At 38.5% G+C, this 144,179-nt stretch overlaps 1 protein-coding gene and 1 long non-coding RNA gene across 2 annotated transcripts; one reads left to right on the plus strand and one right to left on the minus strand.

Annotated features, from left to right (window-relative positions):
• Positions 1 to 47,092: 47,092 nt before the first annotated feature.
• Positions 47,093 to 94,446, plus strand: LOC140001696 (uncharacterized). The gene is made up of 3 exons (XR_011807186.1): positions 47,093 to 47,494; positions 78,886 to 79,028; positions 93,941 to 94,446. It is a non-coding gene; the product is annotated as an uncharacterized lncRNA (long non-coding RNA).
• A 5,700-nt stretch (positions 94,447 to 100,146) lies between these two features.
• On the minus strand, positions 100,147 to 117,611 carry CA2 (carbonic anhydrase 2). Its single transcript, XM_027452432.3, has 7 exons — positions 117,451 to 117,611; positions 116,814 to 117,011; positions 106,154 to 106,272; positions 105,153 to 105,245; positions 104,326 to 104,388; positions 103,239 to 103,394; positions 100,147 to 100,988 (listed from the first exon to the last, which is right to left on the minus strand). Exons 1-7 carry the CDS (start codon positions 117,482 to 117,484, stop codon positions 100,869 to 100,871), a joined length of 783 nt encoding a protein of 260 aa, XP_027308233.1. The 5' UTR covers positions 117,485 to 117,611; the 3' UTR covers positions 100,147 to 100,868.
• Between the last annotated feature and the right edge of the window lie 26,568 nt (positions 117,612 to 144,179).

A 144,179-nucleotide genomic window follows, 5' to 3' on the forward strand; every position in this document is an offset into this window, starting at 1 on the left:
TTGTTGTTCTTGTGCTTCAAAGCACAGAAATTATCCTAACCAACTTTCTCAACTTTCTTCAGCATGAGTTAATGCTTGTTAGCAACTCAGTTTGCAATGATTTCCTTCCTTCCTTCCTTCCCTCCTTCCTTCCTTCCTTCCTTCCTTCCTTCCTTCCTTCCTTCCTTCCTTCCTTCCTTCCTTCCTTTCCTTTCCTTTCCTTTCCTTTCCTTTCCTTTCCTTTCCTTTCCTTTCCTTTCCTTTCCTTTCCTTTCCTTTCCTTTCCTTTCCTTTCCTTTCCTTTCCTTTCCTTTCCTTTCCTTTCCTTTCCTTTCCTTTCCTTTCCTTTCCTTTCCTTTCCTTTCCTTTCCTTTCCTTTCCTTTCCTTTCCTTTCCTTTCCTTCCGTTTTTTTTTTTTCTTCCTTGGGGCTGCATGTGGTGTGGAGCTTCTCTCACTACCCTGAGAGTGGAGAGAATGTCAGGCAGAGCAGTAATGCCTTTGTGTAGATTTGCCTTTCATCCCAGCTGGGTTTTAGCTTGCAAAGCTGTACTTTTGAAAGAAAAGGTTGCATGCTAACTGACACTGATATTTTTTACATATTACATATGCTAGAAAATAGGTCTTTCTACACATTCCCTCCATTTTTAAAAACAGCTATTAAGTCTGTCAATCTTGGGCAAAGGGATTAAAGAGAAATTGTGTGGGCAGATAGGGCCTGAAAAATGCATTTATTAGCAGTCTTGGTGAGTTCTGGTTGTGGAGCACAGACAGCTGCGTGGTCTAACCTTGACGCAGCAGGATAACATGCAGGGAGTTCAGTTACCTGTCTTAGGTATGGATGAGGAGACTTTAATCATTACTGATAATGATGGCTCTGCTGGGCTTTGCAATTTGATTATCAACCCATGATAAATGGAATAAGCAGGCCACATCCCCTTTTGTGAGTCATGACAGAGCCATCATATGTAAGCAACTTTCTTTTGCCATTGACTTGAAAAAGTTCAAAGCAAAGCCCCAGAAGAAAAAGGAGATAAGTCCTGTGATCTTCTCCCTAACCCAGTCCTTGGTATCAGATTTAAATTCCCACAGTCCACTCTAGTTTCTCATCAGGTCTACTAGGCCATTTATTCAAGAGCAAAGACTGGCTTCCAAAGCTAACAGCCAGATGCTGGGCTTGAAAGTGCTAATTTAGCTCAGCTGAGGAAAAAAAAAAAATGACTTTTATGCATAGACATACTTTAAGTCCAATGGTGCTCTTAAAAGAACAGAGAAAGGCAGAGAAAGAAGTGCAGGGATTGTGAAAAAGAAGTCTTTAGTTTTTTGAAAGTGTGTCTGATTTGCTCTGAGGGAAGCAGTGATGTGCTGACTAGACATAGATTAGTTTAGAGCAGAGGTTCTTGGCCTCTTTTGTATCTGGTGAGCCTTCTCCTACATGGACAGGTTCCAGATCAACAAAATCACGAAGGTGTAATGATGACCAAGCTGCTTGTAATCTGGAGAGCAGTGATTTGCAGTCTGATTTTCTTTCCTTATTATTCAGAATGCTATGCATGTTGAATGGCTTATGCAACCTTGTGGGTGTGAATGACTTATTACATACTCATATAGGAAAACCTTATCACAAATAATTTTGCCTTGTAAAGAGACAAAATATAGAGAAAATACAAACAGAAGAATTTCCAGTTTACTCTTCATGGAATTGTTGTGGATTCTTGTCTGAAAATTTTCCTTGTTCTCCCATGTTTGAAAGCTCAGACTTGACAAGAAAGCAAGTAAATTGCAGGTAAGGAAGTAGTCACCATTAGCTGGGAGGTTCTTGGTGATTCTTGTCATGAATTGTTCCATGCTTCTGCTGTTGCAGTGCTGGCAACAGTAAATAATGTCAATCTTTGTTGGAATGGGATTCTAAACCATGCAAGAACATGCCGTAAGAAGAATAGAGCTGGCAGATGCCAAGGAGTACTCTCCCATGAAAAGTAATCTGGGAGTATATGAACATTACGGAGAAAGGACTAAAGTCTACAAAAAGCCAAATGTAGACAGTGAGGTCAAACTTGTCTCCTGAGAGCTGAGAGGCTGAATTAGAAACGTGCTGAGATGAGGAGCTGAAACACTGGGGAGCAGAAAAGCTGAGTACAAGTGCTGTTGTCAGCTGTGTGTCAATAGCTGCAGAAATCAAAACCCCAGAGCTGGTGGGGAGAGATTGAGCTGGTGAGAGTGCACCAAGCAGTATGGGAAACAAAGAAATTCAGTGCTGGCTTATTGATCTAAACTGGAAAAGGCACAAATAGAATAATGAAGTCCTGAGTTTTCCAGAGCCCCTCCTGGACTGATGTTTGTAGGAGCTAGTGCTGAGCTGATAAACACTATCCCTTTGGCTGAGTGCTCAGGAGGTTCCCCACACCACAAGCGAATGCACAGTCACAAGACACTGGGGCTCAGTGATGAGCAAGCTGCTGCAGTGGTAGATACCCATGCAGGAGTGGATGGTATGACAGTACGAGCTGTAGTTAAAAAGGCACCATTGTGGATGCTAATGGGGATGCTAATGGTTCTTACTTAAGAACTGGCTTTTTCTATGCAATCATTTTAAAATGAAAATATTAAGTACTGCAAAGTAATGTAAATGATTGCAAAGCCAAGAATCCAGAGGTCACATGTAAAGCACCTATTTTAGACAGTAAAATAAATAATTGACACATTTTGATACTACAAGTTGCTGTTAAAACAAGAATCTGGGGGTTTAGTAGTAAACTAAGAATCTATATTAGAAGCACATCAATTCAATGTGGTTATGAAAATGGGACATAATTAAAATCTACTCTGAATGTTTTGTGGTTTTTTTGTTTGTTTGGGGAAATTGATTTCTTTACTATATTGTCTTACCTCTGCACTTTTACTACAGTACTTAACGTTAATTGTCTTGCCTCTCTGTTATTTCTGGAAAGTTTCAGTTGATTACTTGGAAATGATAGATTATTAGCTGTCTTTGAAAGTTATCTCCACTCCCCACCCCACCTCACTCCCACCCCCCAAAAAAAAGGTAAAATAACGTAAACCATAGGCAACATATCCAGCTTTATCAAGCTAAATTACAATTTCTGGTGTAACACATGCAATATTTTTCACTTATTTTGGAATGAAATACATCAACACAAAACCTCTGCACTACAGTTAGCTGTCTCTAGAAGTAAGCAGTAGATGGCAAGGTTTATTTGTGGCAAATGCAGAAAAATGGAGAAGCGTCATGACTGTAAGACTATAAATTAGGGCTTGACATAGTTTTCACAGGAGGAACATCTGTTCATAACACCCTTTTCCCTTAGATAACTTCTGAATGGCTGTTTTCCTGCAGACTGATCAGTGCTGTCTCATATTTTGGGATGATTAATAAATGAATTTTGTAACAATAACTGAATATTGATTATTCCTGTACCATCTGAGGTGCATTTGAGATATCAAAGTGGGCCTGGTAGATGTGTCACATAAGGTCTTCAGGAACAGGCCTTCTGGAACAACAGCTGGAGAGCAAGTAAGAAACTAAGGATCTTAAATGGTAAAGTGCTATCTTTGGGCAACTGAATTGTTCTCCATGGTATCTTTGACAGCATTGTGTATTTTAACCTGCAGGAAAGAGATATATATGCAAAGATATTCCCATGAGAGAGAAGATAGTGATGCAATCCTAAATGTAATTTTCTGTCTAGTTATACTTCTGAATTGAGGTTGAAATCTGAAGACAACTCTGACATCCATGTTACAAGTAGAAAACCACATTTTATTTGACTTAAGGAGAGGAGAAAATCCAGAAATTACAGCAGATGCTGTTGTCTCTGCTAGGGTGTTTCACTTTGGATAGAGTAAGGGCTGATGTCCCTCAGATCAGCTTCTTGATATTTCATAACACTGAATTCAAGTGGACTCAAGCAAACAGCTCTGCAGGCCGATGACTGCTGCTCCCTCTGGGATGACATTTACTAGCGTGACAGGTCTCCAAGGACACTCCCTGGGACAACAGGTGCCGTGCGATCTCGTGTGGTTTAACTGTTGTAAAAGCATTCATATGAAAGTGCAAACATGCTGAAAATCTATATTCTAATTTACCTACTTGTTAACTCATTCACAGGCCATATTGGGAAGCACTTACATGTTTGAAAACCTCACATACATTCTTCCATGAAGAAAGGCTGAGGGAGCTGGGTTTGTTCAACCTACAGAAGAGAAGGTTCCAGGGTGATCTCATTGCAACCTTTCAGTACTTATAAAAAAGATGGAGAGCAACTCTTTGCTCAATCAGATATTGACAGGATGAGGGGGAATGGTTTTAAACTAAAAGAGGGGAGATTTAGATTAAAGGTTAGGAGGAAATTCTTCACTCAGAGGGTGGTGAGGGAGGTGTTCAAGACCAGGTTAAATGAGGCCCTGAGCAATCTGATCTACTGGGAGCCAGCTCTGCCTATGGCAGGGGGTTGGAGCTAGGTGACCTTTGAGATCTCTTCCAACCCAAGCCATTCTACGATTCAACGATTCTATAATAAAACCTTATGTTCACTCTAAGAGTAATGGTAGCCAGTCCTAGTGATTGCCATAACATTTGTAAGAATTTTGCTAGTATAGATACTCCTAAAGTGTTTATCCATAAATACAGATGTATTTAATATTGCAGTATATCTAACTGAACACAAGTAGAAGAGACAAAATAGACACTAGAAACTATTAAGACCAAGTAAAACGTCAACAGTGGCTGCTTGGGCAATCAGTTTCTCCTTTACTTATAAGGAAAAAGAATGGCAGAAGGCAAGTCTGATAAGAATAATTTTGTCCTATACTACGTAACATTCAAAGTTTTGGAACAGCACATTCAGCAACTGAGGTAGCTGCTCTCCTCTTTGGGATATGAGGTCTCCGGAGCAAGGTCATACCTTTTCCATTTGTTGTTGTTGTTTTTTTGTTGTTGGTGGTGGTGTTTTTTTTGTTTGTTTGTTTGCTGTTCACAGTGTTCCTGTTTTCCTATCACTCGATGGGCTTCTATAACAACATCTTGTAGGTTATTCAAGGAAAAAAAATAGGTTCATTTTTACCATAATCACCTGGTTAAACTTATCTGAGATTGTCTACAGTGAACAGGGGAACACATAGGGCCTTCAGCCAGCTGAACATTGGTACAATGGCCTCCAAGAAACAAAGAGAAAGAAATAGCCAGGAAAGCAAGTGTTGTCTGCAGTCTACACACTTAGCTACAGAACAATTTTTTGCCTTCAGCCTTAATGAAAGAGACAGAGACTTTCAGCATGTAACCAACAGAGTCATCCTGGTCTAGAGAAATTTCTATGCATTTTGTAGTTGATGGCCTTGTTTCAAAATAGTTGTGTAAGGAGAAGGACTATTCATGTTTAAAAAGTACTTCTGTGCTTGACTGTCAGCATTCTCAGCACTAAATATTCTAAAATGGATTAAAACATTTTAATATTCAGATTTTCATTGATAGCAATATTTCTTATTAAACATTTGAAATTATTTCGTCTTTGCTGACTTTGTTAGCAAGTCCATTTCCATAAATATAGAAAATACAAGGATTGTTAGAGGAGAGTGTTGTGAGAATAATCTCCAATTTTAACAGGTCACAAAAGTTTTGGGGTGGATTGTTATAATGGATGGCAAAAAAATTTTGTAATACATCACTAATAAAAGACACTTGTTAGCCATACAAGTGGTCACTGAACCAACATGTGGTAGGAGAATGAGTTTATTAATAAGTTTTAGACCTTCAGTTATAGGCTTAGAAGATGTGACTCTTGCAGATGTGCCTTTTGCCCATACTTTTTTCCATGCATTTGAGAAACCAATTCCCAAGGTAAACACTGCTGACATTTTACTTTGCCTTAATAGTTTCTAGAGACTCTGTGTAGGAAGCAGAATTACATTCATTTTAAAATAAGCACATGGATTTTTGTCTTGCCATTAAATGGCTGAATAATTAGACTGAATAATCAGATACTCATGAAAATGGTAGATAAGGTTTTCTTATTTTGAAATATGTCTTTGTAGCTATGACAAAAACTTATATGGGTAATCAGAAAATACATGATACTAGCTGAAAGTGCATTTTCAACCACAAAAAGACATACGGCTTTCTTACACAAATACGAATTAGATACATTTTCTATAGTCAATACAAACTGAAGCAGCTTAGTAGATAGAGCAATACCTGATATTCTGGATACTTTGTAGTAAAGATCTAGCTAGTCTGTGGACGACTCTTGTGTCACCTCTGTAATCCCATATACTCGCTGAAGATAAAATGAAATATCCTTTGAAATCTATTAGCGTATCAGGCATTACAGCTACTACAAAATTTGAGAAACTTACATCTTATTGCAAAATATGCTAGAGGGAAGTGCTACGGTCTATTTCAGGGTCCTGAGTACACTGTTTGTTTGGATCCCCTTCCTGTTCATCAGCAATTGTATTTGAGCCCAAAGGTGTAATTGATAATCTGAGTAATTCATCTGAAGGAAGCACAGATGGCCAAAAGCTGACATTATTTCTTTCTGAAGGAATATCTGAACTGAAGATGGATTAGGAACATTGACAGATGTATAAATAAGTCATTCTTTGGCTTAAACTACCCTAGCCACAATTTATTTCCCAGACTTCTTAATTATTATTATTGTTATTTGTCCCTTATCTGATTTTCTGTTGAATTAAAATATATGTAGTGAGATTATCTATGGTTGTGGTATTCAAGAGTCAGTCAGACTTAAAAAAGGATCAGCAATATCTTGAACTGCCTTAAGTCTACAAACACCACCAGTTTAAAGCATGCAAACTGTTATATAAATTATTTGGGCGTTTATTCAAAGCAGACATACTGATACATGTTTGTCATTAATAAATATTAATAACATATTACTTTAGTTATCTATAATATTTACATCACATGGTACTTTTTTGGTTCAATACTTTCTATGGAGTTATCTTTATAATACTCCTGCGAGGTAGGGAAGTGCTGCTGTCAGACAGTAATACCCAAGTTTATCAAAAAAGGGTTGCTGCAAAGCAGGGTATTGAAAATAGATTTCCTTAGGCTAAGGCTGATATTCTAGCTATGGGGCCTCCTCTTCTATTTTTTTCATCTTGTTCATCTAAGAAAGTACTGGAAATAATAGGGACTACTTCTAGACTATGGGAAATATTTTTTTTTTCCTAATATTGGGCTTTGGATGAAATTTTGGAATGAAATCAGCCATTTAAAAACATCTGTTTTAAGCTGTATCTGTTCCCTGCCAAGAAAGGAGAAAATAAAATTTTTTGAGGCATTATGGGATAAATTATTAGATGTAGCCCTAAGTAAGCTGCTAGAATTAAAGATAGTGTTCAAGCACAAAGTGATAAAACAGGATTGGTAGTCATAATGTTTGGTCTTTGCTGCTAAGAGGAGACTAATATCATAGACAATGGGACAGATACTTTTTTACACATATGGGATATAAAGAGCAGTTAAAATGTTTTCCACAGAGGAAGAATGGTAGTACAATTTGGGGCAATCTGTTATTAGGATTTTGAACCGCCCTTTAAACACTGCATTTTGATTAGTAAAGCTATTTCTGTACTGATCGCCTCATGCATTTGAAGAATTAAATCTCAATTGGAAGAACCAATAGAATTTATTATCTATCTTATAAGGATCACTGGTCATGATTTAATTTAACAGTAATCTACATTAGAATAAGATTTTACAATAAGATTAGTTCTACTGAGCCCACTTACTTTGATGGTTCCTCCAATTAAATGCCAGGAAATCTGTTCTGGAAAAAAAAACACATTGCAACCAAGTACTATTGTTATTGTTGTATTAATTACATAGTGTCTTAGATTTTAAAATCTCATTACAGATTAACAAAAATCCATAGAAATTGTAAAGCAGATGCTAGTTCTGCTATTGCATTTATTGAAAATATTTTGACAGAATGAGACAACTGTTTACATGTATGTAATGTTATAGCCTACTAGGTCATTCTTCTCTTTTCAGTGGCCACATTATATTTAGCTTTTTCAACCTGTTTCCAACAAACAAACAAACAAACAAACAAACAAAAAAAAACCAACAGCATAGGTAAAGGATACCTAATTTTGCAAATCATTAAATTACTTGTTTTTAGAACTTCCCTTTTGAGAATACTTATGATTTTGCCAGTCTCTGAGTTCCCCTTTTCAAGAAATTTTAGCAGAGTTCAGAAACTCTTCCCTTACTGACAGCACAATGATGATGAATTGTATTCTCTCTAATTTTCCATTCTAAGTAGCAGACTTTGGTATCTTATATATTGTGATGTAAGTATTTTTTATTGGTTTTATTGCTAGAATGTACAAATTACAAGAGTAAACAAACCAGTTTCCATTGCATTCTCTCAAGGCAATTTTAAGTATAAGAAGATTTTCCTGCAGACCTGTTGATTTTGACTGTGATATGGTCTGACTGAGACTGGTCATGAGAGCCCCATGAAATATCAGTAATTTTCCTTTAGAAGATCACAGATACTCTGAAGCATGTTATGGTAAATGTCATCCTGGGAGTTTTGGTAAGAAATCTCCCAGACCTGACTTCCCTTTGCACTTTGGAATGAAGAGAAATTATGGATACTCTAGTAATGATTACTGTGGGGTGCCTACAGGAAAAAAAAAAAAAAAATTAGGCTGTAAAATCTGAAAATGGTCAGTTCTTTCAGTACAGTCCTGCATCAAAGCTTACATTAGGTAAATTGCCTTTGTAGACAGAAGAAGAAATAGGGAGTTGTTCAAACAAACCCACTACTTAGACAACCTAATTTGTAAAGTCAGTATGGGTTTTTCTCTGGCTCAGACTCTTTTCTGATTCACTAATGTACTGTAAATTTTGCTTGGATTTCAGACACCAATGCAAGTTATGCCATTGATCCCATAATCAGATTAGTAAAGTCTGACTGTTACACCAATGTGGAGCCTCACGTGCTTTAATTAAATTCTGAATGTATTCTATTTTCAAATAATGTAGAATAAATGCCAGACTGACCATACTTTGAAACACAAATAACATTTAACTAATCTAAAGCTGGATTGCATCTTTAAATAGAAATGCTATCCTTTAATTCAAAGAGCCTGGCTTTATGCTTTCAGCTACTGTTTTCCTCTAATTGTTTGAGATCAAGTGTTGGAGGCCTCCCTGCTGTCTCAGTGTGCAGCCGGTCTCTTTTGTGCATGTCGGATATCCGTCTGCCAGCCTACTAGCCAGGAAGTTGACATCTGTCACTCCTGAAGTGAGAATTCACTGGAGGTATATACAGCACACAGAACACCTAGGACACCAGTGACATTTGAAAATACCTCTGTACCTCTGGTGATGGCAACTGTGTAAGGACAAAATGCACCACAGACATAATATTTGGATAGTAATCATCCTTTAAGTCATCCTTTAATTTTACTGAGAATAAAGCTTAGTACTTTTTTTTTTTTTTTTTTTTTTTTTTTTTTTAATTACTGTACTAGCAGATGAAGCTGTTACTGGATACAATCAAAGCTCCCATGGTTTGAAACTGTGTATAGTCACTCAGATGCTCAGATACTTAAGAAAAAAATATTGACCTACATTTGATAAGTTTTTGACTGAGGAACTTCTCTCTTACAAGTTCTTCTGGGACATTATGACTTGCAATGTGTTGCAAAACCAGTTACAAAGTGGTTGCCTGAAAAAGAAAGTTAAGGGAATGTGAAACCTGAAAGGATATGGGTTTGGAATAAAAACCCATTTAAAAATCCATGTGAGTTTGCTTACAATATATCTACAATATCAAAGAGAACTGTCAATTTCTGAATCAAAAAGTTTTTCCTCACCTTCTCTTCAAAAATGTTGGCATGGAAGATGAGCTATCTGAGCTACTGGAGTGAGTCTAGAGGAATGCTACAAAGATGATTAGAGGACTGGAACACCTGACAGGCCTAGAGAACTGGGCCTGTTTAGCCTGGAAAAGAGAAGACTGAGGGGAGACCTCAGTGAATCGTAGAATCATCAAGGTTGGAAAAGACCTCCAGGATCATCTGGTCCAACCATCCCCCTACCCCCAATATCACCCACTAAACCATGTCCCTAAACACTACATCCCACCTCCCCTTAAACTCCCCCAGAGATGGTGATGCCACCACTTCCCTGGGCAACCCATTCCAGTGCCTGACTGCTCTTTCTGAGAAGAAATATCTCCTAATTTCTAAGCTATACCTCCCCTGGCACAACTTGAGGCCATTCCCCCTAGTTACCTGTGAAAAGAAGCCCACACCCAGCTTCCCATGGCTTCTTTTCAGGTAGTTATAGAGAGCAGTAAGGTCTCTACCTGAGCCTCCTCTTCTCCAGACTAAACAACCCCAGTTCCCTCAACTTATGCTTCTCATAGGACCTGGGTTCCAGGCCCTTCACCAGCTTCATAGCCCTTCTCTGGACATGCTCCAAGGCCTCAATGTCCTTCTTATACTGAGTGGCCTAAAACTAAACATAGTACTTGAGGTGCGGCCTCACCAGAGAAGAATACAAGAGGACGATCACCTCATCAACACATATATAAATATCTGAAGGAAGAGTGTCGAGAGGACGGAGCCAGTCTCTTTTCAGTTGTGCCCAGAGAGAGGACAAGAGGGAATGGGCACAGTTTGAATGGGCACAGTGAGGGTCACTGTCACCCTCACTGTGAAAAAGTTTCGTCTCATATTTAGGCAGAACCTCCTATGTTGCAGCTTGTACCCATTGCTCCTTGTCCTATCATTAGATGTCACTGAGAAGAGCCTGGTTCCATCCTCCTGACACTCACCCTTTATATATTTACAAACATGAATGGGGTCACCCCTATGTCTCCTCTTCTCCAAGCTAAAAAGACCCATCTCCTTCAGCCTTTCCTCATAAGGGAGATGCTCCACGTCCTTAATCATCCTTGTGGCTCCGCGCTGGACTCTCCCAAGCAGTTCACTGTCCTTCTTGAACTGAGAAGCCCAGAACTGGGTGTAATATTCCAGATGCAGTTTCACCGGGGTGGAGTGGAGGAGAGCCTCTCGATACCTAGTAACCACACCACTTCTAATACACCCCAGGATGCCATTGGTCTTCTTGGCCACAAAGGCACTTCTTATTCCCTGTCCTTCATAGTTTGTAGAGGGAACTTGAGACTTCCTGGCTGCATTTGAAGTAGGAGTTTTGACTGAAGAAGCTCTGAAATAGTTGGTATTTTACTACTTCAGAGGTGTCCCTTCATTTCATGTATCTGCAACTATGGTTGGCCAAGACCCCCTTTTAGAGAAGGGAGTTCACCACAGAGGTAAGATCATGAAGGATTCAGTATTCCACATTTATAGTCCAGCTTTATATCTCATCCAGAACAGCTCAGATGAATTTGTCTTCAAGACAGATCTGCTGGAGTCCTCTGATTACATAAGAACAGGGAAGAGTCTGTGAAAGGTCTTTGGTGTGTGACAAAAGGTCACACAAAATATAATACTCTGCATTATATTTAGGAGGTCTTCAAACATCTATTGTAGGGATCCTAGAGACTTAGACTGTGTGTATGTTTATGTGTGGGTGGGTGTGTAACTTTTTCTGATAAATAATAGGCTTCTCTAATAAGAATAAAAACATCAGAGAGATGTACCTCTTTTCCGTATCCTTTTCTCAGGGATAATTAATATCTGAGAATACCGCTTTTTTGTCCAGGTAAAGATTTCATCTTCCGATATTAAATACATAATTTTCAACTCCTTTTGTATTTTTGACTGTTTTAGAATAGAGCCTCATCATTTTTATTTGCACTTTCCCTCAAGATTTCCTAGGTTTTTGAGCTAAAAAAAAAAAAAAAGTGGAAAGAAAATAAAAGAAAAATCTGTCAAATTTACTTGGGGTTTCAACGTCTTTTTTCTCTCCTACCATCATCAAAAGCAAGAAGGATATTCTCTGTTGCTATATTGGTCCAGGTGCCATCAAGGTTTCATGGTTTCTTTTCCCAGCCACGTTTAAAGGAATTTTGTTGAACAAAAATTGTCCTTGGTGAAAAATATTGCGAGACACACATAGCAAATTCTCCAAAAGCCACACCTTGAATGTTTTGCCTTAAACAAGTTTTATTTGTACTTTCAGTGTGTGTACGTGTGTCTTTTTGTGTATTTGCACTTTCCATATGTACACAAACTTCAGAAGTTCCGTGGTACTTTGATGTGGGTTTAGCTAACTCGTTGATCAGTGTGTCCTCAGGAATATTAATTGATTAAAACACAGCAAAGCTCTCTGGATCTAAAGAGAATTCTGGAGAGGCTTGACTTCTTGGAAGTCAAGATGCAAGCCACAGGTATGTATATATATATATAATATATATATAACACAGGTATATCAGTTATAATAAAGGCACTTATAATAATTAAGTGTACATTTGACTATTCTTTAACATTAGCATAGAATAGATACAGCCATACTCTTAGACAAAAACTTGCCAGCCAATACTGTTTTTGGTTTATTCTAATCCCTGAATCAAACAATCAAAGAAACAATCTGGGAGAGTATAAACTGACCTGGCTGAAGCATAGCAAGATCATAGAGTTATAGAATCATGGAATGATTTGAGTTGGAAAGGATCTTAAAGATCATCTAGTTTCAACTCCCCTGCCAAGGGCAGCGACATCTACCCCTAGACCAAGTTGCTCACAGCCCCATCCAACCTGGTCTTGAACCCTTCCAGGAATGAGACATCCACAGCTTCTCTTGGCAACCTGTTCCAGTACCTCATGACCCTTGTGGTGAAGAATTTCTTCCTTACTATCTAAATATCTCCTCTTTTACTTTAAAGCCATTCACCTTTGTCCTATCACTACACTCCCTGAGAAAGAGTCCCTCCCCAGCTTTTCTGTAGGCCCCCTTTAGGTACTGGGAGGCTGGTCTCCCCAGAGGTCTCCCCAGAGCCTACTCTTCTAAATAACCCCAGCCCTCTTAGCTTGCCTTCATAGGAGAGGTGCTCCATCCAGTTCCTCCAGACAGAGCACATGAAGTATACAAAATTGTATGCAGAGAATTATTCCTCCCCAAAGCTTAATCTCCTTTTACAGACATAGGTAAAGGTGATAAAAATTTTGAGTTACCTACTGATTTTAATGGCCTAATTGTGAATTTTTAAACAATGCTCTTTCTCTTTCTTTACATGATACTTACCATCCCTCGTATGGGCCTTGCCTGACTGCTGCCCAGTAAGCCCCCAAATTCACCAGATGTTTTTGAAAAGGGGATAGTATAATGCTAAGAAGCAAGTGGTATGGATGTCAAGAACAAAACATATCAGACTAATCCATTGTGCTCCTCAAACTGAACTTGAGACAACAATGTTATCCCTTTCCAAGACAAACCACAAACAAAGTCTAATTTTAACTCTTAGTTAATTAATAGACGTTGCATATTGTATCTGGGGAAAAATTCTTGTAGTTGGTTGGACATTGGTGTGGTCTAGTTCCTTACTTGAAAGTCATATTGGCTTTTATCTACCATACTAAGAAAGTGCTTGTGGAAAATAAATTGGTAAGAAAGTTACAAATGCATAAATTGTGAATAAAATTTGAAAACTTATGCTTGTTTAGCCTAGAAAATAAATATATATAAATATATATGGAGTGGGAGGGGTTTTTTTATTTGTGTAAAGGGTTGTTTATAGAATGGGTGGGATCAATCATTCCAAATGTTGGCTGAGGAAGAATTGAATAAAATAATTGCATTTCCTATAAGTAGTTTGGATATTAAAACAAAAACAGCAACAACAAACGGAATTATTAATGAGAACTTTAAAGCATTGGAACTGAAATCCTGGAAATGGAAGCTTTAAAGAAAAGCTGAGATACATATCTGTCTGGGATGACTTAAGCGCATTTGTTTTGGCATCTGAGCAGTGACACAACCTTAAAGAGCTCTCAGGCTGCATCTACACTGTTGAGCTAAATAAGGAAGAGGCTGATACCTGGCTCCAAGGCCAAGTAGCACTGAATTATGATATCCACCCTCTTTTGGACTGTCTCTTTTTCTAATAAATCTGTCTTGGAGAGGACTAGTTGATGCAATGCAAAGAGAGCCTGGGATTAGAAAAAAAAATAGCATGATGTACAGCAATGTGGTGCTCAACTGTCTGCCTAGTAAGGCAAAGATCATCTTCTGAGCGTGTATGTAGCCCTGAATTACTGTGCATGATTTTTTTAGCAAGTGGACCGTATTATATGCTCAGGGAAGGGATTGGTTATTTACCTAACACAGCTATGTAAAGCACAGAACATATGTCCAGTTACATGAATTTTTTGAAGACTAGAAATGCATTATAAATATTTTGTAATGATTACACATATAATAACATATGGCAAGTCATAACTATCTCCAGGATTTATCTTAGCTAAATAGGTACAGAAACTAATTCTGTATCCTTAATTTTGAAATTTGAAGAAAGCTAGTTCTTGTTCAGAGAATAATCAGTCCAAACAATAAGACTGGTTTCATTTGTAATATCCGTCTTCTCTGTAATATTACCTTTTTAAGGAGGTGAATTCCAATAATTTGACTCCTTAGATTACTTCTTACCATTTGTCATGAGCTCCTGAGACACCAATTCTACTTCACATTAAAATGTGAAAAAAATAAGTCTTAAAAATAATTTTCATCTAAATTACTTCCATAATATTCAGTATCAGAAGCAGTGGCATAAGTCTGAGAAAAAGAGTGGGGTTACAAGTCTTCCATTTTATTAACAGATTATCTAAATCTGTGTTTCTCCATTTATATAAGGAGGAAATATCACAGAATCACAGAATTGTAGGGGTTGGAAGGGACCTCAAGAGATCATCAGGTCCAACGCCCCTGCCAAAGCAGGTTCCCTAGAGCAGGTTATCCAGGTAGGCGTCCAGATGGGCCTTGAATATCTCCAGAGAAGGAGACTCCACAACTTCTCTGGGCAGCCTGTTCCAATGCTCCGTCACCCTCACTGTGAAGTTCTTTCGCATGTTGGTGTGGAACTTCCTGTGATCCATTTTTTGGCCATTGCCCCTTGTCTTGTCCCCACAAATCACTGAAAAGAGGTTGGCCAAATCCCACTGTCTCCCACACTTAAGATATTTGTAAACATTAATAAGATCCCCTCTCAGTCTTCTATTCTCAAGGCTGAACAGACCCAGGTCTCTCAGTCTTTCCTCATAGGGAAGATTCTCCTATCAGCTTTGTGACCCTAATAGGTGGTAGCAGATCTTGTAACGGTAATGAGATCTTTTATTTGGTATGTATGAAACACTACAATAATCAAATATTTTCTCATGTTGAAAATAAAAGTCCAAAATCTCTTTTGAAAACATACAGTTCAGTGTAAGACTACATAGAAATTAACTTTCCTCATCTGTTTTTTTCTGTACCCTGGGTACAGAGGCACTGGGCTTCATTTTCAGTCTGTTTCCACTTCTGTATATTTTGCTTCTCCTGGACAGTCACTGAGTGACAGTAATGTCACATCAGGGAATAAGCCAGTGCAAACTGCAATGTATTGTCAGAACTAAACTACAATTGGAAGAATAGCTAATACGAAGAACCTCAGATAACTGGTAGAAATATATCAACATAAATATACAAAGAAGTCACTATATAGTAGGTGACAGCAATCTGCTTTCTCAGAGCTGTTTGAGGGGATATTTGAGCTATGTATAGCAAGTCCATTACATACAGCTTTCTAGGGAACTGCACAAAGAAAGCAAAAATGAGGAAGCAGTGTTCTTTCTAAGAACCGGTTTTACTGCTTATTTTGTCTTGTGAACTTTGTCCCATTTTCCAGTAACTTTAAAAATAAATAAATAAATAAATAAAATAATGCAATAATGCACTCTTCACATGTATTGGGTCATTCTATGCCTATTTTTTTAAATGTAAATCTACAATTTGAAGTTTAACTACATATGCCTGCCCAATCTGTGCTGTTACTGAATATGAAATTGTACGCTCTGCTTACGTGTAAAACTGCTGAGTCCCCATTGAAATAAGTAATCTTTCAAATGACATGTATTTGAACTTAATGAATACCTGTGTGAGAACTATTTACATGGGAGGGCAGCCAGCTTCTCCACACAATACTTCGGATGTGTTTTCCTGACCATTGGTTCTATTTCCTCGTGGTGTCTTTTTGTTGTAAATGATGTACAGCAACTTGCCATCACAGAAATGAAAACATCCCACATAGGGATCATGCTCTCAGTCAGCTAAGCTGTTACACACACTGCTTTGTTGCCTTGCTACCACCCATGTGTCAGAGAAATGCTCTGGCTAGGCTTGCTAGGCAGAATTCAATACACAGGTTTGGGGTTTCTACTTGAATTATTTTGGTGGCTCTGCTCATTTCATCATGTGTATAATCATAAAGTGAGTGAGGTCCACAACATCCCTCTCCATTCCTTCTCTGGTACTTACTAACCAAGCATAGCCAATTTAATTTCATGCCACCTGGGGCAATAGTCCCTTTGGTGGTCTGTGGAGTGAAAAATGGCATAGCCACACAGGTAAAGAATGGAACTGGAATAAACTCATTGTTGTGGATCAGGTATGATATAAAATTTATAATGATAATAATAATAAATAATAATAATAAGAAGAAGAAAGAATAAGAATAAGAATAAGAATAAGAATAAGAATAAGAATAAGAATAAGAATAAGAATAAGAATAAGAATAAGAATAAGAATAAGAATAGTAAAAGCTTAATTTAATTCTTTCAGAGTTTATGCCTGATTAGTATTATTTATTTATGTGCAGCCAACAAAAAGGTGGCACAACACCATATTGTGTACTCTGGTTAGTCTGACACAAATGTGATTATGTATTTATGCCTAATCTAGATTAAATTTGTACTGGCAGGTGGTCTGCTAATTTGCAAATCTAATATTAATGAGTGTAGAAGTAAAGTTGCAGAGTTCATGACTACTTGCCTTCTTCTTTACTGATTATTCCCTGAAACGTAGAGTTTAGCCTGATTAGATTACTGGTAATAGGAGCAGGTGACTTTGGACAAATCACTTCATTAATTGTTATGGGTAATGTCATGCATGCATTCCAGTGACATAATTAAACTAAGTATTAAAGAGAACAGCATGTTAGCTTACTTGTTAAATAATAACTGTGTTTACGTTCAAGCTTACTACCTTTTTTTTTTTTTCATTGAAGTCATTAACAGGTGTGCTGTGATGGTGTATTTTGTTTCATAGACAAAACGTAAATTATTGATAGCAAATGAAAATATGCTCAGGACATAATGCTCATTAAACAGGTTACGATTGGAAGCAATCTGGGCTACAGCAACCACATCCTGTTTCAGTTCATGATCTTGGGGAATATGGACCTGGCAAAGAGCAAAGTCAGGACGCTGAAATATAGAAGAGCAAAATTCCAGTTGTTTAAAGACCTAGTGGATGAGAACCCTGGGACACTGTCCTTAGGGACAGAGGAACTGATCAGAGCTGGGAACTCCATGTTGTTGAAATGGCCTCCAGTTGTTCTAGGGGAGGTTTGATTCGGTATTAGGAAACATTTCTCCACTGAAAGGGTTGTGAAGCATTGGAACAGGTTGCCCAGGGAAGTAGTTGGGTCACCATCCCTGAAGGTATTCAAAATATTTGTAGATTTGATGCTTAGGGACATGGTTTAGTGGTAGATTTGGCAGCGCTATGTTAACAGTCAGACTTCTTGATCTTAGAAGTGTTTCCAACCTAAATGATTTTATGATTCTATGATTCTATCATTCTCTTCTTGCACTAAGCTCAACTATTGACCCAGCTCCTAGCTGTTGTCATCCAACAAGCATCTTCATCATCAGAGTATGCTAAACCTCTTAATGGACTCATATTCCTCTGGGGCTGTTTCAAGGTCTATAACATTCAGTGTAAACAAAAAACACCTGTCAGGATTCTTGAGTTTTGGGGTGAAGTGTTTATAGGCATGCAAGTGATTTTTCTTTTTGGGCAAGGTTGAAATTTACCAGCTGTGACGTAGAGAACTGCCCTCCTGCCTCTCCACTAGCCATGGCCAGAATGGACATAAGTACAAGCTCTGAGCTCTTTCTGTGTTCATGGATAAAATTGTTGGACACCAAGTAAGAGCAATAAAGAAATTATAAAAACAGGTTAAGAGACATATGGCGAACATGAGGGTGGTAACCATATAGAAAAACACTTAGTGTGTTTATGTTGCACTTGTCATGGAAAGACTACTCAGAATTACAAGGCTGACCTAGTTTAAGGTTTGACATTTTGTTAAATGCTCCACGGCAGGTACTTTTTAAGCAAGATATTTTTATTCTGCCAAGGTCCGTCTACAACATAATGGCTGCCAGTACTAATATTTCTTTTAAAAAGATATTTGAAGGACAGATCATATATAGTGTTAGAACAGAAAATGTCAAGGAAAATGTTTGTATGGTTAAGGGAGAGGAATTGGGTACGCACACTACAGAACTAATGCATATTCTTAATGCTGCGATATTTGAAATTTTATTGATATGGTTTTTATATACCATCAGCTTTCTACTTCATTTGAAGTAATTGAAATCAGATAGCTAAAAACAAATTGAAAAGCTTTTCCAGATGAATATCTTTAGAAAGCACTGATTTCCAGCTAATTCCATTAAAATCAACATCCATAAAGCTCGGTGTCTGAATTTCAGCAGTACTTTATACCATTTGGGTTTAAGCTTACAGTAATAATTATTTGCAATGAAATTATTTGTATATTAAAACTGAATTAGAAAGCACAGATGCATTTTCTCTTATCTGTATTGTCCTCATTAGTCTCTGGCTTGTATTTATAATGAAAAGCTGTGTGTATTGCAAACTAATTGTATTTATTTGTTTCACTTTATTTCTTTTGGGATAATAGGATACACAGGAGTAGCTGTGGGAAAACATAGATTGGGCAGTATTAACCCAGGCTTTGTTCTGTAATTTTTCATTTACTTGTATTTGTTTACAGTTCTTGATTGGAGAGGAAGCTGAAATAGTATGTAAGGCTAAATGAGATAAATCTGAGCTTTAACTTAGAATTCCCTAACTGTTGGATCTGATCCAGCTTTCTCTGAAATCACTGGAAAAGTTCACATTGATTTCTGTGAGAGCTGGATCAGACCTCCTCAGACCTTTCAGTTAAATCCTCTGAGACAAATTGTTTGTTCTGCTGAATTTCACTAGTCCCATAGAACTAACAAGTTGAGCACCTAGCTGTGCCTAAAGGGTAAAGTTTACCCTACAATATTTTCTTTACATAGTTTTGTTAGGTTTATAATACCCATTGCTCTTGTGTAAAGGGAAGGAGGGAAAAGCATAAAAGGGAGAGGTTATAGTTCATTTTTATTATGAGTTAAACAAGAGAAACACACAACATTTCAGATACAAGTCCTTATTTCGACCTTGAGAACTGAAATACTGTCATCTTTGTACTTTTGAAAATGACTTCAGCAGGGGTTCATTTGTTTCACACTTCTGACCTTAATTTAGGTGTAAATATTTTGCTCATAATTTTGATGACTGAGTTAGAAAATGTGCCTCTGCAATATGTTCCCAGTCTGTAATTGTTCCACTTCAAATCCAAGCATAGCTGAGATACACCCTGGTAAGCAGAGCATGCTCTGACGTCTGAGGAACCATGTCACACTGCCCATATGTTTCTTCCTACTAAGGAGGTCACCCCACTTTATAGGAAATATAAAAGGCCCATCAGAAACTGAATTTGAGGAGTTTTAATAGAGAGATGCTGGGTTACATGAAGAAAAACAGTATGGTATGAAATAATAGTATATAGTACACCAGGGTGTGTAAGCTTTGTATTGTCCAGAGTATTATCACTATTTTAACCACATTTTAGACCTTTTATTTGAAATAGTTTGCCAAATTCTTTTATTTCTGCAGTCCCTCTCCAGAACTGCTGGATGCCAAGCAAGTACAAATATCACATGTTAAGCTGTTGTTCTTATCTGTCACTGCTATAACCAATAAAAAGGTAAGAGTGAAAACTAATTTTGATAATGCTTTGAGTTTTCATATTCTATTTTTCAACATGATCTGTACTGCCCATATAGGAAAGCACATAAACTGAAGGCAGTGTAGAAAGCTGTACTGATTAAATGATGCGAGATCTGGTTCAGTCACAGTAGATTATTTCAGACTGGAACACCAAAAACCATTTTAGAGCTCTGTAGACCTTCCCCATTATCTCTGTAATTCCTGCTGATGTTAATCAAAACTATTGTTCTATTTGCAAGGTACTTAATACCATTTTGATTGCCATTCATTTTATTTAGCCCTTGCCATCTGTTTTATTTTATGATTCTCTCATGGGCATTTGAGATAATGTCTCAAATGTTATTTGTACACTGTCCATTTAGATATAAATGTATAATACTTTATATAATGTATAATATATTAATATGCAATTAAATTTTGAGTAGATGTTAGAGATTAGTGGTTTTGGGGAATAGGACCAGACAGAAAAGTCAAGAAATAATAGGCAGATCTTAACCCTTTGTACAGTTTAGAAACTTGAACACGTCCACCTCAAAACTTAGTTCCTGACAGAGACTTCAGGTGTCAGGAAGATACTCTTTGTCTAGCTATAAAGAAAATAATGAAGTTAAAAGTAGAAGCCTTATGAGTAAGATGGAATTTTAGAAAGAAAAACATATATATATATAATTTCTGCTTTTAACATTGCAGAGATCGATGAACTAACAAAGTACTACATCTGCTGATGCTAAGCAGCTATATTCACTTATATGTTTAATATTATGCTATCACAGTCCTGCCTTTGAGTGGAGTTCTCTACCCATCTAGGTCAAATTGCTGCAGAAGTCACCCAACACTTCCTTCTGTTACAGCTTTCCAAATAGTTGGTTTAAAAGAGAAACAATGTAGAGATGAATGAAGCACACTTCAAGGAAAGATAAAGAGATTGGAGATGCAGAAAATTTGAGCACTTGTTTTCACAGAAAATATGTCTGGAACGTTTATTTGAAGCTTTTCTACAAAAGCCTCATCTGTAGAAAAAGGAGGTAATGCAGAAACACTTTGGCAGTAGAAGTGGTGAACTTTAAATACTTAGATGTTCCTAAAGTAGAAGTAATGCTGATAGAAACCTCTGTTGTTCAATATATTGCATCAATGTCAAGGCTGACATCTTTAAGTAAGTTAAGAAGGGAGATCAGAGATGGAGTCATTAATTAAATAAGCATCTGTAGCTCTGGGACATTTAGTCCTCAAAAAAGTTCTGGGGCTTTTTAAAGAGCCTCCTCACTATCAGACTAGTATTTATGATATACAAAATCATACTAGTGTTTTAATGAGCTCAGTAAAATTGTCAACAAATTCAACAGTGTATGGAAAAAAGTGTCAAAATCACAATTTTATGAAATGCCTAGGAAAAATCCTAAAACAAACAAACAAACAAAAAACCACTAATCTAATACTATCTGAATAGCCAGCTCTATCAAAATAAATATATATATATATATATACTTTGACTGACATAAAATTACAGAGCATCCATCAGAACCAGCTAAATGCAAACAGCAAAATAAGCAGTCAGTCTGTCACACAGGTTTAAACGAGGCATTACTGTCTTCTACCTGTTGTAGAAATGTGCTTGGAAGAACAATGGGGTCCATGTTCCTCTCTATTTTTAAATATGTTTCTTTTTCAAAATTTTGCTTTCTATTTATGTGCTGGTTCCTCTGGCTCAGACCCAGTCAGCAGTGAGCTCACTCCCCCTCCCACATACATAAGACTAAAAGCTGTGTGAAATTTCCTTCTGGAAAATGTAATCATCAAGACTCAAAGCCTTGTTTTCATGGGAAAATGCAAAGCTGAGTAAATTTGTAGCTCATAATACAGATATTTCAATTATTAAAATATCCGTTGTTTGGTTCCAGTTACAAAAGGTGGTGCAATATGTGGAAGCATGAGATCTATACCCATTGAACCAGGCCTACCTGCCTGGATCCTAGGTCAAAGTTCATAAACCACTCTTCAGAGCGGATTTTGTTCCTGTAAAATGAGTTCTGCCAACAACCACATGTAGCCTCTTTCTTGCAGGTACCAACCTTTATCTCGACAAATCTCTTCACCTCCCACATATTTCTCATCATTCCCGAACAAATCCCATAGGTGAACTGGCTCCTGCTCCCACCTCAGCCTAAACTAAATAACCTTTCCCTCCCAATTATTCCATGTAGTAACACGTTTAGCTTCCCTCTTTAGTCATTTGATATTGTCTGAGGAATGAGGAAAGAGAGAACATTGCTTTTGACTGTGGGTTACCAGATAATTGAAAATAAGAGAAGTTTGGCAGTCTTTGTAATGGTTGTGACTTCAAAGCTATCTCATACTCCCTAGAACACATTAGAGGGTGTCTTTGTGAAGTGCTCGTGATGTGCATGACCCTCATCCTGATGTGTATGACTTTTACTATTCTAAGATGTGTGTGTGTTGTCTGGACCTCAGAGAAGACTCCAGGGAGTAATTTTCCACTGCATGTCACTTAAATGTATCCTGGCTGTTGGGAAGGGAGGAATAAGCTATTGTTCTCTTTTCCATTTCCCTAATCGAGAAAAATTAAAGGTATCAGAGCTAGGCAGCAAAAGTAGATTGTGAGACTATAATCAGGAGGAGGATGTGGAGAGGAGGAATATAATAGAGAATATATTCCTGTCTAATGCTGAACCTTGGAAAATGAACTGCAGCAAACAGTTTGCAAATATGCTGGATACCAAATTCTGCGAAGTTAGTGTTAGAGTGTCAGCTTTAGTGCATTGGCCACCTTCCAGTCTGGGTAATTACATGCTGCGTACTCAAAAAACCCTACAGTTTCACTTGCACATGTTATTCCTCTCCTACTATGCTAAAATGTAGTATAGAGCTGCTGTGAGTTCATTAATAATAGAGCATTTCAAGAGTAGGTGATCCTCCATTCTGTCATACTGTTTGCAAATTGTCTTAGAGCAATGTAGGTGTATAAAAAATGAATAGCTATGCACAGTGAGACCCTGGCATTAATGAACTATTTCAGTGCCAATGACGTTAAACAATATTACTTTGGATCCTTATACTTTTTAGAAGGTCATTGATTTTACTTGTTATGCTCTGATTTCTCATTGTAATTTTGTTTAGAGGGAAAATGTTTGTTTGTTTGTTTGTTTGTTTTTAATTTTGAGTTTCTTCTGTCATGTAGACTTAGAATTAAAGAACAAGAGGTTCCATTTGAGACTAAAACACCTATATGTTGATATTTATAAGGTCCGGTAGGTATTTACGTTTTCATTAGAGTTAAAGACAACACATTCAATACAATACTTCATGGCTCAGTCAACCAGCAACCAGGTGCCTACATTTGTGTGTTTTCTGGATTGCTTTCTGTACTCCACTGGTTATGTTGGTTTGGGCTGTTAATAGCATAAACACGATTGGCTGTATAGGAAATGTTGAAGTTCTAGTGACTACAAGCAGGAGCTCAGATACTTCACACATTAGGTTCGTGTGCAGACACATACAACTAAACACCTTAATCTCAAGTTGAATGCCAATGAAGTAACAAGTTCTCTCTCTCTCTCTCTCTTTTTTTTTTTTTTCCTTCCACATTAAAGATTAATTTAATTTTTAGGTGAAAATAAGGCTATAGTTTGTAACAAGGACAGCACGGTTGCTCTTGGTATTTGGCACAAAAACCTCACCCACAGAACCCTGTCTGAAAGGAACTCCAGTTATTTATTGCTCTTTATTGCCTTCCCACTTTCTTCATTGCTGGCCTTCACTCAGACCTCCAGTAAACATACAGGCATACCACTGGACTTGTGGATATTGTATTAGAACAACCCTATGATCTCCTCTGATTCCATCACAGTAAGTCATTTAAAAAGCTATAAAGCAAGTGATGTTTACAAGGCTGCAAAATAAAGTGGCCATGGACAAACCCTTGCATCTCTTCTCTCTTCATAAAGCATTCAGTTAAATTCTGCCACCAATTCTGTCAGAACCTCCGCACTGTCTTGGTTTGATATGCATGAAGAACAACTGAAAAATGAGAGTAGAAATTCTAAAAATACAAAGTAAATTGAAGAATAGTAGAAAGTAGAAAGGAAATAGAGAAATGATGGTGATGGTAATGTTTATTCTTAATACTACATATTAATAACTATAAATACATATGAATACAAAATAGTATCAGGGACAAGGCAGAGTATGGGAGGAAGAGGACATAGATAAGAAGCAAGCCATGATGATCTAGGACAAGCTGCAAGGAGATCACCTGTCTGCTGTGGTCTCTCTCACTGAGTGCACTGAGTTTGCCAGTGAGTTTTTCAGCCTTGCAGGTCATCAAGAGCATGCCCTGCACCAATACATGCAGTGAATCTTATAACTCCTGACTTCAGTCTCTGCTAGTGGAAATCATGGCACCACCTTCCATAGTCTTGCATTTCAGCTGATGCTAAATCCCATATTTTTCTGTATGTAAGGGTGGACTGTTTATTTTTCCTTACCACTAGTGATTTCTACAAACAAGGATAACTCCCTTCTCACTGGCTGAAAACTTAACATGAGATCCATCACATTTCTTACAGGAAAGAACTGCAGAGAACTGCAGAACTGCTGTGCCTTTAGCCTCTGTCATCAGTACATTACCTGCTGCAGTGCTGGTCTCTCTGGAACCTAACAGAGAAGGGCAATGAAGACAAAGATGCACATAAATCATGGCAACTGGGAAACCAGCATTAATGTCCTTGCCAATGCTCTGAATGTGCAAGGTGCCCCAAGGGATGGTGTTACTGGAAGGCAGCTTCTGCACTCCTTCACTGATCCAAAGCTCTCTCCGTAGCATAGCCTTATCTTAAATTTCTGTGACACTTTGGATACTTTTGGCTGTAGAAAATGTTCTCCAATATCATTGCCTCTTTCTCAATATACAAAGACTACAATCTGGTTTGATTTGTTAGAATAATTTTGTCTCTAACTGGGAAAAAAAAAAAGATATATATACATGTTTTTAAATTATAAAATGAGGCTAGGGCTAAATAACCATATTTATATGGTTGCAATACACCTTTTCTGTTAAAAATTGGTTGCATGTGAGTTTACTTATGTGTTTATGCAAATGAAGACATGATAAAAACTCAAGGTTATAGAACCAATTTATTGTATTGATTACCATCTGCTGCCTTAGTCGAGGGAAGTCTAGGATGTGTTAAAATTTTGTGTTTATCAGACTTGAGGCATAAATAAATGTTAGTATCACTGAAAGTCAATTAAGAAGACAACACAGTTTATCAGACTCAGAGAGAAAATCAGAGTTTTGACTTCTTCCTAAGAGAATAGTCAACTCCTACAGGCTCCCAAATGGAGTAATCAAAAATCAAAATTGCTAATTCAGTAACTGGCCTCCAAGGAGAATGTGTGTGACCCCCTGGAGGATGATCAGTATCTGGAATGATTAGAGCTTCAGCTGTTCTCTTTTATCCTGGAAATTGTAAGTAAAGCAGAAAGGCATGAATTCAACTTCTGGATATTCATCATTAAAACTACATTCTTTCAGAACTCTTGCCTGTTTTTGCATGTCAGGTTGGACTCAGATCTAGTCTAAGATGTGCCACCATATAAGCGAACAATTCAGATCAGTTTTTATATAGAGCAAAGGCAATTGTTTAGCAGAGATTCCCAGACACTGTCTATTGTTTGTAGAAACTGTGACAATCAGAAGGCTAATATTTTCCTTTTTTGACCAAAACCACACACAGCTGAATCAGGAGTATTACAGGGTACCAGGGTTATTGTACACCTTCTCATGAAATATGTCAGAAAACAGGATGTTTGAAAACATTGGAGTCAACCGGGTTTTTCCATGGAACAGCATTTTATTCCTATAGCTACAAGTTCACTGTATGTAAATTGCTTTTGGACTACTTTATCATTAGGTTTTGCAAGTGGAAGATGTAATGATATAAAGCTATCACTTGGATTTGTACCATAGGTAGGTCAGTACATGAAAAACTTGTGTGGCTTTCTGAAAGAAACATCATATCTGTGCCATTAAAAGCAACCACTAAAAGCCTGAAGAAACTCAGTTGTTTGTGTTTTCCCTCATTAGTTTGTTAATAAATGTAATTTACAGACCAGAATTCAGTGCTGTCCTCTCCCAATGAGCTGTTTGATGACAAATGCCTCATGAAGTTATATAGAACTGATAAAGAGAAATTTATTTTAATATCTGAAAAAGAAAAAATGCTGTTTATTAATATATTCCAGTTAATCCTCCTGGCTTCAGTTCAGCAAGACCCTTACACAGAAGACTATTTAAAGTTAAATTCTGCCCCAAGACAGTTTCTGTAACTGCTCTTGCTTCATGGACATTACAAGTGAGCACCAAAGCTGGAACATGTTTAGCAACACACATTCAGGGTACATTCACCATCTTCTCTTCAAATTTAACTTCAGCAAAAAGGGAATTTGTAAACACTTATTTCACTACTTTAGATTTGAGTTGTAAACTAACTTTCCTGACCTGAAAAAGTCTGAAATCACTGTAACAGCCACATTTCCATCACAGTCCACAACGGAACAGACATCTCTAAACATCAGGAAAAAATGTTGTTTTTTTTTCACCTTGTAAAACTACCCTGTGTTCATACTGTGAGTGACCTGCCACACATCTCAAAATAAAATGTGTTTCAGTTGAAAATATACACCCTGGTACCTATAAAGGAAAATGACTGCAGCTTCTTTAATGGAAACAGGGTGAAATCATAGCCTAAGGAATAAAATACAAGCACAAGTCTCTGCATATTGGAATTTTAAAGGAAAGAGGGAAAAGAAAAAATGAACCAAGAGCTTTAGTGGAAACAAACAAACAAACAAACAAACAACAACAACAACAACAAAAATACAACATTCTAATAGTTTACAAAATTTACTGCATTTTTTTTTTTTTTTGCCAGCAGCCAATTAGCAGAATTTTCCAGCAGTTAAGGTAATGCATATAATGTGAGTTATTCTTTGTTCATCTGAGGAGCACATTTACCAGAGAACACTTCCTCTATTTAATCATTACTGTGACAGAGTTTATATTTCTCAGGCTCAAATATACACCCATACAGAAGTCACATAAGGATAGGTGACTACAGAAACCTGCTTGGCACCATACCGCCATAAGTCTGTGCATTCTGTGTAGATCAGGAACTAGGAACGAACAGAGGGTAGATTTAAATTAAATATTAGGAAGAAATTCTTTACTAAAAGCAACTTGCTCTAGTAGAAGGGTCTTTAAGGTCCCTTCCAGCCCAAACCAAATTCCATTGAAACCAAACTAAAATTCCATTGAAGTCAGAGAGTGCTTTTAGATCTTTATAAGTAGAGTTTCAAAGGGACCTTAAAGATCATCTAATTCCAACCTGCCTGCCATGGTCAGGGACACCTCCCACCAGACTAGGATGGGGCATCCACCGTTTCTCTGGGCAACCTGTGCACTGCCTGTGAGTGAAGGATTTCTTCCTTTTATCTAATCTAACTCTCCATATTTTAGTCTAAAGCCATTCCCTCTTATCCTTTCACTACACCCCCTGACAAAGAGTCCCTTCCTCCCTTCCCAGCTTTCCTGTAGGCCCCCTTTAGGTACTAGAAGGGTCTGTAAGGTCTCCCCAGAGCCTTCTCTTCCCCAGGCTGCACTCAGCCTGTCTTCATAAGAGGTGCATCAGAGGTGCTCCAGCCCTCTGATCATCTTTGTGGCCCTCCTCTGGACTCTAATGACTGTGGGAAAAAAAAAAAAAAAAAAGGGAGAGAATTTAAATATTGATATCCTGCATCTGCATGTAGTACTAATACTATTGCTGTAAAAAAATCCAAATGTTGTGATGTTTTAAATACATGTGTTGTGATGTTTTTGTTGCGTGCTTTGAGAAACGACAGTACATTTTCATTTATTTTGAATTAATGGTAGTATCTTGGTAAACTGCCTTCAGAGCAGTGAAATAACTGTAAATACATTCCCTTCTCTTTGCCTTGTCATGGGAGTGTCCTGAGGATAAAGGAGAAAGTAAATCTGAGCCAACAATATAAAGGAAGCACACAAAGCCCTAGCCACTTCTCTAGCCAGATATATCTTTCCTAGGCAGACATTGGTCTTTATTCATGAGCAACTATAAACATGACAGTCCTGTAATTTAAAAAACAAAACAAAACAAAACTGTTGGCAGAACAAACTGTAGGCAAGAACTGTTAACAGGGGTGTGGGACTGAAGATCCAGTTATAGCAATATAGAGACCAGAAAGTAAGATTAGCCTTAATTATAGGTACATCTTGAAAACTAACTATTTTATTGTGTTTTGTTTTGTTTAACTAGAATGTAGAGTATTTTAAATTCATGTTTATCATTGCCATTCAAAATGAAGATATACCTAAAAGACAGATTTGAAATGGAAACCTTCCATTAGACATAAAGTTAAATAAAGCTTTGTGTCTGATCGTAAAAATAGATCTTCTGTTGGACTTCCAAAAATTAAGATTTTTTACAATTCATACCATTATAAAGAAGGTTCTCTTAAGTATGTACTCCCAAGTATCTCTGTTGTCCTCATCAAGCCACAGATTTTTGCCTAGTCAATGCAAACATTTTTGGAATTCTTTGCACATGTTTCTTTTTATAGTAAAAGAACATGTAATAAATGTTTCATTACTAGATTTTTGTTTAAGGCCAAATTCATACGTCAGACATTCTGGTGCAACAATGCTTAAGTCATCTGATGTAACTGAAGAAAGCACAGCAAAGGACACATACCACCAACTGTGCAAAAAAGGAAAACGATCTAGCTGTGGTGAAAATCCCGTGGAAGAAGTTCTAACCCAAAACATTTCCCCAAAGAATAAAATGCCAATAGGCAGGCAACATTCTTTGTATTTCACTGATCTTTGGTCTTTGGCTTTTAGTTAGCCTCCCCAGAAAAATGTCATGTTTTAGTGACTGAATGCAGAAGTATAGGGGGTAAACGTGTCTGGTATATCTACATCAGGGACTGGGCTGGATGACAAACACTGAAGTACTTAATTTAATATTTTAAAGTACTAAATAGTTTAGTTAATGTTAGTATTTACATCTCAAATGCATTGTACTTCTCTAATTAAATTAAAAGAATTGTGAACTAGCAAATCCTGTCCTGTCCCATATCTACAAAAGGAGTTGTCTTTTTGCTTCCTAGCATCTCATTTGGGTTACTCTGCAGTATGTAGTGGCAAACTAGTTAGATTTGATGAAGAAATGTGAATACTTTGTCATGGTCTGCCCTCTCAAATTCAACATTATTTGAAGATTTGTAAATTCTCTTTTGCTGGGTGTGCTTCTTGTCTATTCATTGCTTTGTGTTTACCCTGCAGTCAGAGAATAATCCTAGGAATGGCAGACTTAAAATGCAATGATGTTTTTTAACTTTTCATCTCTATTTCTCAGCATGACAAAGATGATATCAGCATGATACTGATAAATGGACAACCATAGATAGAAATATTTTTCATTTTAATTTAAATATAGTGCTCAGTTTGTTCAGGAGACAGAAAATCCACTCTGTACAGAATATGAAATGGGCAATGTAGTTGTCTCTTTTTGACTGTGTTGTTTAACCCTGAATTAGGAGAATGACATCTGGAAGTTCAGCTCCTTTTCTCTTTGCTTCTGAAATCTCTGGGAAATATGCTGACTTTTGACCATAGTTACTGGCTTCAAATGCAGAAAGAGCACCACTGGTGTTGAACTGTGAAACAAAAATCCTATCTACTCAGGACTGAGTCACACCACACTGGTGGAAACGGAAAGCTGCTTCTGTCCATCTTGTGAACAAGTTTTCTTAGTCTCCAGATACATACAATCTGTAGTTACAATGACAGCCTTCAATATTGGCTGTCTTTGTAAATTAGTGTCATGACTGGTGCAACACAGATGTCTGTGATTCAACTACAATATTTACAATTTTCCATAAGGACAGCAAACAAACAGCAGCTTTTCACAGTGTTTAGCATTGCTGGGCACAGGACAAAACTAGATTAGATGACTGGGAGGGACAACCTACCCTCATTTGGTTTGGTCAGGAAGTATCTGTTGTGGTCATAGGTGATGGTTATCTTCTGAAGATGTTGTAGCAAGTCTATTCCACGCTCCTTGTTACCTCTCATAAACTACAAAAAGTCAGAATTTACAGTCAGTCATTTTTTTATATCTACACACAAAATATAAAAGAGGAAATGGTTAATTGTACATCAGCTTCATATTTCCCTTTTTCAAGCTCGTGATTTTCTTTCCACACATCATATGATACAATGCTGATCTTACTACTCAGCTTGTTGAAACCTTCTTTTGAAGTCCTCTATAAAAATGAGGTTTAGAAAGAGGTATAAATCACTTTAATGAAAAAAAAAAAAAAAAAAACCATTTTGAATGCGATACTCTAAAATCTCCAGTACTACCAACAATACATTTTTCTATAATGCTGTTTTCGCGTGCTTTTTTTTTCCTGTAAATAAGAATTCATCTTTTCTTACAAATAAATAAATAAATAAATAAATAAATAAATAGATCTTTTCTTTCTTTAACAAAAACAAATCAAAAAAGAAACAACAACAACAAAAAACAGCACTGATAATACTTACTGATTTACTGGAAACTTTCACTAACTTAGCAACCAGTGGAGCCTAATCAGGTTGCTGTCATTGATTGTGACAACTGTTGGTAGTCCAGAAATTTTTCCAATGGGACAGATGTAATTATGCAAAAATGCAAAGTTATAAACATTTTAATATGTGAAGCATTAAGAAACAAAACAGGTATTTGTAAGTGCTGTACAAACTGCCATAATTTGATTGTTAAGAAAATAAAGTTCAAGGATATGGAAAATAATATGTCTCTATCATTAAATTCAGTTCTCATTAGTTGTACATATATTCCATATCAGCAATCCTTCAGTATGTCATCTATGAGATGCCACCTGTATTGTGTTTTATCTTTGCCAATGCCACGTTAAACCTCATAATCATGTCTTCATTTCCTCTCAGCTCAGTCACTGTAGCTACATCATTTGTTAATTCAATTAATCCATTTATTTGAGCTGAAAACACATATTCACACCTCAGGCTGCTAGCGGTTTCCTTTGAATCAAAAAGTTACGTAAAGCAAGAATGTCACTAGCTGTCCATCTATCAGATCATTGAAATCAGATTTGTTCCAAATTCAAAAGTATGATGGTTACCTCCTAATTTCTTGGGGAAAAAAAAAAAAAAGTTATTTCCTAAGTCAAGAGTTATATCAATTTCTTTGCACCTTCTCCTAGGTTAGTTTATCTCTTAGAAGTTAAACCAGCCTCAGGAACCTTTTCATATTATTTCATAGTAAACATGTGATCATCAATGTGATCATCATACTGGCACAGGTCCTTCCATTCAGCCCTGCTACTTATGCTGGCTGTCTACTAGCATTGCCTGTTTTTATTTCTATTTATTTATGCATTAATTAATTAATTAATTTATTTATTTTTAATCTTTACCACTAGGACCATAGGCTGTCTATCTGACAGGTGTTTTTTTTTGTTTGTTTGTTTGTTTGTTTTTCTGGAGTGACATTTGTGCTATTCCAGAAACTGGAAACTACAAGCCTGTCATTCTCACTGCAGTGCCCAGCAAGATCATGGAGCACAGCCTCCTGGAAATTATGTGAAAAATAAGGAGGTGATTGGTGACAGCCAACATCACTTCACAAGGGCATATTTTGCCTGATATTTGGTGGCCTTCTACAACAGGGTACATAATGGAAGATCAAGTGACATCATCTACTTGTGTAAAGCATTTAATACTGCCTGCTCAACATTCTTGTCTCTAAAGTGGAGAGACATGGATTTGAGAGATGGACCACTTGGTGGGTAAGGAATTGGCTGGATGGCTCAAAGAGATGCAGTCAATGGCTCAATGTCCAGGTGGAGACCAGTGATGAATGGTTTCCTTCAGGGGTCTGTGTTGGGACCAGCTCTGTTTAACATCTTTGTCAGTGACATGGACAGTGAGATTGAGTACACCCTCAGCAAGTTTGCTGATGACACTAAGCTGTGTTTTGCAGTCACACACTGGAGGGAAGGGATGTCATCCCTACCTTGGCAGGCTTGAGAGGTGGGCCCATGTAAACTTCATTAAGTTTTAGAATGCCAAACTTGGATCAGGACAATCCTAAACATGTCTCAGCGATGAGTGGATTGAGATCAGCACTATGGAGAAGGACATGGGGTATTACTGGTTGAAAAACAATATAAGGAGGGCTATGAAGATGATTAGAGAACTGGAACACATCTCCTATGAAGAGAGGCTGAGAGAATTGTAGTTAATTAGCCTAGAGAAGACAAGGCTCTAGGGAGACCTTATAGTGGCTTTCCAGTACTTAGTGGGAACCTAAAGTAAAGCTGAGAAGGGACACTTTATTGGGAAGTATAGTGATAGGAGATCTAACAATTTATTTGGACATGTAAATTACCAAAACATTTCTGTTTTCTTGAAGTTGCAGTTTGATGGAGAGAATATACAGCCCTGATGCTGTAGGGTGTGAACAGACGCAAGAAGAAGGCAAGTAAGTGTCCAGAAAGTTTTCCCAAGCTACATCATCATCCTGACAGTAGTCATGATGTAGGCAAAGACTGAACGGCTTTACAGAACCTGTTTGAGTACGGAGTTCCTTCCTTTGTGGCTTGTTATAAGGGAAGAACCATGGGAAATTTCTTCACTTGCAGACTCCTACTTTCTTCCTTTGTAGACTGGCAAATTCAGATATTCAAATTCAAATCTCTCACAAATTTCAAATGAGCTTTCAAAATCTATTGCATTTCTCTTTTTCTAGTCTTTTTTGTTCTTTAGCTAGAACATTTTTCCACTGTGCTTTTGGAATACCCAATGACAGACTTGCAGAGAAACACAGAGTTAAAAATGGAAATAATTCACAATGCATGTTAACAGACGGAACTTGAATAAATACACATTGATTCTCAAATAACTTATTAACCAGTGTTTTATCCAATTTGTGAAACATTTACTTTCCCTGCAAAGGATTTATTGATGTGGGTAGAAGTAAATGTAGTTAGTCATCTACAAAACTGGGATTTGAACAGACTTGTCTTTCACATTTCTTTCTGAATACTTGCAAAATATGAGATTTATAATTCTTTCTCCTTATTTATTGAGCATGCCAAATTGGAGGCATATTTTGACAACCATGGCATTTTACATCTCCGATCATGAATATCCCCAAAGCAGTCACTGGAATTTCTTGCAGGGTACAGTATTAAATGTTAAAACATTTACACCAGTGTAAAGATTCCAAATACATATCCATAAAATTCATCTTCCATAGCTTTTTTTTTTTCTTAGTAGAACACAACTGTTGGAAAAAAAATGTGTAAAAATGGTGTAAACTGGCAACAAATAAACTCTTCCAGAATTATAATGAATATTCACAGTAATTTGTTTACATTACTTGCTGTACTGTAGATATTTCATATGTTTTTCTTTTCTAAATCACTGTACCTTAAATGCATCTAGATTCTTTGTTAGAATTTCATATGGTACTACTACGCATAGTACAATTACACACCCATACTATAGTAATGTATATTCTGTATATTCTTATATACAATTAAGTACCTGTATGCATAGTTGTATATAAATAACCAACCTTTATGCACAGATTAGATAAAGCAAATAAAACAGAATCATTTAATAGAACACAGTAAAGAGAAAAAAGTCTGGAAAAAAATAAATAAAAGTAATTTGTCTCCAATCATTGTACAACTGTTACTTTTATTTTAATTCTCTTGTCATGAAATTCTGCTTTCCATTCTTATGTCTGTGTGTTCTTACAGTAATGAACCCCAGCAGTGTCACTGCTGCTGCAAACCAATGTTGCTACAACAAAGACCTAGCAAGTAATACAGAAGAATTCCCAAATGCTTTACTTACCCTCACACATATAATACATCACCACTGAAATGTAGCTGCTTGCAGAGAAGGAACCTAGCAACTTTTATCAACATCTAGCAATATACAAAGGTTTAAGAGAGAATATTTAAGAATCTCTCATTAGACAGAATTTCTATAGGAATTTTAATTTTAATTTCCTAAAGTAAAATTTTATCCTTGGGTCTTAAAAGATTGTTCATATATAAAGAACTATGGTATTTTAACAACCTCGAGCTTTTGAGAGCATCAGAGTATATTCAGTAAGCAAAGGCACATATTTTGGTGCTGAATGAAACAAGATGCCACTGTGTTGTCACCCCCTCATTTTCTACCACATCCTGAGAAGTCCTCCAAGTATTGCTTAATTGGTAAGATCTGACTTAAGGTATTGCACAAAGCTATTTTGGTGCTATATATGTAAGGCCAAACACTGAATTTAGTTTCCTGTTCTTGACAGAGTATTCTAACTGAAAGAGGGAAGGGAAGGGAAGATAAGGGAAAGAATGAGGGAAGAGAAGAGAAAATAAGGGAAAGAATGAGGGAAGGGAAGAGAAAATAAGGGAAGAGGAAGGGAAGGGAAGGGAAGAGGAAGGGAAAGGAAGAGGAAGGGAAGGGAAGAGGAAGGGAAGGGAAGGGAAGGGAAGGGAAGGGAAGGGAAGGGAAGGGAAGGGAAGGGAAGGGAAGGGAAGGGAAGGGAAGGGAAGGGAAGGGAAGGGAAGGGAAGGGAAGGGAAGGGAAGGGAAGGGAAGGGAAGGGAAGGGAAGGGAAGGGAAGGGAAGGGAAGGGAAGGGAAGGGAAGGGAAGGGAAGGGAAGGGAAGGGAAAATACAGAGCTTTCCCATTACCTGTCAGTCATTTGACATTTCTCATCTGCCGAGTGAAGGCAGGAACATACACTTGTTTTTTTCTTGCAAATTTCATTTAAAACTGTTAGGTTGGGAAATCAAGCTTATGTGGCTTGTATGTGCAGGGGTGTGGGTCTGGTGGACATGTGTGCATGTCTGTACTCCTGTGTTCCTAAACAAGAACTACTAACCCATTGGCCAGTTTCAACCAAGTATGTCAACAGAGTAGCCATGTCATAGAAGATGGAAGTAGGAAAGAAAATTACAGTTGCTTAAGAAGTTGCTTTTCATAGAATCATAGAGTGGCCTGGGATGGAATGGACCTCAAAGATAATCTAGTTCCATCCCCCCTGCCATAGACAGGGATGTAACCCACTAAATCAGGTTGTTCAGAGCCTCATCTAGTCTGGTCTTGAACACCTCCAGAGGTGGGGCATCCACAACCTCTCTGGGCAACCTGTCCCAGTGCAGTAGTGGGCATCAAGGGCAAAAAATGGTTAAGAGGCAACCCACTGACTATGAGAATTAACTATGATTTAGGAAATGGATACACAGTGAGAGAAAATTCTGAGAGTACAGCTGAGAGTACAGGACATCACTAAGACCCATGACCACTTTGGTTGTTCACCAAATGTAATTTTATCAGCCTAAAAAGTAGGCCTCCAGTTCAATTGCCTAAAGTGGGAAACACTCCTGCAACAGCCTCTTTCTCCACTCCTAGTTTAGGTGTCTAAGACTGACCAAGTGAATGTTGTATGTCCTTTCACAACCTAGAAAAGGAGCCTATACAAGTGATTTATATTAGAAGACCAACTTTTAGAGAATAAAGTTTGGGGGAGAATGGGTGAATTCCATACTTAGTACTTAGAGAAGGAAGTCTCTCATCTCTGATCTCTGTTTAAATAACATGGCAACATTCACTGGACTGGGAATTTAAAAAATATTACTACTGAAAGTGCATTGCAGTTGTTTCAGTAAGTTAACAGCAGGGAGAGATTCCTGAGGCTCATGGTGAAATTCCTAACACCTGAAGAAGCCTGCGTATTTTTTTCTGAAAGGTATGTTTTATTTCAATTGGAAGCTATAGCTCGGTTACAAGCTATTTCTTTCAAGGTGGGAATTATCATGTGAAATCTACAGCTGTGTAGTGTGAAAAGTCAGTCAAGATGGGCCTATATGATATTTTGGAAAAATCATTCGTTATTATTACAATTATTTTTATAAAAATAGCAACACTTATAGTATGAACCGACACATTTTGAAAGAATTTGTCTCAGATTTATCAGTCTCAACATAGCAGAGTTGCAGACTGAAGCAGTAGGTCAGTATTTTTCCTTTCATTTGTCTCTTTTGAAGAGGGTTATTTTTTATATTTTATTTTTTATATAGTTATTCCTGCTGCTCCCAGCAAATAGGACAGTAAGAACTCAGAGTGCTGACAAACCTCACCTAAAATAACAAGGCACGGAAAGGCCCCAAAAGCTGCATCCCTGGCACATACCTATAATCTGTCAGGAATGGTGAAAATATTAAGCAATGACTGCAAGGTCAAATCTGGAATAAAAATAATATCTGTTTTTGATTTTGATATTATCAGCATTCGCTTTGTAGACTAAGGTGACAAAAGTAAACATCACATGCCTGCGTAACCAGATAGAGTGTTAGTTTGTCCAGTAGCAGCTCTGTAGCAATCATTCAATGTCAGAAATATTACATATTTTGTTTCTAATCATTCCTTATTGACAGTCAAGTGGAGAAATTAAAAATTACAAAAGTTACCACATGTGCAGCCATCTCAGGATGTTTCTTTGAGTGTTTGCAGTGCAGATGTTTTACGTAGCTGCTAGAAATTGTTAAGGAAAAATGCAAAGTAATTTAAAATAAAAATATTCCTGAAAAGGCAATTAAGGTTAGTATATAATAGTGTATAATAACTCACATTAGATATGATTCACACACACCAGGCTTAAGCTTCTATTTGTCTTCAGTGAAAGATAGATTCTCATTAATCAATTAGAAATTTTAGGCAAACATTTTTTCTTATTGATTCTTATTCTGTTTCATCTTCAGTGAAATTAAGAACATGCTTCTTTGTTTAATTGCTTCTGTTTCTTTTCCTTAGATTTAAATACTTGAAATCCTTGTGTTACTAAGGCATTGCTTGTGAACGCTGCTGGAGCTGGACAGTTTCAATTTCTTTGTAGACTTATGAAAACCTTAAGAATACGTATTAAATTCTCTTTAGAGCTTCTTTTCTTCTTTTCTTACTCAATTTCTTTTAAAAATGAAGCTTCTTTTTTTTTTTTTTTTTTTTTTTTTTTTTTTTTTTTAAGAAAGCAGTTGTAATTACAAACAGCTGTTTTACCTCCACTCTCAAGAAACAGAATACTGAAAGGTGTGGAGTTGGCAAATATAGCATGACTCAGCCTGATATTCACTATCATAATCCTAAGTAACAATAGATTGACCATAAGGAAGTTCCATTACGGGGAACAGTAACAATAAATCAGAATAGAAAGAAAAGAAGAAGGAAGGAAAACAGAAAATCCCTTGAAACAAGGAGCACCTTCTGTCCCCTTTCCAGTTTGTTTTTTCTTGTCTGGAGGATGATGCAAGTAGTGAACTTTCTCTGTGAACCAAACATAAAAATGTACAAACCCTGATATAAATGGATATTTCAGTACACTTCTCAAAATTTATCATGTCTTTGAGGGCCAAGAACAGCACTTGGGAGTCAAATTGCAGATCATACCTCTCTGCTATTATAAAGCAAACTGAAGTTTTGACAACTTTTTACTTTTTATTTTAGGGTGGGAGGGGAGGATGGGTGGTTCTGCTTAACTCAGAAAAACAAGGTGAAAAAATGTAATCTTCTGTAAAAGACAGGTAGATGTGCAGCTGCTTTCCACTGAAGACTTGCCTTCTTTCCTTCTCCATATTTCTCCTGGACAGTCTGTAGCTCCAAAAGAGCCTGTGAGACCTGCCCATGCAATGGAACCAATCTCACTGTTCAAGCTCATAATCTACAAACTCATAATCTACAGAGGTTGCAAATATTGATTTACAGGGAGACTACGGAACTATGATTTTCTCATTAAACACTGAAATGAGTGACCTTTGGGCATGTGGTCACATTATGTGAGCACTGTACAGTTCCCTTCTTCTCACTCACATCCTCATACCCTGAGGGAAAAGGAGAAAACTGCAGGGAAGTGATTATGATAATACTTGTTGCCTCTCTATGGTCTGAAGCTTGAAGAAGGCCTCCTTAGGTCCTTTGTGATCAAGACAGCTGAGGGCAGCTCAGCCCCATTCTAGCCTGTTGAAATGGTACCAGTTACATTGGAAAATTAAATATGTTTAACTTTAGTCTCAATAGCATTAATGTAAATTAAAACATTTGTTATTTAAAATAACTAAGGAGATTATGTGGCTGGTATTGATGCATGATCTTTCACAAGGTTTTCAAGGTTTGGGGGTTTATGAACACAGGATCTTATTCAAATTCTGATAAAAGTTGCACCTTCTGATCATCCAAGTGTCAATTAAAATTCACACTCACATGTGAATGACTCTGTAACTTTTCAAGGCTAGAAAGGACCATTAGATCTTATAGTGGCATTTACAGCCTTTTTTTTTTTTTCCAGCAGAAACTACGCTGAGCTCTACCACTATTTGACTGAAGCTACTACTACCTGTCAGGAAGGCCTTCAGTCTTGAGGTAGATGGTATAGTTTTCCCTGCTTTTCTAGAAGTAATCCTCTCAGTTTGGCATATTCCTTCAGAAATGGACACACAGAAAACTTCCTAACCAAACTGTTAGTAGAAGTTTAGAGTGACAAAATACAAGAAAGCAAATTTAATATTAATATGTAATAAAAAAAATATATATATACACTGCATCACAGCAACAAAAGCAACCAGCTGGACTGGAGCAATTAAGAAAAAAAAAAAAGTGTTAGTCTTTCATAACTCTGAAAGGAGATTTATTGAAAATAGCCTATTTCTAAAGAAAAAAATAAATATAAGGTAAATGTAAGACTTAAAGGCTATTTAGACAGCTCAAAGGGTGGTGAGACTGCTTTTCACAAGGACTTGGCTGGGGTTTTCAAATGAAAGGAAATGTCAACTTGTTTCTAAAGGTATTAAACTGCTACGGCTTTTGTAACTTCAAATCAGCAGTCTGACTACAATATTATTCTGATTATAAGCTGTTTTCATTTTATGCAAGACCATTTCTGTTAATATGACTTACTCAACTTATTCTTTTTTTCACCTTTCTATTTGCAGAGTGAGCAATAACAATTCACTCAGCTTTCACTTTGAAACTAATGACAAGGAAACAAGAGCACATGTTTGAGAGCAGGAAAGCTGACTTGAAAACTTGTAGGGATGTGGAAAATTCCAAAAGATACTATTACCTTATAGATTAATTGTTCTAATTAATCTGAAGTTTCCATGGTAAAAAGGGGATCTACCCTTCCCTTCATAGGAAACAGCTGTTCATTATATTAGCCAGTAGAAAAGCATAATTTAATTACTGTTCCAGCAACTAAATTAATTTCATTTTCAGATGTCTCTCCCCTCCCCAAAGAATATAACTTTTTTTTTTTTTTCCTTAAAACTGGATGAATTTATGAATTTACATATTCCAATGTTTATGATAAAAATACAAGCGTGCATGCACAAGAACAATGTCTATGCAGATAGCTCACAGGCAATTGCAGGAAGCAACAATTTAACTGAACATTCTGAGTACCAACATCCCATACTTATGCTGGAGACAGAATAACCTTTAAAAGAGGGCAGACTGTGCTTAGTCTCATAGCCTCCAGTCAGTCTTATCACTCGTGTTAGTGACTTCACTTCCTTAGGCTGAAACACAAGTCATTTGTATGGTAATATCTGAAATTAAGAAAATCTGAAATGTCCATACAATCTTTATCTCCATTATAAGTGAATAAAATCTTGGACTATGATCTATGAGTATGTAAACAAATGCTTTCTTTAGCAATATCTACAGGTCTGTTGATGATAGTGGCAGTTTTCATTTACCTAAGTGCTTTACTGTACTGAAGTCATGGGTAATTACTGCTTTCCTCAATCCCCATGTGACCAATGTGACCATTAATAGTGTCACAAGACAGTTACTCATGAAGTCTCATTATATTTCTGTGGAAACTGGTAATAATATGATAAATCTTACTATATATATATTTATTTTTTTATATAGAATTATAATTAAATAAGAGTAAGCTTTCAGAGGACACAACACATTTTATGTTAAAGCAAATTCCACTACTGAGCACAGAGTAATACAGTTCTAAAATCAGTTTGTTTAAATTCAATTTGGTGGATGTCATAGTGGGACTTTTTTTGCTGGAAATTAGTGTTGCAGTCAAGCTGGACTGAATTTAACAGAACTAGGACTTTGTTTTGAAATCCCACTGTCACAAAGCAGAAGGAACAGAAATTCTCATTCTCTAGGAATTTTCCATTTCTGCTCAGCAGGCATTTGATAGATATACAGAAGATAAAAGGTAAAAAACTCTCTACAGCTCAAATTTTTAGCTTTCAAACGTAAAATGAAACTGACATTGACCTTCATCCATATTATGCACAGAGGTACAAAATATATAGAAAATATATACTTCATTTACAAAAGAATCTCTGCTGAGCACAGAGGAGCAACCCACATGCATTAGATTAGTCTATGCCTACATGATAGATATTTCTACCCCCAGTACTGTAACTTTGCAAAAGCTTGTAATAAGAAGATAATTACAGTGTGGAAAGGCTTTTGGAAGGTACAGTTTCAGAAATGACATTGAGAATATCACCTTATTAAATCCAGGCAAAGTAAACTTTTTAATACCTTCATAATTTCAAATTAAAACCGAAAGTGCAATGGTTTTGTGAAAATTTTAACCTCAGCTTTACATGAAAAGTAATGTTTTCATGCAAAAAGAAAAGCATATAAGTCTGTCCAAAACCTAAAAAGCAATATCCTATGCAAAGACTTTCTAGAAGGGACCCATAGGCGACTATACTCTTCACATTTTCTTTGGACACTTCTTGACCTTAAATGCTGATGTTTATCAGCAGTAAATTAGAAACTTTCTAAAAGTTTTGAATTTTTCCACCTAATTGATTCTGAAATGCTCAATTACAGTTTAAAAAACATCTAAAAAGCACGGTAACAGTGGTTACACAGCAGTGCAGCTTTATTATGGCCCATAATGTATTTTTTCAAACTCCTATTTGGATGCAAATTTTGTCTTTATGTGTTCACGCACGTTCTGGGGTCATTTTACCTATGGTCACTTGGGGTATGAGTGAACTCTAAGTGAACTCTACATGACTACTGCATATACTGTCTGTAAGGACTGATTAGAACAACTGAGTTTTATGACAACAAACAAATAAAATAAATGTGTTAGAATCTGAGGAAATTAAGTACTTTTTTTTTTTTTTTTTTTTTGAAAATGTATGATTTACATTACTACGGAAGGAGACAGGTATCAGAAAACAGAAATTCAGTCCAATGTCTAAGACGAGTTGCTATACTTTGCGGTCTTGGAAAAGATCTCTTTTGACTAGTAAATGATTTGAAAATATCTCTATCAACATTCATAAAATAAATCACAGGGCAAACAAAGCTTTATAAGGAAACACAAAGTGCAGCCAACACTTTGGGGTCTTTGATAAAATGCCGGATAATGACAAACTTGAACATTGTCTATGTCAACTGCTGAGGAAACAGACCAGAAGAGGCAGCTGAGGTGAGGGATATACCAGTACCCTCCAACTTTAGCTGTGCAAATGAGACAAACAGACTCCCTAAACAATTTGAACAGCCAGCGAAGAGCTAGCTCTTCTAAATGGGACCTACATCAGGAACTTAATTTACATCCCTTGCATCACCTGCAGGAGGAGTCTCCCTGTTGCTTACAGTGAATGCTTAAGGAGATCTACCGGTTAATTTATTTGGCTAAATTAAGTATCCTTTCCACTTCAGCACCATCCTCCTGAGGCATACACTCTTGCATCTTTTTCCCTACTGTGCAACTTAAGTGCAGTTTTCAAGTTGGTGTGCAGATTGCTAATATGATTCTTGGTTTAATATGTCTTTTCCCTACAATTAATACTGGTAGAGGTTTACATGGTGGAAAGTACTGTTTCTAAATAGCTAGTCCTAATTGTGTTGATTTATACATAGAGTGACTCATTCCCTTAAGTAAGCCTCATAAGTGTCTCCCCTCCCACATTTACTGTTCATTTATCAATGAATAAATAAAGAGTAATATTATCTTGATGTGGGACCATAGTTACCATTATATGTGTTGCTTCAGCAGAATGCACTCCTATTCTACTTCTACAGTAGTTCATGTGAGCAAAAATCATGCACAGGAGTGGGAGAAATATAATGATTGTACCAACAATTAGTTGATATAACAGCATTGCATAAAATGGAAAATAAATTAATTTAGATATCAGACACGGTAGAATTTTCTGCAACAATAGCAGAAGTACAAACAACAGGTATTGGCACTTGACAATTCCTACCTAATCTTGTAATAAGGTGATCACTCTGAGTACAGTGGAAACTCTGAGATTCCTTGAAAAGGTATGGTCATTCATCCAAGATCTCAAAAAGATTTCTTTAATATCACAACAATACCTGCTTGGCATGTAAGTAGATACAGAGGTAGTAGCGGGGATCAAGAGAAAAAGTACTTATCAGTCTAGGTGAGAGGGCAGAAAATGGTGGTAAAGCAGGATAAATGGAAAGAGCCGTAGTTATACTAATGACCAAAAATTACATGTAGTGAACAATGAATAATCAAATGTCTCAGAAAGGAAGCTGTCGTGGCTATTTTTATAATAAGTGCCATTGTAACAATTCATAAAAATATTAGCTAGCACAGCTTGGTTTTGCTTTATTTTGATTTTTTTGACTGGATGTTGACATCTAAATGCAGCAGTGGATAAGAATCATAGGAAGCAAAGTCAGAATAGACATTGTTGGTACAGAGACAGCAGAGGAAATAACTTGGGACACTGTCATATAAATGGCTCATCAGGTACCTAAGAAACATACACAAGTTTGGAGGGAAAGACAACAGGATCTTTGTCGTACTTCTTGTTGAACTTGCTGAAACATCTACATTAACTTTTGAGATTTAGGAAAACATCTAAGTCTTCCTGGAAACTAATGAATCCTGCAGATTTCTGTGATTTCCGGGTGGATATTGTTAGAATTATATCATATTTCAGCTTCCACTCGGGAAGTGACTCCTCTACCTAACTGATGCTATCAGCTCTCAGAGGGGGCTTGTACTTCCTCCCCATAACCCAGAGGCCTTCATCTCCTCTTTGCTGCTGGTACTCACTGTCCACCACATTTCTGTGAGGACTGATGAACTGAATCAACTGTGCCATAGCTTTGGAGACCCTTGAAGACTTTTCTAAAGTTCCTAAATTAATATACAGTAAAGCCAAAAGAATTTACTGAGCATTTCAGAAGCTGTTTTAATGTTTGGCCACTGCATGGCCAGGTTAGGTCACAAGGCTGTTCTCCACTTCTTGGAAAAGACAGGCAAAATGATAGGAGATGGTGCTTCCCTGCTAGTATTTATTCCACTTGATGTATTCACTTACTTGCAATTTTGTGAAAAAAGATCAATAATTGTTCCTTTTAAGAAAATGCAAAGGTTAATAATAGATGTGTCCAGACATAGATCGTTATCTAGAAATGTACCAAAACGGATCCATGTTTGCATTTGTTTTCAGAAACATTGCTTAGCTTCATGTGCTTAGTTAATCATTTCAGTTATCTTCATTCTCTGTGTGTCTGTATATTATTAAACAATAACTGTGGCATCATTAAGTATGTCTTAAATTGGTCTTCACTAGAGCCTCTCAGACCACAAAAGCTAGAAGCCTAAGAGGGACAAATTCTTGTTTCTTGTTCACAGTTCTAAAAGAAGAACACCATGGGGACCCTTCCTTCTTTATCCAAAATCCACCTGTGAAAATGTCTTTGCAACATGTTATCATTACAAAACTGAGCACTTCTTTTCTTCTTCTGATCTTAGTTGTACTAATAATTATCTGACTTGACAGCAGATGAGGAGGTAATCGTGTCTGTAGCCCAAAGAGGTTTGGCTTGTGGCCAGCTGCAATTTTCAAAGGAAGTATCCTTCTTTGCTTTTCTGCTAAGGAGGTCCAATCCGAAGGTACTTGGACTTGTTTTTTTGTGTCAAAATTCCTTTTGCGACTGATTTTGCGTAGACAGATGCCAATCAGGGAATTATAGATAGTGTCTATAAAAAAGATTTCCTAGTCTCATATTAACCATCTATTGTTAATGTTAACATGGAGTCTCATACAGATGCTGGTTACTCCATAAACATGAATCAGTGGCCAACACATAAAGAGCAAGACGTGTAGTTCCAGTTTCAAATTGACTTTCCGATCAAATTGAAATCTCAGTTTTTCTGGGAATTCATGATAACTGACCACTTGATAACTGACTACATTTAAACATTTGCTGTGAATCCTGAAATTCAACACAGTCAGATATTCACTCTGTATGTGAGGATCTGTAACATCTTACTTTCTAATCATCTTGGCAGGCTTTATTGTAAATTTAGCCAGTGGTCTTCCCACTTCTAGATGTTTATTTCCATTTCAGTGTTGAAATAAGCATACTCTGCATTTGTGAAGTACATCTAATTCAGGAGGTAATATCCAAAATAATATCCTACAGAATAGTGATTTTCATCCTACTATCTGGAAATCTCTGAATTCTGTGGACTATTCCTTTGGAGGTCTTTAAAATTCAAGAAAAACAAATTTCCATATGCTATGGCAGGTACATGAACAGTTCTGATAGTGATGCTCTTGAAATGTGTAGGAATTAGCAAATCAAAAAATTGTAAAATGTCCTGGTAGAAACTGATAAATATGGCTGCTACTAGGATCCAATAATAGGCTTTCAATGTGTTCTCCTAAAACATTTTGTTGGATAATGGAATGGTAGAATAATTTCTCTAGGTGTGACGTTGTACTGTTAAATACTTATTTTACAGTCATCTAAGTAACTATCAAACAGGGAAGAATTTCCCAAGTTACCATATTTTTTATCAGTTTTCACCTAAAAAATTGTTTTTAGGAATGATGTCTGGATTTAGGGGCTTGAGGTATATGAACCAGAAGGATTTTTTTTTTTTTTTCAGTCTATCTCATATCTTAATTGAAATATGCATTTCTTTCATCAGAACACATCACTTAAAAAAAATAAAAAATAAAATAAAAACATAAGACATTCTGTAGCAAATGCTGTAAAACTAATCAAGAATCCCATAGTTCAGGAAAAAAAAAAAAAAAAAAAAGTTAACTAAAAGAAAAGTCCAGATAAGAGAAACTGTGTTCCAGTGTGGAGAGGGTCAGATGGGTCTCTGACACCAAAGTGGAGATATTTTCTCATAAAGTAGAAAAGCATCATCTATGGTTTCCCAGTAAAGTTGGCAGAGCTCATTTCCGTGGCTTATTAGGTCTGGAGTACAGCAGAGCTGTCAGAGCTGAGAAGAGCAAATGGACCTGCAAGGCCCAAGCATGGGTCAAAGAGTGAGAGACATAAAGCACGTGGGAAAGGAAGCAGGAGTCAAAGGAAGCAGGAACAGGCAGGGGGTTGGTGTTTACTCTTCTAAGATACTGAAAACATTGAACACATGACACTGAGAATATTATTCTATTTTATTTAAGGGAATATTTGTTTAGGTGAAGATTAAACTAAGAAATGTCTTCTATGGGAACAAGTTCCTGTGATACATCATTATGCATTGTGGAGGACTACTTCTCTGTAGAAATACCGGAGGTCTGAAAAAATGACAGAAAGGTCAGTTACATAATTATTGTATTTTTAATTAAAAATAAAATTCCATGTGGTCATGTGCTTCCAGTCCCTCATTCAAAAAGATTCGGTCAGGTAGCTGGAAATAGTTTGCATTCTGATTTTAAGATCCTCCTGCTATTTCTTCAGAGCTGAAAGAGTTTAAAGGAGCATTTGTGAGCTCCACTGAGCTACTTGCAAAAGCACTGAGAAATAAGTACCTCAGGCTTTATCACTGCTTTCCACACACTGCTTCTCCATTTACAGAGAATAAACCCTTTTTTTTTTTTCCTGTAAGTGCGGAAAATGCTAACGGCATCTAACAAGGATCAAGGGAAAAATTAGTTCTTTCCCATGTATTTTCTCAATGCTGGTAAAATAAAAATAAATAAATAAATAAATAAATAAAAGGAAAAAGGAAAAGAGAAAAAAGGCCATTTTGTTTGTGGTTTTTATTAAGAACACATAAATACATATTTTTAGAATAGCTACTTTCTGCCTTATACCCATTCCACTGCTCATCCTATGTTCAGACAAACTGTCATGTGTACCTGCTCTGATGTTCTGGACAGGGAGCATTGGAGATGGTCATGAGTCTGCCTTGTCTTACTGTGAGCACAGATGATTTCAGTCAGTAAATAAAGAAAGAAATGAACGTCAGGACAGGACATTTTTGTTTAATTAGTTTAGAGCATGCTGGTAGGTGAAGGCTTGTAACTCATTTACTACAATGTACATTGACAGTGTGAAGCTATAAAAAGAATGCAGTTTAGGATCTTTTCTGATTTATTTTTTTTTAATGGTGATCTGTGTTTTTCTTTTTTCTTTTTTGAATATTAGCAAAGTAAGGCAGGACTGAGTATGAGTCATAAAGGGAAGAAAAAAAGAGTGAGCCAAGTTTTCAGAAGCAATTCTTGATGATAAATGCTTGGCTTCTGATTACTGATTACTGACTTTCAGGACTCAAAATGGAGCATCCCCAAATCACTGCTATTGCTGTATTTCTGGATACTGTTTCCTTCTCTATTTGCATTAACAAAGAACAATTACACAGGACAAGACTCAGAGGGAAACCCTAAACCTCTGGCCCTAGCAGGGTGTTCCCGGAAGTCAGCAAAAAGCTCATTATTTACCCTTGCAGCAGTGAATGAGAAGAGCTGACAGTGCAAGGAGCATGCAGGACAGAAGATTAATGCTGATGCATCTATGCATGTTGGGAATTGTACAGGACTTTTCTGAATCTCTTTTTATCCCAGGCACATAACTCTAGCTAAATACCTTCTTACCTCTCAAAGGAAACTCTAAAACTTTCATCTGGGCCTAGTCCCTGGACTCGCATTGCTTCCAGTTGGATTTGATGCTTCTGAACTGGGCATCAGTTCCATTTCTTTGCCTGTACACAAGAGGATGCATAATTTGGCTGGAACCTCAAAGAGTTTATCATTAGTAGCATGTTATGGGGGAAGGGATGACTTATGTCCTACCTGCTCTGCCTTAGAGCACATCTCTATCGAGCAGGTGGCTGGAGCTGTTATTTAAAATTCTTTATGCATGAGGGTAAAGTCTAGCTGATTATGCCTATGAGTGAGCTGTGCAATGAGAGTTAAGGTTTCTGATACTCAAAGTATTTATTATGCCTGTTCTAAATTTTTAATCAAGCCTCTTAACAACTTGGGTTAGTAATGCCTGAGAGAAACACGCTGTTTGCAGACATCTTGGTATGTATGTCACATAATTTTCTTCTCTTTTTTTTTTTTTTTTTTTTTTTTTTCCATTGCCAAAATCAATTGCAAAAAGAAGTTTTACTTCTGGACAGCTCATCTGTGCATACTGTTTATATCTGAAGTTGTAATCCTCAGCTTTTGACTGAGGTCTGTAAAGATCATAATCCTGTTTTATTAATGCTGATCAGTTCAGAGTTCAGGCTTTAAGTCTGTTGTTGCTATTGCAAAAGCCATTTAGTTCACACGAGCCTCCAGCAACAATTGGAAACAAGCAGTAGGAGCTGCTGAACTGTTAGAAATCAAATGCTGTACCTTGTTGTACATGATTATGAAATTGTGGTATCTTATGTTGTATGTGCTACACCTTTGAATTTCTGGGACCAAGGGCCTGGCTTATCATTGCATTGAACTTTGTCTCAACATATTCAAGGAATGAAAACTGTTGAATTGTCCAGTCTGGGCTTTAGGTCGGCCTTGTACAGCTTGGGATATGAGATCATCAGGTCTTCAAGTGTGTTCATGCCGAGGATGGTACTCGTGCTCAGTTTGAATGCCTGCAAGTCTGTGCTGGCAAGGCTTGCTTTAAGAGTTTGTCTTGCTGAGCTGTATGCATTTCAAAGTAGTTATGTCTGTGTTTATATTTAACTCTATGATTTTGGGGGCAATGTGCTGTGATTCTTAATGCCTCATAAGCAAGAGCTGCTGTAGGAAATGGTTTGAAGTGTGCAGCAGTAGAACAAACTGGTCAGGTCTGGCTTCATGTAAAAAAGTGATCTCAGTCTGGTAACACATGGCCAGAGACTTTCCTGGGTTTCTATGGGTATGTCAATTCCATCTCTTCCTGATAGAGATGTTCATGGATCTGCTGGGTGCACTGCTCTGATCTGCCAGCTGATGATTTAGGGAGCCAATAGGGTGACATTTTAATGACTATAAGGCGATTTTAGGTGCAGTAACAGCAGCTTGCTTGCTGTGCAGAACACCCTCTCCTGGTCATCTCTCACGGAGGTTTTGTCCTTTATTCCTCACTGTTTTCTGCAATGTAATATGAAAAGAAATGACTCATTTGTAGTGTTGGGTAATTGGATAGTGAAGAAAAAAAGCAAAAAATAGAGTGTTTTTTGATATAGTAAAGGCGGAAAATAAGCAAATTAAAATAATGTAGATTGTTATATGAGCTCAGCAAGCTAGTCTGATCATTATTTAAAATATGAATCCAACTAAAAGATAGACTTTTTAACTTCAGATGAGAATCAACTATTTCTCAGAATAATTTGTTTTCTTCAGCAACAGCATTAAACTGTGTGGATTCATCACTTCCCAGGATTTTATTCTGTAGAGTATTTACCTTTATGAGCAAGTATATGGGCAGCAATTTCCTTCCTTCCTACATATGTTTCTCTGTTTGGTGGTTCTTCTTTAGGGATGCTCTGTGAGCCCTTTATCTGCTTTCACCATTTGCACATGAATTGGACCTTATCATGTGCACTTGTGTCTGGCATTGTTTGTTTGTTTGCTAAAATATATTTTTGACTCTGTTCCATCACTGCCCTCAAAGTACTCTCAGAAAGAGAACACCTTCAAGGCAATATCTCCATTGTGGTGGTCTTCTGCTGAGGCAGGAATTCCCAAACTGTAAAAACTACAGGTTAATTAGGCATTTGAGAGCACTTTTCCTGTCTATGCTGTCAGTTCAGCACACAGCCAGAAGCAGCTGATGCTGCTGCTACATCGAGATCTGCACCACCAGTGTGTGACCTGGTAGCCTGAGGTGACCTTACAGTCTGAGACCTGAAGGAAGGAAGCAGATTCTCCAGGAATGCGATGCTATCTTGGAGCTGGAGGGCATTTGCAAAGCTCCCCAGTAAAAGATCAGTGATGCCAAGAGGTGGGAGAGCAAAGCTGCAGCTGAACTCACAGTGATGAGTGATACACAAATGATACCCTTGGATATCCACTAAGCCTGAGTACAAAAGTATAGTTTGCAGTCATCATTTTGTCTGTGGCACTGTCAAGTATGTTTTTGACAAATGAAAAATTGGATGGCATAAAAATAAATAAATAAATAAATAAGAGCCCTGCCAAATAGTAAACAACCTTGAAAACTTTCATTTTATCTTTCATTTCTGAAGTCATGAGACAGGCTATAAAACGTCTAGAAATATTCCTGCTGAATCTCTTTAAAGTGTGTGTGATGGCTATGCAGGGAGACAGAACATTGATTCAGGCAACATTAATATCATATTCCAAAAAAAACAAGGCCATAAGCCTTTAAAAACCATGTGTTCTTTATATATATATATATATATATATATATATATATATATATATATATATAAACTATGTGTTCTATATATAAATATATATATATAACCAGGCAAAGGCACGATGAAGGTGATATTCTGATGTTTATTCAAACATTATTCAAACCAAAGATTATACTATGTCATGTTGAAACACAGCACAAGAAAATGTGCCATTTTTTAATTATAATTTGACTTGCTTCTGGGTTTTTCATTTGACATGAGATCTGGTGGTGTGTTTGTTTTGTTTATTATTATTTCCAGGATATAATCTCATGTCTAGTACAGTAGAGCAGAACCCATGTGAGGTCTCTGCTATCCCAAAATTAAGCTGGTGCCTGTGGGACAAAGAAGCAAATTGCAAGGTGTGCAACTGGGAGGCTCAGACCACCCCTTCACATGCAGGCTTCTATACAGGTGCTACACAAGAAACACCAAGGAGCTTCTCAGCTGGCAAAACAACCAAACAGTCTCCAGACTTTTACTATGGGCTGTCTGGAGGAAGATTGGAGTCAAAAATCAAATGAAGTCAGCTGAGCTTGGCATTTTGCTTCAGCAAGGGTTACAACAGTACTGTAGTGTACAGGTGTCTTGATCTCCTGTGTCCAGGAGATGCGTATTTTGGGGGTGATACAGGGGCAGCCCTGGGTTTTCTCTGTGGGCAGGGGTGAGGAGCATCTAGTACCAGCTCTCTTCAGCAACCAGTGCTCCAGTGCATAAACAGGTGAGCGGCTGCAAGTGAGTGTATGCATTTCAATAGCATAGCCAGTAGGTTAGGATTGCACGGTGTGAAATTAAAATGATTTTCTGGCTAGTTGGCTCAGCAATATTTGCTGCTTAGATGACATAAATAAAAGCCATGTGGAAATGTGGAAATTATAAGCCTAATATTTTTCCTTTACCTCACTATAAGGATACCCCAGATTTTTGTAAGGATGCATGCAACCTTGCATGTTTCAGGTCATTGCTTCTGTACACTCCTACATGTTGAAAGAGCAGTAATCAAAGTGATAACCTGTTCTGTCACAGGAGCTTCAGAGATGTTAGCACAACAGTTTGTTCCCCTGTTACTGTCAGGTTGTTCATGTCTGCTCTGCTTATATTTAAGCAGCCATACTGCAGGAGCTGGAATTAACTGCATTTTGCCCACTACCTGATATCTCAGTATTTGGAGTGTTATAAAAGATAACTCATGGGAAAGTTTCAGTCCTACTGGTCTATAAATAAAATGTTTGTGTGTTAGGGCAGGATAATTTTTTTGGCCTCGGTATGATAAAATTATATAGACTAGCCCTAGTAGATTCTGTTATCATATATGTGCAGTGGCACAGAGGCAACTTGCCCCATCAGAAGGAACAGATGAGCAACGGTCATGAAAAACAATATAAACTGTGTGAAATAGGATGTCAAATACAATGTATATCTCTATAGCAGCCACTAGACATAGTATATGCACACACAGGTACATACACACATGCATACATTCCATTCAGAGGCTCAAATCAGGCCATTCCTTCTGACAGAATCATTAAATCCAGTATCTTAAATACCTCCATAATTTTATTTTCTCCTGGCAACCCTTGCTTTTTCACTTTATTCTCCCACTGATATGACAAGACCTGCAAATTCAGAACATTTTTAACAGATTTTTCCCTGAGCTTGCATCAAAGCAAAAATGGAGCTTTTGTTATTTTACATTGGACAGCATAGAGGAGGAAGGGCACTTCTACATTTATATGTAGTAACATATGCTTTTTTATTACCCTATTATTCTGCTCTATTTCTCTACACCAGGGTCTGTCTATGAATACTACCTAACACAGAGTCAACTACAATAATGCAGCTAAGGAAATTAATAATGCTCTTTTAATTATACAACATTCAAGAAGTTACAAACTTCAGCCTATTGAGTGATGATTTGAGTTTCTGTGTAAGTGATCTTCTCAGGTCTGAATGTAAGTTAAAGAATATTGGCTTTTTTCCCAGCCAAGAATCTCCTGTAGCAAATGGAAGATTTCTGCTAATGAGAAAGGGTACAAGAAAGCTGGTCATTGTTAAATTGGCTTTAATTAAATATTATTCAAAAGCTTGTCAAGCCAAATGAGCTAACCAAAAGAAGGAATAAACAACATGGTAGGCCACCCACTGTTCAGTGTCATTGATACAGCAGAATGGACACTATGTAGTTATCTAATGTACCACCTCAAGTGCTATGAATTCATTCACACTGTAATTTATTTGGTTACAGAAAAAGCTTGTAGAATTAACAAATGACTCCTTCTTTCCTTTTTTTTTTCTTCTTCTTCTTTCCATTCAATACTTCCAGCACTGCCCTTTGTGCACAGTAAGTGCTACTCGACTTGAAAAGTAAAGAAATGCCATCCCGCAGCTGCCTGTACCCAGGCAATTTGCCATTAAGTGAAGCATGCCAAAGCAAAGATTTCAGCATAAGGCAGCAGTAACTTGTTGTAGCGTGAGTGAGAAATCTGTACGAGCCTTGCAAAACATCAGTATATTCAATGCTAAAATTAGTGTAAGGGTAGCATGTACACACGTGCTCCAAAGTGCACCAGATGTAATGCAATTTAGAGTAAAAACTTTGAATAGCCAACTTCACAGAATTTGTAATGGATTTAAACTGCATGGCAATTACATAACCACAGGCCTTGAAGGAATTTTAAAAGTCATATCCTCCCCTCTAGTTACCAGGATTTAATTATTAAACTGAGTTTCATTATCATGACAATTCCTATGACTTCCACTGTGACTCTAAATGTGCTAGCAAAATTTGTTAACTACCAGAAAAATAAGAAAACCTAATATTGTAATAAGGGCTGACTACAAACATAATGCAATAAAATATCAATTTTTCATGTTGCTAAAAATCATAAGAAAAACATTTTTAAGGAGCTGGGACTACATCAAATTTTAATGACAGTAACAAGTTACATTGGATTCATGGACCTTAACCTTGCCTTTACAATAACCTGTGACCAAAAAGCTGTATATGATTGCAATTTTAGCAGTGAAAATTGTAATACTGACTTCAGAATACCAAAGTTTTCTACTAAAATTATATATATATATATATTTTTTATTACTTTTATAAATAGTAGTGTATCTGGTACACTACTTCAGTTAATACAGGGTGTCTAAATATTTTCTGTCTTTAAAAAGAAACACCATATCTATCAGCATAAAAGATTCATTTCTTCTAAACATGATATATTCTTTAAAAGCTTTGTAATGTCAAATCCTTTCCCAAAACACTGCAGTTGCCAAGAATGCTATATGCTCCTTCATTTTTCTCAGTAATTAAATGCTGAACTTAGCCCACTTGACTCTTTTGATTGTAGATTTCTTTAATGTCAGGAGGCTTTTGTTTTTAATACGTGGTTGAACACTTCTGTACAATGCTGTATACAACGACCCACACAGTCTTATTTCTAATAAAAGTAATGCTTTCATCTGCCAGGGTACTGGCTTTATCAAAGCCATTAAAAAAAAAAAAGTCACAGAAAATGTCACTTTTATTCTTCTTCCACTGATACTGCATAAAATGCTGTGGTTCTAACTTCTAAGGTAGCTTTAAGCAATGAAATCTTCAAAAAGCTTTGAAAATCCTGACTGTCTCACTTGAAAGCATAGCATTAAAAGTCCTGTCACGTGTTGTAATATGCTATTACAGTCCTTAACATAATGTTATACCCTAGAAATTAGACTTTACATTTCCCATTCATCTGTAAGTTTCACTGGTCCAGTGTATGTGCTCTTATATTTTTCCATAAAGCTAAATTAATTGATGTTTTAAAAATTACCCAGCTGTGCTGCTGTTTCTAGTAAGGAAAGGGGATAATGTGCCTACATATGTAATAATTAACATTAAGTAAAACCGTAAGCATATATTTTTTTTCTTGTATTCGTCATCCCATCAGAAGAAAAAAATTATCCTATTAATTTTATTATTCAGCCAATAAGAAAGGTCAAACACATCAGACATAAGTGAGAGGGGCACACACAAGCAGACCAGTTTCTATTTACACTTGAGGTCAAAGTTTAGCTCCACAAACACCCCACCGGAAAAAAAGCCATCACTGATGAACACTTGCGCTGGCCAGCAGCCTGTAGTCTGTGAGGGAAGAGGCCTGGGCAGCATACATGATGCACTGATAGATTTGAACTACTTTTCACCATGAGTTCCATGTGCCCTTTGGAAACGTTGCACCTCTGCATGAGTTCACCATATGGTCACAAAGTGTACATTGAAGCAGGGGAGAGGAGATCTTTCCAGCAGGGCCTTGGCCCTACAACTATAGCCAGCTTCATCCAATGTCTCATACAAGTCTTTTGTTCCTCATGCACTGTTTTCCCTCAGGTCTTCTTATGGGGTTGGTTGGCACAAACTTAAGTTTTCTGAAGCAGACAACTCCCTGCCTGTGTGAAGTGCCTACCACGGTATAACCTCCCTGATTATTTGGGTTGCTAGACACAGCAGCAGTAATAAGAGCAGCAATCTTTTACTGGACGTGTAGTATTGACTGATACAGAGCATATCCTGCAACATGTACACCAAGAAAGATGCAGCAGCAACAAGGTCTTTAATTCTGTTGAAGGAGGATACATGTTCCCTATTGATATTCTGCTCTGATATTCAGGACTGTACTCATTCATTAGCATTCAGGTCTTCTGCTTGCAGAGTAGCTGAAGAAAAAGACGTGCTTCTTCTCATCTTTTTGCTGTTAACGTGCAGAAGTTAGGGTTTTCGTGTACGTATTTAGTGTGGTAGAAGAGATAAGAACCAGCAGATAAAGTCCAAAGCGTCAGTGTGACTAGGTTCAACATGTCATCCTACGAGTTACGGGACTTATTGAGAAGAGGGAGGAGTAAAGGGCACAGCTGGCTTTCCAGATAACGTTCTTAACCTTATAGGACCTTTCAAAATATATTGCAAATATGCTGACATTTAGTTCTTTCACATAGTGGTGTTTTTTATTTTTAATTGGGACAGAGAGGGGAAAATATTATAGGCCCAGTATCCGTAACCAAAATGCCATTTTTCTTAGGACTATTACAAAAAATGAGGAGGTTAGGAGGGTCCAGCTATGGCTGACCTCTGTACACCAGGAGTTCTTCCCATTGCAAGCCAGTCATAATGTCTCCCTATCTTTCCGGTTGCAGAGACTACTCCATTTCCTGTGACAATAATCTGCTGGAACAGGGCAGGAAAAGACAAACCTCAAAGAGGTGCTGTGGTCCTGCCACTTATCTTTCTATCTTGTGTTGACCTCTTCTCTCTGGAGAACACGGAGATTGCAGCTGTGTTCACGAGAATAGTTGTGCTAGAAAAAAGGAGGCTCCTTGCTTTACATTATTGGTTATTGCCCATCTGGTCTGGCCGTCGGGGTATAGAACCTTACAAATGCAATTCCATGAGGAAGGAGCTCAGTTTTGTATTGATAACAGCACTGCAAAATATTCCAGAGCAACATTGCAGAACATGCATGTATTTTAGAGCAGGCTTAGTGGCAACAGAGACCTATCTAATAGAAAAATGAAAACTGATATCAGCATTGCCTTAGAGAGAACAGGATAAGTAAGGAATATTGAGGAGGTGTTAGAATAACTTTTAATTAAATGGCTGAGCTGGCCTTTTGAAATTATGGGTAGTAGTTATTTGTGTAAAGGTTGTATCAGCATTTGTGGCTGTATATTTGAGACAAGGATCACTACTTGAAAAGGTAAATCTTCACTTTGCATAACAACTGTATTTTAGGTCAACTGACCACGTGCTTATCAAGGATAAGCATGCTGGCATACTTCCATGTCATAATGGTGCCTATTACGCCAGTGACTGAAAGATTAGAAATACATCAGAGAGGTTTACAACATGAAATTTGTCATACATTAATGATTGTCTAGGGAATTACAGACGCACACCAAAAAAATGAATTAGATGTTGCTCATAAAATTTTAGTTCCTCTCTTGAAAATTTCTATGGGTTCCCTATGAACCTTTTGTGTATACTACAAAATTATCCAGGTTTAAAAAGAGAATCATAATTGTAGGCAAGACGGGGGAAAAAAACAACTAAAAAAACAGTCATAGCCTTTTCCTTTTAGTGACTTCTGGATCATTTTTCCAGTCAAGTTGACATTTCAATTTTAAGTAGCCCTTTGTTCAAAATCACCAAGGTATGAAATAGCTGTCTTGCAAGGAACAAAAATAACTTAGTACATACAGTCAAAAGAGAAAGAAGAGTTTCTGTTATAATAATGTCTTTTATATTATTTGGATGTTGACCTCTCCCACACTATCTCAAACTTCTTTCTTAAATAGATTCTCAGAAAATTATCATGCTGATCCACTACTGGAAATTGTTAAGAGTTCTTATGCATTCAATCTGATTATGGATTTATATGGCAGTTGGCAGTGCCTTTATATCATCTGTGTGGTTAAACAAATTTTAGTGCTATAAATTATCAGCTACAGTGAGGTTACACCAGGAATACTGTGTGAAGCTTTGGGTTCCCCAGTAGAGGAGAGATGGACAGACTGCAAGCAGTTCAACACAGATCCACTAAGAAGCATAAGGAAGTAATGAAAATGCATACAAGGAGAAAAAAAAAAAGAGACTTGGATTTGTTTACCGTGGAGAAGAGAAAGCTAAGGGGAGATCTAAATGTCTTAAATGACTAAGGGGGAATTACAGAAAAGAGAGTCAGAATCTTCTCAGAGGTACAAGGGAAAGGAGGAAAGGTGGTGTTCTCAAGCTGCAGCAAATGAAATTGTGATTGAATATACAGATTGAATATTCATGTGAATATATATGTGATTGAATATACTGTGAGTGCTGTGAAGTACTGGAATATGTGGCTGTGGAATCTGCACTTTTGGAGATTTTCAAATTATAATTGGACATAGCCTTGAACAACCTGATCTAACTTTATGTTTAGTCTCACTTTGAGCAGGAGGTTGGCTTAGATGACTTCCAAAGATCTCTGCCTGAATAATTCTTTGATTCTAATAGCTACATGGGTGAAACACTCTCTCCTTACACTCTCACCTTCCTACAGATACAACATAAGACTTTCAGTATCTCTGAAATCTTATGATGATGACTCTTCAAGGCAGTGTACGGAGGAGTACACTTCTTTACTACAGCCCAGCCCAAAAAGCACTCAAAATAGGGCCTACACATCTCCAAGCTCTTTTCCATCAGATAGCAACAAAGTTGATCATGCCATATCTCTGTCATGCAAAGCCACTGGAAGTGTAATGCTATGTCAAGTAGAAATCTGATCCAGCCCCTGTACTAGAATAGAATCCAAAATAATGCTTGCTTTCCAAGTACTAGCTGTGCAAAATGTGACTCACGTAGTGAAAGCACTTGCCTTCATTTTACATAACAAAATTTTTACAACTTCTTTATGGCTCAGGAAACGTTTTTGAGACTTAAGCATACACACATATATATGCATGTATTCATACATACTTTTATATATGCATATCTGTGTGTATATGCATATATATACATATGTCCACACATGAAGTACATATATTAAGAGATATACCATGAGAGTAGATTTTTGTGTAACCTAGGAGCTTACAGTAAGAACTACTGAGTGGGTACAGAATTCCACTGGATTATTCAAAAATCATATTTCATGAAAAGGGAAGAGGCAAAAGAGCCATTAAATAAGCTAGGTTTTAAATGGAACACGGTCAATTCATAAGGGTTATTGGACATCATTGCCTGGAATATCAGTGAATTTGGTGAGCCAACAGGTTCTTTCCAGACCTATGATCCTGGAAAGTCACCCTTCTGAAAGTTTGTAGTCTGATAACTACATAGATATCCCATCATAAACTTCTGGCAGTAAAAATAAACCTTATCAGGGATTACCTACTCTGTTCTCATAACACAAGACAAATGTCAGCATTGATCTTGCATATCACTATTTCTGCTAATGGTAGAATATGCAGAACTCTAGCCTGAGTACAAGAACTGTGCAAGAAAAACATCTTGCATGCAAGTGAATTTAGTTACATTATTCTCCCTATGAAAGAGGTGAAATTTAGCCTTACAGTGAATTTATTTTAGCTTCCCATCACTGCCTGTGCCTTGGGCATTTTTGCATTGTGAACAGTATGAGTCCTAAGCCTCATTAGTTTCACGATTAGACCTATTGGTTTTATGCATCTAAAATTCCCAGTGTGTGACAAATGACACCTTTCGAAGAGTTTGTGCTTTTGCAGAGCTGGAAGTCTGTCTGATCTCTCAAGAAAGCCCGATGTTTTTCTTTCAATGTCATCTATGTAGCACAGTAGTTATTTAGCAATAGTTATTCAAGACTACCAAAAGTGAAAATTTACTCTTTAGAAATGCATTGGTCTCTTCTTAGTTGAACTGTCTACAATGTTTGTCCATTTCTTCTTCATGGAGGAAATCCTTCTATCTTTCCCTTTTCTGGGAGTGGAGAATGGGATCTGTTTGAAAAAACATTCCTTCCAAGGATTCACAGCTAATATTTGATTTGTTACATTTTTCCCAACACTTTTATTTTGAATTACTGGATTATTTTATTTTATTTTATTTTATTTTATTTTATTTTATTTTATTTTATTTTATTTTACTTTCATTTTTTAAGTTTGCTTACAGCACATAGCTGCAGATTCACAACTTCTTGCCCGTATTTCAGGAAAAAATTACCAATTATGACCATCATTTCCCAGTGAGAGTCTGCAGTGAAATGTAGAGTAACAGTCACAGTTAATACAGCAGTCAGATCTCCAATACACACTTGCATCATGTTACTTTCAAGCTAATGCTCTGAAACATGAATATCATGATACTAGCTTTTGTTGGAATGGCATTAGAGCCAAGGGACAAAAATCTCTCGTCTAGCAAAAGAGCCACATGGGATGCTGATTCACCTCATTCAACTCCATACAGGTAGACAGCATGCAACTCGCTGCTGACAAAACCCTTCTCCTGCTTCTACCACTACTTTGCACACCAGAGAGAAGAGTCTGGATCTGGTCCAGCAGTGGAACTAGTACTGCTCTCAGACAGTATCGAATGGTGAAAAAATGTCTCAAAGCATAGCTGTCACTAGGCATGGTCCAATCCAGCCAATTTCCACAAAACCCATGAGTCTCCTGGATTTCCTGCAATAGGCTAAGCAGGGATGAAGCGGAGCAGAAATGGGCAGTCAAATTCTCAGGAACGGTACATGTGATCTCTGCAAAGTTTGGCAGAATCTTACTGAGGTTTACAGAAAACTGATAGTGCCTCCACAGCAAGAACTCATCCATTAAGTATAGCAGATGCCTTCAGCAGAGGACATCTGCAGTGGAGAAAATTAGACATTTTCCTTTCATCTGGAGCCAAGAATATACATGTATGATTACTGCCTGCCTGTGCTGAAGGTAAAATAATAATAATAATAATAAACACTTGGATGTTAGTGAAGTTCTACCCTTCTCCAGCATCAGGAGAAAGTCTTGAACTGAAGAAACATCTATCACTTCCATCACCAATAATGAAACAGATGGTGTATTTCCAGCTGGTAAAAAAAGCATATGTGACTGATTATCTAGGATAGATAGCAGGCACTGATTCTCTTTTTCCCTGAGCCAGAGTCTGAGATAAGAAAAAGCCCAGAGGGAGTGGCAGGCCACTAATCTTGTCCCAGCATGGGATGTGGAAAGCTCTTGGGAATTTGGATGAAGTTCCAGTTGTACCACTTCACATGTAGATTGTCAAGCTAAGAAATATCTAAAACTACTCGAGAACTTGTGGATACTCAGATAACATTGCAGTGAACTTTCAGGGCTAGTAAATTTGCTGGGTAGCAATGGAATCTTAAAGGGTGAGAAATTTTTATGTATATAATTCAAGAATAGTGAGTTATGTCTCTGTGCTATGAAGTTCTTAGGAAATAGTCCTCAGTTATGCAGCTTGCCTTGAGTTTGTCGGCAAAACAGATCTGGATCCTGGCAAGATGTTATGGTGATTGGATCTTGTTTTCCGGCTTCTGCTACTGTACTGTACACCAAATGCTGCACTTCAGGGTATCAGTAGGAAAGAAATATAAAATGCTTTATTTTGTTGCTTACTAAATTCCAGTTATGAAATTAAGATGAAATCTGCTTATAGGGATTCCAGGTTGAGACAAATCATTACTGAATAGAGTCACAGATTATTACCCAGAACAAATAATACAGACTGTAACAACAATCAAACAAAAACCTTTCCTAGGAATGATCCTCAGCTGTGATTAGACTAACATGAGAATTTTTTTGCTACTGTGCTGACCAGCAAAGAAAAGTTTCCAGGACACTGTAATACCAAATTTTGCTATTGCCATATTGCTAAAGATGCCTATGAAATACTCTTTTTTAGCTGTGAAACTGGCTCATAAGTTGGTGATGAAATATTTTAAACATTAGCCTCAGTTGAATTTAATATGTTTCTGAGTCTTTTCAGACCTCAGTGTTGTGGTAGTTAGGTGAGCCATGCACTTTAATTGCACTCTGATTTTAATATAGCTAAACTCATTAGAAAAATGGCATTGCAGTTAGAAAATTCTGGCTCCTTTCAAGTAGAGCTAATCAGATGTATGAGTTCAATACAACTCTCCATCTGCACAGACATAAGTATCGAAATCTCTTGGTATCCACTAACCTGTTCTGCAGGTACCTGCACATTTCTTTTCCTGTGCTCCCTGTGACTCTGGCTCCTCCATAGCTAAGTCAGCAAGAACAATTCAGTAATAGACTCAATCCAAAATATCCAGCAGGGCTGATGAGTATCAACTTTTATATTAATGTGTTCAAGATACAGACTTTAGCTTGTAATGCTCTAGTGTTATCTTCTGGTAATTTTAGTTTGGTTTCCTAGAGAGCATCCATAGTAAGGGCTACATACTACAGGGCTAGAAAACTGCTTTTGCATTAGAAATATGCAGGGTTCATGCAACCAGGATTGCTATCACTATAAAACTTTGAGGCAACTCCCAGTGGCTTTGAGGAGTGTTCTAACATGTACCCAGAGGAAATGAAGCTTCTTTGTTGGGTGGATCTTCTACTGAGAGCCTTCATCTTAATCTTCAAAGCCCTTTCATAACTCAATCTCAATTTCATATAAAGCACCTCTCTCCCCCACCTCATGAAGATTATTTATAAAAGCTCTGCTACTTAGAAGTAACAAAACCACTGACCTTAAGCATATAACGTGTGAAAGCAGGAAACAAAAATTTCTCAGAGCTTCCTCACAGCTCTCCAGCAGAGAGAAATAGAAGTGGCCACAAACCAGTCCACTTCGAGCCCAAAATGTCAAATGTGTTTTTGCAATTGGTTACATACATACCCACAAGAACAAAAACAGTGAAAAAAAAACATTCAGGAAATGGGGTGAGAATAGCGGGTAGGGAACAGAAAGTGTTCACAGAGAAGGGGATGACTTGAGGAAAGTGTCAGAACTGCTGTGAATGAAAACCATCAGTCTCACATCTGCTTCTGAGTGCTCCCATGGTCAGTGTGAAAACCCTAACAATGAGGAAAACATTGCAGAAAGTGGGAGATACTTGGAGGAAAAAAGAACACAGTAAGCAGATGGGGAATCATAGAATCACAGAATCATAGAATGGTTTGGGTTGGAAGGGACTTTAAAGATCCAACCCCCCTGCCATGGGCAGGGACACCTCCCACCAGACCAGGTTGCTCAAAGCTCCCTCCAGCCTGGCCTTGAACGCTTCCAGGGATGGGGCATCCACAGCTTCTCTGGGCAGCCTGTGCCTGGGCCTCAACAGCCTCATAGTAAAGAACTTCTTTACATCTAATCTAAATTCACCCTGTTTTAGTTTAAAGCTATTCCCCCTTATCACTATACCCCCTGACAAAGAGTCCCTCCCCAGCTTTTCTGTAGGCCCCTTTAGGTACTGGAAGGCTGCTCTAAGGTCTTCCTGGAGCTTCAGGCTGAACAACCCTAACTCTCCCAGCCTATCTTCATAGGAGGGATGCTCCAGCCCTTTGATCATACTTGTGGCCTTCCTCTGGACACATTCTAACAGGTCTATGTCCTTTTTGTGCTGGGGGCCCCAGAGCTGAACGCAGCACTCCAGGTGATGTCTCACAAGAGCAGAGTAGAGGGGGAGAATCACTCCCTCACCCTGCTGGCCTTAGTTCTTTTGATGCAGCCCAGGATGCAGTTGGCTTTCTGGGCTGCAAGTGCATGTTGCCAGCTCACATTGAGCTTCTCATCAACCAACACTCCCAAGTCCTCTTACAGTTCTAATATTTTATTCAGAGGTGTTTGGATATTGGGTGATGACTGTAGCATAGGAATATAGAACAAAATGACAGTTTTCTGGGGGGCTGTATGAAAAACAGTTATTCACAATGTTTTTTGAAAGTTCATATATTCTGGCTCTAAGCTTTTTCTACCTTTTTAAGTACTTAAAAATAGAGCCTAATAATCCATAGTTGACACTCATAGGAGGGTAATTCAGCTGTCCAATTCTGTGTGCAGAAACTGAGAAAACAGGTAGGTACTTGCATGTGTAGATTTCATGGTAAGAACTTTTCTGTGTCCCTGCACCTGGTGTGTGCACACATTCTGCAAGCTGCCAATGTATATCAGGTTTTAGGTTCATACTGTCAAAGGCAAGACCCTTCAGTTCGTAGAACACATTTCATGTTCTAAAAGCAGAAAAGTTGCAAAAGTCAATGTTTAGGAAATATTTGTGGAAGAGAATATAATGACAGCTACTGGATACCTACAGGTCTTTTGCTTTATTCATGAGTCACTATCACAACATCCCTAGCATAAGAGCATTGTATGTACAGCTAACACAATAAGCCCCAATTACTTGTTTAGTGAAAAAAAATTAACAACTTTTCTAATGGTGTGGCAGCATAGATGATGCTTAAGTTCTTGTAGTTTTATTTTTGTTTGTTTGTTTTGTTTTGTTTCTGTCTTAGAGCTTCAGTGTATTTTACCTGTTTCTACCTACATGCCAATGAGTTTTGGCTGGTAGGTGTGTAAGTATATCTCTTGTATCACCAGATAAAATGCTAATGTCACTGTATTATCTGCTTGAAATTAGAAACCAAGGGAAGACTGGAGAAAAAGATCCTACTCTGGGAAAAACAAACTAGCAAACTCACATAGATAGGTTAGTATACAACAGAGGACAGACTCCTGTTTCTTTCCCACAGTGTTGCAGGTATCCCATGACAGTACAGAATGGTAAAGACACTTACAGGTGTCTCAAGACATGTTCACCTGCTGTCTCGTCTTCTTGAATTTATTTTTTTTTCCTCTGTCTTCAGATGTTTCTGCACTCTGCAGTCTCTGCTTTGAAGTGCAGAAGTGTGTAATATTTCTTTTCCCAATGGATTCAACAATCAGTTTGTGTACTACCCAGCCTCATCTGGTAGGAATGAGCTATGGAAGCAGACACCTTCCCACATGGGGATGTCAGCAAAGCCCACACTGCAGCAGGAATGGTGTATGGGGCACCTGTTAGGTCCCAGCCATGGCACAGGTGGAGGGTTCTTCCTTTCTTTTCCATGCTCTGCAGCTGATGACATTTTTGCTTTTTGAGCTGGTTTTCCAACAGGTGTTGTACCCATCATACATCCATCTCTCCAGATGAGATCATTTGAATGTCTTTTTCTTCCCCACAACCTAAGGGCAGACTCACCGTTCTGTGCTCTATACTTTGATCAATTCCTGAACATTTGTGGGCAGCTTTTTGGAAAGCTATGTTTCTGAATGCTTGCTTTACTTACTACATGGTGTGCTAGGCCTTGTGTTCTGGATAGGCTATGCTGATTTTTTTTTATTTGATCAAGTACCTGATAATGTCCAGTCAGATAAGGAGAGCAGCTTTGCTATCTGTATGCCTTAGACCTCAAACCAAGAGGAAGCAACAATCTATTATTTCTAAACACAGGAAAGGGCAAAGTAACAGAAACTAAGGTGTTTTGTGCTACATTTGAAATTTTCATCAGAAAAATGAACTAGCAAGTCTTTGAATAAAGACTGGACTGTTGTATGAAATACCCACAAGTTTTGTAATGCAACAGCTGTGTCATACCACGTTTCAAAAAATGCTTCAGAAAATCAATATCTATACTTTATACAGTTATAAAAATATCCTATTTACTTCTACAGTGATAGCATAATTTTTATTTGGAAAATAAAGCCAATATCTAGCATTAAATTTCAGTAGATAAGCAAATCCTGATTTGCCTGATTTGACAGTGTTCTTCAAGTAGTTAAAAGACATCACACTGTGTAACTTAAAAACATTTATTTCTTTTTATCTGAAAAAGAATGAGGGCAAAGTATGTCATACAAAAAATAATTCTAAAGGCTGCAGTGAGTGTATTTAGGATTGAACAAAACAGAAGAGGTACAAATAGAACAACTTGGGTGAAACCTTATCCCCACTGAATCCTGTGGCAGAATCCTCTTTGATTTCACAGAGCCAAGACCCCTTAGCCAGCAGTCACAGAATGAAGACAGCTGACACTGTACTACTGTTAGAGAGGGACAAAAGATAAAAAAAAAAAATCTCAATATTCAAGATCCAGTCAAGTTTACATAGAAAAGATCCTGTGGAACTCTGAGCTGAGATCCAGCACATGGTTTATTCAGCACAGGAAATGGTAGATGTGACAGAATTTAAGTTTGGTATGTAGGAGAATGAAAATGTAGCTTCTTTTTAAATCAAAATGCCAGTCTTTCTCTTTAATTTGATGCATAAGAAACTCTCTGTAATCTCCACAGGCTAAGAGTTCCAGGATGACCTTCTAGTCTGGTCAGCTGTGAAGTAATCTTCTGATATATTTACCATGACATAAGGATAGCAACAATGGGAATGGGAGGGCACTGAGGGAAAAGAATGGAACAAAACCAGTCTGCACATCTAGGAAAAAAGCAGCAGGGAAGATCAGAATTCATTTTGGACAATCCTAGTGAATCTTTATGTGTTTGCTTCCATAATGCTACAGTTATTGTTGTCCCAGAAACAATCGAAAAATACTGCCCTATGTGCCTCCTAAAATGCCACAAGAGATCAAAGAAGAAACAGTAGATTCTTTTCATGGAAAGGACACATACTAAGAAGCTTAAAGAATAAGGAAGGACGTAAATCCTTCAGAGCAGCAAATACTTTACAGCTTCATCTGGTATGAATGACAAAGGTCTATTGACTTCAGTATTGTGGCCTGCAATCTTGAGTAAGATTGAACAAGTATTTCATTGTCTTCTGGAGGGAATCTGATGGCATCTGGAGTAGCAGCACTTCCCTCTCTGTGCTGGCCACGCATGCATTGCCAGCATGCTGGCAATGAAATGGTCTGTCTGGCATGTTTAGATAAATGTTATGCAGAAAGTTATTTTCTTAAATTAAAAAAGACCTCCCAATAAAAGTAAGTTTTGTGCAAAAATGAGGGCATGCTTAAGGTATTTTTATTTATGGCCTTATTATCATAACAAACTTTGGTTTTTACATAAATATTTCCAGGGCGGATATCAAGATTTGAAATGAGACACTGTAAAAACAATAAAATGGGATATGTTGATAGATTTTCTATAAATATAACACAAAATGAAAGGGAAGTAGGTTTAAAGAACTGTGCAGAATAGAAATAACAATGATGTTTCAAAATGATTTTCAGTTACCTCTTAGTGAAACATTACATGCATGTGAGGGCGTGCTCAGTAAGGCCTGATCCTCATGCAACTTAATAATACACCTATTAACTTTAAGCACATAGCCAATTTCACTGCAGTCACGGTTAAAATTAAACCTGTGCCTCACTGCTTGGCTGAATTAGGGCCTAAGGCTAACTAAACCTTCAGCAGGACTTGGTCATATTCTTGGAGTTGTCCTAGCAGTCAGCACACAGTCATGAGCAACGTAGGGCTGAAGCTCAGGTTGCAACCTTGTCTGACATTGAGGTTCCTCTCAACCAAGCAAGGTTTTCTGGGACAGAGGCACAAGCTGGATGGCTTCCAGCATGAAGGGAAAAAACAGATTGTGTCCATGGTTCTTTGAGGGTGAAGGAATTAGATGGATTTGCACATTCTGCAGGAAAGAGCAGGAATGAGCAAGAAAATGCACAAAGATTTGATTGGAGTACTGATATGAACCTTAGGGTCCGATATTTGGGTAGTTTTAATATTCACACTGATCTTGTTGTGTTTGAAGAAACAGTTGCCGGAAAAGTTTGGAATGATAAATAATATTTTCCTTATATTTTCTGTATAGTTATCAGCATTATTTTAAAGTACCTTATAAATACCTTTCAGCCCCAGATAAAGGTGAATTTTGCTGGGGAGCAAAATGTCACCTTCAAGCTACAAAGACAATTCCTGATCCTCCTGGATTTTTAAGAAGATAAATAATTGTGTACATATTAGCAACCTCACGGCTGAATATTTATTTGTGTATGTGAAGATAATCACATGTATGAATGCTTGTGGTGCTGGGCATTTAAAAAAATCATAACAATAAAATCAGGCAAGAGGGTGTTTAGATCTAATTCTACAAGGGTAGACCTTTCATAGCAAGCATTAGACAGACTTTCCATGTCTTTAAAAGAATCACAGAATGACAGAATGACAGAATGACAGAATGATAGAATGACAGAATCACAGAATCACAGAATCACAGAACTGTAGGAGTTGAAAGGGACCTTGAAAGATCATTGGGTCCAACACCCCTGCCAAAGCAGGTTCCTCAGAGCAGGCTGCCCAGGTAGGCGTCCAGACAGGCCTTGAATATCTCCAGAGAAGGAGACTCCACAACCTCCCTATTCCAATGCTCCATCACCCTCACCATGAAGAAGTTCTTTCACATGTCGGTGCGGAACTTCCTGTGCTCTAACTTGCAGCCATTGCCCCTTGTCCTATCCCCACAAACCACTGAGAAGAGGTTGGCTAAATCCTTCTGTCCCCCACCCCTCAGATATTTATATACATTGAGGAGATCCCCTCTCAGTCTTCTCTTCTCCAGGCTGAACAGACCTGGGTCTCTCAGCCTTTCTTCATAGGGAAGATGCTCCAGGCCCCGTATCATCTTTGTGGCCCTCCACTGGACTCTTTCCAGGAGATCCCTGTCTTTCTTGTACCAGGGAGCCCAGAACTGGACACAGTACTGCAGGTGAGGCCTGACCAGGGCAGAGTAGAGGGGGAGGATCACCTCCCTTGACCTGCTGGCCACACTCCTTCTAATGCACGCCAGGATCCCATTAGCCCTCTTGGCCACAAGGGCACAGTGCTGGCTCATGGTCCACCTGTCATCCACTAGGACCCCCAGGTCCTTCTCCTCAGAGCTCCTCTCCAGCAGGTCGTCCCCCAGACTGTACTGATAAAAGAAGCGATTTCCCGGAGTCAATCTATTTGTTCCTTTGTATTTTTTTAAATGAAATGGGCCACGCTTCTCTTTCAACGCTTTAATTGTCATTAGCCTAACAAATCACTTCACAATTAAGAAAAGCCTGAATTTTCATGTTCACTGAGCAAAGCCTTAATATAAACAAGCACTTATTGCAAACTCATTCCATTGTAATTAAGAGTGCTAGAGCAATTTATGTTTGATATCTGACATATATCTGACATACATCCGTAACAAGCAAGTTTCTGTTCTCACTGCTGTCTTCTTATAGCTAAAACTTGTACACTGTAAATGTGGCAGTCAGCACTGGTCTAAAGTAAATTAAAAGCATTCTGTAGTAACTCATTTACCAAAACCTTTTGAAGCAGCTAGAAGCAATAGTCCTGGCCTTTCTTTAGATTTTGGAAAGATACAAAGCCCATTAGGCTTCTCAGGTCATTTGCATTTCTGAAGCTCCAAAAGTTAAACCAGAAAGGAAGAAGTATCCCCCTGCCAGAACACAGATCAGAGAGGTTGCCTGCAGCAGTGAAATATTCAGTAGGAGATTTCATGAATGGTCATGAAGAGGGAGTGACAAACATGCTACAATTTCCCCAGAGTAACTGAATAATCCTCCAGGGAAGCAACGCCTCAGTAATCCTCAGTGTATGAGTCAACGTGTGGGAGAGTTGTTCTCTTTTTTACAGCTCATGATGTAAATTGGACAACTTGGAAAAAAAAAAGTTTCAGATTTACAAGTGCAAATTTCTCTATAATTTTTTAAAGCTTTCTATCACCATTTGTAGACCTTTTGCAGTTAATTGGAGGTTTAAATGGATACATATACTGTAAATATGAACATGGCATTATAACATTCTGCTGCACAGTGTGAGTTAGCAAGGGAAATATAATCTACAAGTCAGCACTGTACTGAAATAGCAGAAAAGATGAGTTTTAAGAAGACTTGAATTCAGTCTACTTAATTTCCAGAGCTTTCCTCAAATGTATGGTATAACTATCATCTCTGAGAGAACTTTCAGATTAAAGAGAAAAGCAGCACAGATGTGAGAGCTCCTCCAATTCCTTATTCTTTTTCTGGTGCTCTGGGAGTGCACAGACATGGATCATTGTGCCTGTGAGATCCAATAACACATGTGAGCACTATCTTGTGTGTGTGAAGAAAACAGAACATAAAATAGATACCTGAATATCCTTCATATGCAGATCTAGACATTAAACTCTGACCTTCTTGAGTTTATCAACAAAGGCAGTTTCCATTCCACCTGGCCTGCAGCGCATGATACCCACTAACTGTTCCCTGTATCAGAGGAGCTACAGGAAATGTTCTATCAATTGTAGCAGAGTAGTATATTTGCTTCTTACTGTGTGCTGTCTTGTGCTGTCTGAATATTTTTATTGATGACTAACTACAATTCCAGTAGATTGGATATCTCAAGCTACTTATGTTTACATCCTCATCCATAAAACTACATTAAGGCATTCTACTCTTCACTAAATTATGCATACAGTCAGCAGCTGTTCAGATTAAATATATGCAGATATGGATTGAATTACAATGGCAAACTATCTCTGTATACATTGCAAGGGGTTATTTAATCAGTGTTTTGTGCTTTTTTTTTTTTTCTGGAAAATTACATGAAATGAAATCAGAATTAATCCTGTGAATAGCCACAAGGAATTAGCCAGAAAACTATTCCCCTTTCTGTCTATCACTTCACCTCTTGTCATCATTTACACAACTTCATTATGTAAAACAGTGAGGCTTACAAATAGTGTGTCCTCACGCTACATAGATTAGCTTGCACTCTCTTCCTGTTTCTTTTTAAATTGACTTTAATGTAATTGGCAAAACTTTCTTCTCTATAAACGCAGGCTTTTGATTTTGAAGAGCTGTCCATCCACTTGGACGTGTCTGATCAGGGATTCTGTGAAGCAACAGCTGGCAAACCTCAAGAATCCACTAGTGCCACTAGCCTAATAAATTTTTTCCAAGTGTTTTTCTTTCTAGCCTTACACAAGCCTTTGCTTCATTCCATGCTGTTTGCCTCCATCATGGCTTGGCAAGTGCCACAGGAATACAGCATACATAGGCCAAGTATTAAATGAAAACATGTATTATACTGGTGTCATTGGAAATGAAAATTTGCAAAGAAAACAGTGTTTTGTTAGTAGCTGTGGAATTCCTAGATCGTTCTTGACTAAAAACATTTTGGAAAATTGTGCTCTGGTGAAAATGAAAAATTTCCTGCAGAATTAATGTTCTGAATAACAGCAATAGGAGCAGTAATAAGGTTTCTATAAGAAATTATGAAGCAGAACAACATCTGTTCACTGAATTGTTTCACTTTGATTTTTTTAACCTTTCCCCTGCTTTTCTCCTTTATCACCCATTTTTTAAAACAGGAATGAAATTCTAAAATAATATATTGCAAATGACCAAGAGGGAGATTCCTTACTGAAAACTGAATACAATGAATATTACTTCAGTTCAAAGTTTCTCCACGAGCAGAGCAGAATCAGAGAAAAGCTGCCTACCAGAAATGTGCCATAGGCACAAACTGGAACACTTGATAAAATGTAGTCCCTCTTAAGTCTACAAAATGCTGTCAGGCTCTGAAGGCCTCTTCTGGGATCCTTACCTGTCACCCACCCCACTGTCCTCCCTCAGGCCAAGCCACCTTCTCCGCCTGGGCCTACAGCCCCTTCTCAATCTCTGTCTACAGCTTGGCTCTGGCCCTGCCTCTAGCATGGGCTTATGCTGTTGTCTCCCAGACAGGCCAGGATGTCTAATCCACCAAAGCAGCAGGGCAACTCCTGGGTCTGGGCAGATGAAATTGGTCTGAGTCCAACCAGTTCAGTCCTCCTCACTTGCCAGCTCTGTGCTGAGCCATTTCAATGCATGGCCTGACAGCAGGCTAGCCAAAGGCAAGTGGATTTGCATGAGTTAGTAGGCTGAAAGGGCTGAAGGCAGATGACCATGCAGGATGGTGGGCCAACAGTACATGGGGCAGCAGTAAGAGTGGAGCAGACTGCTCTGGGGACTGTATCGTGGGCCCAAGCAAGGAAAAATGAACCCAGCCTCTAATGTACTGCTTGGGTTTTATATGAGAGTAATAATTGTCTTTTGGAGGGTTTGTACAGTCAGTGACAGACAGACAGTGTTGAGACTGAATCTTGATGTGTGATCCAGCACTCAGTAAGGTCTCTGGCCCTTTGCTGCCCTGAGGGGGTAGGTGGCCAAGCACACACCAGCCTTCTTTCTGCCTGTATAGCTTCCTTGTTGTGAGCACCAGAGCAGGAAATGACCAGCCTGCATTCAGCTGCTACATGATGATACCCAGTAAAGTCACTAGAACATTTGCCCAGGTCCACCCATTGAGATGAAATGGTGGCAACAGCTGTAAGGTCCTTCTGGAGACAGAAGACAGGGGAGAGGAGGAGGAGCCAAGTTTAACTCAATGAAGAATTAGTGAGAAAAGAAAGAGGAATTACATGCAAAGAATCATAGAATGGCTTGGGTTGGAAAGAACCTTAAAGATCAAATCCCCTGCCATGGGCAGGGAAACGACCCATTAGATCAGATTTCCCAAGGCCCCATCCAAACTGGCCTTGAATACTTCCAGGAATGGGGCAATTCTGCAGGTGTTCTACCCCATATTAGTTTAAAACCTTTCCCCCTTGTCCTGTCACTATCTGCCCATGTGAAAAGTCCCTCTCTCTTTTTTTTTTTTTTTTTTTTTTTTTTTATGAGCCCCCTTTAAATACTGAAAGGCCTGAAGGTCTCCCTGGAGCCTTCTCTTCACACTGAACATCCCCAGCTCTCTCAGCCTTTCTTCACAGGAGAGGTGCTACAGCACTCTGACAATCTTCATGGCCCTCCTCTGGACCCGCTCAAACAGACCCACATCCTTCTTGTGCTTGGGGCCCGAGACCTGTATGCAGTTCTCCAGGTGGGGTCTCAAAAAGGCAGAGCAGAGGAGTACAATTCCTCCCTCAACCTGCTGGCCACTCCTCTGTTGATGCAGCCTAGGATGCAGTTGGCCTTCTGGGCTACAAGCACACACTGCTCCTCATGCAGAGCTTGTCAGGCACCAGAACAAACCCTTGTGAACAGAGGCTTCTATCATTTAAAAAAAAATAAAAATCCTTTAAGTTATCTTTTAATTTGCATCCTGTATTATGCTTATCAGCAGCTGATTTTTCTTTAATTATTTTTAGTCTGATAATCTAAAAGTGATGAGTCAGACAGTGTTCATCTCCATGTGTTATGCTGAACCACAGCAGAGGAAGCCCATTTTTCACACAACAGCAACAAATTTTTCATGTCTTCTTAAGCTTATTTTAAATTCTGTTGTTTTCTGGCTATGGAAGTATATTGTTGGATTATATTGTGTTGGGGAATGCAACAGGGTTATATCAAGAAGATTTTTTTTAATTGTAGAAATGTATATTCAGAAAACAAGATTCTGACAGAAGATAAAACCAATTCTTAAAGTCTACACTTCATTATTAGGTGTACAGAACGTATGAGCTAGGAGAGATCTGCTAAAGCATATTAAAGTTTCTTACAAAACATTTGAGGAAACATTTATGGGTTATTTTTAAATGAAAAATGGGTTTGGTTTTAAAATAGACTACGTTAAATTGTTAGCTATACAACAGCCTGTTGAATACCAAAGCATGGCTGTTAATAATACTGTGTTAATAATACTGGGATATATAATCTTGTGTAAACACTAAGACTAGAATTTCTGTGTACTAAACTTTCAACTGCCTATCCTCCTATTTGTAGATAAACATTATTTACTGTGTTGGGAGCAAAATAATGAAGAAGAAGGAAGGAAGGAAGGAAGGAAGGAAGGAAGGAAGGAAGGAAGGAAGGAAGGAAGGAAGGAAGGAAGGAAGGAAGGAAGGAAGGAAGGAAGGAAGGAAGGAAGGAAGGAAGGGAGGGAGGGAGGGAGGGAGGGAGGGAGGAAAAAATGCTTTTACGTACAAATAGAATCCTATTTTATCAATCTAATTCTTGGATTTTTTTATTTTCTTCTGCTGTGTTTTTATAATGCTGCTCCTTAATTGAGAAAAATGGGAGAGTGAAGAAAACATACCAAGTTCTATAAAAAATGAAATGTATTGAAGCTATAGGTTCACTGCAATTGAATATATAATGTCATAGAGGAAAAAGAGGAATTTATATTATCTATATTTTAGCAGGGATGTGAACTTCGTTCTCTTTACCTTTATTAATGTGACCTAGGATATAGTTCTTTATGAGAATTCTATCATCAGTACAGGTGTTCCAAGACTACCAGCTCTCATAAAATAACTTACCTTTTGCCATTGTTTTTTTCTCCTTGTGGTCATTAATTCTTATTCATTAGATACATGTACTCTTCCATATACTGAGAATATTATGAAAGGCAGAATAATTCTTGTTCTCAAAACTAAATAGTGCAGAATTCTCTGACATAATTATATTGTTTTTAAAGTATTTAAGTCTAACATTTTAAACATAGTGTTTTTACTAGTTATACTATATTTTTCTTGCATACATTTGTAAATCACAGTGTATATGAGCTCATGGTGACTAATTCAGTACCATAGTGGTACCACTAGTGAAAAGCCAAAAATTATTTTTTTCTTTAACAAGTTTCCATTTGAGGAGGTGACTAATGATCTAATGTGGCATTATATATCAGAACATTTTCCTCGAGCTTATCTAAAGCAAGTGGACAAAAGTTGATGCCTCTCATATCAATTAATAAACTTTCCTTCATAAATAAGTAGGTTGCAAGTATCCAAGTTATTCATCTTTAATAAAAGTTTTGTGACTATACAATTTACCCTTTAATTTTCATAACACTTTATGCTGAGTAATTTCCAGCACAGTGGGGAGCTGGGAACTCCACTCCTAAGGGAGAGGAAAAAGTCTGTCTCAGAAAGAAAGATTAAAGGCATATGTACATGTATATCTGCTGCATAATTTCAATGGTTTCTATTTTTTTCCTTAGACTAAACCTTTAAATGATTAATTGATTAATTACTTAATTAAACAAATTAGATATTGTTAGCAATTGATTTGTTAGCTAATGAAAAAAAATGCAAAAATAACACAATGTATTTTGGATGAAGGCCAAATTTGGGTGTTTTCCTTTAATTATAGAACTATCTGGAAAAAAAAAAAAAAGAGAGAGAAAAAAAAAAAGAGAGAGAGATGCAATAGACCAAAGAATAAATATTAGTAAAAAAAACTGAGATTGTAGATAAGCAGGCAAATCTTACTCTGGGTTGCATTCACAAGAGTTTGAACTGATGTGGGAGGTAATTACTCCTTCCACCTTATGCCAGTAAGACAGGAAACATTTCTGCCTTCTGTTGCTATAGAATGTTATTGCAAAGAAGATGATTATAAATTGTTCTTCAGGACCAATAGGGTAAGAAGAAACATAACTTAGCTTAAATTTCACCAAATATGATCTCACTAAGTATAACGGAAGGTTTCTGTTTGGATGTTAAAGCACTGAAAGTGTTCTATAAGAACTGTGAAATCTCCTTCACTGGAGAGTTTAAGAATGGTTTAGACAAATATCTGTCAGGAGTGATGTTAGTGTAGACCATTGACCATCCTCAGTTCAGACTGAACAGTTCAGACCATCAGACTGGACTAGATAGTCCTCTGAGGTTCTCTATTTGTGCTGTTCTATCTGTCTGAAATATCTGATTGTGTTTATCACCAGCTGCATCTCTACATGTTACACTTCTCATTGCATAAACTTCCTTCTTGCTGTACAAACTTCATGTTTATAATAGTATGAGTGTAGAGGGATTCAATGAGCTTCCTGTTATTCAAATAGTCTTCTCTTTACCGCATTTCTGGGGACAAACTTTAGTGCCCCTCTACAACTACCTATATTCAGTCAGTAGCTAAACTATTTGTAGACATGCATCTTACAGGCTTGCCTGAAAAACATAAAGATGAAGTGAGTCATGACCATCTAACTGATCTAACCCCCTAGGAAAATGGATCTCTTGTAAATTTTGTGGTTACAAACATAAGACTGATTTGAAAAACAAGGTCTTTCACTGTGTCAAGTCTGAACTGTGATACAGTTAAAGTAAGCAGTAATTTAGAGCCCTGATGTTCAGTCCAAGTGCTGACGCTTGCCTCTCTCCTGACTATGCTCCTAGTGCCAGAACCAGCAACTTTCTGCTGCCAGATATCCCATCTCTTCTTTTGGCAGCAGGTTCAAAAGGGATGTGCTATTTTCAGAGTTTCTCCTGTAATACAATCATGACATAAAGTATGAAACTGCTAGTTAAACTCCTCAAGGCATTTGGGAAAAGGTTCTTGGACATGTCAGTACTTCTTTAGATGTGTTACTGTGCTACAGTAGCTCCTACTATAATTTGCCACAGTCTGTGTGGTGCCTGTAGGCCCTCTGAACTGGTCTATCAGGCTGCCTCACACCATGTGGTAGAGACAGCCCTACATATCTGCCCTACCTCATAATATGTTGTACAGTGGAGGTGCAGATGATGACAGCTCAGCATGATCTGTGGTAAATCCATGGAGAGATGACACCTGGGATGTTCTTCCTTACTGTCTGCACCCCCTCACACATCACTGCAATGCTAAGAATAGGTTATGGTAACCAGCAAGGTTACCTGAATAAGACTCTCAATCTGGAAAGTGCAGAAGAATCTTGGACTTCAGCTTCTGTCTGCTACTTTAGTCATAAAGATGTAATATTTCATTTTACCTTATTTTAGAGTTGTCCAAATTTACAGTTGCTTACATGCTCATTAGCCAAATCCCTAAAATTTTACCTTTGAGTGTGCTGGAAATGCATTGTGTTCTAACAACTTCCAATTCTCAGGAAGTCATTCATGCATAATTCCCTCAAGATTTTCCCATGAGGTCCTTTCCATCTCTCTTGCTCAATTTACAAGTATTTTCAATGCACATCTACTAAATATAGCCTTGCAAAAAATACAGAGGTTGGTGGCAGTTGCAGCATGTCAGACCTCTAATGACATTCAACAGTTTGAGCACTCATAGAAGAAAGAACAAAGCTCAGAACAAATTTATAGGACTGTATCTGATAATAGCCTGGAGTGGAGTTCTCTTAACTTCCACTTTTCAAGGAATAATTAAACATTCATTAGGTCAGAGGCAGGAAAGAACAAGATGAGATTAACACTAAGTGGCTAAGGCTTTGGGGGTAGAAGAAAGCCTTAGGTTTCCTGTGGAGCAGAATACTTTTCAAATATTTAAAGAGAGAGAGTAGAAAGTGAGATTCTCCTGTTCCCAGATGACAGTCATAAGGAAGCAGTGAGTTATTGTGACATGTTCCCTCTTGTCTTTTTTTCTAGGTTCCAATGAATATTTAACAAGTCTGTGAGGATGGATGCAGCTTCTGCAAGAGAAGCTGTATGGTACTCTTTTCCATCACAGAATACCATCTGCTCCAGTGGTCTGGGAGTGGAAAATGTAGGTTCTAGCACCCTATAGTACCAAAATGAATCAATTGTAGTAGTACTTTTTTGTATAAATAGTCAGATATGTCCACCTATGGAAGAGAGACACTGTTAAGGCCCTGCTTTTTGAGGACTGGCAGAGGGGCCTAACACCATAGGGGAGTTGGATGGTTGTAAATCAATATGGGTGTAATGGACTCCCCACAGACTAGAGCCGTGATACAAATCTTACCCGTTTCTGTTGGCTAATGCTTGCCACCTAGTTGGCTTTCTGGCTTTGTGGGAGCCTACATACTGCATCTTTACATGCACTGTATGGGAAGCAATGCATGCAACTAGCTACGTATCTTAGGGCAGAAGTATCCTAATAGCCAAATTCTTTAATAGCAAGCTAAAACTTCTTTCTGGGCCTAGCTCTGGATTTTACATCACACCACTGTAGAAGGCAATATTTCAGGAAAGAAAGCCAGAAGAAATGTTGCTATTTTATATTGTTGCAAAGACGTCAAGGCTTCTGGATATCTTCCAGAGATGACTGTTCACTTAGTCGGTCAGTTGCCAAGAAAACTCTGCTTCTTGTACATACAGGTTTTACCCTTGTGATTCATGTTGTTATTTCAATGGATGTAACTGTCATGAGAGATTATGACCAGTCTTACACTGCCCTTCAGGTAACATGAATCCAGGCAGTTGAGAACTTGAATGGGATACCAAGGAAGTTCTCAAGTGAGCCCTATCAGCATTTGTTATTGGGCTAGTTGGTCTGAAACCAATAAACTTGGTGGGTTTAGTGTTATGTAGAGAAGATTATCCTCAACAGCCCCAGAATTATGTGGCCACAAGTGGGGCCAAGTCCATGTTAGAGAGGAGTGTATGTATTCATACATGAAAGGAAGTCTTTCTTAGCCATGACTGAGTATTCAGACACAGAGACAGGCATTGCCAGTGTTTATTCAGCTTTTCAGAGGAAGAGGAGACAAACAGATCCTTGTCAGAAATGAAAAAATATTGAAAGAAGGGAAAATGTTTATTTTTAAAAAGACCATCTTCCATTCAGAAAATGAGCTCGAACAAAGGTTTTCAGCTAGTCAGCTATCTGAAACTGATTCAAAATATTGTATCAAGGAGAAGAACATTATCTTTAGTAGCTCTTCCACAATGCCACTTCTGACTCTTCCCCAGAGTTTGAGAAACAGTCAGCCTCAGCAGGGTGAATCATCTGTGCTGTGTACAGTCCTGTTTGGTGTACTGCATCCAAACATCTCCTGGGACTGTGTTCCAGTTTGCATGTTTTTCCGTACTGAAGGCCTTAGCTAAAATAAGGAACAGCATGTCTGCAATGTGCATTTACTCTGCTCTCTGACAAAATAAGAGTAGATGAATATAAAAAATCTTTGGGGGAGGGAAGGGGGGAGGGAGAGAGAAGGCAGGATGTTTGAGAAATAAGGATATCTGAAGAAAAAGTCTTCTAAACTTTCTGAAGATCTGGGGAAGATTGTGATGCAAAAGTGTGGTCAGCAGAGGAATTTTTGTGGAAACTTGCTGGAGTTCTTGCAGGAAACATAGAGGTTTTATATATTTGGAGTTAAAGGTTAAATCAAGAGTAAACCCAGTCTAGCAGAGATTATTTCTCACTTCTAATTTGGGTCGTTTACTCACTTTTCACGGATGCCAAACAGGAATGTTTACTCACACTTCATTTTCCATTACTGAGTTGTTTGCAGAGTCACTAACCTTCCATGGTTTCTTTCTTAAGGGTTTTGAATTTATCCCCAGACTAGAAGCTGACATTCTAGGAATTTTATAGTATGAAATAAGCCATCCACTAAAGTGAAGTAACTGTCGTGGAAAAAAAATATCATGTTTTCTAAGAGGCTGTTCAGCAGTGTGTGGCTAACTGTAGAGAAACTGAATGCTTGCATTTTCCATTAATGTCAGCTCTTAGGACATCATCTTATAAATTGGAAGCTGTGTGAAGGAGAATTGCAGAGTAGAAGTGAGTGGGTAGATTTAAAATAGATTAAGAAATTAATGACATAAGGGAATACATTGCAAGAGAAGATGATGGTTTTAATGTGTCTTGTTACTTTGCTATGTATTCAGAACCACTGTACTAACTGTATTTGGTGTTTTTGTAGTGTTTGTAGCCAAAAGGCTCTCCTACATCCATCCTACAACCCAGGATTATTTTAATTGTTCTGATAAGCAGGTAATTTGGAGGTACTATTTCCATTTAAAAGTCCTAATAAATGGGAAGTCAGTGAGAACATGCCTAGTCACTCTTTGTGACTATCTGAGATCACCTGAACTGGAGAGATGAAAGTTGTCTGACTGAAATAACCTGCTTCCTGCTTGACAAGCAGCTTTCTATATATTATTCCCTATAATAGAACACGCTGGACTTTGAACTGCTAACTCTATCTAAAATTATAAGAAATCTCTGTTATCTGGAACCAGCCCATTCACTAAATTAAAGTCACCTTTAAATGCCCTGTATGTCATTGATTTCCTCAAATATACATTTGCTTCCCTAATCCAGTGGCTATTGTTTGTAACAACACTGAGGGAAATATGCAAGAAGACAAAATGTGTTAATAATGGCTCACAAAGGGAGGCTTCCAGCATCAGTTTGATCAAAAGAATTGAAGTCAGTTCCCATTTAACATTGAGATTAAATTGCCGAACTGTTTAGTTATCCCAGTGACTCACTGTGCAAAGCAGTGCTTTCTTTAAGTTGTCGTTCTGTTTCACCCAGCACTGGACTACCCTAAGAACCAAAGAGCAGCAGGTTTCAGGGAACTGTCAGCTGTGAAAAATCTCACAGTCTAGGGAATTCTTTAAAATAAATAAGTAAATAAATAAATAAGCACCAAAAAGAGAGGTGTTTCACTCTTTCTCTCTCTCTTTTTTTTTCTTTTTTCTTTTTTTTTTTTTAAAGAAGCTTCTGTTTTTCCTTAATTTATTCTCCAAATGAAATTTGATGCAGAAAATCTACTTATTTTTCAGTTAGCTATAGAATAACAGAAATGCACCTACTCATTGCTTTGCTCTAATTGTAATTTTCTTTCATTCTGCATAGGGCCAAGGTATTTAGCTCCCAAAAGAAAGATTCTGAATCAGCTAGGATGAGATGTTCTTGTGGAAATATACAAATACATGCTTATTATATGATATGTCCCTACATGTTCTTTAGGTTTGCTGAATCATGTGATAGTCGTACTCCTGTGGAAAAGTTGGTGTATAACCTTCCCTTCCTCCACTTCATGGGAGACTCCAAGAAGTCAGTTGGGATACGTGCAAAGGGTGTGGGCAAGTTAGGTCATATTCAGGGATGAGGTAAGATGTTTCGTAATTTATGCATTGCTGAGTGGGTGTAAATTATGCTGAATGGCTAGATCCTGTGATTTTCTGGTAGTTACTGTCCTGAACAAAATCCAGCTACTTCATGGAAGTCTCTAGAAAAGAAGCCACAGTCTCCTGGCCTCTTTCCTCTGTCAATGGAAAAAAAAAACAAACAAACAAAAAAAAACAAAAAAAAAAAAAAACGATTCCAATTCCTGAAAGTCTCTGGATTTATGTCAGAGCAGAAGGGAAAAGAGGCTAGTAGAGCACAGCTGCATCTGTGAGTTTCTCTCTAGCCACTCCCATGAGAGCAGCTTCTAAGGGCCTTGCATTCCTGGAAATGCACAGGTTTAACAACCCTGCACCTTCACCTGAAGAAACAGAAAATGACTCTAGTTCTTGTGTATTGCCAGCTGGAATCCCCCATGTCATTCTTCCCCAGAATTCAAACTTTTGGGGTAGTCTGATCCACAAGAACCAGACAGTGATGTAATTTTTATTACAATGAAGCCTAACTGTTTTCTTTATCTCTGTGTATTGTAAAGGAAAAAGGAGAATGTCCAAGTCCTGAACCTTTTTTTTTTTTTTTTTTTTTTTGGGGGGGGGGGGGATCCTTCTGTATTCCTCAAGAATGAAAGCTAGTCTTTTCATCAAGTTTTACCAAAGATATATTTTCATCTTTCCACCATTTAACTGTGTAAAAAGTGGAAAAGTGGCAACTGTCTCTGCATTTCTGGGGAGTGAAATACACCTCTCAATACCAAGCACATATATATTGAAGAATTATATACCTATACAATATCTAAATATTTCTTTAAGAAATATATCATTCTTTGGCTATGATTTGAGTCTTCTGGGTGGTTTGTGCAATGGATAATACACTATGAAGCCCATCGGGTTGATTATTACTAGGCTGTTACACTCCAAAGAATCTCTGCCATTAGGCTGACAACCAAAAAACCTACAACAGAACTCTTCCAGGTGAATATATGTATTATAGACAGACCTCATGAGAGACTACCTAATCCAGCAGAACATTCCCATATTGTACAGAAACTTTGGCTTAAAATGACTAGGGAAACTCATTTTAGTGTTCTTGCACCATTTGTCCTTAGCAGTTGCATCACAATAGGTGTCTTAATAAACTGTCTTTTTAATTGCCTCATGACGTTTATGCTAGTACTCCAATATCTATTTATCCTAATCTATACCACCTAGTTTCTAAGATTTTTCTTCTTAGGGAAAATAACTCAAAAAAAAAAAAAAAAAAGTACATTTTAGTAATGTAAAACTTAACTTTATCAAAATTAAATTATAAAAATAAATTAGATCAACTTAATGCAAAATTTAACTTTATTTAAGTTTCTTGTTAAGTGCACTTCTAAATTCCACTGAATATAGACAGATATGATTACAGTATTTGATTTTATTTTGTTTTTTGTAAGATGCCTGTGGAGCTATACACAGTGAATACTAGGTGAGGATGAGGCCGCAGTGTTATTATTCTGGTGAGAGAATGAACTTGAGGTACTAAGGGGATGTCAGGGGAAAATCTGATTAAAAGTCATTGTAAAAGTCTACTTTACAATGGAAATCTTTTTTTTTTTTTTTTCCAATTTCTACTGCAGAAGAAATAACATATCTCTTGTAAGTCTTCTTGAAAAGTTGTTGACATGAAACTGTGCAGGCCAAGAAGAAAAATGTCTCTATGGCCTGGCTTAGTTTACAAAGCTGTACAAGAAGAAGAATGTACAAGCCATGGTTTCTCTCCTCGGTACTGCCAGTGTGTATCAGAGATTACAGTCCATATATGAAAAGAGTTTCTTAGAAATGTTCAAAAGGACTAAGTAGGTATTAGATCCTTGATTGTAATTGTCCCTATCTCCCAGCGCCAGAGTAAAGTAGGTAGGTACAGCTATACATTGCCAGGAATAGGCCTGGAGGAAAGCTCTCTTCTCAGGTAATTCAGTCATACTGGGATTTGGGTAAACTCTTGTCTGTAACTGTGTCCATAAACTACCTGCTGCTCACAGAGATGGGTACAGTGGGGCTTGATTCCGGATGGGTTCTGAACTAAGAGATTTGGAGAGAAAAGTTGAGCTGGTACTGTGGTGCGGAAGGCGCTGTGTTATGTGATGTGCTGTGGGAGTGACAGAGAAGGAGCTCGTTTCTTGGGGAAGCAGCTCAACAGGAAAGTATGGCTACGTAGGAGGGCTACGAAGATGGTGAAAGGCCTGGAGGGGAAGACGTACGAGGAACGGCTGAGGGCACTGGGCCTGTTCAGCCTGGAGAAGAGGAGGCTGAGGGGAGACCTCATCGCAGTCTACAACTTCCTCGTAAGGGGGTGTCGAGAGGCAGGAGACCTTTTCTCCATTAACACCAGCGACAGGACCCGCGGGAACGGGGTTAAGCTGAGGCAGGGGAAGTTTAGGCTTGACATCAGGAGGAAGTTCTTCACAGAGAGAGTGGTTGCACACTGGAACAGGCTCCCCAGGGAAGTGGTCACTGCACCGAGCCTGACTGAATTTAAGAAGAGATTGGACTGTGCGCTTAGTCACATGGTCTGAACTTTTGGGTAGACCTGTGCGGTGTCAAGAGTTGGACTTGATGATCCTTAAGGGTCCCTTCCAACTCAGGATATTCTATGATTCTATGATTCTATGATTCTATGAAAGGATGCAGGCAGGTCTGCACAGAGAGGCTGCAGAGCGAATGCATTCCCAAGGCTGATAGTCTTAATCTACACCTGGTGCCCTTGGTTTATCCTTTTAGGAAATCTGCCAGCTTCCAATGGGTTAGGCATGGCCCACGCGTTGGTTTACTACTCTGCTTTGAAGGCAAACTGTCTGTGCTTACTGGGCATTAAAAACATGTTTTTAGTAGAGTGCGCCTGGCTGAGCGGTCAGAGAGATGGGGAGAGTCCAACAATTGGGTGAAGTTGTTCACACGGCAGGGGGTGGGGTTGGGTGAGACAGGTGTGAATTCACCTTCTCCATCACTCCTCAGTAACCTACCTCCGGCTGAGAGTGTTCCTCAGACAGAGGAATGTTCTTGATTACCTAGTTGGATTCTTTTTTAAATCTGAGTTTACTGAGGTTTTTTGTTTGTTTGATTTATTTTTCCCTTAAAAATGAACCTTTGTTTTTGTCTCAGAAACCTTTATTGATTGATTCTACTAAGCCCATGTGCATCCCTCAGGGGTACTGGTCTCCTTCCCCCATATCAGTCTGTGAACTTTCTTTAACCCAGCCTTTCCTATTCACAAAAATGCCTCTTTGACCTGAGCAATAAAGGAGTTGACCTTTCAGCCTCCACATCCCTCATTCATATACAATTCTTCCAAGATATCTACATGACACAGGCCATCTTTATGGGTGAATACAAAGAGCTGTTAGAGCTAACTGCTTTGTGACAATTCATTTGTTTTAAAAGACCTCAAAATCTGAAAAGTGTTTTAGAGAGTATGAAATACGGCATTGCTCTTGTCGGCACCTCTGCCTTACCCAGCATTGTCTCCTCCTAGCAGTGACCTGAGCATGCAGGGAATTGGGAAGGCAGGCAGCCATCCTCGGCTCTGGTCAGGTAAAAAAATTTGGGATGAAGACATACAAGGGGCTCTGACAAATAGTCCTCCTGAAGATATAAGCTTAAAGGAAGTAAGTAAGTGAAACATCCCACTCCCTCTCTATTTCTGTACTCTAAACAGTGTGCCTTAGTACAATAAAGAAATGCAAGAGGCCATAATTATACTTAGTTCCTTGCAGTATTCCCTAGACCAAGAGCTACAGACACAGCACAAGACTGTCTTTTCAGCAGGAGCTACATTTTGCAGTTTTATGTGGTGTTAAGCTTAATGGCCCTCTAACACTGCTGCTTTTGGAAAGACATTTGGAAAGGGCTTTTTTTCCTTCATTGCTTAGATCCCTTAGATAAACATTTACCTCTGCTAGAAAAATGCAACTCAAAATGGCTGTTTTGTATGTGTGTTACGTTCACTGTGTACAGATGTAAATAATATCAAAGGCAGAAAAGAAGTTAGCTGAATACCTTTTATTTTGAGTAATGCCAAATTTGCTGCTACTAGCTGCCATACAGCTTGCAGGCTCCCTACAGTACAGCCCAGAGCTCTCTTACACAACAGAAAGAATTATGGCTTAAAATAGGCCAGCAAATAGCATTAGTTCTCCTTTGGCATCTGGTATATGGTGCCACCATATATTAATTCGATGTGCTGAGACTTGTATCCTTCATCTGATATTACCGTTTATTCCCCACTGTTGCTTTTGTAGAAGACCAGAGACCTTAGTGCAGTGGCTGCTTGCATTTGTTCTGCCGAGCTCTGTTTGCTGCAATAGCATCATTATATATCTCATTAAATAGTCAAGGTCAAACCAGCAACTAAGCTCTCCTGTATGTGGTTCACTGTACATGACTAAATAAATGAAGATTTCAATAAATATTTGATGTCCTCCAAGAGAAGAGAAGTAGCTTTCCTTGTTCTTACCGAAAGTTTTAAGCAAGAACCATTTTTATTTTTTTTTTCCAGGAAACAGTCAGCCCATAAGATATGTTGAAAGGCTGTCTTGAAACCTAATGCTGCATGAGTACAACACCAGCAGATGTTCATTTAATGAAAATGTTTTCGTTCATATAACTTGTGGGCCCTGATTCATGAAGTAACATTGATCTGATAGAATTCCTCTTTGTGTGAAGGAGAAAGATTTTCCCCTTTGTTTTAAGCACAAGCTTTTGCATGGCTGGGCATCAACCCCTATTAATGTTCATATCATTAATGAGTAAAACCTGCAAAGCATGACAGACCTTTCTCCAACAAAAATCCCTGCAAAGACACGTCCATGGTTGTGCCACCCCCTTTATTTTCTGTCCTCAGGGGCCCCAATAGAGAGCCATCAGAACTCTGGGAAATCCCTTGCCATGAGGGAATTCTCGGCAGAGACCTGGCAAAATTATCCCTCTCCCACCCAGTCACAGGTTTTCTCTCTGACTAGGAGCCACTGTGGCCATGCCTGAGGAATTATCATGCCTGGAATCTTGCCATGCTTTACAGTCTCTGGTCATTACATTTCCCAGAGGGACTCATTATTGTGTGACAAAACTTGGAGCTGTTTGGGACTGTTGGAGTTTAAGTGTTGAATTAACTGTGTGTCAAGTGAGTGAAATGGAAGTATACAGTCATTTGTTTGTTTGTTTACTTGTTTATTTTCCTCTTTCTCCCCTAGAATGTTTTGTCCAGTCTCACAGATCAGAGCAATATCAATGAGTTTGGACCATGTCAAAATACAGTCTTGGTTCAAGATCAGGGTTAGAGATTAGTTTGGTTTATATCGTGTGATCAGTTCTGAAACAAGAGTTGTCTGACATCTGACATCTGTTCTGCTTGATAGTCAATGGCAAGAGATGGCCCTTACTGCGTGTATGAGAAGCTCAGGTGGAATCAGACAGGACAAAATCCTCCAGAATGCAAATAACTTCCCTTTCATTGCTCTCCATTCCACAAGGATAATGGATGTAGAGGGTCTGTTCACTGGAAGATTACCTCAGGATAGAAGGCATATCTGTCTTTAGAATGTAAATGCTCTAAATTTCAAAACAGGACAAAAGCTGTTAACTTGATTGAATGGGAAGCTGGTGTTTGTAGAGAGACTGCCTAAAGTAGATAACAGGCTATCTGACATGAATAAAAAACATAGCTAAAACTCCAGACTGGGAATTGAGGGACTCCAAAAGTGGAAATCTTGATGTAAAGACATATGACACAATTTCAAAACATCTTAAACATATGAACATCCAATATATTAGGAATTTAGAAAACAAATATAATGAGCAACACTAGGAAAACTGGCCATTAATTAATGCCCCTTCGAGCTGAAATCTGTAGTGATGTTCCATTCATTCCATGACTATTCAATTTTCAGAAGTAGGTATTTTTTGCTGATTTACTTGCGATGAGTAAGTGAGCTACTATAGACAGTATAGGTATGAATAGCTTCCATTATGTGCTAAGTCAAAGAAGAAAAGTTGCATTGACAGTAGCATGAAATGTAGGTATCCAGTAATTGTCAGTTTTCGTAAATGGATATAATGCTGTGTTATTCTCTTTAAAACTGCAGTAGCAATTCTGTTTCATTCTGAATATGATTAAAACACATAATTAAAACACCGCAGCTCTCTCTCACTCCTGTAGCTGGCAGAAGTTTTCTATTTCGATGAACCATGAAGCTAGTGTCTTGGTCTCTATGCCAGCATATCCCATGCTAGCTTCAGAAAATATTGCATGTCTGAACCTCCATCTGGCAAAAATAAAATGGACTATTAGCATAATTAGACTAATAGGTACTTTCAGAATATTTTTGTGGCTAAATGTATTGCAAGCCATTGAGTGATGCTTTTGTCTATACCTGGACCAAAATTGTCCCAGATGTTTTATATTCATTTATTATGCCTATGATCAGAGCATCCAGTTTGTATGGAGCATTAAAGAACATCCCTTTTTCTTGCCAGAAAACAGATGGAAGCATTATGACCATTACAGAGCAGATGCCTGGACTGATAAAAGAAAAGCATATATTTAGGGCCTGGGTAACAGTTTGTGTTTGGCAGATTTATGTGGGGGAAAAAAAAAAAAAAAAAGCCAGAGGAAAAGTAGTCTATAGATGAAGTTTGCTATGTTAATATACTTTGTTACTGTAAGTAGCTATACCTTAAGATACTGTCAGTTAGGTCATAGCCTGATGGTTGTGGTTTCTAGAGCTGCTGGTTCTAGCTCTAGTTCTCACTGCTGCCACATATGGATGATAAACAGAGAGAAATAAAGGTAAATACAAGCTGGCTGACTTAGTATTAATTTGTTTGTAGCAAAATCAAGTAAATCCTTGACAACATACCTGAGATTTTTAATGATTTTCAGTGATACATTTTTGAAAATTGCCACTCAACTTCAGGACTCAGTGAACTGAAATTGTTTCACAGCCTTCCTGGTGTGTAGGTTGCAAAAAAAAAAAAAATCCTGGCTGTGCAAAAAGGAGGCTGAATCACAAGCAGCATCAGGCAGCCTGGAACAGACCTTTAAAAACGAGAGACGTCTTGTACCATTTGCCAAACAGTGGGGAAAGTGTGAAGATGACTAAAATGATTCAAAGCCCTTTTAAAAGCCCTCGCATGCCTCATCATGTTCATTTTTACAGAGAGTAATTTACTCCCACCACAACTTTTTGTTACATTCAAATGGAAACCTGAAACCTGCTGTTAAGTTTGTGTAGTACTAGTAGAAGACACTACCTTGGAAAGCTTCACCAGCCATCAATTTTGAATAGGATTCCAGGGAGAAAGCGTATTGTAAGAAATAGATTTTATGTTTGCCTCAAGAAAGCAGGAGCTAAACCTCTCTCCATGCTCATTCAAGGCACAAGTCTATATAGTGTAATGGATTACTGAATTAGAATCTCAATCCTTGTCCCACCTCAGGAACTGTCACCAGAAAATTTGAATTAATGTTGAGTAAGACTGTGGAAATTAGTCTACAGTGATGAAGAAGGACCTGCAGAACAGTAAGATGAGGAAAAAAACATGTTGTCTGGTGCCTATTTTATCCTTTTTTATCTATTTTAATTGGGTTTAAGTTAGTAACTTTCAGTAATTGCTACAAGACTCCATTGCTCCTTATCAAGCCCCAGGCAGCAGTTACTGCAGCCCATACATTTTCTAAAAGATAAGGACAAATAGTATGGAAAAAAAAGTTATTTACTTCCAACGATAGATCATTTATTTTCAGTGATAGATCACCTATTTTGCTATCAGTTTAACACACTGAGCAATGTAACACTATCTGTTTTTAGATTTCCTACTGAAGTCAATGGAGAACTCTCAAAAGCTGATAGTGTGATAAGCTCCTTTGTAGTTTTATTCTTGATTTCTGGGACAAATACCATCAAGTACTGAGGAACCATGGAAAGTTAGTCTCCTGAGTTTTTCAGAACACTGATAAAGTTTTATCTTCATCAACAAAAAGAATAATCTCAGAGTAAATAATTTCCTGTCTGTTATCTTCCTGGCAGTTATTGCTATCTTTTACTTCAGTTAGTTCCTTTTTATTTGGTGTGGTAAATTCAAGAGCTGCTATTGTGTAACTGATACATTAAACATTTTTATTTGTTTCTCTATAATGTTTGTCATTATTTTACTTTCAGTGAGCTGATAAAACCATGGCCTAGCCAATAATAAGCAGAGGTGTGGAACATTAAACTGAAATAAAATATAAAATAAAATAAAATAAAATAAAATAAAATAAAATAAAATAAAATAAAATAAAATAAAATAAAATAAAATAAAATAAAATAAAATAAAATAAAATAAAATAAAATAAAATAAAATAAAATAAAGAGAGAGATAAGATGCTCCATAACATCTTTTTAAAGCTTATAAACATCAACCTTTCAATACAGTTCTGTAGATGATAATAAAGTATTAGGATTGACACTGTCAGAGTCCCACCTAAAACAATACATTCAGTTTGAATAGATAAAACACGGATGACTGAGTTTTTATTGGGTGTTATGAATCTGTTGGACAAAAAGCTTGTGCTTTACCAAAAATAGGAATAATGAATATGACTCATGACACTTCAAGTTTTATGTAACCAAATAAACAGCACATAAACAGTGACAAAAGATTTGGTGCATAGTCATACTCCATGTTGTCCACAGTGTGTGCCACTTTTCAGAGGCCTGCTGCTTCAGATCCAGGGTCTACCTATACACACTGTAAATACTCACAGAGCTGACTGTGAACTTCCACAGTAGCTCTTTATGTGCCATACAACAGACCAAGTGTTCCCTGTGTTTACACCATCTGGATTGCTTTTGTCTTGTGGCTATTTTTCTATCAGTGAACTTTTCAGAAGTTTTCTCTATCCAGAAAAACTATGCACACATCTCAGGTAAATCTCCTCCAGTAACCCAGTCCCAGCATCTGTCAACCACTTGGAAAATAAACTGGAACTGGCTGCAGAGTATCTTCTTGACACTGTGGATGTAGGAAGAGATTTAATTAGGTGGTCTTAGATGAACAATGAGGGTAGCTGGAAAAAAAAACACTGAAAAAAAAAAGATATTGACAGAAATCCTTGACAGCACAGCTCCTGCTTGAACACCAGCAGGATTCAGAGCAAGCACAGAAATACAACCATAAAATGGACTTCAGGATGCATGCATTTTCTGGCCCGTGTTTTAAAACCCTAAATTACAGAGCACTATGAATGTCTCTCTGTGAAGGAAATTTGTGGCACCACTGCCATTTATCATCATGAGAAAAAGCCCAGATTTCATGTGCAAAAATATCCCACTGAACTCATAACCAGGGAAAGACTAAATAAAGGACCCTTGATGGACATCTGGGAACGGAGGTAGAGAGACTCTAATTTGTCCGTAGGATTTTTATTTGGTGAAATTCCATTGCAATAAATCCTCATTGTGTTCCATCTTTTGTTGTTAAATCTATTTTTATTAATGTGGAAAATGAAATAATCTCAAGGCCCAGGAGTAATCTGTTCAGTGTCTCACGTACACATGCCATATTTTCAGATTTGCTGAAAGAAAAACAACACTTGCCTTTCCAGAATGCTCTCTTCCTTACCTTCACCCTGCAGTGATTAATTACAGTTGAATTTCAGCTCTTTGGAACTGAGAATTTATAATAGAAATACTGTGCAGTGTGCTACTTTCGTCAACTGTGTATCCAGACTGGGCTTGTTGCAGTAGGTTTACCATGCAAGAACTGAAGCCGCTGAGGATATTTTCAACCTTCTAAGCCTGCAGAGATCTTGAGTCATGGTATTCACAGGGCTGGTGGTAGGTACAGCAGTGTGCAGGAGGAAAGATCTGTGCTGCAAAGCTGACTTTAACATGAACACCTGGCTCTAACCCAGATTCCCTCAACAGTTTCAAAGGGCCAAGAGCCCTCATTCTCTCCAGCAGGGCTCTGTTGCTCTTGCAATCAGTGTCTCATTTCTGACTGCTGGAAAGTAAAAATAGTGTCATAGTTAATGTATGAGCCTTGGGTTTTATTTCTGATTGTGCAGCTTTGAAAATCACTTTTATTTCTGTGCTTGCTATTACAAAACCTGGTCTATGGAGCGATGTCCCTGCCCCCCCATGGCAGGGGGATTGGAATTAGATGATCTTTAAAGTCCCTTCCAACTTAAACCGTTCTATGCTTCTGTGATTCTACAAAGTGTTTGATTTTGTACACACTGCTGTCCAGAGAACTAAAGCAACTCAGTTACATGAAAAAGGACAGCACAATAGACAGGGGAGTCAGTCTCCTAACCATGACATGGAAGCATGTTGTTGTCCCTCAACTGCTCTGCTGTGGTTTGCTTCTCTATTGCTTTTGGCAATCGTTTTTTGGCAATAGCTTTTATTTTATTTTTTTTCCTGTCATGAATAGTGCAAGGACTGTATCATAGCATCCAGTTTATCCCAGGCTCTGTATTTTTGATATGGGGAACATGAGATGGGAATGTATATTGAGAGGTAGATTTTACAGGGGTCATAGCAGAGGATAAGAGATAAGTGGTAAGAGCTTGTAGGAGTTGGGAAAGTGCGTGTAGTATGAAATTTGAAGTAAGGTACGGGGAAGAAAGTGTCAGTGGTTGTTGCTGTTTCATTTTGCACATGAATCTCAGTGACAGAGGGAAAAAGAACTAAGGTATTGAGAAAGGTGTGAAAAGTGTGGGTGACAATTATCTGTCTCACAAACAATTATTTTCCCTGCTGGAATCTTAGCATATTGTCAGCTTTAAATATGCCTCGGAATTTTTCCTGATAAATCAAAAGGAAGGTGCTGGGCAAGAGGGACTGATGCTTTGATGGTGTCACTGCAGGTTGTGTGTGTCAGTATAGTTCTCCATTCATGATGTTTTGCAATGCTGCCAACATTCACAAATTATTTCCAGCTTAAAAATAATATATCTAAAAACATCTCAAGAGGAAATTGTTATTTTTCCTTGTCTTAAGAGAAACTACTGATGGGATTAAAAAGAAGATAAGGTCTTAAACCTCTCTTTCTGGTTGGTGAGATCACTTTCTTTGCATTTACTTGTATGTTGTTAGTACTCTTTATTTGGGGTGTTCAGACCAAGGTAGGTTAAAATTGCTTTATTGATTTGCAGATATCACTGTGAACACTTACTAATAATGCATTACTAATAACGCTGGGGTGCCAATGGCATAAATATTTGTCTGCCTACACTGCACTGCAGAAATAACATGTTTAGTCAGTTTTTCTTTTTCTCTGATTATTTTCTAGCCTTGGCTGACATGGTAGCATAAGTTTTTACAAAGTGCTAGATTTCCTTACCTGACAGAACAGGCAGAAAACAGGTTTTGAGGCGGGATGAAAGAAACATAGTAACTTTTTTAGATACCCATAATGATCTAGGTCACAAGATGTATGTATGTAGAGTACATACCTATTTCTATCAAAACCCTGCTCCCCTAAATTTGGGCTCTTAAAGTTATTTCTGAATTATTCATTAAATGCAGATTAGGCTTGCTGTCTTACCTAATCAAGTTTGCAGGCTGTGAATTTCCTAAGAGTCTAGCGTCATTAGCTCTTCAGTCACCGGGAAGGCAATGTCTAGGACTGATGGTTGTCTATGACAGGACTGCTTGTTACTTAGCTTCCTGTCCCTCTTGGGCAATTAGATTCATTTGAGTCCTTGAAACATCCTTTAATAAAGCTTTTTTGAATGGCAAATGTATGGCTTCTGAGATGTAGGGTATTTTTCACTGGAGCAGACATATGACCCAGTTTTAGATATTTCACTGTCTATTATTAGTAAAGAACATTTCAGAAGGTACTGTTTTGATCAAAGTGCAAATGACTGAAGACAAAGCTAAAGCGGCTATTAACTAAATACAAAATATTTTGCTTGGCTTGGTATGGATTATTTGTTTTGTGTGACAAGTAGTATATGGATTTTGTATTTTGGTCTCAGAATGAAAAAAAAATAAACACTTCAAAGGTTTATATTACTGACAGTGTAACACATTGACAGAAAAAAAGGCTTTTCCTTCTTATGAACTGGAGCTGACATTTATCACACAGACAGATATATTGCAGTAGCTAGACACAGTTCCCAGAGTCTAGTAACACATTATTCATATGTTGTTGTTATCATATAACATAATTATTAATTGTGCTGTTGTTATTACACTAATTATTACACTAAGGTAAGTATTTGTCAGAATGAAAATCATCTCAGTATCCCACAAGATTAGATTTTTTTTTCCTGTTTGCTATTTTTCTTTCTGAAAGGTGAAGATTTTTCAGTCTGTCTTCCTTTAACCTAGATAGCTGTGCAGTGCTTGCAAAATCCTCTGAGAAATAAAAATGGATTTTCATGTGGGAATGATCTGTTATTTCCATTTACCTGAGAACTTTACAAGGATTAGATAACTAGATGGAAATAGAGATTTACTCAACAAAAATCAAGAACTGGATCCTGCATATTGCTTAAGAGCATAATTAGGTCTCTTCACATCAACAGTCCCACCAGCCCAGCTCACCCCTATTCAGACAGAAGCCATCTCTGGATCAAGAAATGGAGAGATTTCAGCAAGGCTAGTTTTATCCTGTTACCTGTTAGATTGTGAGCTTGGAAAACATTTGGAAACTCAAGGTCCTAGTATGGAGGTTGAGGTCATGCAGACATCATCTGATAATCATAACTTCAGAGTACCCTATATAGGGTACTCTGGCTGCCTTGTAAAGCGGGAATCTGTACTACCTGTGGCTTTCTTGTCCTTTAGGTTATATATATATATATATATATTATACTGTGTTTATAAAGTGAAAACAGGCACCTGAATCACAAGTCCTGAAAACAGCTTGCTACGCATGGTAATGGGAACAATATGGTGATGTACAACATAGTACTCATTTTGTGTTCATGTCCTCAGGGAACCTCTGTGAAGCTAGAGTAAAAACAAAGAGTATTTCTTCTGGCCACTTTTACTATAGGTGATTCCTCCATCCTATTCTCTTCCAACTGTTCCTCATGATAAAACCCTAACCTGAAATCCAAAGGAATGGGACACCTGGCTTTTCAGGTATTAACTCCACCTCTCATGGAAGGAAAAAGGGAGTGTTAACGATACAACGGAATTTCGGTCGATGGGTGGAATTGCTCATGTCGGTGATAAGCCACACCAGAGTTTTCATGATCAGGCCCTAATTTTTTATATTTCTTCCCCCACACTCTTGTAAAGTGATGAGTTCTTTTCCAGAGAGAGAGAACATTAGGAAATGCAGAGCAGAACGTGATATTTAAGAAGTCACACCAGGGACATTTTACTCATTTGGGGATTACTGCATATTATATCTATTTTTTTTCATTTGCTGAATGGCTGCTTATGTCTCTAAAATTATTTAAAATACCTCAGTTTCCAAATGCTGTCTGGGTATGATTTCTGTTACTAGTCATAGCATTTAGGAGAATCTGATGCATTTCTGCAGAGTAGGAGGAAAATATGTTTACCACCCTCCTTTAAGTTGATCTGCAAAATACTACCCTTTCAAACCTTCTCCAGGAAGATGTTATGAGTGGGGATGATTGTTTTCAAGCCACCTTTCACACACACACACACACACACACTGTTGTTTCTCATTTCTTCAATATATCTATTTTTCTTCTCTGGGCATGTTTATTCATGGCTCAAAAACAATGTAAAAAATGCTCAGTGCAAGTATCTAGAGGTCTTTCAATTTTGATTTAGATTCAAGGAATATATTTCTTAAGAGTGGCATCTGAAATTAATGTAATTAAACTATTTATAGAGGACTTTTTGAAGAAATACAATTAATAAAGTGTTTAAGAAATGCATTGTCCAAATTACAATATCCTGCACCACCTGCAATGTCATGTGATCATCCCATTAAATAGTCTTATGTTCTTCCTGTATTAATTTCAAGTAAGCTAGTTGAAGAAGAATTGAGGCAGAGGGAAGAGGAAGTTCTTGTCTGTCCTTTGAGTAATTACAAAAAGTATTCTGCTGCTACACAGTCATGCAAAATGAGCTCTTTGGCTGTCCTTGCTCCTTCCATTTGGAAAGGGCACTCCAGTTCCATGGTCTCTTCCCTGCTTAGGTGCGTGGTAGGAGGCCAGCTGTGGAGCAGGGTAAGAGAGACATCCTTACATTTGCCTGCTTTTTCCTCCACATTTTGGGTGGCACATGGTCAGCAAAGAGGAGTCTTGGTTAGTCATGGGTTCTGCTTCTTCCACTGATGTACCCTGCATGTGGAGTCCTTCCACATCACCCTAAACCTTCGTGTTTTGGAGTGAGCTGAGCCTTTGGGCTGGCCTTTAGCTGGTTATGGTATAGTAGATCGGCATTCAGGAGAGAGATTAGTTCTGCTTTCTGTGACCTGTCAGCCTTGATATGTCCGTCATGCCTCTCAGAGACACCCCTTGTAATCTTTTTCTGTCTGCATTAGCCCTGGTCCAAGGATTCTACTGGTATCAAGCCACACATTCTTTTTCTTTTGATCTTGGGGCTTCACTGATAGAAGGTGGTCAGTAAGGCTGTGCAGTAAACTTTCCAGTAAACTGTCCTTGAATGCTGAATGATGTTACGAGACTCATTAAAACCTGCCCCTCAGGAAAAAGTATTAATATCCACCTGTCTGCTCTAGACACTTTTTTAATACATATTGTCTCCATGTATTACTTCTCTGTTTTAGGGTATGAGCTCAAAACAGCAGTGATTGCTTCTTGTACATACACATACATGATGCCGCACACAATGCAATGTTATAAAAACAGTGCTTATATGCTGTCTTTTTCAAAAGGTCCTGAGGATATCTTTGTATTGTTTCATATGGTGCAGTGCTGATCAAAACTGACTCTCTTCTGGGATTAGGAGCAACATTGCTACACAGCGTCGGCACTGAGCTCTGCCTGAGCAAACCACCAGTGACATCCAGGCAGCACAGCTGCCCTTCATCCCTTCACCGTCATACTGAAAGAGGAAGCAGGGCAGCACGACAGCTTCCAGTTGCAAAGTAGATTAAAAATATATCAGTCAATGCAAACAGCCACCACCAGATGCTGTCTGTGTGAGATGCTGTGCTTTGGAAGAGGAGGTTGCTGATGTTAGAGGGTCCATGGGAATTTTTCAATAAAGCCACTGCCTGCACTTTCATCGCTGCTTGTTTCTGATATTTGATTTGACACAGCTGTTGCTTGCAGGGCTTTTCTTTGAAGGGTTAGGAAATCCTAAAGCTGTCATTTAGTGAGTGATACTCTTCTATAAACTGTCTGGACTTCTATAAATATTGCTGACTCCATGCAGAGCATTATTATCTAATCTCCCAGGGAACATCTCTAATCACAGTCTACCCGCCCTTGTCAATCTAGGACACATCGAACCCTTAGAAATAGCAGTGGAGAAATCATAAAATGTTCTAACACATGGAGCTGGCAGACAAGTGCGAGACAAGATCACAAACTGTGCAAAATGAACAGTTGCAACTGAACGTGCTTCTCTCTTTTCCCCCATCAAAGTGGTAGCTGAGTGACTATGACTTCAAATTAACACTGGCCTTCACAGAATCACAGAATTGTCTAGGTTGGAAGAGACGTTCAAGATCACCTAGTCCAACCTCTGACCTAACACTAACCAGCCCTTCACTAAACCATATCACTAAGCTCTACATCTACACATAGATGTAGACACCTTCTTCCTTTCCTTTTTTATTTATTTATTTTTTAAAGTATATTTCCCTTTCATCAGAGCTGCCTATCTGACTGTAACACAATTACCTGCAGTGGACAAAACATCAAATTCTGCTTCATGATGAAAGTGGTCTATTTTTCATTATGGATTCATAAACAGTTTTCCAGTTTAAATAGGTCTGATCATGGTGTTAGAATGGGTGTTGTTTTAAAGTCTGGCTGTGCAACAGTTCAGAGGCCTAATTATAACTTCTTTATGTAAGTCAATAATAAAGGAGAATAGAGGTCAAGAAGAAGAGCTGGATGGTTCTATTCACATGTATCTTTATCAAACTCATTCAGGAAATGGACCAGGAATGCTAGGGAAATTGCTTTCTTCATCTCTGAGTTGGCCTTAGCATATATGTCCTCCTTGAAAACACCACCCATCATGCGAGCGTAACTGCAAGGAGTGAATTTGTGATCAGACCACATACTGTTTTATGTTGGAGAAGGTTTTTGTGAGGATTTTGGAGGGAGGGTCTCAAATTTTATCCACTTTGAAAGAAAACAAATAAACAAAAAAAAGAAAAAAGAAAAAAAAAAAGAAAAAAAAAAAACATCGTTCCCTGGTAGACTACACAAGTAAGACATTCATCAGGCTCTGCATGTATGTCATGTGTATGACATACAAACACCATCTTGCATTGTCTGCTTGAACACAATATACTTCATAACCAGCAGATGCGAACATACAGCACTGGCAAAATTCCAGGTACACAGACTCATGCAAACAAGATGATAAATATACAGCTGATTTTGGTTGTCTTTGCTGTTGTTATTTATGGAGCAAACTTGAAGTGTGACAAAAGTTGATTAGAACAAATGGAAAAACATGGAGCCACATTTTCAAAGCTATTTTGTTGTTTTAATGAAGACCAGACTCTTTCCAGCCTCTGTTACTTTCGAAGATTGCATTCAGTATTTCTGCCCCAGTGAGCTGATTTTTGGTGTGAAATAAGGGTATCACATGATAAGTTAGTCTGATATATGACTGCACTAAGGTGACAGAAAATTACAGAAATCAAATTGTCCATCCTTTTACTAGAGGCATGCCTATTTTCTTACAATTAGAAAAAACCTACAGTGGTCTCATTCTCAGTGAATGATTCACACCCTGGCCTACAGAAACTACTTTTAAACTACAGAAACTACTTATAAGCAGCAGCTTTTTGCAACAGCAATTCCCTATTGCAGCACCCATACTGAACTCAGTCATGTAATGTGACTGAGTTGTCCTGAGGGCGTGTTCCACAGGCATCAGCGTGCACCTGTGCCTGACCTACACTCTTCTGTGCCTCATCATCTCTTCAGGGTAGTTTCTTATGAGCCCTGTGGAAAGGTCGACTCCAGAAGGATTTTAAATAAAATCATGGCTGTTGTCATTATTGCTTGCCTGACTTACTAAAAACAAAACAAAACAAAACAAAACAAAACAAAATAATTAATAAAACAAAAATAGCACACACACATGCCAAAACACCTTCCGGGGAGGCTGGAATACCTGTCCATGTTACAAAGAATGTGTTATGCAACTGAGTGAACTGTTACAGGATGGAGACAAGGATTCACAATTTTCACTTTATCATTAGGTTAGAGGCAAATCACATTCACCATTAACACTTACAAAGCATCTAAGTGCTGATTTTGGAATTCCAGCTGGGACAGGGATACTTAGATGTATAGCACTATAACAGCTAAGAGCGTGGGGGGTTATCAAGCACTGTCTGGTATCCCCACATCTGACTAAAGCTGTCACTGTATAAACATCAGGGCAAGGAACATGGCTGCTTCTCTTGACTCTGCAATGGTACAGTGACTGCTAGGTGGCTTAATTCTGTCATTGGCCTCAAGAAACACCACAGCAACATTTATATGCTGTAAACATATGTGGTGGATTATTTTAGGTAGCTTGTTCAGTTGCCTTACACCAATTCTAAAAATAGTGCTCCAATTTTCCCTTGGCTGGGGTCACCTGGCCTCCACAAATGGCCACACAATAGGGCTGTCTGTTTCCACCAACAAAAATCCACTGTGTCTAAAGATGTGCTTCTGCACAGGCTCCAACTTGAATCTTGACACTGCTGAGGAGCCGAGCGTATTCCTTGCCATCCTATCTAGACTAAACGAGGCAGACCTCTTTCCCCTTACAGGTGCTGGCCATGACATTGGACCACATACCAAATATCATCAGAGAACAATGATGGCAATCTCACTTTTTCTTCAATTCAATATGTCTAGAGTATGTAATAGGGTCCTCTTCCAGATGGAGTTTTAGTCCTGTTATCTACAGAGTAATGTCCTGTTTACAAAGCTGAGACGGTCCTTCATTAGTCTTGCCTTTGGTAGGTCAGTATGTGCATGGCATTTTCACTGAACCAGCAGAAGAGAGTGCAAATTCAGGAGTGAAAGCAAAAAATGCAAAAATAAGTAACTTTCTAACATAGTAACATCTGGCACCAAGAGAAGAGAGGGATGGTTTAAGTCATAATCTCACTCTTTGAGTATGAAATATGATTTCACGAGTAGTGTTCCTCAGGGGTTGGTACTGGGACTCTGGTGCCATTTCACATCTTTGCTGGTGATGTGAACAGTGGGATTGAGTGCACCCTCAGCAAGTTTGCCGGTGACATCAAGCTGTGTGGTGCGGTCGACACACTGGAGGGAAGAGATGCCATCCAGAGGGACCTGGACAGGCTTCAGAGTTAGGCCTGTGCAAACCTCTTGAAGTTTTACGAGGCCAAGAGCAAGGTCCTGCATGTAGATTGCAGCAATCCCAAGCACAAATGCAGGCTGGGTAGAGAATGGATTGAGAACAGCCCTGAGAAGGACCTGGGAGTGCTGGTTGGTAAGAACATCAACATGAGCCAGCAGTGTGTGCTTGCAGCCCAGAAAGCCAACTGCATTCTGGGCTGCATTAAAAGCAGTGTTGCAAGCGGGTCAAGGGAGGTGATTGTCCCCCTCTGCTCTGCTCTTGTGAGACTTCACCTCCAGTCCTGCATTCAGCTCCGGGGCCCCCAGCACATGAAGGACATGGAAGTATTAGAGCAAGTCCAGAGGAAGGTCACAGGGATGTTCAGAGGGCTGGAGCACCACTCCTATGAAGACAGGCTGAGGGAGTTGGGGTTGTTCACCGTGGAAAAGAGAAGGCTCTGGGGAGACCTCATTGCAGCCTTCCAGTACCTAAGGGGGGCCTACAGAAAAGCTGGGGTGTGACTCTTTCTCAGGGAGTGTAGTGATAGGACAAAAGGCAATGGTTTTAAACTAAAAGAGGGTAAAGTTAGATTAGATGTAAGGAAGAATCCTTCACACAGAGGGTGGTGAGGCACTGGCAAAGGCAACAGTTACCCAGAGAAGCTGTGGAAGCCCCATCCCTGGAGGTGTTCAAGGCCAGGCTGGATGGGGCTTTGAGCAACCTGGTCTGGTGGGAGGTGTCCCTGACCATGGCAGGGGGTTGAAATTAGGTGATCTTTAAGGTCCTTTCCAACTCAAACCATTCTATGATTCCGTGATTCTATGATTTATTTTCGTAATTTCAGCATTTGTTAGAACTTCACATTTCCAGATTTTTACCCTAGCCATTAGGCAGAAGTTCACATTCGTTGTCATACATCGGCCTATTTAAGCTGTACAGTTACCACTGAGAATACCACCTCTCAGAAAGCTTTATTACCTACCAGTTAGGATATCGCAGTTGTCAGGATACAGGTTCAAATTTGAATCTCTGAGGCTTGTACGTTTTGTTTTTTAATGTTGGAAATGCCATAACATGTAGTCCTTATGCAGAGAGTAGGGTTGCCATCTCTGAGTGCAAGTTCTGTCATGCACAATTCCAGGAAAACGGGAAGTTAGTGTTTGTGACAGCAAAAAATGCACTTTGCTGCAGTTTCAGCAAAATTGCTGAAATAAGTGGGTCATAAGCCCATATGTCTCCATACATACATACTCCAAAGCTGTATGGACACAGGTCTGGGAAACCTGCTCTAGGTGACCCTGCTTAAACAGGGGGGTTGGACCAGATGACCTCCAAATGTCTCTTCCAACCTCAACCTTAATGTGATTCTGTAATTTTGTGATTCTGTTTCCTATCAGCTTGCTTCAGCAGCTTTAAAACAGAATGTGTTGGATCTGAAACTCTAATTTTTAGAGGTGTAACGTCCCCTGCATTTTTAAGGGACACGAGTATAGTACTCAAAAATCTGGGTGACAGTCAGAAAGGTATTCAAACCACCGAACACAAAAAATTTCAATTACTCAACATAGCTGTGCTTGGAAGAGACAAGTACCTCCAGAGCTACATTCAGAAAAGCTGATCATAGAAAAAATGACCTATTGAGAAGAGAGATTTTGTTTCTCTGGTGTGTTTTTTTCTTTTTGTTTGTTTTTTTTTGAGGGGAGGTGGGGTGGGATTGGTTGTTGTTGTTTTTAAATAGGAAAGCATTTCAAGGAGGGAAATTTGGCAGAATTTTCTGAAGCTTTTTGGATGCACTCTGAGAAGGCTTCATTCCCATCTCAATTCCTTACGATCATAGCTGCTTGGAGACCTTGCCTTTCCATCTGATACCTTATAAATTATAAAGTTATCCCTGATGTGGTAGGAAGCTCATCAACAAATTGTCTTAGAAACTAGTAACAGAATCCAGTCAGATTAGAGTTTTGAAGATGCCTTCTTTCACAATGGCCAGAAGCCTGAAAAGGAGAATAGCCTCTTACAGTATTGCTCGGATCCTATGTATTTAGACCAGATTTACATTTAGGTATTTGTTGCATACATATTCATGACATCAAAAGAACTCAGCTGATACATCAATGGAAGTTATTGGAAGCTTTTGTCTTACTCAGCAGTTTTCCTGTTGAAAATTCTTCTGTTGAAATCATTCACATACAGTACTGTGAGGCTAAAAAGCAAATTCTGGGGATGCAGTCTTGAAACAATTTGGTTTTGTTAGAGAAAAGTATTGTGTTGATGTTCTGCATAAATATATGACTCTTTGTTTTGTTGCTGTCACATAAGGGCAGCAACATTTATGCAACCAGTTAGGGAGAAGCCCGTTCTGCAGTATGATTTTGCTCATAATTCTTTTGAGAGGATCTTTTACTATGTGGTCAACTTCAATATAAGTTTGTAGTGGTGGCTCAAAACTACTACTTCCTTCTGCTGTCTACCAGACAGCTACTTAGAGAAAATGTCCTAACATCCAGTATCATTGAAACTCATTCTTGATATACTATATGTTTATTAATTATGTTTAATATGCAATGGTGTGAACAGATTAGTAACTCCTTTTCTGAATTAAAATAACAGATTGGAAGCAAAAATATAAGTATAGATTTATTAGAGAAGTTATCTAAAATACATTATTATTTCCCTCTTTAAATTAGAGCATATATTATTTCAATGAAAAGATACTTTGTATTCTATGGTAATAACAATTTTTAAAGATAATACTTAATTTAGGACATTTTTAATTAAAAAATTCAACATACTACCATTAAGACATAATGTTGATAGCATGGGTAAAAATGTAAAACGGTCTTAAAAATATTTACATGTCAGTTGCTTAAAATCTAAATCTAGTTCTCAATATTCATTTTACTTTTCTTCCTCAATATACTTTTTTTTCCTAAAACATACCTATGTTCTGTATTCCTGTGCTTTTGACAAAGCTTCAAGTTATCATTAGTTATGTGTACTACCACACCTGTGGATGAGGTTTCTTAGAATGGCTTATTTTTCTATCACCATATGCTCTCCCAAACAGCCAATGTATTGTAATATCAAAGTTTTCAGTCACAGTAACTCATCAAAATGCACACAGTCCACCCCCAGGCTTCCCACAGCCCCACACATAAAGAACCTATTCCTGTTTGGCCAAGAACCTTTCATATTTCATTAGCTGGCATTTTAGATGCAGAGAGAAAGAAAGAATGGACCTGGGAGACAAGATGTTGCCAGGGCACACATGGCAAAGGTTTGATTTGTGCTTAGCAAAAAAGGTTCCTCACAAACACAGCAATTCCTAACACACTGAGCGCTGAAGTTACTGGAAGGAAGCTCTGACTTCTCTGCTCTTCAAGGGCTGACATGGGCGCCAGTTGTCCACCATGTGGCACACGGGCTCATTCTCAGCATTGAAGCAAAGGCCACGGAGTTTGCACATCTGTGGAAAAAGGCACAAACATTCTCAAATGCATACTTCTTTCAACAGGACTACCTGAACTATACACCATGGGCCTGAGCCAGAGGTCCAATTCAAAGTTTCATTATCCATAATGGTCTAGAGTTGACATCTTTGCATGTCATCCACACTATTTCCTGCCTGACACAGGCTCTCCTGTCAACAGAATATCCTAAAAAGAACTAAGGTGGTGCAGAAAACAAAGACCTAGGGCACATGTTTTCAGAACTCTGTGCACAAAGAGCTGTTTGTCCTTGGTCTACATCTGAATTGAAACCATTTCATAGCCCTTTGAAAGTTGTACTGTTTCAGCTCTTTTGAAAGTTGAATTGCTTTGTCTGCTTGATATTTAAAAACAAACAAAAAAACCTTATCCTTAGGTACAAATTAGAACAACCAAATTCATTCAAGATATCTTGATTTTCAAATACTGTGAGAAGGGAAACTATTCCACATCAACAGGAGCAAACTGCAATGTCTTAGAGTAAGGTGCTTGTGCTAAACTGAAATTGGTGTTTGCATAGTGCAACGTAATAAAAGCACCTTGATGTCTAAGCAACCATATCCAAAACTACTTAAAAGACTGTCAAAATAAGAACCTGCCCCAAATGTAATCTCACAAGCCAACTGGAACTGCTGACAGAAACATGTAGGAGAGATTTTGTATGAGTCAGACTCCAAATCAGGCTTTCCTTTATTGAGCAGACCCCAGGCAGTGACCAGCCCAGGAGGCCTTTACTTTCAGGACCTAACAGGAATGAAGTTCAGAACTCAGCATCTACCAGGAACCATCACTGCAGCAAATGATAATGGACTCATGTGTACACTTGTGTACTTTGCTTTATGGTTTCTTGTTTTGATCAGTTTTGTAATGAAAAGGCAAGCTGCCACACGCACTGTTTTGATCTCAAATTCATCTTTGAAATGTCGATTGTAATATGGAGGGGTCTGTGTGGGAGAAACAAGTGGTGTCGTTTACCACTTGTAGGTGGTGGAAGTAGGTGTAGTAGGAAAAACAACTTTATTTTGGTGTATGTGCTCCTGCCCTATAATAAAACCATATTTGCAAGCCTTGGATCATCAATATCAATAGTTTAAAATAATCAAACAGTGTTAACTTAAAAGTTGCAGTTTATTAATAGTAACCATTGCTACAATTACTATTTCCAATAGTTCCTCCTTGTTGTGTATTCTATCTTTTATCATGTTATATCCCAACAGATCAGTTGCAGTTTTTTCACGTCAGCTAAATAAAACTCCTAGAATTATGTGTATAGTTTTAGCATGGGTGCCATTCATAAAAGGGATTTAAAAGTTTGAAGGGTAAACTAAAGCCCTTCGGGGCTAGCTTATATTTATAGGCTCCAGATTCTATTTATATCTTCCAAGCACACAGATGCAAACCCGAGGATAGAATCTTGCCTCTATGTAATTTCATTAATGGATGGTGCAGAAAGCTAGGGCCAGGAGTGATTTAATCTGCATAAGCTCTTTCCCACTAGGAAGGTTCTATCCTCTTCAAGCTGCACAACAGAAAATGGGATTTTTTCAGACAGCAGGCTTTGGAATCTGCAATTTTTCTCTCTTCCAAACAAGGCAGTTTTGTTAGGATTGTCACAATTCTGCGTGGGATTTCCCAGTCTGTTCTGTGATGAATAGTCCTTTTAAAATCAGTTTTGTGTATCCTGGAATTGCTGGAAGATCTCAAAGATCTACAGACTAACTACAGATCTACAGTGTGTGACTGCAAATGCAGAAGAAATGCTCTTCAGATGCTTGGTAAACCCAGTATTTTCAGGGCAAGTACAATCAAATAGGTAACTGCGTGTGCAGCAAACTTGCTGATGCTCACAACACATGCTAGACTTACTCTGCATGTGTAACCAGTCCTCTCATGCATCCTACGCTTTTCCTAGATTTTTTTTTTTTTACCACATGACAGCTCCAACCTGATTAAATTTTTAAAACCCCTCACATTTTGCCTGGACTGTGTTCAAATGGAGGACAACCTTACATTTTACATCTTCCTCTAATTCCACACATAGTAGAGCTTGCCAGAAGAGCATAACCAGCTCAGATATATATTTTTGACATGTGATACTAGCTACTAGCCTGCATAGCTCTGCAGTAGCATAAACTGCCATTTCAAAGATCACTTGGACAGCTGAACCAAAGCAATCGATACGATACCAGTCAGTACACACCTATTGGCACAGTCCCCTGAAGACCTACCTGCTCAGGGCTGACAGTGATGGGCTCCTTCAGAACATGCCAGATCACACATTCAAGCAGTGGTGGAGTGGTCAGGGAGCCAGGGTATGTCCAATAGTCTCGACATGCAGGAAGTAGTCCAGTAGGGTCAAAGTTTGTGAAAGAAGCTTGCTTGCCCTACAATAAGGAAAGTAGGCAGGCTATTGTCAAGGGAGAGACAACATACTCCCACCAAGCTTGTCATTATAAAGTCTTCTACAGAAGCTACATGTTTGGAGGAAGGGAGAAATGGAGTTTAGCATACAGTGTTGAGTGCTTCTTACAGTACACTTGGAATTATGTACCAGGAGTCTGTACTTTGAGCACTATCTTTCTCATTTTTTAAAACTATCAAGACAGTTCAGTATCCCAAATGTTGAACTTAATGGCCTTTTCCTTTAGAGATATGATCTGTCCCTGCTTGAAGTAACAATGAGATTTCAGATACCATGAACACTGATGCTACTGGAAAAACAGAAACTGGGAAACCTGTTGGAGTGTCCACTAAAGTAAATGGCAACATCCATTTATGTCAAAGAGAGCCTGATAACTAAGATTTCAGTGTAGTCTCGTTCTGCCTTTCCTGTCCACATATCTCATTGGCAAAGGTCTTAACCCATTATGAAGGTACCTATTTACTCAATAAATACCTTTAGTTACTCATTACTTGCTCATTAAGATCACATATGTGCTTCACAGTAATTAAAATACAGAAAGGCTTTTTTTTTCCTGAGAGTTTTATCCTGATCAAAATTTGCATCTGGAAGGTGAATCCTACCCTATAGGTTTAAATATTGATGAAAAGACAGAAAATGGATTCATGGAAATAAAAAAAATGATCATGGTTTCTAGTATTATCTGTCCTTTATCATAACTTAGTTTGAATCTCTTTTGCATTTAGGATTACAGGAGCATCCATGCTGATGGCATGAAGGTTTATTTTACTCCCATATATGCAGTGGACTGGAAAAAAGTGAACTGATCCACTGGGAAGAAGCAAACTGATCCAGAAGTCCACTTTCTGGATCATACAATTGTGACTGGTGGTGTCCAAGACAGCATATATTACCTTGGTTTGAATGGAGTTCAGAGCATCAACAACTTTCTGTATTTCAGGTTTGGCGTTCCCTACCTGTAATAGAAACCATATGAAAAAAAATAACCATGCAGTCTCATGACACTTTTAGTTATCTGTTAGAATTCTCAAGGAAACATTTTGTAGCACATTTTCATAGCACCATTTCATTACATAACAGAGTATTATAGCAAAAGTGACTGGAACTGTCTCTGTAAAATCATTCCAGTTGACAGGCAGCACAAATGGGTCAGCCAAGGACACTGGACAGAATAAGTTATTTTCTTTTACAGTATGTGGTCTATTTTTGGACTTGAGCTGTTCTTTTTTCACATAAGTCACCCTCGTAATAGAAGAGTGAAGCCAGGACAGAGTGCACACTGCTGGGTCACAATCACCTTCTTCAATTAGCTATGAAGACAATTCAGCTGAGTAAAAATGCTCTGGATGTTTAACAATAGCAGTGAAAAGAAAATAGATGCTATTTAAGCTGGTCATACCGCAGATTCATACATATATTACTGAGTCAGTTATGCATATCATCTTTCTCTGACAGGGTTATGGCAGTGTCACTGTCATGATGGAGGCTAGCATGCTGCTGGAGGGTTGCCACAGCTATGGATGGCAGTCATACTCCACTGTAGGTGTACAATTTTCATATGGACAGAAAACCAAGAATTTGGAGTACCATCTAGTCTGTTCTGGGCTTACATGGCATAGCATAATGCTGCCTTACTCTGTATTTTAGGCTCTTGGGCCCACCTGGACCAGTGAACATACTGGACTAATCCAAATAATAGGAAAAAAAAAGTCTAACTAACCTTCATGAAGATGCCCACTACAGCCAAACCATCCGGATGTTTCACAGCTTCAGCAAATTTTCCGTATTTTACATTCCAGTGAACAATATGAAGCTAGGAGCAAGAAAACAAGAAGCACTATGAAAATTAGATTCCATCCATAATACTTTACAAATGAGCATGCAGGGAAGTAATTTATTAAACATTAAGAGCAGATGGTGTTTTACTGCTGAGATTTAAAACTTTTGTGTACAGTTAAGAATTTGTTGAATCATTCATTAACTTTGAAGTTTCATTTATGCAAAGAGATTTCTGTCATACATTTTACTTTGCTTCTGACTTTTATTCCCAGATGAGTTTTAAATGCAAACTCTGGGCTGTATCTTTCTGCTTTTAGTCTGGTAAAATTCCTGTTATCTTCAGAATTAGTTTTTCCTGCATGCAGCCTGCAGGATTTTGATATCGTACTTTCGATGTAGCTATGTATTCTGGACTTCTTATCAAAGACATGATTGTCCGGTGTCAGGACAGAATAGACATTAATTACAGATCTGACCTCCACTCTTGATTTTTTTTTTTAAAATATCATCCTGCCCTGTCATGGAAAGTCTTTGAAAAGAGTATTAAAAGAATCTCAAGGTCATGTTAGCCAGGATGTTCTTTTCTTTTTTATTTCAACATTATTTCTAATTGAAGTACATCTGTCTGTCTCCCCATAACTGCAACTCAAGTTGAGCAAGTAGTAATGGTACTGTAAACAGATGTGAGGCAATGGTAAGATTTTTTTGGATAAGAATAAACCAACTCTTATCAAAAAGCAGCAAAGCTGATAAATTTGTAGAACCATTTCCTCTATCTATCAATGCAAATCACAGTTATGTTCAGTTCCTGGAGCAAGCAGCACTGTACCAAAATCTTTTATGGGAACTCCCACAGTTTCTTGCCCTTTGAAGGTTTGCAGAGCTGCTGCTACCACCATGCTCATTACACACAAAAGACTGGAAAGGCAAAGCATGTCCTACCTCTGCATCATATTTCACACCATCCACAGTGTGCTCAGACCCTTGGCCCTCGCAGGAACCCCAGTGAATGTGAAACTGCACCAGCCTGTAGACTCCATCCAGCGCTCCCCCTTGCAGCACTGCAAAGCAAAGGGACTCTGTTAGCATCTCCCATAACCTTTGCTGTCAGGTCTTACTTCAAAGAGGAAAATCCATCTCAAATCTTCCAAGTAAATTACAGTTTATTGATCTGCATGCTGCCATGCTACTCCAGATCATCTTCAATGGCACATTGCTGCAAAAAGCCAAAATCAGTAATAAACATGTAAAAACAGAAGTGACTTTATAGTGAGTTTCATCAGCAATTTAATAGGCATGCTAGTATTACAGGTGACGGGGGAAGAGCTAAGGATGTAACTTTTCTGTCACCAAAGAAAAAATCCAAGCAAAGGTCCAAAGACTAGCCATTGTAAATGCCCTACGTAGATTTATTTTATGAAAGCACAGATGAAGACCAAATCATCTTTTACTTACTAATGTCCTTGGTCCCTTTATTTTGGACTCTTTATCCATTTAGGCAAATCCTGCAAATCCTGTGGTGAATTGGATTGAATAAAAAGCTTTTGGCTCCAAATTAAACCCTCACACCTGTTAGCTGTGGGATACAGCAAGGTAAAGCACTGGGCACAGCGCAAGGAATTGCAGATGTGACTTTGAAATCTCTCGTCCATCCCATCTTTTACTCCTTGAGAGTGAGTTTAAAAAATGGTGCTGAGAATGGCAACACCTGCAGAGGCCAATTTTTTAAAATAGGGTTTGGAAATAAGGCATTAATGTATGCTCTCCATGATTTGTCATTATTCTTGCTATGTGACTGAGGTAAGTGGAGTGCCCAGCCACACATTCCATTATACAGGAGCAAGTTCCCCTGGGCACCCTTATTCTGCTTGTTAGTTTTAACCTTTACTTAAACTGTGACCAACCACCATTATGATATGCAGGATCGAGCCTCACTACTGCCAAATGCTCAAGGCACAGACAATGTCTCCTCCAGTGCAACGCAGAGCACAAAACAATAGTAAATAGTTCTGTTCAATAGAGCTATTTATCTAAGTTATTAGAGCAAGATCTCACACTGGTTTGTGTTTTTTTCTAAGTCTCAAATTCACGATTAAATCTTTGAGGAATTAATATTTTAAAAATCAAAAATATTTTTAAAACATCATTTGAAATGCTATATATCTTAAGAGATCAATTTCTCTTTCAATATAGAAAATAAATATATAAATAACAGAGTGACAGAAGAGTGTTGACATCGGTTATTACATTTAAGTGTGTTCTGTTTACGTGCCACAAACAAAATGGTTCTGTGGAGTAAAGATGCTTGCCTCTCAGTTTGCAATTAGTCTAGACATGTAAGTATCACACGTGCATGTGTGAAAATATACATCAAATGCAGATAGGGAAAGGTCACTGTCTGTTCAGGTTTGAATAATTCTGATTATATGCAAGCATGGACAAACATACCCGTGGCTACTTGGCAATGGGGGAGCTCAAAGTGGTGAGAAGGATTTGACTAAAAATCTGGAATACAGGAAAATTAAACATAAGATGTATGAAACACATTAGTTTCCACTTGTGTGCATTACACATGCAAAATTTGTTTCAGTGGACAAATTTAGCATTTGCCTGGGGCTCCGTCTTTGGCAAATACATTTAGAAGTCTGCCAACATGCATTTCTGTTTGAAAAATGTGAATATATGTTCCGATGCAGTCCTTGTAATTTCAGATACTGTAGCCAATGCTGAACAGCCAGCAGACCAAGAGTTACCCTACCTACCACCAAGCTACATGATACGAAGAGGAATGGCTACTTGAAGTAATTGAATAGGCACATATTTTATTCTACTTCTGTGTTTCTGCATGTGCTAATTGCCACAAAGCATAACTGATTCAGACACAGTACTACAAATCAGAACAGATGTTGGGTTTTAATAGTTTTTTTTGTTGTTGTTGTTTTTTGTTGTTTTTTTCAGAACAGCTACTGTGAATGTGTGTTAGTTCCACTTTGAAATGAAGCAATCAGTTGTTATGTCTTTACAGATGCAAAATCATTTAATCCACACAATATCATGTTTCATTAAAAGACAATGCCATGGGGTTTCAGTTTCAGTTCCTTTGGCTAATGGACTTGCGGCTTGTTGCAGATACAAATGGACCGAGGTTTCACCATTCCTGAACCTCAGAAAGCACTAGTGCAGCACAGGTTAATCTGCCATTATTAATCAATGGAAAGCATGCTGAAGAGCAGAACCATGCAACTGTCTTAAATCCATTTGCAGTGTTATTTCTACATAAAGTTTGCTATAGTTCCATAAAACTCAAAAGATGCAAAAAAATCTCGTTGTGGTTTTTGCTTACTTTTCTCATTCTGTGGTTCTCAAATCCAGCACTAGCTTATTTTGACTCACAGCAGAGCATTCAAAGAAAGTAATAATTAGATTAGTGGGAATGAATACAAATTCATCAGGCTTAATTACACAACAGCTCTTCTTGTTCTATCCTCCATTAAACAGTTATTATTTTTCCTTAATATTCTCCAGCCTTTCCAAGGAAGCAAAATTTAAACTTAAAATGTGAAGCAGAAATGTTGGAACTTCATTTTTTTCTAGTGCAAGTGTTTTTAACCATGAATAAATGTTACCAGCTTTTGGAAAGCAAAACCTCAAGAACCTGAGCAGCATCTGGGAACTTTCCTATCCCTATCTCATGTGACATTAACATTGATTCAGGCCCCACTGAAGACAGATGTATAACCTTTCCATCTCCTTTTTTGTAGGATGGGAAAAGCTTGTTCCACAGTTGAGCCCCTGAGCATTAGCTTTTTCCTTTTGAAATCAGTACTACTCAAAACCATCCTGGAAATACACATGCAGCTATGCTCTCTTTTGTTATACAGCATAGCTTCAGATGCAGAGTGAAGACAGCACCAGATGACCTGGAAAGCACATTCTTTTCTTAAAGCTTCATCATGCTCAACAAAATCTACATCAGTAACCTGGTTTCCACAGACATAATAGCAATATAAGAGGTAACAGCTTGAAAATGCAGCTTTTCTTCTATTTGACAGTTATTTGAAATGGTGCAGTGACATAAATTCGGAGCCAGTTTGCTTAGATTAAGAAATAGTAACTACGATTTCAACCTTCTACCATTTACTGAAGAAATTATACTAGTAACATCCAGCAATTATATTGCACTCTTATTAAATGATCTCATAACATTATCTAAATTAGGTGAAAATAAGTATTAGCAGAGCTAATTTGGGAAGTTAAACAACCACATGAACTGTGCTATTAGTGTCTGTGGGGTTTCTTGGATAAAGATGAACTACGTCTGTCTCCATTACATGATTATAGGATATTGGAAATGCACAGAAATCAAGGGGGCATTGTGTTGCACCTGGGGCAGCTGTTTACTAAGGCCACACAATTTCTCTGTTGTGCTTAAAGGTGAGACACAGGGTAGTTACCTTTTCCATGTGGAACAGGATGACTTTGTAAAAATATACTGTGAACAGCTTCTCTCTCTTTTTTTTTTCCCCTCCAGGAAGTGGCAGCAGCCACGCGTTAAGTTTTGCAGGAATACTGTGGAATTACTGTTGCTGTAGTTACCTCCCTGTATAGGGATGTAACAGAACAGGAGACTCATAAATCTCATTAAGGCAATAAACTTGTCAAAGAGGTAATATAAATGGCTGAACTCAAGATTGTTTCATGAGTCAGAATGAATTCCCTCCCACTGTATGGTTTAGTGTAATAAGAAAAAATGCTACCCTGAAGTTTGTCATTCGGAGAAAATACAGAATGAGAAAATGTTCTTCACATGGAAATCATTGACAATAAAATTTCTTCCACTAAAGCATGATGGATGTGGATGTGTTAAGTTAAGCTTAACTTAAGAAGTTAAGCTCTAACTGAGATACCACGAAACAAGAACATAGCAGCAGGACAGTTACAACATCTACCTTTGAGGACAACCCACTTATAAACACACTGCTTTGGTATAAAGAAAGCCATGACTTTGTACCAGCCTACAGTAGATGTGCACATGTATGCATATGCTCATATAAATTAATGCACAGCACATACATTAATGTTAATGTTCTGTAGGCATTTGTGTATATGCAGACATCTCTGTGCTAGAAAATCTCTTTGCTAGACCCTGCAGAGATAGAGTAGAAGCAGCACTACTTGAGAAAAAAATAATCTTGAGCACCATGCACTATTAATGGCACAAAAAAGGCTCTTAGGAGGATGCTCAGGGATTAGCCTTGTGCTCTTATGCAAGGATGGGCTTCCCCATCTGACAGACTGGAGAGTTCAGTTGGGGTGAGCTGTCACTTCTATGAAACGTGGAGTGTAGAACATCACATTTTGTGAGATGTTTCCTTCTTTACATTATCTCTTTCACACAGTCCTCCTAGGACACTATATCATGGCAAGCAGGAGAGTAAGACAGGACATAACTGTAGGGATCATACTTGCAGATACATCTGTAATACGCTTCACCCAGAGAAAACCTACGTAATCGGTATCGCCTAAGAAAAACCCTGCTCTGACCTTGCTAGAGGGTTAGTCTGATAAGGCAGAGAGGATGTTCCAAAGAGATAGACCAGAATGAAACATCTGCCAAAACGTAGCAGGTCTGCATACGTGTGTATCAGCAGCTGCTCAGTGATTTCGATTCACCCCAGCTGAACTACTTCATACAGGCTGGGTAGCAGCCAGACAGACTGACCTGCTTAAGCATCCAACGGCAATTATGTTCTTGTCTTTCCTCCTCAGCCCTTCAGGTCTTTCAAAAAGGCCCCTTGTATGCATGATTCAAAGAGATAGATATGTGGGAAAGTCTGTGGCACATTTAAGTGTAAATGTGTTTGTGTGCACCCAAATGTTTGTGCATACATACCTACATAAATGTAAATGTCCACTTACTACTTATAGTGAATTAAGGAGTAGTGGCAAGACAAGTTGCTATTTGTGCATTTACAGATGCAGCTTGTGAATATCAAACATGACATAAAAATTAGATGGTATGTTAATAATCTGTTCACATAATATGATGTATTTATTGTTCCTAATATAGGAAGGGTACTATTCAGTATTCACTTCAGTTAACCACAGCGAAATCCACTGCTCCCAGGGACCAGTGGAATTTATTTCTGATATCATCTCATAAATGGAGATTTTTGTGTGAGTCATAAGGTGCTGTAATGAACCCTTGATCAGCATTCAGCCCTCACCTGTCACCCCTTATGAGCCGACAATGACTTCAAAAGTACTGAGTTGGAAGCATTAAGATTCTCTTACGAGTCACAATTGACTTAATTTCTGATGGCAGTGACTGTAACACTCTCAGAGGTTGCTTACAGTTTTGGAAGTTTTCTATTGACACAGTGCTCGCACTACTTTGGGGTGTAACAAAGGATGGGTGAACTCAAGGAAGGGGAGAGCACGGCCTCTATGCACTCAGCAGTCCCCCTTTACTCAGCTTCTAAGTTAACTGTTTTCTCCTGGTATTGCACATAAACACCTTTAGAGGAGTCATTTGGAAGAAGTGAAGGAAGTTGCCAAGATACCTATATGCACAAGCCATGTCAAATTCCTGCTCTAAAGCTTTTTTTTTTTTTTTAAAATGGTCTAAGTCAAGAAGGGCACTTTTGAGCTCTGTAAAGAAATGAAGTCCTGAATCCAGCAGGGCTGACCTCAAGCCCTCTCATCTTCCTTTTCAGTTCCCTGAAGTGCCAGAGCTATACTCAAGTCACCTGCTTGCTTAGGCTTTGCAGCTTCTAGCAACAGCAGTTGAACAGAGAATGCCTTAATGATAACACACCTTCTGGGACCTCTGACTTCCTTGTCAAGCAATGCACAAAAATACTTACGACACATAAGCAGCTGTCTGAAAACAGTCCCCTAGAGCTATAAGTAATCAGTTCCCTGATTTATGATTCAGATGGGTTAGGACATTGCTTAGCCCACATTTTATTGTGGAGTTTCAACCTGTGGCCGTATACCAATAATGTGCAATATATTCTGGTGTGGATAATGTTACATCTTCAGAGCTGGGAAGCCTAAAAATAGACCAGTGGCAGTGACTTTGATTAAGAGTTCTGCCTTAAAGGAAGCAGACCTGAGTGTTTTTTGCTCAGTCTACCTGCTGTGGTGGAAGTGTAGGAAGAGAGTACCAGAGGCACAACTTTCAATGCACCTCACTGCCAACCAAGCTGTGCCACTGTACTGACTGTTGAACTCAAATACAACAAAATGGATTAATCTGCCTACAATGAGTCAAAATTCATGACAGCTGAAGTGTCCTCATTAATATTGCCCATTATAGGAAGAATTGGGTAATTGATTACAACCACTGAGAGTCCCTCTAGGGGTGACCTACCAAGGTCATAATTGTGAAGTTCCACCAGGACTGAATTTCTGTAAAAGCGTTACATTTACTTGGGACTCTGTCATGGATTTCAGTATTATCCATATCTAGCTCAGCAGCAAGGAAAAGGAAACAAGTAAGTGCTGTCCACATGTGAAAATGACTAGTGCATTTAGTAATGTCTTCAGAGGCTTACACCATAGTTGCAATGAACTTCTGACAGGTTCTACAACTAAGATATGGTATTTTAATATTTTTGTTACAGAATAACTTTTGATTGACTTCTTCCTTTCATAAGATCAAACACAAGATCAGAAAATACAGAATACCGAGCTTATTGCTGTGAGCATTTCCCACTTGTATGTCAGGTTTTAGGTGAATTGTGAGAAGTTTTCCACAGAACTTACTGAGAACAAGTTATATATACACGTTACACAAATGCTTTTATGCTCTTGAGGCTTTCTTGAGCAAAGTCACTTCCTGTGGTTTTACAGCTCTGAGAAGTTGCCGTTTGTTTCTTTTACGGTGAGTAAAGTGATACAGACTACCATATAAAGTAGTTAGTATCATTAAGTAGGTGCCCTGAATGAGACAGATCTCTCCTTTGCTATCAAGCTTTTAAAATAAGTTGCAATATTATAGTTCAGTGGTTATCAGCACCATTTGCTTGACACGTATGCCCATGGCCAAGTCCCAGAATACAGGAGTGGACAGGCCTAATTTGTACTTTTATTCCTAGCAACATATAGAATTTTTGCTTTTAATTAAAATTATAGAAGTTTTAATCACAAATGCCTGCAAATACTTTAATTTTCACACTTATTACAAGACATGAGAATTAAGAAAGCAACTGCAAGAGCAGAAGGAGAAGAGAAACTAAGTAACAACCAAAGGCAGAAGTTCATTCTTTTCTACATACAAGCCCAAAAACCGTTCCAAAACGCTGCACAGAAACACAATAGAAGACATTATTTTAACTAAGAGAAAATAATGGAATTTCAGTAAATAAAAAAGTTTAAAAACAGCAATACTGATTTGTCAGTTTATGTTCCGTACACCATTTCTATCAACTAGCAGCTGTGAAATATGAAGGGAATACACTTCAGGAACTGACTTAGGCTTTAGAACTGTATTCTGGAATATAACAGCTGTCACATAAGCCATGAAATTCAAAGGCTGTACTATAAGAACTGAAATAGAAGGTTGGTGTGTAATTGCTTAGGAATAGGGATTTTTTTAAAGCATGCTTAGTAACATCTAAGGGTATTTAAGAAAATTAACAAGAAAGTAGAACAAAGGTTCTAAAGCTATCACAATGATTTTAACATCATTTTATTTTTCAAATATCTTTGTAAAGGAAAGTTTTATAGGTCATAAGGATAGTTAACTTTAAACTGCATCAAGAGCTACATCTATAGAGCTCCACTTATTAGTAAAATTAGTAAAGATCTTCTAAAAGGGCAGAGAGGAACACATCTTCCATGAAGATACATTAGTTGCATAAATTACACATAATAATTTTGCATAAAAAAGTTGTTTGTTTTTTTACCTTTTAAACTTCCTATTTCTCATTGATACAAACAGAAGCTACAGGCTATACATACTTGTGTGTACATGTATGTAATATATGTAATATATATACAAGCTTTTTTTTTTTTTTTTGGGGGGGGGGGAATATTCTATACAGAAGTCTTGAATATTTTGGTATCTCCTTGACTTTAACTTGTGATCAACAGTATTCAAAGTAAGTATTTTCTAAATCAAAGAAATCAGTAACAACCATTTTCAAGGAGTTTTATCCAAACACATTTTAGCTGTCTTGCCTATGTTACTATACTATTATTACCTGTACTTCTTATAACAAGAACTAATTTTGCATACCCTGGAAGAGAAGTCTTCAAAAAGACATTAAATACACAGAACTGCTGTTCATTTTACTTTTGTGTCATTGGTTATGTGCCTGAATATTCTTAATGAATGGATCTACTTCTTTGCGTGCTATTACTCATGTGTTGAACATTATACACAAACAATGATCTTACTACTTCATTTTACGCCTACTATCACAGATAATTCCTTACAGCATACGGGACAGCTCATGGAAGCAAGCACTATAGCCTATCGGGAGTATTTACAGGATTTGGTCCCATTGCTTCCTGCAAGATATAACATCATATAATTTCATGTAATTTCTCATCATGACTGTTGTTGAATGTCTAACCAAGAATTTGAGAGATCATTGTACTGTTAGTCTCAAAACTCAGAAATTGAAGTGAATCAGGCACAGTCAAGTCAAAGACAGCTTTATTTTCTGTAAAGAAAGTAGGTTACCTAGTTAACTGCATACAAATGAAGCCAATAACTGTGCTGCCAGTTAGATTTTATGCACTATAATTGTCAATAGGAAGTGTGATATTGAAGGATCCACCCTTACCTGGATTCAGATAGATATGTTTAATGTTGTTTTTCTTTTTAAACACTCATCAGTTTCTGATTCACTAATAGAACTACTGAGAATATTTCTACATGCATCTCCTATCCTCCCACTCTGAAAGCTGTGTCACTGCCTATCTGTCAGAGGATCCCTGTCACAGATGTTCTGGTTCTGCACTGACTTCTCATAAAGAGCATTCTTCCTACAGACATTTCTTTAATACAAGTTTCTGACATTTTTTCTCCTCTGAAGTTGCCAGATATAAGCTAATTTTCACTGTCATTCCAAACCTATGCATGTACGAAGTGACCAGGTAATAGTTTTGTTATACTATGAGGACCTGAACCTGCTTCCTTTGGGCTCAGTGAGAGTAGGAAGACTTTGAGAGCAGACTTGCATGGACCTCGTGAAATCAGAATCAATTTTTTCTACTTTGAATCATTTACCTTATTCCTCCTAACACTGCAAAAACACGTGCTTTAACTACAGTTCTTCAGTGCTTCAGAAAAAATAAACACTAATTCAGAACTCTTTTTTGCTTTTGTTAAACATACAGATATTAATGTGGATGTTCTGAAAAATTTATATAGAGACCAATGTATATCTATACAACTGTGAAGCACTGTTGACCAGCTAACACTGTTCAGTATAAAGATCATAACATACAAAGTCAAATTCTCAGTGCAGCGCTGAATGTGTTATACCCTTGTATTACATTATCTGGAAAAAAAAAAAAAAGTTTTGTAGGCATGCTTAATTTGTTTTCAGCACCATTCCCTAACTGACATTGCCAAGAAAGTGTTTAGCAAAATAGGGCATTTGCTCAAGCAAGTTAAATCGGGCAGTGTCTAGAGAAGGCAGTGACTACAATGGGATTGTTTTTGCTGTCTAAATTAAAAATAGAGGCACATTCACTGTAGCAGCGTGACCATTTCTGCAAGTTCAGCCAGCTGAAAAACTACAACTATGGACACCCTGCAAAACCCTTGTTGCAACTGTGCCTTAGATTTCATTTGTCCATCAATACGGCCATTCCCTTCAGCAATGTTGCCAAAAGGTTTTGAGGATTCCATGCTTAATTTTATTCACCCTACAGAACTATAAGACACTGTGGAAGGACTGCCTCCTAGTAAACTTTGTAAGAATGTGTCATACACATATTAACCTTATCTAGAAAGCCCAGAGTCAAGAAATGCCAGGGATAATGCTTGTTTGAGTTACATAAGAACAAAGAGGTATTTTCTAATCATTCTTCTGTTTCTGTACTAACCTGGGAGCATATTGGCTTCAGAAATGTGAAATAATATTTTGATAACCAAAGAAACTATTTCCAAACTATTTCTACTTCAAGTTGTTAACTGCAATCCTCTGTTATTCTATGGCCAGTTTCTTCCTACAATGTATTTTGCCTTTTTAACCATTTGGTTGGTAGCTTACGACAAACTATGCCTAAATCTGTTATTGTCAAATAATTTTTATTTTTATTTTTTTTAGCTCTGCACATCCATGCTTCTATCCAAATATTTCTCACTTAAACAAAAAGAAAGCAATTCACTTCTCAGGAGTTTAGAGCAGGGCTGCTCAAAATCACCAAGACAGACTTAGTTTTCTTCTAACAGGAGTTCAGTTTTCTTCCAGTGCAGGATGCTGAATCCTTAAGGGTTGAATCCTGACCTTGGTACCTTTTCGTCTTTGAAAAAAACCCTTGTGGCCTCAGCAGGTATTTTAGTTTTCGCGTTAGTAGCAGTGTTAGTGGCTGTTTCTCCCACCCTTACCCCTGCACACACACAAGGACAAGGTCTCACCTGACTTGTCGGAAGAGTCGTCGAACTCCACGTTGAAGGAGTGCCCGTTGTTGACGATGCTTTTGGCAGTGCCGGCATCATAACTAAAGCTGAGAGGCTTCAGAGAGGCGTCGTACCTGGCGGACTTGCTGCTGATAGCGATGGGCGACTGGCGCTCTCCATTGGCGATGGGGAAGTGCTCGTGCCAGTGAGCGGGTCCTGCGGGACAGCACAAAGCGGCTCGGTGGGCACGGCCACGAAGCTCAGGGGATGCAGGGGACACCCGCACCTGGACAAACCTCGGCGCTTTAACAACGCACTATCCGGGGGGTGCTCGCAAAGGAGCAGAGGGGAAATCCCACCTGGGGACCGAGGCGGGGACCTGTCAACCCCCGAGCCTCGGAGGGGGGATGCCGGGGTCATCCCGGGGCGCCTTGCAGAGCCCCCCTAGGTACCCAAGCACGGGCACGGTGCTGGGAGCCCTGAGGATGCTCCATGCGAACCGCGGGGCGCGCCTGGCTCGCTGCCCGAGCGCAGGTGGCATCTCAAGGTTAAAAGAGAAAAATTAAAAAAAGGAAGGAGAAAAACAAATAAAAAGCGCTCGCTGCCGCTCGGGGAGGCAGGTGCCAGCCCAGCGGGACGGCCGCGGCTCACTCACCGTCGTGGCTGCCGTATCCCCAGTGGTGGGACATGGTGCCCCCCCCGCCGGCTCGGTGCGCCCTGGCTGCCGCAGCGCCGTGCGGGCGGCGGGGCTCTCAGGGGCTTTTATAGGCTCCCGCCAACTCCATGCCCTTCTCCGCGGCCGGAGGAAGGGGTGGGGAGCGCGGGCGGGGGCGGAGGGAGACCGGGCTCGGGGGCGGAGAGAGCGGGCCCCTTATAATCCGCGCCCGCGGAGCCGCGCCGGGCCCGGCCCGGTACGGCCCGGCTCGGCCGGGAGCGCCCCGGCCCGGCTTGAGGCAACGCGGGGCGGCTGAGCCCCGCATGGCGCCCGCACCTGCGGGGAGCCCGCCCGTGCCTGGCCGCTGCCCTTGCGAGGGGTCCAGGGCACCGGGAGCGGCACCGGGAGCCGGAGCGTGCCCCCGTGCGCCTCGCCGTGCCTCCCCCGTGCCTCGCCGTGCCCGGCCCGCGGCCCCCTGCTGCTCCCTGCCGGGGGCTGAGGGAAGGGCGGCGCGGGCGGCGGCGGCCGCTGGGGGGGGACACGGGGACACGCGGCCGTGTGGCGGCCCTGCCCGGCTCGTCGCCTCCGCGGTGCCGGGGTTTGGAGCGGTGGTGGCGTGCGGGAGGAAAGGGGGAGGTGTTGGTCCTTACTTGGGAGAGTGTGTTCTTGTGGTGGTGCTCGGGGAAGGCAGGTGGAGCTGCGCGTGTGCTCAGGTCCTGAGGAGCATTTGGGAAACACCGGCTCGGTGTGAGAGGGGTTCGGGCACCGCTCCCACGGGTGGACGTGTGAGAAGATTGAGCAATGCATATTTTAAATGGTTTGATATTGCGCAACGCTGCCCTGTTTTGTCGGGGCGCTGGAAGGATCAGCCCCTTACAGCCGGCTACGTCTCGTCCTGTGGCCAGTCTCATTGCTGCACCGCAGCGAGGTGAAGCAACTCGTACACGAGTAGGGCTGCTGGCGATGATTTTCGGTGTCCTCCTCCTCTGAGAATTTCTATTTGTTTATGCGGGAGTGACGTTGGAAATCTTACTTTATTCCCTTTTCTCATTAAGGAAGTTTAGCGAAATATGTTTTTATTTGTATTGTGCCGTGATTCAGCCGTGGGATCCGAATCCTGTTGTCAGTTAGGTCATTGTACATCCCGAGTAACACCCCCAGAATGCCTCCATCATTTACATTTGGCATTGTAAGATGCGCGTCATTTGTTTTTATTTGTTAAGGGGGGGGAAAGAAAAAAAAAAAAAAGTCTACTCATACAATGTGGTTACTGTTGCTAATAGCAAAAGCTACCAGATGGGAAATTCCATATAAAAATCAAAAGGCATTTCTCAGACCTCTTCGAGTATAAGCAGAAAATATTTAAATCTTATTAGTGATTAACACAGTGTGTGTCCTCTAGCATTTGCATTTGTCTATTCAAGATGATTTAGTAACTGCAAAATGGAAATGTGAAGGCAAAACTGTATACGCAGAAGTTACTTAGAAGATGCTGTGGTGTATGTGATGTAGAAAATAGAAATGCATGTTAGAAATTATATGGAAAGCCTTGTTTACTCATTATAGACCCTTTTCTGGCAGTCACATTCTAAATCTGCTCACTATGCTGTCCAAGTTTATTAGCAATCTCTCATAAACACACTCACAAACTCATACAGGTAAGAATCCCTGAAGAATGAAACAGAAAATATCCATTTATGCTGTATGAAGGGATAAGATTTCTGTACATTTCAGAAGGCTTCCTTCCATTTAATCTTGGTACAAAAAAAAAATCAATTCAGCCAGATTCCTCTGCACTCTTATATGTCAAGTTTCTACTGACGTCAAAGGGAGCACCAGATAAAGAACAAGTACAGGATTAAGCACGACGTGATGTTTGGGATGGTTGGCTTCCTCAGAGACTGGCACAGGGTTCTTACCAGGGAGATGGAAATTACCAGCACCACCAAGGGACTAGGATTTTAATTATATTAATCTTTGTCACATTATTTCTACCAGTAGGTATGTGGTACGTGCTGAGCACACAAACACCCATCCACAAATAGAAGGTCACATATCAAATTTCTTTGGTCATTCAGCACAGTTAGTACTTGCAGGCTTGCACCCATGCCAGGAAGCTGCCACTGAGAGCCTGGCATTGACTTGGGCTCGTGGATTCCAGCTTCTTTTTCCTCCATCTCCTGCCTGCATCAGACTCCTCTGTGAGTAAGGTTTCATGGCAGTGCCTCAAAGAAAGCCGTAGGGTAGCCCTGAGTGAAGAAGCTGGGTGCTGGAAACAGAATAGTCAAGATGATACTGATGAAGCTGCTTAGTGGTGACAAGAAGCGAGGTGTATTAGCAACAGCAAAAGGACATAATATACATAAATATACATCAGCACAGCACCTGCGCTAGCTCAAACATCTCACATAAATCTACAGGATGCTGCATAAACCTGCCCCTCTGCCACAGTTCTGTAAATCCATGGAATGACGCATACCAGTAAGGCCTACTTGCACATACAGAATGTGTAGGAGCAGTTCCTAAAGCAAATGTTCACAAATCCTGTGGTGATAAAAGCATTATAAATACATTTCAAGCAATACAAATACAGAGAACAGATTATCTAATTAATGTAGCCTTTTGATTACTCACGATTCTGACATTAACATTTTGAGTAGAAAAGATCTCATCTTGTCCCCAGTTTCTGTCGTTACTGATACCATTGTCAACAATTACTGTGTGCATTTGTTCCTTTGTTTAAGCAATCCCCACACATTGTGGAAGTTTTTAGACACTAATAAAAACCCATTGCAATTCATCTCCCTTCTGTTTCTTAGAGTTAGATCATACCTGAGTACAGTAAACAAACATTTGTAGATATTGTGGTACTTTAGAATCATACCAGTAAATGCAAACAGGAGCTGCATCAATAGTTTCCATAAATGTGAACTTTTCACTCAGGTACCTGCACACCATTTACAGTACTTGTTCTTGGGCAAAAGACAATGCAAAGCCTATACATTGCTTCAGTCCCATTTGAATCCTGCTTTGAAAGCTTTTTTGTCACAATGTGGTTGTTGACCCTGAGCACAGGCAGGAATGCATCCTGTTTATCTATGGTATATGGTGTTTCCTGAAAACACATTTTTGTGATGATTATGATTATTATTGTGGAAGCACTGCAAATGTCAGTACAGATGGAAAAGTGGCACAGGCCTTTCCTTAGCAAAGCTTTTTTTTTCTTTTTTATAGTCAATTGCTAAATTCTGTCAGCATTCTGACTGAAGGAGTAGCCATGAAAAGCATGCGTCAACCTCCAGAATGGTTTCAGCAGAAGTGCATGCAATGACCATGTTGTAAATCCACCTTTTAATTTTCATAGTAGATTTTCAACTTCCTGAAAATCTACCTGCAAATATATATATACATATATATATGAATGACATCCATGTCTCTGTCCCTGTTCAGTGCTGAGCAAGATCCAGAAGAATCCTGCAACATTCTGATTCATGCCAGTTATTCTGTGAAAGTCAAATGAAATTATGGAAGTTAAGCTAATATTTGGTCCTTCAGTAAGGTCAGGTTGGGGGAAGCTCTTCATTGTATTACAGAAATGATCCTTTACTAGTAATTTCTAATGAGATAATTAATGTACGTATCAACATCATGACATATTAGTGTATCAACATCATGACATATTAGTGCAGTACAAAAAGACTGCCTGCATCTACTGACTTCTGGCTATTATTGATACAGGCAACGTTGAAATACACATATATGTAATGTAGTATATGAAGATGAACAAGCTTGACTACATAAATAAGCTCAGTTTCCAGGCTAAAGCTATCTGTCATGATTCAATGAAATTACATCCACTCGGTAAAGCCCTATGCAGTGTAAATCTGAAGTCAACAAAGGCATTTTGTTATTAGCTTTAGCTAAGTCCCATAACTTCAGGGAAATATTTGTGTACACACCTTCTCATTCCAGGCTAATATGCTTACTGTGTTCCTTGATGTTTTGAACTGTCTTACCACCTGGCCTTTACTTGTCTTCTCTTTACAGTTCCAAATGTTATTTTCTTGTCTATGTGCTATTGGACCTTCCTCTATACATGTGGATGTGTCAATAGTCATCATCCTGACCTCTTAACCGTGTATCTTTTTACAAATATGCTCCATTAGTCTTGCAAAGTGCCTTCTTGTGACTTCTGCGATTAAAATTGCACCACAGGGTGAATTTGTAGCAACTCTCACTGGAAGTTGTTACAGGTTGCACATAAAAGTATTGCAAAGGAAATAGTAGCAGAAGCTCACCAGCATGACTTAGTACAACACTGCACAAGCAAATGAGTTTAAAATGGTTTACAAACTAATAAAATCCATTAAGTTCCTGCTGTTCACTAAGCAAGTCTCTTCCTTATCCTCTGAGGACAAAATCCTGGCAAGAGACGCCAATGCTTTTTGTAAGATAGAGTGAGGTAACCCACATGGGGCCAAGGCTAAAGATTTCTCCCATAGTAAGTTTCCAGCAGCCAGAGGTTGGTTTTTTTTTTTTTTTTTTGTTTCTGAGATCCTCAGAATTCTCAGCCCAAAGCAGAGCCCCCACCTTGAGAAGGAGAACACGGCTTTTTAGGCAAAAGAGAGCCTGGAAATTCTAGCTTCATGTCATTTTCTATACTCAACACGCAGAAATGATAATGCACTTGACACAGTGCTTAACTGGGACTTTTGCAGACCGGAAGAACCTCTCTATACAAATGCCATGTCTTGGTTCAAGTAGAGAGGAGGAGACTTCAACTGATGGAGTAAGCAAATCCCAAACTTGCCAAGCTTTTCTTTACCCCCAGAATGATTATCCACAAAGTGTAAAGTGTCTCAGCAGTACTACCTCCTGGATCATGTTCTGCATCTTAGGCTTCTTTTCTCTCAGCTTTTGTGTTCCTAAACTGATAGAGGCACACAAGTGCTCATAGTTGGACTCCAGAGGAGAGAAACAGGAATGAAAAGAGAAGAGTACCCAAGAATAAAGGCTGAGAGAGCTGGGAAAAAAGATATGGCCTTCAGTTTAAGTACAACTGAATGAAATAATATAAAAGACGTTTTGTCGGAAAGTTTAGTGTATAACTTGGTATCAACTATAATCATACAAATATTAATATTCTTAAGTAATTTTATGTATGTGAGTTGGGTTCTCTGCCAAGTTTATTAATGCCATTTGCCTTGCTAAAAGAAAATCAATTAAATCACCTGTGTTTACAAAAAAATAGTTGTATACCTTTCACTTTAATGTGAAATGTAAAATGTAACATATGGGAATATATGAAGAGCTGAGATTTGAACTTCTGTGACAACTTCTTGCCTTTCTTTCTTGTAATAAAAAAATGCACTGTGAGGCATTCTATTTCTGTAATCACCAACCATGGCACACTCTGTTTGCTGAATGTGTCCAGTGAGGACACTGAAAGTGGTATTCAATCAAATACCCCTGTAAGGGACATTCTAAGATTTATTTTATATTAGATCCTATGCTAAGCTCTTTATTTCAATGCAGCAATTGTTCCCAATCATACAGCAATTGGGAAAAAAAAGAGAGAAAAAAAAAAAAAAAAAGGTGATCCGCTCCTTTTACTCTTTGAAAGAACTTTCTCTTTTGACCTTATTTTAAAAACAGGATGTCATGAAAATGTTCATGGATTGGGAAAAAACTATACTGGGCATCCAAAGGGACTATGACTGCTCTATGTAGAGCAGTGACCACAGATTGCACAGGAGCTCTGTGAGCTGCCCACAGGATAGGATTTAACACTAAAAGCCCCAGTTTGCTGTTCAGAAATGGCTTTTGTTTTGCACAGGGATGGATAGTGCCTGAACACCAATGACTGCACTGTGAAACTTCCAAGCGTCAGGATAATACACACACTATTGATTCTGTTAGTTTATCTTGCTAAAGTTTCACATCTAAATGAACAGGAAACTGCAGAGCAAAAGTTACTAACAACAAGAGATCTTCACCTAGCTTTGTCTAAGAGTCAAGGAAAACCATTCATATGAATCCGTGATTTTTGCCACTAATGGCTGTAAACAAGAATGATGAATATGAACTGTAGCCTTCAATCCAAAGCTGGCAGCTGAGGCTTCTAATTCTAGTAAAAAATTGCAAGTTGGACTGGGCAATCCCAGTAGCTGGGTGAATATGTCACTGAACTGGATGTAGTTTCAAAGTAGTAATACAATCTGCCAATATTTGCAAATACTTCATATATCAGTGAAATAGCCACATAATACCTACCTCTTTTTTCTTTCCTGGGAAAATAATTAAGCTTTGTTTTGATGAAATGTTTGTTGGTTCACTTAGGTTTCTGTCTAGGAGTAACATAGTAGCATGTGGTACAATACCGAGGAATCTATTTTGCTGTATGTTTCTATGTCAGGCTTCCACTAAAAAACAGCTTTTTCATTCCTGAGAAATTCTATAAGAGGCTGAGTTGTTGATAAAAGGACCTTTAGGATTTTAACGTTTAAATATAGAATCATAGAATCATTAACTTTGGAAAAGACCTCCAAGATTGTCTGGTCCAACCATCACCCTACCACCAGTATCACCCACTAAACCATGTCCCTAAGCACCATGTCCAACCTTTCCTTGAACACCCCCAGGGACAGTGACTCCACCACTTCCCTGGGCATTATATTGCATATTATGGTATATTATATTGTATAATTGGGATTGTATAACATAAGGACTGTAACAACAAACAAAACTCAAACCTCTATTTCAGAACTAATATTTATATGCCTATACTCTTTTCTTCCTGGGTAACATACTAATATAATTGTCCTGTTGCTACCAGCATTGTATTAGATGCCTTACTCAGCAATATGAACACACTCTACTGACTTTAGAAAGGATGCTGACTTTTTCCTATCCTTATATTTATGTTGCAGGTTTTTGGTTTTTAAAGGCTAAGCAAACCACCAGGAAGTACACACATCATCATAGCCTGGTTTTGTTTACATTTCCTCTCACCCACTTCATCTTCCTTTCTCTTAATTCCAAAAATACATCACATACACACACAAAATGTTTTAGGTTGTCCTATGACTCTAATGTGTTTTTATTTGTGTCTTTGTTTTCTGTTTTTGGTAAGGAAGAGCTACACTGCATTTGGCAATAATCAATAGTGACTTCAACTCATGATAAATGAACATAAACACACCTGCTCCATTTCTATATTATTTTTTTTTTTTTGGTAGGATATTTCAGTAAATGTCAATGGAAAAATTGGTATGGAAAATCCAGAAGTGAAATATTACTGATTTTGAAATAATTTATGTCCACTGAAATTGAAAAAGGAAAGCTCATTACTGGTATTATGTATGGTTACGGCTTTGCATTTACTCAGCCAAGGTTTAAGCCTAAATTTGTGGTTTCCCTCTGCTGATGGTGCTCTCTTAAATAACTACAGTTGGAAGCACAAAAACTCTTAAATAGCTTAGTATAACAGCTGCTATACATCTCAAAAGTTCAAATCAGTTCACCTTTTTCACTGGCATGTGGAATCAACGCAAACTGTAAGACCAGGCTTGGTTACAGGGTTGGTTAGCCAAACAGTTTCCAGTACAGGCTGTGGAAATGTAAAGCAAAGGTGCCTTCATATCAGTTTTCTGAATTTTGACCCACGTGGTTAATGAGGCCTTCCCCACCCACTGACACAAAGTACCAGGATCGCTATTTCAGGCATGATCTGTATCCAACACTTTCAAATGGGGGTAATATTTCATCTCCTACTCAGGACAGAGTATGATCCCAAAATGTCCTCTGCAGATTGGGCCAAAGGTGGTGTGATGGGGAATGTAGCTTAGAGCTGGCTGAACCAGTTTTCAGTCATTTCTGTAACATCTGTCAGAAGTTATTGAAAAATATCAGTCCTGGTGAGTGGATAACATCACTGGTTAAACTACCTACATACAAAGCTTTATGTTGCAATATAGGTTGTCTGCAATCCACTGTATTTCTTTCTACAAAAATCTTCCACGTGTCCATCTATCCTGGAAGCCAGTGATGCAGATTTCACAGAGACATCACTTTTGCTTGTCTAGGATGAAAACTACTCTGCAGTTACACTGCAAAGAGCCAGTCCAACTAAAGATAATGGAGTGTCACCCTACCACATTCCCCGTGAATGATTAAAACATGCAAATGACAGAAGTTACCTTTGCCACAGCTTTTCTGAGGAAAAGTTGCCTTTAGGTGAAGCAGAGTAGCTTCTGCCATCAGAGGAAAATGGCAATTATCGCCATTAAAAAAAAAAAGCAAAAAAAAAAAAAAAGCAGTGAGGTGACAACATTTTCAAAGAGCATAGGAAAATGCAGAAAAGGACAACTCCTCATGACTTTTCGTGTTTTTAGCATTTTATGTGAGTAACCCATTGAAAACAATGCAAAGATTCATGTCAGTCATGTTTCAGGCAGTCTACAAAATCAGGGAGAGTAAACTGCCTCTGCAGACTTCCTGTGGTTCATTAACTGTTCTTTGTGTCGATATGAGCCATACATTTTAATTTTTCAGAAGTAGACAACAGAGGAAAATGAAGAATGACTACAACATTTATTTCTGGTTTACAGCCCCACTTGAGGCAGAATGCAAGCACCTGGCCCTTTAGAAGAACAAATACAAAGTAGAAGTTTTGAATTTGGATTATCTAAACTAAGCAAAATTGAAAATTACAATCACATCTGAATTTTTCTAATTTATCATATTTTGATTTACGACAGGCCTCACAAAATGGACTTTTCAATTCAGAAATTCAATTTGAGTAATGTAGCTACTATTTTTGTAATTCATCTTGTTTTTCATGATATTTCTCAAACATGCAGCTCTGAAAATTTCTATTCAGTAAGCATTAGCATCTCTCAATCTTCTTAAGGATTCTGATCGGATTAGTATTCTCCCAGGACTGATACACTACACAGAACTGGTTTGTGAACACAGCTCATGGTAAAAAAATTTTCCAAATGTACAAGTAACCATACATTGTGTACAAAATTGTCTGCCATTACAGAGAGTGGCTACAAGTAAATGAAGCAACTACTACCTATTTTAAATCAAATTATTATGTAAACTACTTTTGCCCTTAAATTCTGAGTATCTTTTTATATCGGACTGGCAACAGGACATAAACTCTTTCCCACCACTTGTTTAATATGCTTCAAAGAATGGAACTCAAACTGAACTCAGACCATAGTAATTAATTACACCTCATTGTCAGACTTCAGAGGAGAAATAGTCCTGATCCCCTGAAAGAAAACAAAGATTTCTAGGAAATAATTACCAGCACTGAGAACAGCTGTACCTTCATCTTCTTGGTCTTGTTGCTTACAAAAGCTGATTTCCACATTTCATTCCATTATCAAGCACATAACTTTTGGTAGTCATGATTTTGTCTGTTGCTAATTCCCTGGGAAAAAGGCTTGCCTAACCAGTTAAACTATGGATGTGGCTTCATCAGAATGTGTTGCTGACATATTTTGAGTAAGCTCAATTTTAACATGCAAATTGATGGTTTTGAAAATGTTGAAAAAAACGGTATAATAAGTTCATAGCAGAGCAGACACTTAGCACAATGGTGTATTGACCCAGAAAAAGGTCCATCGTAGTGTTGCATAAGCCATTATAGCTCTTTCAGTGGCAGTGATGTGTTGCAATTGCCAGTGCTGAGGACAAGTCTCGTAGAAAGGGATGTAGAGAGAAGTGTGTTAATGTGAGGATAAAGATGCATAACAGGCAGTCCAGAATACAGGATTTTGTAATGAAATTAATAAAAAGACAACAGCACTGTTTTATGACTTGGTATTGTGATTTAGGACCATGGAGCAATGTTTCACAGTGGGAAAGAATTAAAAATTGGTTGTTTTCCTACAACACATCACACGCTGTGTCTGCTGAATTCTTCCTTACTGTGGTCAAAAACCAGCCTTATGACAGTCAACTGCAGCTATTTAAAATTTCTACACACAGAGGAGAAAATTATGAAGCAGCCTTTCAGGATGAAAAGTAGCACTGAAGACAACTGGCATGGCTGCACTGAATAAAACTGGCTAGTGAGGCTGTGCATAGTCACATAAGATGTACTTTATTTAAAGAAAGTGCCCAGATGAGGATTGTCATTTTGTGTGTGTGTTGGTTTTACAATAAGAAATGGGAACATTCTAGCTGATTTGGTGGCAATAAAAAGGCCAGTCAGCTTGTGATTGAAAGGGAAAGGAGCACTCCTTAGACTGTGTTGTCTGTCTTGGTCAGACTTACCTACTGACAGATTGGATTAAGGTCAGTTTGTCAAAGAATGGAGATCAAATTACAGGCGATGAAAGATCTCTGTAGTGGAAAGCTAGTAATAATGCACTCATATCCTGCAAATACTTATTTTAAGAAATCAAAAAAAACAGTTTTCAGGTGAACAATTGAGCAATTTTCATACCACTTGTAGCACTATATAGAGGCATTGACAGGAAGCAGTAAAACCTAGATTTTACATAGCTTCCATGAGATTATTAAAATCTGTGATGAAATCAGAAATCTGGAGTTCGAAGACTCTTGGCAAGTCTCTCACGTCCAACAGCAGCTATCAGCTTTGAAGCATCTCCATGACAAGATGTACAGTAGAGTAAAGGTCAGTCAAGCCTTTTCTAGCACTTTGTTGTGATGAACATAAAAAAAGGATGCATCCTAGAGAATGTTCTGCCTGTCCTCCTTAGGACATGAGGCATGATGATCTGTAACCTCCAAAACAGATCCTCAGACTCAATTCAAAATGCAAAAATTCATTTTTTTTGTATGACTCGCTCTGTAGGATGGATTAAACTGTTTGTGCTAATGACAGACTACTCTGAGCAACATTTTAGGCCTATTTTAGGCCTATTCTTGCTTTGAAACAGCTCTGAACAAATCACTAACATTATTTGCTAGAAACCTCTGGATAGGAGTGTACTTCCCTTTTTGTATCCATCAATAGAACTGAATTTTAAGTCAATGCTGAGTTTGCTTACATTAAAAGCACCTGCAGACTCTCACAGTGAATATGTCATCAAACAGTATCAAGCTCTCTGCTAGAGTAAAGATATACCAAGCTATTGTACCTACCTCTCTGTTGGACAGGATAAAACCTGGCTATTGAACAGAAGAGACATCTTTTCACAACCAACATCATATATTTTACAACGTGATCAATGATGAAACAGCATACTGAGTGTGTTTTCATCAAGACATTATTCATGATAGTTCCACCATGAGAAGCAAAACACGTTTACATGCTTAAAGGACCAAGCAGCTCTTGTTAGGGAAAATGAGAATGTGAAAAGATGATCTGTAATTGTTAAGAAAGAGCTCCAAGCAGTTGTGGGCCACAGCCCAAAATGTTACTTGACTGTGGCCATGAGAAGCAGCAGATCCTCTGAGAAGCTGAGGGAAGAATAATTCTGGTGATGGTTCCCGGTGGCAACAGCTTCTCAGTGTGGACAGGGCCAGTCTGTGCATGCTGTAAGCACACTGTGTGCTGGTGTGACTCCAGATTCAGTGAGCCTGTACTAGCTCACTTCTTCCTACAGCTAGAAGCAACTCATCAGACCTTATGCTTGCAGTGACTCATTGTTGGTCACATTACATACTGGTCTAACATGGAAGCTGTGCTTAAATTGCTTGCATGTTACAAGGAGCTTATATGGCAAAGTATGGCCACCTCTGCCCTGAACACACATTTGGCTAGGTGCACTTATCAATTCATGTGAATTATTTGCTGCACACAGACCATTGGAGAATAGGATGATGCAGAAACTCCTCTGAGCAGGAACAGCTTGCGTTTGGGCTGGAAAGCACACAAGACAAAGGACTGATCAATACTGCCAGCAGAAATGGCAGCAGCAAACAGAAGGGCTCTGAACACCATTGCAAATTGTGCAATAGTGGCTGCTTATTGCATGTGGAGCTGCACAGTCATTTGTGTACTCACTGACCTCGTTAACCCACCCGCTCTGCCTCATTGTTATTCTTTACCAGTGATGTACAGTGACAACAGCCTGATATTTCACAACAGAAAGGGTTCTGGAAGAAACCAGGATTCACTGTGGACAGTTACACTACTCCAGACCCAAGAAGCTAACTACGAAACTGAAAACCACTCTGGAAAGTAACTTCAATAACAAATGACATTAACATCCCAGCAGCAGCATCAGGCCCACACAAATAATGAACTGATCTTATCATTACATTTGTAGAATAATCTGTAACTGTGCTTAACAAATAATTGTAATAAAAAATCCATGGATTTTTTATTATGTCTGCTATATAATGAGAATACTTTCTGTTCTGTATTAAGGGCAAAAACATACTGTGATATTTCAATGCATAAAAAGTATTATTTACACAATGTTTTAAAACTACCACTAAACAATTTTATCAGAAAAAAAAAATGTAAATTTAAATGAGACTTAATTCAACATCCAACTTTCATTCAACTTTCTGCCTGAATATATTTTTATGTATTTTTGTATAGGTTTTGCTAATAAATACCTTTAACTGATAAACAAACTGAATTTTCTCTGAAAGAATCTCCTTTCCAGGAGAACACATCAGCCTTAAATCCCTCCCACTTCTGTGTATGGAAGAATAAGGTAGCAGGTGTGGATAGCTCAGAATTAGATATATATTAGATGTATATAGTAACAGTCTCGTGGTTTTCAGTCAAATTCTGGTCACTGAATTTTGTAGTCACTGGAAAGCAGATTTTATTCAATGGCTCATATGCAGGCATTTCATATAAGTGTATGTCCTCTTACATGGCAGACTTAAGAAAAGTGAGCGTAACTTAATGTTGCCAGCCTTAGGTTTGGTCAGAACTGAGATGAGACTTGGGAAAGGAATTTGTATCATCAAATCATCTGCTCTACCTGTTCTACAAGCTGCATATTAGAATTTCATGCCAGCATGAAGCCCATATAAATGCTATGCTACATTTATCTATGATTACATACTAGTAAGAGTTTATATGATGCCAACAGCACATGCCTGAAATGACTTCATTAAAAAAAAATAATAAAGATTTATTTTTCCTTTAAAAAGACAGTCAAGAAAAGATAGGGTATCCTTTAATGTTAATAAAATGCTAAACAAATTTGACTGCACAGGATTTGGCTCTGAAACAAACAAAATATTTTGTTTGGTTACAAGGCATGTAATAGCTTGAGGATGTGGTATCAATCTGAGACATCTTCTGCTTTATGTTAATATTTACACAAGGGATGAACAAGGTTTTTAGCTTTAGTGTCCTTAACTTAAAAGTCGGTATGACTAACATAATAGCATAGACACACAATGTGACGTTTAATTATCTTTTCTCCTATCTGGCTCCTACTTTACTTTCCAGCATTGATAAACTACCAGGTCTATGTAAATACAAGCTACTGGCAGCATTTCATGTTTGCCATGAATATTGTCCTTCAATCCAAATTTCTTCTATTTATAAATGATAGTTACTCCAGTAAATGTTGTTTCCTCCCCCTCCCTTCCCCCCTTTCTATTTATAAATGATAGTTACTCCAGTAAATGTTGTTGTGTCCGTACACCCCCACCCCCAGATATCCACCAGATATCCAAATTTATTTTAAAGCATCACAGTCTTTTTCCTGGTCCTACGCTGAATCAATCTTTCTGAACTCCTGATGCATTTTGTCCTCATTCTAGAATCTAGAAGGACCATTTTTGGAGCAGACATAGCCATCCAAGTAATGATTTCCCTTTTTCCAACTTCTCCGTTTCATTGTTACCTCTCTCCCTCAAGACTCTCTCTCTTTCCTCTTCCACTTTTCCTCTCCTCCTGTGCCTAATTCATCCAAATCATCCAGTCCTTTTGTCTTTGTTTTTTCTGTATATTTTCAGCAGTTCATCTTGCTCTGTTCTGCACCATGGTTTGATGAACTTGTGATAATATCAGTTCATGCCTTATTTTTCAAATGTTAGCATGGCTTTTGATCTTCCAGGCTGTTTTCCAGTGAAGTCTGCTAGAACTAAATATGGATTGCTCCCTCATATCTCCCTTACACTTTCCACAGTGCTTGTGAAGCTTTTCAGTCTGGTGGCAGGACATCTAAACTCTTCAGATAAACAACTTGTCTAATTACAAGCACTTTTCCTGTTAGGTGACAGGTGTACTCCATCCTCACACCTAAGCTTTCAGAGTCTCTATATGTCTACAGTGATAATAGCCTGAGTTAGCAGACTTATCTTACAGAATAAGATCTGAATTGGCAAAAACATCCTATAAGACTATCTGAGTTAGAAGTGAAACCTGCCCTTTTACCTCTAACATTTTTCAGGTTAAATGAAACAGTGAGGACTAACAAGGCTTAGGCTGAGCTGTCCATGTTCACATTTCTGTGTCCTCCAGGCCTTGTACAAACTGGTTATTCCTTTCCCTCCTGCTCTTCTGTTTTCTGAAAATTGTATAGCCATACTGCAGTGGTGGTTAACCTTCACTTTCATCAAAGACTTCCATCATTAATATTAATTCTTGACCTCTCAAATCAAGAAGATTCCCAACCTGAAAGTGACATAGTAAGTATACTAGACTTCCAGTAGACAGATAGAAAGAGCAGCCTTGGAGGATTAGATTAGGAGATGCTCCAGGCATCACCATGCCATGATCTTGAAATAGCAGGCACAGCTGGGTGTCTACAGGTCTAGGCTTAGGGCATCAGTCAAATGCCTGTTTCTTACAAGGATCATGTGCCCTGTGACCAATTTTTCTGCTCCTTGAGACCCACTCTCATGCAATTTGGGTATTAACGTCTGCAGGCTTCACTCTCTGTTCTTTTTTTGCAGGTCCAAGCATCGTGGCTTTTCAGGCCTAAGATCATGCTAGATCATGCAGACATTATCAGCACAGGATTTGGACGCCTTTGGGGTTGCTGGGTAACCAGAAATTCCAGGAATCTGGGGAAGGGATGTACAAACAACAAAACAATGAGCTCACGAGCACAAGCCCCTACTGCGCTATACAAGGTGTGCTAACCATTTTACTGGGGTTAAAAAAGAAAGAGCTCTGCAGGCAGGCTGTTATATAACTGCTATTAGGCAGGCCGCCTGCAAGCCTTTTGTTTTCTCTGTTGAACATCAGTCTCATGAACTTAGGGTTAATTGTTTCACTTTTGAAATTTCTTGTATGTCCTGATCTGCTTGCGTTATTTCCCTGGCTGCTCTTGCTATATTTATTTGCTTAATATCTTTTGCTTTCCTGAATAGCTTTAAGTTTACAAAGAAATAAATATCAATACTTACAGATAGGAATTTCATGAAATTTTAAGGAAAAAATATATACAAAGTCTGTAAGAGAAAGTAACACAAATTGATTATAGTAGACAAAAAAAGAAAAAAAAAAGTTATATGCAGATACAAAATAAATTTAAAAAAAGACCTTTTGCCTTAAGAATGGAAAGACGCTTAGTCCTAAGTAACATACAGATAAAATAACGCATTGGATGTCCATTGACAATACAAATATGTTTGCATTCAGTCACTTAGAGACTTGTGGTGACACCTCTTACATTGCTTATCTCTGTTCTTGGCCTTTAACAAGTGCTACTATCAGTATCTGGGTGCGCTCTTGAGAACTATTGGTCTACAGACTCCATCAGGTCTCACGGACAAGGAAAGTAAAAGCAGGGATAATAAGCACAGTGAGGCAGAAAGTCACAGATTAAGGAGAGTTAGGGGAGACATTGTGTAGATTAAGAAATTATCCACAAGAAATCATGCTCTGTAAAAATAGTCATTAAATGCAACATTAGAAAAAGTGTATTGAGCTCCAACTCTTAAGTTTTACAGCATGTTAGCATTTACCCCTGATAATAGAAAAACAAAAACAAAACAACAATAGTGTCTTGAACAGCCCCAGGCTGCAATCTAACTCTCTTTGGCTTACTTTCTCCCTGCCTGAGACCTTGCAGAATGAAAGAACATTTGAACATTTTCTCCACATGCTGTGCAAAGGTAACATGAGGACAGCTTCTCTGATCACACTGCTACTGAGGCCAGAGTCTTCCAATGAAGAAGTGGAGTGAAACTCTTCCTACTTCTTTACTAGGGACATTCCTCAATTTAGATCAAGTTTAAATTAATCTATATTATGAAAAGTAGATGAGTCAGAATTATTCCTGAGGTTATAGAAAATATGACCTATCTAGTATAGATAAAAATAGTTCCTTCATCCTTTTGGGATTCATCTTGATACATTTTTCCCTCTTTAGACACCTAAAGACAAAAGGACTCGGATAAATTTGACAGATAAAATTGCCTCTTGTTTTTTAGCAGAAACATAGCAGAACTTCATGCCAGATGTGCCAGATATCCACTTCTGGAAGCCTCACCCTGCAAGACTTACAGAATGATTTTCAGAACTATTGAAACTTTTTGGCCCTTTGAACTTTACTGGAAAGGACTCGATAGCTGTTCTACTGACTAAGGCTTTCCATGTTGCATCTAACAACAGTGAGTCTTACCCCTGCCTCTGAAAAGGTTTATATCATCATGGAAATGTAATTACTTGGATGCAGTATGCATAACACAATGCATACAGATTATGAGCAAGCATGTGAAGAGCTCTTCACAGGGAAATGCGTGATAGTGCTCACCCAAAAAGGCCCCCCAGAAATGGAGCTTGAAACCATGGTGTATTTGGAAGGCAGAACGTTAGCCTGTGTGCTGGCTGCATTATTACTGTACTGCAAATGTGCATATAAAAGTAGTTTCTGTTGGTTTTCTATTATGGTGGGTCTTGTGTTTGTATGGAGCTGTATCAATGACAAAATTTCTGTGATGTTGAGAAGTTTCTCTGTAAGGTGAAGGGAAAGGACTACACTTGTGCAATTAAATCCAACTTGCATATAGAGGGGAGATGAAAGATTATATCAAACATAAACACATTGCAACAGCCAGTACACATTATCAAGTTCAAATCCCCACTAATCTGCTCCCTGCTTTCAGCTCAGAACTGAATTTACATCTCCTCATGCCCCGCATTTCTGAGTCCGCCTGCTTGGCCATGCCATGGATGCTGAGTTCAGCGTGGCCGGAGATCACTTTGCTTTCCAAACCAGTGGCAGACGGCAAAGCCCGTACCTCAGCACAGGCCAGGATTTAGACATCCTGCTTGTTCACCGCTGCCACTGCGATGAAATCGCACAGCTCGGCATCAGGCAACCCATGACACGCAACGAAAACTGACAGACGTGCAAGATGGGAAGCACACTCGCACCTCAATCTGCTGATCCCTGCCTTTATTTGTCCACACAAAACCAACATAGACTACGATAACGGGAAACTGGTGCTGCTTTCGGACTGTCGGGAGCGCTGCCGCGGGTGAGGCAGGCTAACCAAACAATTCACCATGACGCTGGGCCCAGGAGGCGCCGGGACCAGCCCCCCCCCCGGCCTCCCAGGCTCCCCTCAGCGCGGCCATGCCGGGCAGGGACCCAGGTGGCGGCGGCCCTTGGGCTGCTGCTGCCCCCTGGCGGGCGGAGCTCGGCTCTGCCCTCCCGCCGGGGAACAACCGCGGCCTGGAGCCCGAGCGGGGCTCCTCACAGGGCTCTGGAAGTGGGGTGTGACAGGAAAACCCCTATAATATCATCTCTTTCTGTGGGAAGGATGGGATTCCCAGCTGCCCGTCATTTATCGCTTCGCTTTGGGTTGGATCCGTAGCAAATTCTGCCTCTCAGAGATACCTCTGTTAGGAGCACCAACAACTTTATTTCTGAAATTCAAACATAAATAAGTAGAAATATTTCTGCATAAGCAGGTAGAAAAAAATTGCAACGAACGTCATCAAGAATAAGAAGACTTGTTCAATACTGTCATAGCCTCATGTGGGGCAGACCATCATTTTAAGCCAGAGATAGGGCTGCTTTGCCCTATGAAGCATCTGCATTTATTAAACTGACTCTTTTTCAAAACCACTCCTCAGGAGGATATGTTCATATATAAATCCTATAATTCCATATTGCAGTATAGTAGATGCTCATGTCAGTGCTGAAAATTAACAGTCCTGAGACATGCACTCCTAATCTTCAATGTGTTACATCAGTAAGGCATCAGTGGAAGAAACACTTTCACTACAAGAAACAAAGCCACAGTAGGCAAATGCAGGGTTCAGCACCTCATTGTGGAGCTTGTGTTCTGGTAAATAATTTCTTCCAAAGCCACAGATGAAAATACATGTGTGTGGTTCAAGGGCTGACAATTATGTATGTTTATAAGTAGATGACAATTCGTGAGGATAAATTGCTATGCATCATTTATCAAAAACAAACAAACAAACAAACAAAAAACAACAACAACAAACACCATATAGCTGAATTTGAGATGCAATTATTTTCTAGTCCTTTCAGGCCATCTATTATAATCACTGACAAAGACTAATGGCATTTATATAAGAGATGAAATTTCATGAATAAAAATGGCCCAAAGACTCTTAAGACAGTTATTTTGTATATGATGAAAGAGTTGCCGTGAGGCATGCTGCACTCATCCTATGACAGTGAACAGGCAAAGATTCTTCTACTGATTTTTTTTTTATTAACTTTAGTCGTTTCCACTACATCACTACTTTTATCTACTTTTTTCAGTTTCATGAGCTATAAGCAACTGGTCTGCATATTTACAACTGTTTGCTGTGCTTCTTGTTGCACCTCATTCATTATTTAGCACCAGCTCTAGCATACCATGAGGTTATGGTACTGGTCTGCATCACTTTCACACATAAATGTCTCACTCTTGTCTCCTATATTTAGTCCTACATTTGTAAGGAGTTCCCTGGAAATACCTGCAGAGTTGTCGTTGATTGCTTTACAAGCTTCTGCTTTGCTATGGTGCCTAAAAAGAAGCTGACAGTGGCTAAATAACAGAGTGTACAGACTCCCTTGGTTTTGAGGGTAATCAATACTACCTTCATAAAATTCTGATATTCTACCATCATTTTGTTGTTGTTTCCATCTGGATTTACTCGGAGAAAAACCTGTGAATCCTTCGTGTCATATAAAAAGCTTATCCAATCAGCCTTTGTATATGCATCTGTCTTTTCCACAGCAGTAATGTCTGACCCAGTGGACTGATTCCAGTCATATCTATCTAAAAATTCATTGTTCTGTTGTGGATGGTAACCATTAGTCCCACAGAGAAAGGGAAAACAAAACAAAACAAAACAAAACAAACAAAAAAAAAGCAAAAAAAAAACAATGTGAGATGAATCTTTTTGAGGTCCCAAAGAACACAAATCTGTTAGAGAACATCTGTGGATGACACAATTAGAGCTCACACTTTACGTGTGACCAAACCAAAGATAAACCTTGAAAAACACATCAATGGGAAAACAAACTTCCATGACTATATGAGGCAGACAACTACTATTTTCTTTAGAGATTTGATTAGTAGCTTTTTGGAGCAGGGTCTGTCTTTTCTTTCTATGCTTGTACACCAAATATCCAGGAAATTCCTGCAACTACTAAGACCTCCAATGAAAATGCAGTGGTGCTTTCTCCAGTTTTTGCTTCAAGAATGAGATCTAGTAGGATGGTGCTACAAAATTCTAGAGGCATATGAGAAATAGAGTTTGCAGGATGTACTGTCTTAGCTGTTATGCTCTCTTTCTACCCAAAAATAAGACACAAGTTAAGGAAGTAGCAGAAAACAAAAATATTGTTCACATATAAGAAGGGTTAAGCCAGAATTATCTAGTAAATCTTTCACTTCAGTGGTGAGCCGAGATAATTTATTTATTGTATTGCAGTGTAGCACATATATCCAGTATTACTGACAGCAGCATTAAAGCAAAACAATAATTCAATCAAGCTTTTGAGAAGCTGTAAACAGAGCTACCAGTTTATTTCATTTTTACAGGAAAGTGTAAATTTCCCTAGCTGGTATGATGGATGCCAGAAAGAGCATCTCTCTCTTATGACTCTTATTACATTTTTTTCAAGTCTAATTCTCAGTGTAATCCATGCCTGTTTTATCCACTTGCAGACATATTTAGCTGGTATTCACGAGTGTGTGTGCCTGCCATTGCCACCAGTGCCACACATAATGATGAAATTGCAACATATAGCCTGGAGATTGGGTGCAGTGACACTTGGAATGGCTGACCATGGCTGGTGTGAAGACATTGTTCCAGGAGACAACGAAACCCAAAATAAATTTGATAGTGCCGCCTACACATATATATTTCCATCAAAATGGTCATTGTACTCTCTGTATCAGGCCAAGTGTTCAGCTGAATACTATGCGTAACTCTGGCTAGATGCCAGATAAATGATCAGTTCCTCTTTCACACCTTCTTAATACTAAAAGGAAAGAAAGATTAAAAAAAAAAAAAAAAAAAAAAAAGAGCACTGCCTGAATTCCAGCTGAGATCAAAAACATGCTGCAGAAAATTGAACCAATGAGTCAGCCCTTATCTATTGTATTCTGAATGAATTTTATACTAAAATGAACATATGAAGGTGGGCAAAATGACAGCATGTTGACATTTTTATCCCCGAGGCAACAGTGACTCAGTAATGACTCTGCTTTCCTCCGAGCCACAGATAAATTTGTAGCTGATGCTATGCAACGTAGATAGCTAGGTCAGAAACACAGACCTGTGTTTTGGAGCCAGAAGCTGCTGCAGTCACACCTGAATGCAAAGACAAGTTTCCAAATATCAGATAACTTTAGTATTGAGAATAAGATATGGAGAAGATGTTTCCAGGTAGCCTCACATTCAAATGAACTATATGAGTGCTGATATTTAAACACAGCTGTGCAATATTTTGTGTTAACTTTACCCTAAAGAGTATGGATCACATCATATTTGCAAGTGATATCATTGTTGTCCATCTTTTCATAAAACAATTACCAGACATACTAATATTGTATACTAGTGTGAGCCAATAATTTTAAGCAGTGGCAGAAATGCTTATTCTAGTTTGTTTGTGCAATATCTATTAATCATCATAACCCCTAAGAAGTTTTATATGTGTGATAGTACAGAAGCATATGAAACATCTTTTAGTTGAAAAACAAATTCAAGTTCACATTCTCACTGTGCAAGAGTATTTAAACTTTGGGTACTTATGTGGACAAGAATTATCTAAATAAGAGAAATGACTGCCAGAAGCTCAACAATTTCAGTATCCTTGCAATGGCAGTGAAGAGAAACAGTATGCCTTAGGATAACTTATAATAAAACTTTGTCTTAAGTGCTGTTTATTTTCCTGAAGGACATTAAACATCCCTAGGTTGAAGCTATGATTTTTGAATTCTTCCATTTATGTATACTTACAGTAGATATTTGCACAGACCAAAAACAAGTGCTTCCAGTGTGCTACTGTCCCAATTAGCAGGTTGGAAGTCACCCAAAAACATTCCTTTTGTTAGAATTAGTTAAGGTGATTTCCAAAAGTATTTGGATAATATTTTACCTAATAAAATGTGTATCCCCTGTGTTTTAGTAGGAGGGAATATTTTAGGTGGAACATCAGCCATCTCCAGGCTTTTCTTTTCCTCTTGGACTGAGGAAAAAGCCAACCAGGTCCCCTCTCCCCTGTCTAGCCCTAATCCTAACCCTCCTGATCCCAATTCCTAACTTCTGCTGACTTTACCTGTCCTATCTTTGAGAGAGAGTAAAAATAATCAGCTCATATTGAAGCATCCCTCATCCTACCTTTTCTAATCCTCCATGGTCCAATAGAAATCTGCACTCCAGACTTTGTCTTTCCATCCACACTACACCTAATCCAGACCCCTAGCACTTACTCCACAGGGGCTTGGTGAGAGCTGTTGTTCCCTAACATTTGTGTTTCCCTAAATCTCAAAAGAATGTTTACAATGTCCCTGGGCTTTCTGTATCTTGGGAGACCTAGCTCCAGCCCCTCTCCCTTGCTCAACCTCACTCCCCCAACTGTTGCCCACAAATCATGTCCCTGAGCATGGTGAGTGATCACATCCTTCATCCCATCTTTGTTAACCTTTTTGTCTCAGACAATGACAAAGGAAATATTATTTAGAAATTTTATGTGAGCCAGGTCACCTTCTATTCATCATGCACAGCTGAATTGTGGCCAGCATCCACAATTGTTTCCTAAGTTATTTTACAAGACACATCCCTGCCGAGTACTTGTATTGTCCTTTTCTGTCCATGAATTTGTCTAACTCCCGTGGCAGTAAATTCCAGAAATTATGAACATTCATATAATTTTACATAGACCAACAAGAAATATAAACAAATAATTGCATAGTGAGAACAGTAGTTTTTCTGGTGGCAAAATAAAGGAAGATTTCATATTAGACCATCTGTTACTTTGCAAAATTGAGACCTGTTTCTGCTGCCCAGTTCATTTCAGTCACAACATGACTGATATTATGATCTGCAAAGAAACAGCAAGAACAAAGTTAGTGCTGCTTATAGGTTTCAGGGTGTGTTCACCATAATGAAGTTCTGAGCATCCAGAGGAGGCATTTGAGGCAGAAGAAAGCAATATTTCCAAAAGAAAGGTTAATCAAGGTGAAACAACAAAGACAAGATAGTTTTGTTTGGCGTTCTTCACTGATTGCTTGGCAGTGGTAGAAGGATGTTAGGCATAGATGTGAAATCCGTTCTTGTCCTCACAGAAATGTGTTAAATCTTACAACAGACACCAGCTCTGCAGACAGAGGTGATAGCCCACGCATAAAACAGCATGATTCTTCAGCATATACAATGTTGTCTTTGCACTGCTCCTTTACAATTTGATAAAGGATAATTTAAAGGAGTTAAAAAATGTTAATTTAGTACAATTAAACTTTAGAAATGAGTAAGTATTTGTCTCACCACAATTTTTGTTGCAATTACGAACACATAGGGGGCACTTTGTCTCCCAAAATTATTATAAAAAATGTTTAGTAAAGATAAAGTAACTTGAAATGTCAAAGGAGCTAACAAATACAATTTTATATCTCCCCTTGTTCAGCAGGGCCCTGGTTACACTGGGATCATAGTTAACCAGAGCAGGAGCAAAGGATCATAATAAACTTTGTCACACAAATGAACATGTGGCATTGTGGTAATGGGTAAATTTTTGCCACTGATTACATGCAAGCAAATGAAAGGACTTAGGTATAAACTTTACTGTTGAGAACAAGTATAAACAATGATACAAACTATTTGTGTGTTTAGTCATTTTGCATATGTGTTTACTCCTCATGAGCTCCTATTTCATTTGATTTCAGACAGAAGCAATAAAAGTTTGCTTGTGACTTTATGACCTGTGTCTAAGAATAATGCTTTGCTTGGGTATAAAATACTTGAATTTCTTATTACAAATTTGACTTTGGTGTTACATTATGTCATCTAGTTTTACAGGTTTATAATGATTGTTTCACACATTATTATCATCACACAGATTCCAATTATTTAAGATTGATTTTCTTGAGACAAAACTGGAAATTGTGTGTCTCACCAGAACACTGGTAGTTCAGCACATCTGTCATCATACGTCAGCTATGGCCATTTTCTGATATAGGAGGAAAAACAAATACAAAAACAAAACAAACAAACAAACAAACAAACAAACAAAAAAAGAACATCATACCTAGACAGTGAGATCCAATTCATCTGGTCTATGGGATGTATGTTTATTTTGTCTTTTTTTTTGTGTGTGTGTGTGTGGAGAAAAAAAGAATGAATACTTCCATAAAGACCTCCCACACCTAGCTGGCAGCTGCTGGTACTGCCTCGACATAGGGAGAGAAAGGTGAGGTTGAAGACTTACCACCTTCTGCAAACTTTTCTAATAGTATCCATGTGGAAGATACTGGAACCACAGCTTGGTCCCAAGAGCTGATAGCAATAAGCCATCTTGTTAATTGTGCCCAGAATACAGATAAATAAATAAAAATTCTTCCAGCCTCTGGAGTAAAAATGTTAAGATCCTGGAGTAAAATTCTTAAACTGCTATGTTCTTAGTACAAAGCTCAAGAGAAAACCAAGTAATCCATACCGAGTAGAATAAAGAAACCTGAACAGGTTCTATAGATACACAAGGTCCAAGGCTAAAAGGAATCTCTCAAAAAATACACGCGCACCAAGTCAAAAGCGCCCACATACATACAAATGCTGCTGAGAGAATTTTTCAGGAAAATGGGATGATATAAATTATCTTTAATAGATGTTAATAAATTTAGCCATGATTAAAACAAACAATCACAGACTCACAGAATAGTTGAGGTTGGAAGGCACCTCTTCAGATCGTCTAGTTCAATCCCTCTGATCTAGCAGGACTGGCTAAAGCAAGATGTCCAAGACAATGCCCAGTCAGGTATTGAATGTCTCCATGGATGAAGACTCTAAAACCTTTCTGGGCAATCTATTCCAGGGTTCAGCCATGTTCACAGTAAAAAAGTGTTCTTCTGTGTCCAGATGGAAATTCTTGTGTTTTAATTTGTATCTGTTGTCTCTTGTCCTGTCCATAGATACTACTGAGAAGAATCTGACTCCTTCCTACCCAGTAGTTGTATACATTGATAAGAAGATCATCCTGAGCCTTCTCTTATCCAGGCTGAAGAGTCCCAGATTCTCCACATACAGAAGATGCTGCAGCAACACACGCAGAGCTCCCACTTCAACAAGAGCTATGGGCTTTGGCTCTCTCCCAGGCCTATGATTAACCCTAATCCAATCCCAATCCTAGAACTAACACCTTAAAGCTAGACCTGTGGCTGGCCGAGCCTTACTAGGTAACCCAACATTGGCCCAAATGAAGAAAATAACTGGCAGACAACTCTTATTGCTGCCTCCCTCTTCCACTGGCAGCTTTTTTGCAGCTCCTCTCCAATGGCAGGTCTATTCTTTGTCTCTCTCTCAGCCATAGCCATAGACTCTGGCCTTCACTGAGCACTGTAATTTGTTCACCCAAAGCCCAAGTGCAAAAGTTCATGAGGGAGAACGATTTTTGCTGCCAAAAACAGTGACTTAGTGCAAAGGACCCAAAAGACTTCTCCCTGTGAACTTTTTTAAAAGCACCAAGACAGAAGTTCTTGATAAGGATGAAAGTAAAAGTTGGGAAATTAAAAGCGCAGAGATACTGTTGACGTGTGCCTGCATAGAAGCTGCCAATGGAAGAGGAAGGCTGAATAAATAAATAAATAAAGTTCTTCCCAATTAACTTTTTCACCTGAGCTGCATATAATGGTGTTTTGGTCTAAGCCTCAGTTAAGGACAAAGTCTAGAATTCAGGTTAGGGTTAAGTTTGGGATAGAAAGAAAGGATAGGTTTATTATTATTATTTTTATTTGTTTATTTATTTTTATTTTTACTATAGGATATAGGCTTAGCCTAAATCTCTTATCTGCGTGGAGTTGCTTAGAGGATGCCAGTGGAAGCTGTAAACCATAAAAATATTCTTTTTCTCCAAGAACTACTTTTCCAAGGAGTTTCTTGTACAGTAGTCTGGGCCAAAGGCTAAGCCAAGTCCAAGGTTTAGGGCCAGGTTAGGTGCAGGGCTGAGAAAGAGACAAAGCATAGATTATTGGAGTAAGGATGCAATGGAGCAGCCAAGAAAGATGTAGGCAGCAGAAGACCCTCACCCTAGGTCTTTGCTTCTATTGAGCTTCACACAGAGCTTCCCAGCCAAAGACGTGAGAACAAGTTCTCCAGGGAGAAAACTTTTTATAGCTTACCCCTTCTATTTGTAGCCCCTTTGCAGCTTCACTCCAATGGCAGGTCCACCCTTTATTCCTCTTTCAACCCTAAAGCTAGCCCTAAGCCATGCTCCTCCTGACAGCCTACTCCTCCCAATATTTCTCTCCTCGCTCTGTCTCCAGGCACCCGCCATCCCCAGGTGCATGGGTGATGCATCACAGCTGCTGTGCCCTGGGCTCTGCTATGAAGGCTCTTGAGGCGCCCAACCTCTCTTTGCTCTGAGCCACAGTGTCACTTCATTGGCAGTGAGACACAATTAAACAAGGTGGCTGTCACTAGAGGGCAGAGCAGTCCACAGGAACTCAGTGGCAAAGCGGTAGGAAAGAAGGGTAGAAAGTCTCTGATATTCCAGATCACAAAAGAATTAGTGACACCCAGCTGGACTTCCTTCCCATGCTACACCACAGACATGTCGACCTTTTTAAAGGTCTGGTCATATTTCTGAAGTGAGGAGCTAACAGCAATTCCCCTCACTTATGGTTACCATTCTGCATCCGACCACCTGTTCAGAGACCTTAATAAGTGACTCTGACACCTCTGCACTACAGAGTCAAGATAAAGATTTGTGTCAGGGAAAATCTTCTTCCACCCCCAAGAAAATTTGCCCACAGCTGTCCAAAGTAAAGCCTTGAGGAAATAATAATTTGTTACAGATATTGTTATTGGGACTCTGCTGCTGTTTCACATCTTTATTGGTGATGTGGACAGTGGGATCAAGTGCACCCTCAGCAAGTTTGCCAGTGACACCAAGCTGTGTGGTGTAGTCAATACAATGAAGGGATATGATGAACCTCATGAGGTTCAACAAGGCCAAGTGCAAGGTCCTGCATCTGGGCTGGGGCAATCCCAAGCACAAATACAGACTGGGTAGAGAATGGCTCGAAAGCAGCCCTGGTGAAAAGAATCTGGGGGTATTTGTAGATAAGAAGCTAAACAGGAGCCAGCGATGTGCGCTTGCAGCCCAGAAAGCCAACCATACCCTGGGCTG

The sequence above is a fragment of the Anas platyrhynchos genome, chromosome 2 (assembly GCF_047663525.1).
Source record: "Anas platyrhynchos isolate ZD024472 breed Pekin duck chromosome 2, IASCAAS_PekinDuck_T2T, whole genome shotgun sequence".
In the NCBI taxonomy this organism is placed as follows: domain Eukaryota; kingdom Metazoa; phylum Chordata; class Aves; order Anseriformes; family Anatidae; genus Anas; species Anas platyrhynchos.

Coding starts and splice junctions, on each gene's coding strand:
- CA2 (XM_027452432.3), bottom strand. CDS start 117,484: ATGTCCCACCACTGGGGATACGGCAGCCACGACG. Junction 106,273..116,813: donor CGACTCTTCCGACAAGTCAG/GTGAGACCTTGT, acceptor TTTGCTTTGCAG/TGCTGCAAGGGGGAGCGCTG. Junction 100,989..103,238: donor TCACTGTCAGCCCTGAGCAG/GTAGGTCTTCAG, acceptor CTTTTTCCACAG/ATGTGCAAACTCCGTGGCCT.